At 45.8% G+C, this 140346-nt stretch overlaps 9 protein-coding genes, 1 long non-coding RNA gene and 15 other non-coding genes across 28 annotated transcripts in view; 13 read left to right on the forward strand and 12 right to left on the reverse strand.

Moving 5' to 3' along the window:
- ZNF184 (zinc finger protein 184) overlaps positions 1–2007 on the forward strand; it is a 13590-nt gene extending 11583 nt beyond the window's left edge. For all 4 annotated transcript variants that reach the window (XM_055128878.1, XM_055128877.1, XM_055128876.1 and 1 more), the window contains exon 6: positions 1–2007. This exon is cut by the window's left edge and continues 464 nt beyond it. In XM_055128878.1, the coding sequence (XP_054984853.1) occupies positions 1–1521 (1521 nt within the window). In that variant the 3' untranslated portion in view covers positions 1522–2007.
- Positions 2008–23679: 21672 nt separating this feature from the next.
- Positions 23680–23751, forward strand: TRNAM-CAU (transfer RNA methionine (anticodon CAU)). The gene has a single exon. It is a non-coding gene; the product is annotated as a tRNA-Met (tRNA).
- A 5526-nt stretch (positions 23752–29277) lies between these two features.
- Positions 29278–32106, forward strand: POM121L2 (POM121 transmembrane nucleoporin like 2). The gene is made up of 2 exons (XM_055129408.1): positions 29278–30841; positions 31019–32106. Exons 1-2 carry the CDS (start codon positions 29278–29280, stop codon positions 32104–32106), a joined length of 2652 nt encoding a protein of 883 aa, XP_054985383.1.
- Positions 32107–40693: 8587 nt separating this feature from the next.
- On the forward strand, positions 40694–40767 carry TRNAI-AAU (transfer RNA isoleucine (anticodon AAU)). The gene has a single exon. It is a non-coding gene; the product is annotated as a tRNA-Ile (tRNA).
- Positions 40768–42599: 1832 nt separating this feature from the next.
- TRNAR-ACG (transfer RNA arginine (anticodon ACG)) lies at positions 42600–42672 on the reverse strand. The gene has a single exon. It is a non-coding gene; the product is annotated as a tRNA-Arg (tRNA).
- A 2245-nt stretch (positions 42673–44917) lies between these two features.
- Positions 44918–44990, reverse strand: TRNAV-CAC (transfer RNA valine (anticodon CAC)). Its single transcript has one exon. It is a non-coding gene; the product is annotated as a tRNA-Val (tRNA).
- Positions 44991–45469: 479 nt separating this feature from the next.
- On the reverse strand, positions 45470–51640 carry PRSS16 (serine protease 16). Its single transcript, XM_012935816.2, has 12 exons — positions 51571–51640; positions 51336–51496; positions 49886–49985; positions 49630–49759; positions 48774–48897; positions 48481–48558; positions 48338–48385; positions 47225–47515; positions 46454–46595; positions 45859–46038; positions 45635–45780; positions 45470–45538 (listed from the first exon to the last, which is right to left on the reverse strand). Exons 1-12 carry the CDS (start codon positions 51638–51640, stop codon positions 45470–45472), a joined length of 1539 nt encoding a protein of 512 aa, XP_012791270.2.
- A 2050-nt stretch (positions 51641–53690) lies between these two features.
- On the forward strand, positions 53691–53764 carry TRNAI-AAU (transfer RNA isoleucine (anticodon AAU)). The gene has a single exon. It is a non-coding gene; the product is annotated as a tRNA-Ile (tRNA).
- Positions 53765–55925: 2161 nt separating this feature from the next.
- Positions 55926–55998, reverse strand: TRNAV-AAC (transfer RNA valine (anticodon AAC)). Its single transcript has one exon. It is a non-coding gene; the product is annotated as a tRNA-Val (tRNA).
- Positions 55999–56656: 658 nt separating this feature from the next.
- On the forward strand, positions 56657–56739 carry TRNAL-UAA (transfer RNA leucine (anticodon UAA)). The gene has a single exon. It is a non-coding gene; the product is annotated as a tRNA-Leu (tRNA).
- Positions 56740–60319: 3580 nt separating this feature from the next.
- On the reverse strand, positions 60320–60401 carry TRNAS-CGA (transfer RNA serine (anticodon CGA)). The gene has a single exon. It is a non-coding gene; the product is annotated as a tRNA-Ser (tRNA).
- A 5122-nt stretch (positions 60402–65523) lies between these two features.
- On the forward strand, positions 65524–65596 carry TRNAV-CAC (transfer RNA valine (anticodon CAC)). Its single transcript has one exon. It is a non-coding gene; the product is annotated as a tRNA-Val (tRNA).
- A 955-nt stretch (positions 65597–66551) lies between these two features.
- TRNAI-AAU (transfer RNA isoleucine (anticodon AAU)) lies at positions 66552–66625 on the forward strand. The gene has a single exon. It is a non-coding gene; the product is annotated as a tRNA-Ile (tRNA).
- A 2526-nt stretch (positions 66626–69151) lies between these two features.
- Positions 69152–69225, reverse strand: TRNAT-AGU (transfer RNA threonine (anticodon AGU)). Its single transcript has one exon. It is a non-coding gene; the product is annotated as a tRNA-Thr (tRNA).
- Positions 69226–71577: 2352 nt separating this feature from the next.
- On the forward strand, positions 71578–71650 carry TRNAV-UAC (transfer RNA valine (anticodon UAC)). The gene has a single exon. It is a non-coding gene; the product is annotated as a tRNA-Val (tRNA).
- Positions 71651–75321: 3671 nt separating this feature from the next.
- Positions 75322–75393, reverse strand: TRNAH-GUG (transfer RNA histidin (anticodon GUG)). The gene has a single exon. It is a non-coding gene; the product is annotated as a tRNA-His (tRNA).
- Positions 75394–77286: 1893 nt separating this feature from the next.
- On the reverse strand, positions 77287–84704 carry LOC129402407 (histone H2A type 1-H). Its single transcript, XM_055128918.1, has 2 exons — positions 84317–84704; positions 77287–77962 (listed from the first exon to the last, which is right to left on the reverse strand). Exon 1 carries the CDS (start codon positions 84702–84704, stop codon positions 84318–84320), a length of 387 nt encoding a protein of 128 aa, XP_054984893.1. The 3' UTR covers positions 77287–77962; position 84317.
- TRNAH-GUG (transfer RNA histidin (anticodon GUG)) lies at positions 78009–78080 on the forward strand. Its single transcript has one exon. It is a non-coding gene; the product is annotated as a tRNA-His (tRNA).
- Positions 84705–85011: 307 nt separating the features above from the next.
- On the forward strand, positions 85012–85410 carry LOC129402414 (histone H2B type 1-K). Its single transcript, XM_055128930.1, has one exon. The coding sequence runs from the start codon at positions 85030–85032 to the stop codon at positions 85408–85410; it is 381 nt and encodes a 126-aa protein (XP_054984905.1). The 5' UTR covers positions 85012–85029.
- A 1429-nt stretch (positions 85411–86839) lies between these two features.
- Positions 86840–87166, reverse strand: LOC101549159 (histone H4). Its single transcript, XM_055128926.1, has one exon. The coding sequence runs from the start codon at positions 87158–87160 to the stop codon at positions 86849–86851; it is 312 nt and encodes a 103-aa protein (XP_054984901.1). The 5' UTR covers positions 87161–87166; the 3' UTR covers positions 86840–86848.
- A 5782-nt stretch (positions 87167–92948) lies between these two features.
- LOC105943484 (uncharacterized) lies at positions 92949–93337 on the reverse strand (the record flags this gene model as incomplete). The annotated part of the gene is made up of 1 exon (XM_012935817.2): positions 92949–93337. A coding segment is annotated over one exon (375 nt), but the record flags the coding sequence as incomplete, so codon positions are not given.
- Positions 93212–94088, reverse strand: LOC101549433 (histone H2A type 1-D). The gene has a single exon (XM_004621943.2). It carries the CDS (start codon positions 94064–94066, stop codon positions 93674–93676), a length of 393 nt encoding a protein of 130 aa, XP_004622000.1. The 5' UTR covers positions 94067–94088; the 3' UTR covers positions 93212–93673.
- Positions 94089–94138: 50 nt separating this feature from the next.
- Positions 94139–102019, forward strand: LOC101549698 (histone H2B type 1-J). Its single transcript, XM_055128921.1, has 2 exons — positions 94139–94735; positions 101029–102019. The coding sequence occupies exon 1, from the start codon at positions 94355–94357 to the stop codon at positions 94733–94735; it is 381 nt and encodes a 126-aa protein (XP_054984896.1). The 5' UTR covers positions 94139–94354; the 3' UTR covers positions 101029–102019.
- On the reverse strand, positions 101138–101219 carry TRNAS-GCU (transfer RNA serine (anticodon GCU)). The gene has a single exon. It is a non-coding gene; the product is annotated as a tRNA-Ser (tRNA).
- Positions 102020–102468: 449 nt separating the features above from the next.
- On the forward strand, positions 102469–105005 carry LOC129402419 (uncharacterized). The gene is made up of 3 exons (XR_008628656.1): positions 102469–102575; positions 102685–103338; positions 104895–105005. It is a non-coding gene; the product is annotated as an uncharacterized LOC129402419 (long non-coding RNA).
- Positions 105006–140346: the final 35341 nt, after the last annotated feature.

Below are 140346 nucleotides of genomic sequence, written 5' to 3' on the forward strand. Positions count from 1 at the left end.
GCCTTCAGCCGGAGTGAAAACCTTATAAACCACCAAAGAATTCATACTGGAGATAAACCATATAAATGCGATCAGTGTGGAAAAGGCTTCATTGAAGGTCCATCTCTTATTCAACATCAAAGAATTCACACAGGAGAAAAACCTTATAAATGTGATGAGTGCGGGAAAGCCTTTAGTCAGAGGACCCATCTTGTTCAGCATCAAAGAATTCATACTGGTGAGAAACCATACACTTGTAACGAGTGTGGAAAAGCCTTTAGCCAGCGGGGCCACTTCATGGAACACCAGAAAATTCATACAGGAGAAAAACCTTTCAAATGCGAAGAATGTGATAAAACATTCACTAGGAGTACACACCTCACTCAACACCAAAAAATTCATACTGGAGAAAAGACCTATAAATGTAACGAATGTGGGAAGGCCTTCAATGGGCCCTCAACATTCATCCGTCATCATATGATTCACACTGGTGAGAAACCATATGAGTGCAATGAGTGTGGGAAGGCCTTCAGCCAGCACTCGAACCTCACTCAGCATCAGAAAACACACACTGGGGAGAAACCCTACGATTGTGCTGAATGCGGAAAATCCTTCAGTTACTGGTCATCCCTTGCCCAACATCTAAAAATTCACACTGGAGAAAAGCCTTACAAATGCAACGAGTGTGGAAAGGCCTTCAGTTACTGCTCGTCCCTTACGCAGCACCGGAGAATTCACACCAGAGAAAAGCCCTTTGAGTGCAGTGAATGCGGAAAGGCCTTCAGCTATCTCTCCAACCTTAATCAGCATCAGAAAACTCATTCCCAGGAGAAAGCCTATGAATGTAAGGAATGTGGGAAAGCCTTTATTCGGAGTTCATCTCTGGCTAAACATGAAAGAATTCACACCGGTGAGAAGCCCTACCAGTGTCATGAATGTGGGAAAACCTTCAGTTATAGCTCGTCTCTTATTCAACACAGGAAGATACATACTGGAGAAAGACCATATAAGTGTAATGAGTGCGGGAGAGCCTTCAACCAGAACATACATCTGACACAACACAAGAGAATCCACACGGGAGCAAAGCCTTATGAGTGTGCTGAGTGTGGCAAAGCCTTTCGACACTGTTCGTCTCTTGCTCAACATCAGAAAACTCACACAGAAGAAAAGCCCTTCCAGTGTAATAAATGTGAAAAGACTTTTAGTCAGAGCTCCCATCTGACTCAGCATCAGCGAATTCACACTGGAGAGAAACCCTATAAATGCGATGAGTGTGACAAAACATTTAGCCGAAGTACTCATCTGACTGAACATCAGAACACTCACACGGGAGAGAAACCTTATAACTGCACCGAGTGCAGGAAGACTTTCAGCCAGAGCACTTATCTCATTCAGCATCAGAGAATTCATTCAGGAGAGAAGCCTTTTGGCTGTAGTGATTGTGGAAAAGCTTTCAGACACCGTTCTGCTCTCAACAAACACCAGAGGCTGCATCCAGAGCTTTCTAAGAACATTCTAAATGGAGGGGATGCAGTACTCTAATATGTCCTTTTCTTAAGTAATGAAGAATCAGAGTGGAGGAACTGCTTAAAATAGCTTTTCATTTTCATAGTGTGGAATGGAAAGTACACTGGGCTGAACTAATTCAATTACACTGTTAAATAATTTTTTTCTATTGGAAACTCAAGTTTTATGCTTCAATTTTCTCTGTGAAATGAGGGTTTAGTGAAGATTATTTCAAAGTTTATTTAGAGTTTTATATTCAGTTTTGTATATTCACAATATATTCCAAATAGGATTATTATACATTGGGATTTTGCTGTGTTGCATCTATAGTGTACATGCATGTTTTGCTCATAGAAAACATCTGTGCTTCAGTAACTAGGTGGGATGGGGGTTGTCTTTTATGTTCCTGTTCTAATACTGAAGTAAAACACTTGGTTTCTAATTAAAAAAAAACACCTCAAATTAATGATTCACTAACATATGGCTTAACTTAGTACAAATATTAAAACCCTTTATCTTTTATTATGTCTTAGCATTTTCTAAGAGTTTGTAGTAACTACCTCTGCATCTTGACAGTGTTACTTAAATCTGAGGGTTTACCTTAAACCTAGATGCACCATGGAATCACTTAGGAGGCTTTATAAAGTTCTACGGCTAAAACCCTACACACAGAGATTTGAATTCAGTTGGCCTAGGGAGTACAACCCAAGTGTCAGTAGTTTCCTAAACTTCTGTGCATCTCAAAGAGAACTATATTAAATTAGGAAATTGAGCCTCATTAGATTAGGTTCCACTTGATTCCTCACCAACATAAAGAAATCATATGGCTGGGGCTGGAGTGATAGCCCAGCGGGTAGGGCGTCTGCCTTGCATGCGGCGGAACTGAGTTTGATTCCCAGCATCCCATATGGTCCCCTGAGCAACCGCCAGGGGCAATCCCTGAGTGCAGAGCCAGGAGTAACCCTTGTGCACCGCCAGGTGTGACCCAAAAAGAAAAAAAAAAAAAATAAATCATACGGCTTTGTTAAAATGATGGGGTCCAGGCCAGAGCAATAGTGCAGCAGGTAGGCACTTGCCTTGCACAGGCCAACCAGGGTTCTATCCCCAGCACCCCATATGGTCCCCCATGCCCCACCAGGAGTGGTTCCTGAATGCAGAGCCAGGAGAAACCCCTGAGCACTGCTGAGTGTCCCTCCTCTCCACAAAACAAAAAAAATGATGTTTATTTCATTTGCTTTTCCTTGGCCATCTGCTATCAGAGGAAAATAACACTAAGTGACACTCCTGGTTAGGTGCAGACACAGTACCACTGTGGCTCTTTGTCCCAGCCCTAGTTAGGCTGATGTTTAAGCCAGAAATAAGTAAGGCTTAGCCATGAAGGAACATATTTTCTCCAGACATAATCTAGTGATCAAGCAAGCCAGTTCTTTTAACAGAAGTTGATTTCCCAGTCTAGCTTCAAGAACAGAAATCTCTGAAATCAGAAAGTAGCAGAAAAGGGATCATTATTTATATAAAACAAACTATATATTCTTCCACAAATTTTATCAAGAGGCATGAAAAACAATAGTCCTTTTTGCTCAATAAGTGTCAGTGACTAATAGAGTTTTGTCAGCTCCTTACCTAAAGGGAGTGTTGAAGCTAGAATTTAAGAATAACATGGCCATGTTCTTTTATAAATGAAAACATCCACAACAGAATGCTCTCTTGGCATTTCCGGGGCCAGCGCTCTGTGCATATTAACACTGTAGTTGCAGTGGTGGGAATTAGATGAGAGGAATGGACATCAGGTTACAGAATAAACACTGGTTGAGAACTGAGCCAGTCCCACAGAACAAGGAAAGGAAGAAGTTTCTGTGTCCACATGCAAATTCCTCAATTCTGAAGATCTACTTTTGAGGTAAAGAATGCTAAGGAAGAGACAGGGTCACAGAAGGGATAAGCAATCATTTAGTTTTGAGACTTACTAAATAAAGAAAAAGAACACAAGTCCAAAGTCAACTGCATTTGCATTACTATGACCCTGATGAAGAAATGGAGCATCATTAGTATTCTAGTCACAACCTCTTTCTTCTTCCTCAAAAGTTATCACTAGCCTGAGTTACAATTCCATAGATTAGTCTTTATTTGACATCTTGTTGCAGTTTATTCTTATGTCTACTTTTAAAATTTTACTTAGAATGTATGTGACATTAGTCTATGTTGCAAGTAGCTGTAAATGTAACATTACTTATTCAACCTTCTGCACATAGGGCATTTTATTTCTTCCAAGTAGATGAGTAACATATCTAAGTATAAAGGACAGAGTCTGACATCATACTCCAAGCAGTCTACTCCCCAGCTACAGGTCTTCTGTCTGGCATACCCAACATGTTATAAATTTATCTCCCTTACGATGATAGCTTTTTCATGCAAAAGCCACTTTGATGTGAGTCTGTTTCTACCTTTTGAGAAATGAAAATAGTTCCTGTCTTGGTACCATGGGCTGAAACTAGAGCCCCATAGCAAAGCACATGCTCTGCCAGTATGCTTCATCCCCAAGCCATGTTTCTATTTTTTCTGTCTGTTAGCAGTTTGGTGATTTTTTTTGTTTGTTTGTTTTTTGGGTTATACCCAATGATGCACAGGGCTTACTCCTGGCTCTGCACTCAGGAATTACTCCTGGCAGTGCTCAGAAGACCATATGGGATGCTGGGAATCGAACCCCGATCAGCTGCATGCAAGGCAAATGCCCTACCCGCTGTGCTATTGCTCCAGCCCCTGTTAGCAGTTTTCATTTTGGGGCAGGGTGCTGGGCGACACCCTACAGTGCTTAGGAGCTATTCCTGCTTGTGTGGTCAAGAATAATCCCTAGTAGTGTTTAGGGGACCATTTGTGGTGCCGAGGATCAAACTGGAGTTGGCTCTATTGCAAGGTAAGCTCCTTAACCCTTGTACTGTATTTCCAGTTCCCCCCCAACTTTTTTTTTAATTCTGGGGATCAAATCGAAAGCCTCACACACACAAGGCAAGGGTCCTGCCACCTAGAGACATTCCCCATCCTGCCAAAACTTTTCAGGCCACATGAAGACAAATGAAGAAGCAACCCAGGTGAGCCCCTTCTTTTCTGGTTCAGATGCAAAAACCCTCATCCCAGGTCCTGAGCAATAGACAGTACAACAGACAGTTCAAACCCTGGCACAGCAGATGATCCCCAGAGCCTGCCAGGAGTGACTCTAGACACCACAGGTGTGCCCCACTTGGCCCTCCGAAACACCCCCCACCCCAGTCCCACTCCCTGCCCATCAGAGGATCACACTGGACTCCTAGCAAAGGTAGGAGTCTTTGCTCTGTCGAGCTGTCTTGGGCTGCTCTGCTTTCCCCAGAAATCCTCATTATATGGGTAACAAACCTTTTAATACCTTATTGGTGCAGTGTAGACTCACCAGCTTTGACAGCTGAACCAAATTTCGGGAAGGGGCAATCCATCCTGCACATGACGTGACCTTACTACCCATGTCACTATCCCCCTCTGGGTTCCTATATGAACACAGCACAGGTTTCCTCTGGCAATATTCAGACAGAGACTTCAGAACAAAATTCTTTCCCTGCAGAAATAATGACTCTACTACAAAACACACTGCAAAGTTAAATTCATGCTTGCTTGCTGGACTGGACTAAGATGAACTGTGGAAACCACACAATGGACCAGAGGGACAGTACACCGGGGAAAACACACAGGGCAGCCACAAGCAAGGCAAGTTCTCTGCCCACTAAATATAATGCACTTTTAATTTCTTTTAAATAAGAGATGTCCTAAGCTTGTTTAAGGAAACAATAAAATAAGACTAGAAAAGGAGGGGCTGGAGAGATAGCACAGCGGGTAGGGCGTTTGCCTTGCACGCGGCCGACCCGGGTTCAAATCCCAGCATCCCATATGGTCCCCTGAGCACGGCCAGGGGTAATTCCTGAGTGCAGAGCCAGGAGTAACCCCTGTGCATCGCCAGGTGTGACCCAAAAAGCAAAAAAAAAAAAAAAAAAAAAAAAAATTGGATTAAGCTGTGTGATTCATCTGCAAATGGAAGCATAACATATTTGAAAATAAAATGATTTAAAAAAAAAAGACTAGAAAAGGAGAGACTGAAAATCAACAGCATGAGAGGAAAATAAAGGAAACCAAAAGAAACGGTATCACTGCCAAAGTTGGGATGAATAGGACTAAGGGTGGGTGTGGAAATGTGTGAGGGACAGAAGGTTGTGGGTGGGAGCAGATGGCAGGCACCTTTGAAAGGCGGAGGATGAGAACTTTGGGGAACAAGAATTGAAAAGAAAATGGTCAGGATCACCAGGAGGGAAGGAGACCACAGGCAGCACATGCCACTAGCTGCATGTCTCACCCATGTGCAATCTGACTGGTTCAATAAATATTGACTGAACATCTACTCCGAACCTTTATGTCACGCTGATGACCCAAGGTGTGAATTCGAGCAGAAGGCCATCTAAGGCCGGTTTCAGCCATGCATGTGTGAGAGACAAGAGTGAAAGGAGAGACCCATAAAGGCAGAGCTATTGGAGTTTCAGAGGAACTCTGGAAAAATTACAGGAATGGGTCCTGGGAAAAGAAATCACTATTATGGAGATGACAGAAGGTGAAAACTCATTTGGGCAGTGACCAAATTATGGCTTTAAAATGAAGCAGGAGGAATGACTGAGCTGACTACACTGCTTCCAGAAAATGCTGGTACAAGGACCAGGTATCTAGGCATAATTGTTTGCATGCAGCCAACCTGGGTTTGATCCCCAGCATCCCATATGGTCCCCCGAGCACCACCAGGAGTGATCTGTGAGCACTGAACCAACAGTAAGCCCTGAGTACTACTGGGTATGGCGCCCAAGCCCCAAATAAATAAATGTGGTGAATTTCCAAGTAATCATTTATGCAGCTTCAACAATGATTAATGTTTTTCAATCCTATTTAGCAACACCCTCCCCAACTCCTTACTTAAAAAAAAAGTTCCTGGAATATTTTAAGGAAGACCCAGGAAATCTTTTCACTCGATTTGTCAATTGTATCTGTTAACTAATACTCCCCTTCCCGCAGGGTAAACATAATTATAATACCATTATCATGTCCCTCTTGGAGAGCCTGGCAAGCTACCTGTGGCATATTCAGTATGACAAAAACAGTAACAACAAGTCTCACAATGGAGACGTTACTAGTGCCCGATCGAGCAAATCGATGAGCAACGAGATGACAGTGACATAGAAAAAAAAAATCACTTAATAAAGCTGTCTTGACAATAGCTGACCAAAGCATGTGCCAGGTATTCTAAATAAAAGCAAGCCTACAGAGAAAGGCTGATGCAGGGATAGAATTAATTCATTGATGGAACAATTAAAAATTATATTATAAAATATTAACATGGGGAAGGAAAATACATGAACATTTAAATTAACTTGTTATATATAAACACATATACATATACTCATATTACGTATACAGATAGCAAAAAAAAAAGAAGAGCTTGAAAGAACACTTAACAATATGTCCAGGGATTAAAGAGTGATGGACAAGTTTTTTTTTTTTTCTCTTTTCATTTCCTGACAGTCTTCAGAGTGTGAATGTAGGTGTGTTGGAATTGATGAGACAAGAGTGGAGTTGCTGGGGGAAGGGAGAGTGGGGAGGATGATGGTCAGTTCAGCCTGGGATTAATATTCAGTAAAGAGAGGGATTCATTCGATCTCACAGTCCACATATCAGAAAAGCATCTGAATACATAATACACTTGGGAAATGTAATTTAAACGTATAAAATCTAACAAGACTCATGTGGTTTCATCACTGTTAAAAACAGTGACAGGCTGGCTAGGCAATTCCAGAATGGGCCCAACCGGGGGACACACCAGCCCACCCCTTTAGATTACATCACAGTTTTGGGAGGGAATGGTAGTCAACCCCCCTTTCCACCCCAAGACTTCTAAGAAATGAAGTTTGGGGCTGGAGGGCTGGGATCTGGGGCGGGGGGTTCTGGGAACTGCAGTTTTCAGGGTCCACGAGGCCACGCTAGAAGGGGGTACTCGGTTGCTTGGCGTGAGCTCCACACTGCCCTCGAGGGGGCCATCCCTGTTTGGCCCTGGTTCCTGCGCACCCAGCTCCCACCTAAGAGGATCAGGGCGACCGTGCGTCTGCCCAATCTGCCCTCCTAGCAGCAGCGACCAAACCCAGGCCGAGAAGGATGTGTATTCTCAGATGCTTTACAAGTCCTGGTTCAAAAATTCGTCTGTGTCGGAGAGACCACGCTTGGAGGCCGGCATGCGGGCAACCCTGGCAGGATGGGGAAGCTGAGAAGACAGGAGGTCCCTGGAATCGGGCAAACAGGAATCCTGGCCAGGAAAATCAAAGCCTTCCCGTGTGAAATGTTAGGAAGAGGCAGGAGAGGAATGAATATATGAAGTAATATTGTGAAACTGCTGGCATTTAAACTCCTTTAGATTGCTTTGGGGGAGACTTAGAAACTTTCTGTGATTAATGGAAACTTTCTGTGATTAATCTGTGGTGAATGGTAAACTTTGTTTCAGAGCCTCAAAGGTGGTTAACAAATGACAGAAAGATGACATTCAAGGGAGAGGAAATTCATCTACAAAAAGTGAAAAGCAGGAAACAAATCTGGGAAGAGGAAGGCAAAGAGCTGAAGAAACAACCGTCTCTGGGGTGGGGTAAAAAGGACATACGGGAATTTCTGACTCACCCCCAGCAGAGCTATGCTCCAAGGGCCAGAACAGCATTTATCAAAATGTGACATTTATTAAAACACTCCTATTACCCCTCTAATATCTTAGGGGACGGGACAAGCAATAACGAAACCCTTTGGAGTCCACTTCCCAGAGTACGCTGGGGGGAGGGTCGGGCACCAAGGAAGACTGCCCTGTACTCTGGCTGCCTGAGTTCAAAGCCTGCTCTGCAACTTAGCTAGCTGCTGGTACAAGCCTGGTTTGATTTCTTATCTCTCTGCATCAGTTTCACATTTAATGTAGGGATAGTATTATCATGGATATCTTTTCTAGGATTTTGTAAAAATTCAGTAATTTGTATAAAGATTCAGAACACTGGCTCATAAATTAAGCATTCAATGTTATCCCTCTATTATTCATTGATTTGTTTAGGAGCCACTCGTGGCAGTGTTCAGAGCTTACTCCCGGCCCTGCACTTAAGGATCACCACTGGTGGGGCTTGGGGAAGCATATGGGATGCCAGAGATCAAACCTGGGTGAGTCACGTGCAAGGCAAGCACCCTATTTGCTGTACTACCACTCTGGCCCCACCACTTTATTATTTAACAGTAATTAATACCTGAGCATTTTTCTCTTAAATCACTTTCATGTGTCTTAAATTTATCAGAGGAATAAGCGCTAATTTACGTCCAGGGCATAGGAAACATAATGGTCAGGGATTTCATTTACTGGCCATATTTAGACCACCACCACTTGATTTTCCTGTACTGTTCTGGCTTGTACTTAAGAGGCTCTGTTAAACCTCCTATAGAATGATTGTGTATACTCCTTAGAGTTGGGCAAGAGGTTTAGATTCAGGCAGTCCTCGATTTATAAAGAGACCTTTGTATATTTCCAAATGTCTAAGGAAAAAGTCATTTATTATAATTTAGTCTAATAGAAATATACATGCACGGAATTAAGAGAAATAATGACCATAATCTCTATGAAAAGGTTGGCAAACTGTTTGCTATTGTCTGTCAATCCAGATGGACCCTCCGTCACTCCAAACCCTTGCTGTCTTTTTTTTTTTAGTTTATTTTTAATTAGAGAGTCATCGTGAGGGTACAGTTACAGATCCATACATCTTTGTGCTCATGTTTCCCCCATACAAAGTTCGATAACCCATCCCTTCACTAGTGCCCATTCTCCACCACCAGTAAACCCAACATCCCTCCCCCCCTCCCCAGTCCCGTCTCCCCCCACCCCACCCTGCCACTATGGCAGGGAATTCCCCTTTGTTCTCTCTCTCTGTTAGGTGTTGTGGCTTGCAATAAAGGTGTTGAGTGGCCATTGTGTAAACCCTTGCTGTCTTAAAAATGACAGCCATAGGGGGCTGGAGCAATAGCACAGTGGGTAGGGTCTTTGACTTGCATGCGGTCAACCCAGGTTCAATTTCCAGCATCCCATATGGTCCCCTGAGCACCGCCAGAAATAATTCCTGAGTGGAAATCCGAGAGTAAGCCCTGTGCATCGCCGGGTGTGACCCAAAAAGCAAAAAAATAAAAATAAAAATAAAAATGACAGCCACAGAAGTGGACTGTGCTGAGAAGAAAGGGTTCTCACGTCCCTATCTCATCAGGTGTACTGATCAGAGATATATTGAGACACAAGAAATTTGTGTGGTCAGAGACACATAAGAAATACTGTTCATTGCTCAATTATTTTGACAAGCATCCTAGCTGCCAAGCATTGTTTCCTTAGAAAATAACTTTGAGGGGGGGCTGGAGAGATAGTACAGCAGGTAGGAAGCTTGCCTTGCATACAGCTGACACGGGTTTGATCCCAGCAACCCCGATGGTTCCCCAAGCAGCACTAGGAATGATTCCTGAGTGCAGAGTACAACTTTACAGATCGCTGGATGTACCTTTACCTCCCAAAAAAGAAAGAAAACAACTTCTAGGGGGCAAAGTAATAATACTGTGGGTAGGGTTGACGTAGGCAGGTAGATAGGGAAAGGCCCTTGGCAATGAAAATTGAGATTTAACAGGGTCTCTGGGAAGGAGACTCTTAAGACTTGCAGATTCAAGAAAACAAAAGACCCAGAGGAAACCATCAGCAGACCCTGAGGATAATGGACCCCTCCCCGGGAGGTTCCCCAAAGAAGGCCATCACCACTCCCAACCTCCCTGGTAACCTTAGCAACGAACTTTTACCTGGAAAGAAACCCCATGTGGGTGGGGGCAGGCTGAAGAAACCCTATAAAAGACACCTTGAACAAAGGAAGGGTGCGCATATGCTGCCTGAGCCCATGTGCTGCTTGTGCCCATGTGGCGGAGCACATGTGTCACCCGCATCTCCCCCCTTGAGATGTGTACTTTGTGTGTAGAGCTTCCTCCACCCTTGGAGAAGCCCGCGTTCTCCCTCGAGCGTGTTATTCTTACTATTTCTCTCTCCCACTTACCCCTTCCGACCTCCCTCAGAAACCTCTGAATAAAATCTATTTACTTCACTGCTTGTCTATTCCTGAAATTCTTTTCCGCGAGCGAGACAAGAACCCAGTAACCCTGGGTCCCGGGTGGTAGAGGCGGCTGGGGAGAAAGTGACCGTCTTTCTCTACCCCGCTTCACGTAAGTCACCCGTGGGGCCCACCGACATCAGGGTGCTTGTCTTGCAGCAGCCTGTGTTTGAACCCCAGCAATGCATATGGTCCCCCGAAAACCGATTCAGGAGTAAGACCTGAGCACCACTAGATGTGGCCCAAAAGCAAAAGAAAGAAAGACGAAAAGGAAAGGAAAAAAAGAAAGAACTTTCTAAATTGCACTGTAATTTAACTTGTAGGTAAAAAAGCAGAGTCCTGTAGTTTTGTGTGTGAGAAGTATTTTGTATTCAAGGCCTAAGGATATAAATCATTATTTCAACAAGACATTATTTCAACAACATTATTTTTTCTTATTTTTCCCCTCTTTTTTGTATTTTGGATCATACCTGGTAGTACTCAGACCTTACTCCCGGCTCTGTGCTCAGAGATCATTCTCAGTGGTACACAGGGGACCAAATGGAGTGCCCTACCTACTCTCTCTCCAGCCCCAGATTGTTCTTAAACTACTATGTGGCAAGCACTGTTTCAAAACTGGGAGTCGAAAGAAGAGTGGGGAAAAATAAATGATCCGCTTTTCTATGCTTGCTTTGGTTATGACGGTTGGTCTGAACCTTTGGTGAGCAAGACAGACTTTAATCAACTAATCATATAAACTAGAAATTGTGGAGGGGCTTCCTGTGCAAAATGACCTCATCTAGGAAGTCACAGAAGCCTCTGTGACACGGTGACTCTGGCGCTGAGAGCTGATGAGTGAGAAAGACTGGACAGGCTGTGTGAACCATGTTCTCAAGTTTCAGTGCTCTTGATGGTTCTGGCCTCTGAGGCCTCTTCCAGGATTATCTAGTCCCAGAGGAATCAAACAACTCTCCCTCACCCCAACCTGCCTTTCTTATGCAAACAAAGCAAGGAGAATTCGACACCCTTCCCCACCAGCCTCTACCCCCAGGCCCTGATCAGCCCGGGGCAGGTACCTGACACCTCTGGGTAGTCCCCACACCCCAGAATCTGCTCAATGACTCAAACTACCTAATCCTGAACCTCTCTTACCTCACCTGTCCGTTGCCACAGAAACCACCGTGAAGGTTCTGGTGAGGAGGCTGGAGAGAGGACTGTGCGTCTGGTGCTCACCCTGCAGCCCCGAGCCACTTCCTGAGCCCTCAGATGTTTTTCTATATTTTCTCCATAATTTACAAAAATAATGTGGCTATTATTGTCAGTTACTTGACAACCAAAAGAAATACAAAATGGAAAAGGTGACATTACCTTAAGCAATTTATTAGAGAAAAGCAGATGGTCTAAGAGGCCTCTCCGCTGGGTTTCCCAAGCCAACCACCCAGTGGCCAAACTGACAAGTTCAGCCAGTGCTTATTCACGGCAGAAGTTTACAACGCATTATGGACTTTTCACATGACCTCAAAACGTCCAGTAAAGTAGAAAAATTATTTTAACGATTCCTTACATTTTTGAAAAAAAGAAATCTCAGAGGGTTAACCTTACTCTGGTTGTTAAAGGTCATCAGGGGATGGTTGGGGGGATTGTTCAGGGTCATACGGCAGTCAAGAGCAGGATTCCACATGTTTGAGGTATTTTCCTACATCTCTTTTCACGGGAAACCTCTCGAGAGGTGCATTTGTCAACATCATCGCTGGGCAGGGAACCTGGGCAGGGTCTGATGCTAACTGGCCCTGCAATCCACAGCTCACAGGACTTCACTAAAGTCACACTCAGGATTAGCTTACAAGAGTAACCAAATTCATACCAGAAAAAACAAACTCACTAGCAAATTTATAGCACAGTTTCGTTAAATGGGACTGATGGCCAAGATAAGAAAACAACCTAAGAATTCACTAATGAATACTGTCTACCAAAGCTGTATACATACAGTACCAGGAAGAAGGATCTTTTCTGAGAAAGGCATTAAGTATTTGGTCACTGAGTGACTGTCACAGAGTGTGATTACACAGTGTGATTTTACCTAGATGGTAAAACCTAATACACACTTAGGCTATAACCATTTATAATCTATTGGGACTACCACTGCATATATGGCCCTCTGTTGCTCAAAATGTCAATAAATAATGAAAAAATCATTACAATGGAACACTATTCAGCAACAGAAAAGAATTATACCTTGCCATCTGTGACAATGGGAATAAACACAGGTTCAATCAACTAAGTGAATAAGTCAGAGAAAGACAAATACCGTATTATCTCATTTGTAAGTGGAATTTCAGAACTACAACAAAAACAAGGCCACAGAGAATAGGATGGTGAAGTAGGAGAAATGGGTGGCTAAGAAGAATTTGAAAGTCCTCATCAAAGGAAAAATATTCTGTAATTATATATGAAGACAAATAGTAACTAGACTTATAGTGATGATCACTTTGTAATATCTACAAATACAGAATCATTACATTAAAGATCTAATCTTAAACGTCTTAAATCTCAATTATAATTCAATTTTTAACCGACGACTGAAAAAACTATACTGAGCAGACATAGCCAACATATGTTTCATTAGAACCAAGTATTAAAACAAACTGAATTTAGAATAACTTAAATTCCTCCAAATTGCAATATCAAAGTCATAACATTATTAAAAATCATGTTTAACGATGAGTAAAGTTCTTTATATGGCAAATATTTTTTATTTCAGAAGTCAGCGGATCCAAACAATCCTATTCCAAAGAAAACCACACAACTTATTCCCGATCGTGCTTCCCCTAGTCCCCGCAACCTGTTTATATTAAATCAGGTTCACATCCCTAGAGGAGGCAAATCGAGAATTAGCCTGCACCCTTGAGTTCATCTAAATTCATTGTCATAAATGAAACTTGAGCAGGGACCAGAGAGAGAAACACACACACGCCCACCCCCCCCCACCACCACCTTTTGGGCTGGACCAGGTACAGTGCTTGCCCGCCAGAGCCCGGTGGGACCCCAACCGCCGCCTCCCAACCTGCTACCCCCCCACACACAAAAAAAAGTTTAGCAAACGTTTGCTTTGGAAAAGCTGCCCCAGGTCGGCACGGCCCCTAAGCATCCCGGTGCAGCCCTGAAGCCCAAACAGCATCGCCGCCTGGGGCCGAGCACTGTGCCCACGTGGCTGAGTATCCCCGTGACGGCGGCATATCCCGAGAGGTCCCGAACACTGCTTGGGACCGACTCTCCCTCCCACACACACACACCACGGAAGAAATTTCCTGAAAGAGAAAATCCCGAAGAGCGCGTGCGCCGCGGCCTGGGCCTACCTGCCCCATGCGGCCTCGGCCACGCGTGCGGCGCACGGCCCGCGGGGCTCTCGCGCGGCCGGCGGGGAGTTCCCGGCGCGCTGCCCTCGGGCGCCGCGGCCTTCTGTTCTAGGGCTTGGCTTCAGAAAGTCCCCCAGGAGCGGACACTGGAGTTGGGGGGAAGCGCCTGGGTTCCCACTGTGGCTTCGAGGCGTAACCATGGCGGCCAACGCGGGGGCGAACGGCCGGAGACAATGGCCGACGCGGCCTACGGGGGCCGGGAAGGGCCGAGCCCGAGCGCGTCGCGCGGAGTCACGCGTGATCTCGCCGCTCGCCCCCCCACCCCCGCCCCAGCAGGCTCGGGAAGGGTCAGGGCCGCCGCGGGGCCTTTTCTCTCCAGACCCTGGAGGACTCGCAGCCCAGGGGCCCGGCTGAGCACCGGGCATGATGGAAGGTAAACGAGTTCAAGATGTTGTAGCGCGTTTGGGGGGTTCGGGGGCCACGTTGGTGGCGTTGACTCGTGGCCCCGTGCGCGGGGGTCACTCTTGACAATGCCTGAAGCCGCGCACTATCTCGTTGGACCCCGTGGGCTGCGTTTGAAAGATGCGGCTTAATGTTACCGCACACTTCCGTTTCCGTCTCGTGTTTCTCACTGCCCTGTTCCAACGTTTCCATTTCTAGGCATTATTTTCTTTGCAGCTTTACCCTTTTCTTCAGATCTTGCTGGTCTCCATCTCCCCATATATTATTCGATGATTCCAGCCTTCCACCTAGTTCTGCCCATTTTTTCTTTTCCAAATCATCCCAGCCACTTTACCAAATTAATTTCCCCAACAGAATATTACCATAATAAAAACACTCCATAATTCTCCTTTGCCTAAAATATTAAACCTAAACATGAGTTAGTCCTCAAGCCTTCCGTCATCTAGTTCTAATTCCAAACCAGCTTTCTCATCTTACCCAGTTCCCACTCAGCTTCCGTATTTTCCACCTTCTGGGGCCCCTTGACACGGGCAGTGCAGATCAACTACCGGAGCAACTTGGAGACAGAAAAGTGAGAAGATGCCCTGGCTTGCTCTAATGTGCTGTGTCCTCTTTCTTTTGTTTTTGGGCCCCTCCTGACTGTACTCAGGGTCAGCCACATGCAAGACAAATGCCTTAACCCCGGTAGTATCTCTCCTAGCCCCTCTTGAGTCACTTCGGACCCATCATAGTTATAATAAAATGCTGGATATTATCTCTTATGGATGTTCACTGTATCACTGTCATCCCGTTACTCATCAATTTGCTCGAGCGGGCACCAGTAACTTCTCCATAAAAGAATTTTTTCTAGCTACATTTTGATCTGGTAATAAAGAGCCTTAAGGAGATTTAAAGACTTTAGGCAGATGCGAAGCAGCAGAATCATGATTGTTAGCATTATGTAGTACTTACTGAATGTTAGGCACTACTTATTTATTTTTGTTAAATGTTACTTTATTTTTATAAAGTATTTCACAATATTTGATTATATTTAATATTCAAACACCTGTCCTATTACATATTTAATATTCAAACACCTTCCCACCACCATATTTTGGATGTTTCCATCCCGAACCCTAACCCCTGCCCCAAAGCAGAACCGAAATAATTTATTTTGTATTGTTTGTTATGAATAAACTGCTGAAAATGCCCCAAAAAACTTTGCTTAGAGGAGAGTGTGCGAAGATTGTTGTATTTCACCCGGGGGCCATTAAGCTCTTCTATAAGAGATTACTAATATGTTGTTAAGGGTTGAGCCTTGTGTGCTCTATGTAAAAATAATTTCCCTCTAAGATTGGTTGCCTTCTACTTTAAACACTGTCCAGTGTGGTACACTCTTGGTATATTGGTGGTGTAAAGTATGAGGCGCCAGGAATAAGTTCGCTTGTGGGTGAGGCCTGTCCAGGCGTGCGGAGAGCGGCTGTGAGCAAGGCGAAGGTTGAGTTCTGGAGGTTTCCGGCTGCCGGGGCTGGGATTTTTGGGGCGGGGAGGAGAGTTAGGCACTGTTTATTCTTAACTTTTTACTTCAGTCTTGCTAAGCAGAGGGTTAAGAGGTAGCTTCCCAGCAGTCCTAAAGAAGAGTCAGTCTCAATACTTAATGTACATAATCCAAGGGAGGACCCACAAAAGATCTCTGAGGTCTCAGCATTTAGAAGACTAAAGATGTATTATTAGGGGCTGGAGTAATAGCACAGCGGGTAGGGCGTTTGCCTTGTCCCCGGCCGACCAGGGTTTGATTCCCAGCATCCCATATGGTCCCCTGAGCACCGCCAGGAGTAATTCCTGAGTGCATGAGCCAGGAGTAACCCCTGTGCATCGCCGGGTGTGACCCAAAAAGCAAAAAAAAATAAAAAAATAAAGATGTATTATTAAACTGAACACTCCTTGTTTAGCTTATAACAAGAGTTCAGGCCTCCATTGGACTATGCAGCAGGTGGACTTCAAAGTGATTTCAGATAATTTCTAACTTTAAGGTCATTTATGGAAAAAACACTCGAATGAATCAGAGAAGCGGGGCTGGAGAGATAGTACAGTGAGGAGGGTGCTTGCCTTGCATGTGGCCAACCCGGGTTCGATCCCACCAGGAGTGATCCCTGAGCAAAAGGCCAGGAGTAAGTCCTGAACTCTGCTAGGTGTGACCCCAAAACCAAAAACCAAACAAAAAGAACCAGAGGACAAAGTAAGACTATAATGTATAATTATAAAATATAATGCAGAACAATAATGCAAATACTGCAAAAAGACTTCTATGAAAATATCAAGAGGAAGCAGAACTTGAACAGGGCCTTTTTTAGAAAGTGTGGATAGGATTTCTGGAGAAACAAGAAAGAGTAGAGTATGTAAAAGGGTGCAGTGGATAATTTGAAAAGAAGTCAAGTATGAGAAGGGTATAGTAGAGTCAAAGATAGAACTGCCTGGGGCTGGAGAGATAGCACAGCGGGGAGGGCGTTTGCCTTGCACACGGCCGACCCAGGTTTGATTCCCAGAATCCCATATGGTCCCCTGAGCACGACCAGGGGTAATTCCTGAGTGCAGAGCCAGGAGTGACCCCTGAGCATTGCTGGGTGTGACCCAAAAAGCAAAAAAAAAAAAAAAAAAAGATAGAACTGCCTACCTGCATTGTGGAATCATGGAAAATAGGTAAATATAGCTGACCTTTGGAAAAAATAGTAGTTTGAACTTCATACAAAACACCTCTCATTCCTCTTGCCCTTCTTGGATTTTCTTGTAAACAGAAGACAAATGTGCTTATCATTACCCAATTGATAAATACAGTGAAGTACTCTGAGTGTATTTTTTCCTCTTTATTTTCTTCATAAAACTTTTTATATATGTTATATGGGTTGGAGCTATAGCACAACAGGTAGTGCTTTGTCTTGCACAAGGCCGACCCGGGTTCGATTCTTTTGGCGTATTCAATATGCCAAAAACAGTAACAAGAAGTCTCACGATGGAGACGTTACTGGTGCCTGCTCGAGCAAATTGATGAGCAACGGGATGACAGTGATACAGTGATATGTTTTATGTGTGTACAAGTATGAGTGAATCAACTGTTTATGTTATTTGTGAGGATTCTGGTTAACATCAATACTTATTATTGATTTAATTCTGGTTAACAGCATTAATACTTAAGTTTGAGGGAAAGTCAGAAGTTACATATGGACTTTGAGCATCGTGGTGGTTGCCAGCTGTATTCCATGCTTCATTCAGGGGCAACTGTAGGTCCAATTGTAGAAGACTTTGAAGGAAAAGTAGCTTGAACCTTTTCTTTATTTTCTTTTCAGTTTTTTGGGACATACCCGGTGGTGCTCTGCGCTCAGGGTGCACACTCCCGGTGGGTTTGGGGGATATTCTGGAGTGCCGAGGATCAAGCCCAGGCCAGCTGCATGCAGGGTAAGTGCCCTGCCTGCTGTACTATCTCTCTTGCCCGAGCTTGAACTTTTTTTTTTTCCGAGCTTGAACTTTTTGCTGGGGACAATGAGCAACTGGGACAGTTTTATTTATTTATTATTATTATTATTATTATTATTATTATTATTATTATTATTATTATTACCTTGCTTTTTGGGTCACACCTGGCGATGCACAGGCGTCACTCCTGGCTCTGCACTCAGGAATTATCCCTGGCGGTGCTCAGGGGATCATATGGGATGCTGGGAATTAAATCCAGGTCGGCCGTGTGCAAGCCCTACCCTCTGTGGTATCGCTCCAGCCCCTGCTTTATTTATTTTTTATTATTATTATTTTTAATATAGTGGGGAGGGCGTTTGCCTTGCACGTGGCCAGCGTGAGTTCGATTCCTCTGCCCCTCTCGGAGAACCTGGCAAGCTACCGAGAGTATCTCGCCCCCACGGCAAAGCCTGGCAAACTACCCGTGGCATATTTGATATGCCAAAAACAGTAACGACAAGTCTCACAGTGGAGACATTACTCGTGCCTGCTCGAGCAAATCAATGTACAACGGGAGGACAGTGCTACTTAGCTACTTAGTGGTAATTTAGCCAGCTATAGAAAGAAAAAAATAAAGTTAGAAATGTTGTTTACTCTTGTAATTTAGGCCTAATCTATGATGATTTAGCAGTAAGACTAGAGACAAAGAAATCAAGGATTAAACCATTGGATTAAGATAAAGTCTAGCAATTAGATTAAAGCCTAGCAATTGAATTACAAGAGATCAAGAGAAATTCGAAAGCAATAGGGCATTTGATGTACTTTGTGATGTTTTATTGGGTTATTAAGGTCTAATAACCTCACGTGTTATTGCCCAATAAAGTGAGATACGTTAGCTCTCCTCTGGCCCTTTGTTGCAGAGCTAATAGTTGTCAATCAAAGAAGTGTTGTTGGAAGGTGGAAGAGTATATACTAGCACAGAATCATGCATGCCTTTCATGTGGAGGGTCCCTAGCACCATATGCACACACACCAAAAATCTGACCAAAGTTCCAATTCTGCAGATTTTAAATATGAACAGGACTGAGAAATAGGCACTGAGTTTGTCCTTGTAAGATTGGCATTATTGGGCTGGAGAGATAGTAAAGCAGGTGAAGGCACTTGCCTTGCACGCATTTACCTATATCTAATCCCTGGCATTATATAGAGTCCCCCCAGCCCTTCCAGGAGTGATTTCTGAGCATAGCTGGGTGTGACCCAAACCCTCCCTTCCCCACCCCCCCAAAAAAAGAGAAAAGAAAGATTGGCATTATAGGATTGCTACAGTAAAAGTCAGCAGATATATGCTTCATGAAATCTGTAATAAAAGAAAGAATTTTAATAGGCAAAATTTGCCATTGTTCAAGCTATTGGAAAAACTAAATGTAATATATTTTAAGTCATTCTCAGTAAGAATGAGATAACATCACACAGGATTTCTGGGCTGGAGTGGTAGTACAGAGGGTAGGATGTTTGCCTTGCATGCAGCCGACCTGGGTTTGATCCCCAGCATCCCATATGGTTCCCTAAAATAATGAAGAAGAAAGGGCTGGAGAAATAGCTCAACAGGCTGATCACATACTTTGTATGCAGCAGGCCCTGGTTCAGTCCCCAATAACACATGGTCCCCTGAGCACCATAGGTGTGGCCCGAAAAACAAATACCGCCACCCCCCCTAAATATGAAGGAGAGGAGGTAATAGAGAGTAAAATGAGCTATTCATTTTCTGAAGCCATTAGTCATAGATTGAGAGGAAGGAGCAGGAGAATGAGATACTCTCCGGGGTGGAAGGAGAAGCAAATGTAAGGTCATTCTGTCTAGGTTACATGCGGCCATCTTGTCATTAAGAGAACAGAATTTCAAAAATGCTAACTGACCCCACTGTGCCCCACCCAGTCTTCTCCAAGTTAGATATTTCAGTTTACTTTTTTTTTTGGGGGGGAGGGTGTGTGTTTGGGGGAAGTTTGGGCCACACTCAGCTATACTCAGGTTGGCAACTGAAAAAAACATGGCAGGTGACACTGTTTCACTCCCATAGGCTGGTGCCTCCCTGATCGTGGCACTCACTTTTCCGGAAATCCATTCCCACACTCTCAAATGGCACCCCTGGTTCCTGCCTGTCTTTCCTCACAAAGCTTCTGTGAACACTACAGGTTAATTAAAAAAATTGTGATAGTAGGGGCTAAAGAGGTCGTCCAGCAGGTCAGGTGCTTGCCTTGCATGCGGCTGACCTGGGTTTGAATTTTTTTTTTGTTTTTGGTCACACCAGGGGTTACTCCTGGCTCTGCACTCAGGAAATTATCCCTGGCAGTGCTCAGGGGACCATATGGATGCTAGAAATCGAACCCGGGTGTGCTATTGCTCCAGCCCCGGGGTTTGAATTTTTGACACCCAGTATGGTCCTCAGAGCCCACCAGGAATGATCCCTGAGCACAGAAGGAAACCCTTAGCAAATGGGAGCTGCGATCATGGGCATTTAAGGAAAGAAGCTCTCGGGTGACTGGTTGTGAGGTGTCCTTCAGGAACTGCTCTGGGCTGGTGCATTCCTTTTCTCTTCTTAGGACGCAAATGAGAGTGTGCAGGAAGAGCAGGGCTTTCGGATTCACCCATGTAGTAGCTCCTAGCCGTTCTTCATTCCCTTCTATGGCAATGCTCCATTGTTTGTGTATGCTGCATCCACTTATTCGTTCCTTTCCTATTAGGAGCAAATTATTTCAACCTGTTCTCTGTTGTGAACCCTGCTGCTTTCGGTTATCAGTATCTGAATCACTGTTTCCAGTGCTTTTGATAATGGAGTAAAATTACTGTATCTGGTGGTAATTTTTCCTATTATTTGAGGAACCCCCAAACTGTTTCTCGCATTGGTAGAATCATTTTGCAGTCTAGCCCAAAATGATGAAGTTTCCAGTTTCTCTCATCTTTGCTAACACTTGTTTCCTGTTGAGTTTTTTGCTAGTTTTGGGAGTGGGGGTGTGTGTTTGTGTGTGTATGTATGTGCGCGCACATACATATGTTATAGCCATCCTAGTGTGTATTAAGTGGTATCTTGTTGCATTTTTATTTGAGTTCTCATAATGGGTAGTGATGCAAAGCATCTTGTTATATATGTTCTTTGGAAATTTCTATTCAAATTCTTTGCCCATTTTTGAATTGTGGGGGAGGTTGAGCTGGAAGAGTTTTTATATATTCTAATTGTTAATCCTTAGATGTATGATTTGCAAATATTTTCTCCCACTCTGCGGGTTGTTATTTCTTAAAGTTCTCTTGATTCACAAAAGCTTTTACTTTGATCATGTTAATTTTAATTGCTGATGCTTTACGGTGTCAGGCTTACAGCCAGTAGCCAGTCCCCATTTGGTCCCACTCACCATGTGTGTCCCAGCGCGTCCTCTGGCCTTCATGGTTCCGTGAGCATGTGTGGTTGAGAATCACTGGGACAGTTCCTTAGGGTGCCTGAACCTACTTGGGACATACCCACAGCTACACATGCACACAAAATGCAGCTGTTGGCTAAGAAGTTGGTAAACCACTTGGTAAACCATTGGTAAACCACCGCCTCTGTGACGCCTGCGGATAAAACCCTACTGCAATTCAGAAATTGTCTTTAGTGCTGGAGAGATAGTACAGCGGGCGGGGCATTTGCCTCACACTGGCTGAGCCAAATTTGACCCCTAGCACCACACAGGGCCCCTGAGCACAAAACCAAATGTATTTCATTTCATTTCATTTTAATTATAGTGTCAATTTATATGTTAATTTTGCATGTCACATGTTGCAAATTACATAATTAAATTTAAATGTGCAGCTCCACGTGGTCGAAGCTACTGGGTTGGAACACACATGTTAAGTGTAGTGGCTGAAGTCACACGCCGACTTTTCCCCCTGAGTGCTCCCATCTCAAGACGAATTTCTCGTGGGAAGAGCCTACGAGAAGAGAAAATGCCCAAGAACAGGTGAGTTGGATTTCCTTCTCATTTTTGAAAATGTTATCTTACATTTTCTCTCTTCATCCTGGTGTTTTATGTCCCAAGAAAATTCAGTTCAGTCATCTGAACCCAGACACTTTCTCTGGCAGGACAAAACCTCTTTGTGGCTTTGTGAAGTCTGTGTTTCATCACCTTTTGCCGCCTTCCCTTCCCATTGTTTTTCTTTTATTCAGTAAGTAGTCATCACCGTTTGCGGCCCAAACAGGCATTGTCTGCAATCCGCAGCCCTTTTCAAGTTTATGACCTAATCAGGGACTTAAGGGGAAATTCAAAGAAACACAATTTCTAGTGTGAAAGGGAACACACCCTGTGGATCTCCAGAGGTAGCTGGGGTGGGTCTCAAGTGGGAGGGTATATATTTGGCATATGTGAGGCCCCAGGTTTGATCCCTAGCACTTCCTAACCCCCCAGCACAACCTGGATTGGCCTCTGGGCCGCCACCTTTCCCCTCAAAAGATAAATAATAAATAAATGTTCAGAAACATAAAGAGTCTGATTGGGAAGACTGCATGAAATGGATAGAATTTTGGTGGGAACTAAAATATGAACACAGAGCCAGGAGTAAGCCCTGAGCACAGTTAGGTGAGCCTCCCACACACGAAAAAAAAAAAAAAGAAGGTGGGGAGAATACCCACCCAAAGCTCAGGATCACTCCCCTTGGTGTGCAGGGGACCCTGTGCCATGCTGGGAATTGAGCTCCCAAAAGTCACATTACAAAGCAAGCGACCGACCCACTGTACTATCTCTCCTAGTCAGAAATAAATTTAAAAATTTTTAAATTTTTTTAAAAAAAGATTGCTTTTTGAGAGGCTGTGAGGTGAAGATAGGACCACCCAGGCGGCCCGGGAGGGTAACGTTCTCAGGGCATACTCGAGATGGCATCGTTCTCCCAGACTCCGGACACTCCTGGATATATAAGACACGAGTGGCCTGTTTCTGGGCCGGGTCTCTGGGCCCTTCCCTGCCCGAGGGGGAGGAAACACCAAGTCCAGATCACCCTCGCCTCGCCCGGCCAGACCTGGGGACAAGCAACGATTTCCCCGCAGTCGCCGTCGGGGGCGTGGCTCCCCGGGAGGGGGCGGTGGTAGGTTGGGGGACTGCAGTGCGACCCCCAGCTCTGCTGCGTTGAAATTCCGCATCCCCAGGGCTCCAGCGCGGCTGTCCAGGGGCTCCCCAAAGCCCCCCTCCTTCCGCCCAGCTTCGCTCTGTGCCCAGGTGGAGGAAGGGCGCGTCTTGATTGGTTTGCTATTTTTTTGTTTGGTCAAGTCGGCCCTTCACCCAAAGGATTCTCGAAATTGTGCTCAACGTGGAATAAATTGGCCAAATAAATTCGGTTGGCTCAGTTTTTCTAGGGAAATCATCCTTTGAAATCACCGTGGGAATTTAAAACAAAAAAAAAACACATCTCTTTCACCCAGCTGTAGATTTGGGCGGGGGTTCGGGAAACAAACAAGATTCTTAACAGGATCCCCCTGCAGTGACCAGTGTGGGCTTGACTGAGCCCGGGCAGGCTCCCGCCCTCTTCCTCCCCGCCCTCTGAGCCCTCAGCCGCTCCTGGGCGGGAATGATTTCCAGCTGGGACTTTTCCTTTTGACCAGTTGAAAATCAGAGACCTGGAAGAGCTTCTCTCCCGGGAAAGGCAGGGTAAGAATTGGGGCTAGACAAAGGAAATAGCATTAGCCAGCCAAAAGGGATTTTGAGCCTCTAGTAGGAACTTGGTGACACCTAGGGACAGCGAGCAGAGTGGCGCAGCGGAAGCGTGCTGGGCCCATAACCCAGAGGTCGATGGATCGAAACCATCCTCTGCTATAATTTGTTTTTCACTCGCTTCCTGCTATAACAATAAAGTTAATTGCTTTAAAAACTAAACCAATTCCAGATCTTCACTAAACCAATTCCAGATCTTCTGCTTTGAACTCAGAAAATCCACCTGAGAATCCTTCTCTAATTCAGGGTTTTCTTTCCATTTTTTCCCCCCATCACTTGCTATACAATTTCAAAGCTCATCTATCTGCTGAACTGCAAAACTCCTATCCCTGTTGACTAGCAAAAGAGGAGAAAATCCTCCTTCAGTTGGACTGGTCTTATATGTCTCTTTCCTGGGAAAGAAGGTGACAAGTTCTACATCTACTCCTGTTATATCTTCCAGCAAATGGATTTTCAAATACATTATGTACTTTTGGTGTTTTAGTTGATTGCTTGCTCGTAGAACATGCAAAATAAACTCAAAATTGTTACTGCCACATAATTTTAGTTCTGTAAAACAAAGACAATTTAAAAACTATATTTTTAACTATACAGTACAAACAAGTATAATAGACTGATAAGATTAAGAGCTGGAGCAGTAGTACAGAGGGTAGGGCATTTTCCTTGCATATGACTGATTTGATTTGATCCCCAGCATCCTGTATGGTCCCGTGAGCACCCCCAGGAGTTATTCCTGACTCTTGAGCAAGCTGGGTGTGGTCCAAAACCTTAAAATAATTGGTAAGATTAAGACTTTAAGCACACATTATATTGGCATAGAATTCTATGAATACACAAATTCAAGAAGAGGATCAATACAGAATTCCCACTGTATAGAAGGCACGCTTTTCTGCTCTTAAAAGGCATGTTGACAGATTTTTATGACAATGATTTCAGTTTATTTGATATAATAAATATGATGGCACTCTTTCAAACATATCTAAACATTTACACTGTGCTATTTATTGCAGTCTTGGTAAGTACCTGAAAAAAATACATAGTTAGGGATCCAATAGAAAAGTATACCCAGGGGTCTCAAGTTGAAAAAATTTCTGTAGAAGGTAAAGACAGTCTAAAATTAGTGAAGTTAAGAGACTGAAGACAGACATACCAGACATTCCCTTCGTTGTGAGTCATATTTTTCTTTCAGTAAATATTTTGCCAAAAACAAAGTTTTGACTGCTGCTCACAGCTGATTGCGTTCCACTTCCCCTGCTTGGTCTTTGTTTTATTTTGCTTTGCTTTGTTTCCCTGGTGAAGGTGGTGGGGGTAGTTCGGGTTTTGAGGCTGCACGTGGCAGGGCTTAAGGCTTACTCCTGGCTTTTGGGGCCTCACCTGCTGATGCTCAAGGTTTACTCCTGACTGCACTCAAGGATCACTCCTGGTGGGGCTCCAGGGACCTTATGGTGCTGGGAATTGCCCCGAGGTGGGCCATGTGCCAGGCCAAAGCCCTCCCCACAGTACAGTCTCTCCAGCCTCCCTGCTTGGTCTGTGTCATCCTTACTCGTCATCAGAAAGGCTGATGGGCCCGACCCAGGTTTGATTCCCAGCATCCCATATGGTCCCCCGAGCACCGCCAGGAGTGATTCCTGAGTAATTGAGCCAGGAGTAACCCCTGTGCATCGCCAGGTGTGACCCAAAAAAGCAAAAAAAAAAAAAAAAAAAAAAAAAAGGCTGATGGCCAGTGACAAGACAGATCCATATTGAGTTCATAGCTTTTACTGAAGGTAATCACTGGGTCTTGCCTTTGACAAATCAACAAGGATTGTGTTGATGCTAGTTACATTCCTTTATGTAGATTAGCAAGTCCTTTTCGACTTGCACAAACAGAACAAACAACAGACCACCGATGAATGCCATTAACACTCAGAATGTGTGACTCGCTTTGATTTCACAGTTCCTAAAACAAAGCAACTAAAACCGTTTCTCAGTTGCTAAAGCCTGCACAGATCTGCGGGTAAAGGATTAGATGTCGCTGGAGTGCCACGAGGCCTGATCCAGGGGTGGTAGTATCACTCCCTTGGGATACAGTCTTCCTTTCCCACTGTACATGAAGGGAAATGCTCAGGGAACCGGACACAAACACCTCATTCACACCTGAATGTGAGATACACAGGAAATTCTGAGACCTTTGGGGCTTCTCTGGCCAGGGTATTTTGCATGTGGGAGGGACAGGCCAGAGGCAGACTCTAGTGCCTACTTTCTAGGTGACACTCAGGTACCACCCCTTGCTATTTGTGCTTGGTTCTCTGCCAACATCTAGTAGCAGAGCTGGTATTTTGTAACCAATAAAAGAAACATTGTTTCTGTACCACACAGGCTCCCTCTTCAGGCGACTCCCTGCAGCTTGGGAGATCAGGGCGAGGGGGATGGGACCCAGCGGCCACCGTGTGCTCCAGCCCTTTGAGCGGTCTCAGCCTAAGTAACCCATCTGACTTTACAGGGACTCAGGTGCTTGGGCTTGAGAAGCACATGGCAGGTGGTGCCACAGGAAGAGGGACATCCTGCTGCAGCCAAGACTCACGATGACCGGAGCCCTCGCAGGTTCCTTGATTGCAGTGTCCCGAGAGCCCCAGAGGTGGGGTTCCTGAGCTAAGACTTACCACACTTGTGAGAGAACACGCCTGTTGCTCTAAACCACTGAATTTCGAGTCAACCGTCCGTTACAGCAATAGCCAAGGCATATGAACCTCAAATGGAATGAACGACTTGAGGCTCCCCCAGCGCCTCAGGAAGTCTAGATCCAGAGTGTCAGGACACCAGAGAGGCCTGTTGTGGCTTTGACTTTCTGGCCTTGGGATATTTCCCACTTCTTTCACTCCAGTGAGTCCTAAGTGACTAGACTTCATTTTTTTCCCTGCAGTTCACTGTGGGTTTTAGATATTCTTGATCCAAGCATTTTCCACTGGGAATTGTGCTGATATGGGACTGAGGGGGTGGCCCCATTCTGAGCTGATCCTAGTGACTTCACTTTCTCCTGGTTTAAAACTACTGAAATTCAAACCTAATTTTGCCTCTATGAATAAATGCTCCAGCAGCAAATGCATCTGGCTACAGATTCTCTCTGTATCCTCATTACTTTTCCGAGGGTTTTTGTTCTTGTTCTTGTTTGTTTACAAGCCCCTTTGGTCTCTTTAATGTTTTTACCATATCTCTCTCTTCTAAGGTAACTTACCATAATTCTCATTTCTCCCATCAAAGCTTAGTTTTTCTTATCTGAAATTGAATTCGGGCTGGAGAGAGTGTAGGGGCTAAGGCACTGTGCCTTGCACTCAGCCAGCCCTGCCTTGATCCCTAACACTGCACATCAGGAGAACACCCCCAAAATATGCAGATAAACTGATGTCAATGGAACCATTATCTGTGCACTTTTGTGTATATCTTATTCAGTGTATGTGATTAAATGTGACATCTCTTCGTTTCTAAAGCAGTAGAATATTCCAGTGTATGTGTATTCTGTGATTGTCTAGTCCACTGTTCAGAGACATTCATATTGTTGCCAATCTGAGACTTTTACAAGTAAATGATTAAAAACTAGTATTGTCTGCTCTATATATGAAAATGGGACTATTGGTTCAATGGGTATGTAAGAGTCCAACATTATAAGATATATAGCACTGTAGCACTGTTGTCCTATTGTTCATTGATTTGCTCGAGCGGGCACCAGTAACATCTCCGTTGTGAGACTTGCTGTTCCTGTTTTTGGCATATTGAATACGCCACAGGTAGCTTGCCAGGCTCTGCCGTGCAGGCGGGATACTCTCGGTAGCTTGCCAGGCTCTCTGAGAGGGATGGAGGAATCGAACGCGGGTCAGCTGCGTGCAAGGCAAATGCCCTACCCGCTGTGCTATCTCTGTCACTGATATATAGATATAGATATGTGTAATGTATATTTGGGGAAGGCTGGGGCCCACCAACTGTGCTCATGGGCAACTCCTGGTGGGAGGGGTGTTACAGGGAGTCAAAGGTTTGACCCAAGTCCACTGTGTACAGGGAAGCATCTTACCCACTGTAGTCTCTCTCCCACTCCTAGATACTTTTTGTTGGTGGTGTTTTGTTTCGGGGCCACATCGGCAATATTCAGGGCTTACTTTTGCGTCTGCACTCAGGGATCACCCTTAGCAGTTGTAGGGGGACCATCTGGAGTGTCGGGATTGGCCAGGTTGCCCCCATGCAAGGCAAGCACCCTACCCGCTGTCCCATCACTCCAGCCCACTTTTAAAAAGAATTTTGACAGACTTCTAAAGTGGTTTTAATGATTATCGCACTTTTTTATTCAACATTCTGCTAGGTGGTTAGTAGTAATTCAGTGTGTTTTAACTTGTATTTGCTTTTTGAATAGGAAGCTTTGGTCATTTGTTGTTCCCTTACCTTTATTTTAATTTTATACAAAAATTTGATGTCTCAAAAGGGAAGTCTGTGTTAAATGCGAAGGTAACCCCTAAACAGTCCTCATTTCTGGAAAACAACTGTAAGCCCATTAGGGTTTCATTTTCTGAATAAAGTTACTTTAAGTTTATCCACATATTTCTGATATTAAAAAGGGAGTAAACCCATTTTGAGCAATTAAAAACTAAGGAAATATATTGTTTATCTGATTTATCAAATAAGATTCACAGTTTATTCAGAAGAATGTCTTATAAAAAAAAGATACTATTTTCTACGTTTATTCCCTTAAAGAAAGAAAGCAGGGTTGGTTTTTTTTTTTTTTTTTTTTATGCCTGGGGGTTAGTCCTGGTTCTGCACTCGGGAATCAGGGGACCATAAGGGATGCCAGAGACGGAACCCACGTCAGCCACGTGCAAGGCCAGCGCCCCGCCCACTGTAGTATCGCTCGCGTCCCCAGCAGGTCATTTTCACGGGTAAAATCAGACGGTGAACTTGAGGGCAATTATTGTGGAGAACCCAAATAATCGGGTTTCACGTAATCCCTGAAGCTGACTATTTTGGCCAAACCAGGGTCACTGAGCTAGGTGAGTGACTTTCTGAAACCCCAAACCGGATCATCTTTAGGGATCAGCAAGGCGATTCCTTGGAGCTAGGGCGAGGACGGCGCCCAAATGGCTTTCTCGGGAAAGGCGGGTGCCCTTCCAACTCCTGCTTCAGACTGTTCCAAAATGGGTCGGAATCCCTGAATCCATCCTGGCCCCCCAGCCGTGGGGGCTTGATGGGGCTGCGGGGGTGCAGCCGGCGGGCGCCCCCAGACGGCGACCGTGACCGTCCGTGCGCGTGGGGGAAGCGACTTCTTGGGAAAGGAGAAGTGCAGACGCTTTGGGGCCTGGAGCCTGGAGCCCCGACAGCAGCCCCGGGACCCCGGGATGACCGCGGACCCTGCCCGGCCACCCCCGAGCGCCCCGTGCTGCTGCCGCATCCCCCGGGGAGGGGGAGCAGGGTGGGCTCTTGGGGCATTCAGGGGGCGGTGCGCGCGCACATCTGCCCCGACCCTGGAGACCCTCGGCCCGTGGCGCGTGGGCACCCAACCGTCACCAGAACGCCTGCCGTCGGGGGGCTGAGGCCGCAAACGTCAGAGAGCAGAGCTGGTGGCGCCGAGACCCGCTCGGAGGCCCCGGCCCGGCCCCCTCGGTCCCCATGGGCAGTTACCTGGGCAAGCCAGGCCCGCCGTCGGGGTCCGCCCCGGTGCGCGCCGACCTGCCCGAGCGCCCCGTGACCCGCCGGCCGGCCCAGCCGCTTCACCAGGTGCACCGGGTCCAGCACGTCCATCGCGCCCACCCTGCGCCCCGGCACCGGCCTGCCCGACGGCCGCCCAACTGGGACCCCGCCAAGCCCACCGCCAGGAGGTGCAGCGAGGCGTGGCGGCGCTTTCCCATGCGGAGGCCCGCCACGTCCTTCCTGGGGCCGCAGCCCGCCGACTGGTGGGAGAGTTACCTCAAGCGCAGCATCTGGTCCCTGCGGCACCCGCGGGCCGTCTGGAGCCCCGTGACCGTCAGGATCGCGCCTCCCGATCCCAGCGAGCCGCCGGCCACACCGCCAGCCGAGGTTATCACCCTGGCGGGGTCCTCTGCTGCGGAGAAGACGCCAAGCCCAGACCCGTGTGCCAAGGAGACGGTGCTGACCGCCCTCCGGGAGAGCCGGAAAGGGAGGGTGTGGCTGGTGGAACCCCTCTCCGCCGAGAACGTGGACCCCCAGAGCGCGGAGCCCAGACCCTCCGCCTTCAGGGCCCTGAGGCGAAGCGGGGGTCTTCCTTCCTACTCGCCGAGGCCCGGGCCCCTGCAGCGCGGCGCTCGTCCCGGGAGCTCGGCTCACGCATTACGACCCAGGCCCAGCCGCACCTCTGTCAGCTCCGGGGCCAGTAGGCCCCCGCTGGGCCCCCTCATCGCGCAGAGAAACGCCATCAGCAGCTCCTACAGCTCTGGGAAGGAGTCCTCCGAGCCTCGGAAGAGAAGCGCATCCCCCTCGGCCCCAGAGTGGCCCGTGAAAAGGCCAGAGAAGGGCCGTGGCGGCCACTCTCCAGTGCCACCCGCATCACACACGCCCGTCCAGGACTCCAGCAGCTCCGAGCCGCCAAAGCCAGAGGCCCCGCTGCTGCTCTGTGACCCCGGGAACACCGCACCCCCGGCCGCAGGGACCCCGCTCTGCAAGGCCTTCCCTGCCGGGGACCCCGCCCAGGAGGAGAGAGCTGGGCCCCCGCAGGGCGGCCAAGCCCAAGAGGTCACAGCTCGGCCCACCACCGACGTTGTCCCTGAGAAGCCACGTCCGCTGCCTCACACCTTGCTCTGCGTGGAGACAGTGCCAGCTCTGGCCACCGAGCCCACGGTGGGAAGTTTCAAGGAAGGCCAGCAGCCCCCCGAACGCCCGCTGTCCCCCCAAGCTCCTGCAGATGCCAGCACCGTGACCCAGTCACCTCCGGAGGCCCCCAGCCCACTGACCCCCGAGTCAGGGCCTCCAGGAGACGCAAAGCCCGAAGCTGGTTTGGTCCTCCTGGGCCCTGTGTCCACCACCTCGCCAGCCACGGACGCCCCGCGGCCACCTGCAACCCCGGAGGCCGACGGGTCTGCCAGGCCCCAAGGCTCCCTCGGTGATGCTCCTGGGCCCCTTGGGAGGCTGAGTCACCCAGCTCCCCTCCTTCCTGCCCCTCCGGCTGCAACTTCCGCCGACCCCAGGACCAAACCCATCTCGGGGCTCCCCCCCGGCGGTGAGCCAGGAGGCGCCCCCTCTTCTGGAGTCTTTCCAACTCAGACTGTCCCGACTTACACCTTCAAGCCGATCTTTGGTGCCGTGGGACCGCCACAGGCCGGCTCTGTGGGGACACCCCTCCCTCCCCAGCAGGGCTCGGCCCCGGCCCCTCCTGCCGCCCCCCACCTGCTCCAAGGCCTGGTCGCGGCTTCCTCAGCAGCCGTGGCCCCCAGCCCAGCTGACGCCTCCCAAGCTGGTGCCTCCCAGGCCCTGCTGGGTCTGGGTTGTATGAACGTCACCAGGGCCTTTAGTTGCGCTGTCGCCTCCCGTTCCACGAGCCAGGCCTCCGTGCTCGGGGTCAGCTTCTCCTGCACCACAGGCTTCGTCCCGGCCGTGCGCACCGTGGCCGTGCTGAGCCAGGTGCTCCCCAGCGCTGTGCCCATCTCTTCCAGCAGAGGCGCCACCAGCCTGGGGCCCCTCGGGAGCCCCCTGGCCGCCACACAGCCAGCCTGGTCACCCAGCATCTCCCATGCGGCCCCAGCACTCGCAGCTTCCCCGCCGTTAGGCCCCACGCCAGCTCCGCCCCACTCCGGGGGAGCCACGTCGCGGTCAGCGGGGGGGTCGGGGCCCGAGCAGAAGCCAAGAGCACCCCCGCCGGGGACCGTCCCCAAGCCCGACTCCCGCAGGACCACGAGCTTGTCCGCCAGCATCCGGCCCGCCGCGGGCAGCACGGCGGTGGGGTTCTCCGTCCATCAGGCCGGCGCGGCTGCTTTGGGCGCTGTCCCCCTGGTCCCCCACAGTGGGGCCGGCGGCTCCATGTTTGGCAGCACAGCCCCACGACCCTTTGCCTTCGGGGGCTTAGAGACCCCAATGGACTGTGGGGAGAGTGGACCCCTCGGGCCAGCCCCCAACGTGAGCTCCGCAGCCCGAGCAGGCGCGTTCAGTGTGGGACCTGTGCCACCCAGCGGGACCACGGGCCTGGCCACCCCCTTCGCAGGAGCCTGGGGCCAGAGCATCCCAGGCCCGGGCAGCCAGAGCTCAGCGTTCGCCTCGGGAGGAGCCATGTTCGGCGGCGGCCTCATCGCCCCCTTTGCTCCGCACCCCGCAGGCCCCGGCCCGGCTAAGCACCGCACAGCTGGGGCGCCGCCTTCCCCCGCGCAGGGCGCGCCGGCCAGGGGCCCTTTCCGCTCATCGGCCCCTTCGTTTTCCATTGGCACCAAGTTCAAAACCCCAAAGAGTCGGGAGCAAGGGCACTCCCGGCGGCACCATGGCCACAAGAAATAGTCCGTCCCCACCCCCCGCACCCTGACCGCCGCCATCGCACTGCTCAGGGGAGCCGCCGTTTCTCGTTGCCAACAGCTCACACACCTCCGTCCGGAGGCTAGAATTCTCCCTCCACAGTTCCAATCCATGTTAGGGTAACCACGGTCTTCGCTGGCGAGAGAACAAGTCGGGTGGAACCCGCTCCGCCTTGCAGCCCTGCCTGGAGAGGGCGCGGGACTCTCCCTCGGAGCAGCCTGGGCGGGCGGGCAGTCGGTCACCCAGTCCCTCTGGCCTCTTCGGAGGGAGGAATAGATTCTCTTGAAATCCAACTGGCTTTTATGTGGCCTTCAAAAGTGAGTCCCCGGGGCTGGAGTGATGGTACAGCAGGTAGGACGTTTGCCTTGTATGCCGCCGACCCAGGTTCGATTCCCATCATCCCATCTGGTCCCCACACCGCCAGGAGTAATTCCCGAGTGCATGAGCCAGGAGTAACCTCTGTGCATCGCCAAGTGTGACCCAAAAAAAGCAAAAAAATAGTGAGTCCCCTTTCGGGGCCAGAGTGGTAGTACAGAGGTGGGGTGTTTGTCTGGCAAGTGGCCGACCAGGCTTCGATCCCTGGCACCCCAGATGACTCCCCAAGCCGGTACCCCATATGGTCCCCTAAGCCTGCCAGGAGTTGATCCCTGAGTGAGAGCCAGGAGCACCGCCAGGTGTGGCTTGGAAACCAAAAGCGGTCCCCTGGGAAAGGCCAGGTCCTCATTCCTTGTAGCTTTCTTCTTGGATGACTGTGATCTGCTGGTGTCACTTGGCGTTAGCCCAGCTTGTCTTTGAGGATCAGTGCAAACCTTCGAGGGCACCTGCAGACGTTGCTCCCGATGTGCCGCCAACTCACATCAGGTTTTTGGCGTCTTTTCCCCCAAACATATTTGAGCCCCACCCTTCACTTGACTGATTAAATCCCTGGCAGAGGGAGCCCTGTAATTAGCCCTGGCCCCCAGGCCTGGCCGCTTCCCTCCCAGCTTGGCTGACAATCAGCCATTCCTGCTTGCCCCAGCTCCGTTCGCCACTCGCCAGCGAGTTCACTCAGATGCTTGTTCTCTGGTCTTGGGGTTGTGTTTTGTGCTTCCCACAGAGTGTGCTGGAGGGCTGACTCCCGGGAGGCTGAAACAGGTCCAGGTTTCATGACCCGGCCAGTTGTTAGGGCAGCGAGCACCCCTGACATACCAAGACTGATCCTTGGGACTGAAAGTGGAATTCTGTCTTAAAATGGCATGTGAGACCAGAGTATTTCAGAAGGGGAGACCACAGCAAGTGAGAGAGGAGGGGTTTTTGGGGGGGAGGGGAGCGCTCGCAGGAGCTGCTGTTTTACCATAATTCAGGCTCCTCCTAATGCAAGCCAGGCTCAAGGAGGGAAGCAAACTTACTCTTCACCTTTTCTTTTCATCTGGGCCATGTAAAATCACACACCCCATTCAGTCTCTTCCACATGGGGTGCACAGGCTAACGTACCTCTTGGATCTCCAAACAAAAAAAAGGGAAGATACCTAAGCTGCCCTCTGCTCTGTATTCACTATACTTAGGGGAGGCCTAAGGCCAGACTCTGACATTCCTAAGTACATGTCATCGGATGGGGAAAAAGACCAGAATGACAGTCAGTTCTTCAAGTTCCTGTTTTCTGGATATCTGGGGAGAAGCCTGATAGGAAAAAGCAACCATCAACTGGCTGATGAAAATAAATTGCTACAGTAAGTATGATACGGGAATTACTATTAAATTCATATGGATGCAAAGGCAGATGTTTAGAAATTCATCATAGGCTACCCAATTCCTTCTCAGTTGAAACCCCAGTGGCTGCAGGGTGGGGTGCTCACCTGTGCCCCATCCGAGAAAATCAAAGAATTCTAACCCAGGTATTTCTGACCCTCCATATCCAGGCCGCTCAACTTTTAAGACATTCCTCACACAGACCACCATCTTCTAGGAGCAGAAGTGGGGTGAAGGGGAGGGAAAAAAGTAGTAGGCCCTGGCTACGTCTTGCAACGTTGCATTTTGATATTTTGCCATAAGGAAGCCCCGAGGAGCTTAACAGTGATCTATAATGACTCCAGGCCTTGCTTATGCTTTGCACCAGAAATTCAGAAGTAAAAAAGTCATATCTTGAAGAAACCGTTTGAGTGGGGAGACGGCTTAGTCAGCCAATAACTCCAGTGCAAGCAAATGCCAGCGGGTGGAAACAGTTCGGAGCATGATCTGAGGGTGGAGAACTTGGACTCGGTCCTAAAGTGTGATTTGGGCACGAAGTGCAAAAGGACAGTGAAGAGCAAAGAAAACACACAGGCCATGGGTGACAGAATGGGGGGCGGGGGGGTCTACTGGCAACTTCCAAGGAGTCAGGCATGGCCGCGGTGGGCGGGACAGGTGAGGACATGCGTGTATGCCGGGTTCTGCAGAGTGGACGATGTTAAAAGGAATCAAATGGGGCCTGGAGCCTTGGCGATATGTGGGAGAGTGTATAGATACCAACAAAATTAAAGATGCAAGTGGTCACGATACGCTACGTAGGTCATGAACGAGACAGCAGGGGTTATTAGCCTACAGTTAATGGTGGGGTGGGCAGAGGGTAGAGGTTGGAGCAGTTGGAGACAGATTGCACAGTTGTGGGTAGAGGAATAGCGAGGAGGGGCCACCGAAGCGAACCAACATTTAGCCGACTTCACCAATTAGAAGAGTAAACTGCTTAAGTTTTATTTTTGGGCCCTGTGGTTCTCCTGTTCATGGCAGGGGTTCTTACAAAACATCCTAGAATCACACCCTCCACCAGAGTGGCCACTCTCCACCGTTGCCCCCGTTCCCTTATCCCCCAGTGTCAACTTCATCTGAGGGGATTATCATTAGCTCATGGACTTTTCCGCAGATTAGGAAGTGAATGGAATATGGAAGAAATATTCCATAGAATGTTCAGTCATTCATTCAGAAAACAATGGGCAGCTGGGGCTGGGGAGATGGCTAGGGGCCAAGGGCACATGCAGGACCCCCTATTCCATCACCAGCACCCCATGGTCCCCAGACCACCGCTGGGCATGGCCCTGGCGACCCCCGCCACCTCTGGCCCCTAGTAACACTCGTTGGTTGGCTGAATACTGCTAGGAGTTGCCCTTGGAGCCAGGAGCAGTACTTTGGAGTCCCAATAATAGTTGGCAACTGTTGTTGGTTATTAGACAATCTTAATATTTGATATTTTGGCATGCTGCTGGGAGTTGAACGTAAGGCCTCAACTGTGCAAGGTGTGTTCAACAGTTACGCTACACCCCTGGCCAATATTGAGATATATATGTGACAAAATTCCTGTAGCCAAGGGCAGGGGAAATGGGGGGTTAAAAAAATGGGAAATGGGCTGAAGCAATAGCACAGCGGGTCGGGGCATTTGCCTTGCACAAAGCCGACCCAGGTTTGATTCCCAGCATCTGATATGGTCCCCTGAGCACCACCAAGGGTGATTCCTGAGTGCAGAGCCAGGAGTAACCCCTGTGTATCGCCGAGTGTGACCCAAAAAGAAAAAAAAAAAGAAAGAAATGAATTGCTACCGACCCAATCCAAAAGAGATTAGAACGTCTTGTAAAAATAGACCAAACAGGATAACAGAAACCACACTGAAGGTTCCTCTGAGGTCTTTGCCAAAGTTGACGTCTAAACAGTAACCAACAGCCATGCATGTGTATGGAAGAAGAGGATTCCAGCGAAGAGGATGGCTGATGCAAGGCCCCAAGAGGAAAATGTGGAGGGGCCGAAGAGATAGCCCAGCAGACAGGGTGCTCCCCTTGCACACGTCAAACCCAGCGTCCATCTGGGACTGGAGTTAGTAGAGCGAGCGAGGCGCTTGCCTGCAAGTGGCAGAGCTGGCTTCAGTCCCGCACGCAGGAGATGGCCCTCCCAAGACCCTCCAGAGTGAGCCCTGAGCACTACCAGGTGTGGCCCCAAAGGCAAAAGTCATATTGGGAGCAGATGAGGTCTCTCAGGGGAGAACAGCAGCGAGTAGGAGGGCTGAGTTAGTCTTTTGCAGCTGGGCAGCAAGTAATGAACTTCTCGAAGATAGCTGGTGTAAGTAGCTAAACTCTACCCATCTCCCCCCACTAAATTCTGCGTCACCAGACAATGATCTATTCCAAATGGGTTAATGAATCTAATAGCATGAACAATATAACTTTGAAAATCAAGAAAATGGGGCCCGGAGAGAGAGTGCAGCAGGTAGGGTACTTGGCTTTGCATATGGTCAACCCAGGTTCGATCCCCAACACCACCAGGTGTGCCCCCCCAATAAAACAAAAACCAGAAGAAAATGGATTATATTTAATCCTTGGAAGAAAAAGGCCTTACAATCAAAAACATATCTGGCTATTAAAATGAAGAAACCTCATAAGAACAATACTCCAAAGCAAAGTTAAGACTTGTTTTGAAACCAAGAGTATTTTCAGCAGGTATGTATATACAAATACATTCATCTGCGTACATGTAAATAGACATAAATACATCTATATACATGTGTACATACAGAGAATTTCATGGACGGGAGAGATAGCTCAAACGGCTGGATTGTATATTTGCATGCAGGAGTACTGGTTTCAATTCTTGGCTGCATATAATCCCTGGAGACAGTTGGGATTTCTCCCCTCCCCCCCAAAAAAGAACGTCATCATGAAGAAAAAAAAAACAACTGTGGACTATAAATACAGTATTCAGAAAAGAGATGTTGTCCGACAAAAATATAAGGACTCAAAAGTCATTAGAAATTAGTGAATGCAAATTAAAATGTATATGGCTTTAAAAGTTTGACAATATAAAAAAATCATTCACATATACTATGGGTGGAAATGTAAATTGACTTATTGATCGACTGGTTGAGAAGATTACAGTTTTACTTGTCTTCTACCAAACCAGGAAGGTAATTACCCTGAAGGATATGGTCCACAAGGAGAAGAAACAAGGTTCAAAAACCCTCAAATCCAACCCAAACCGAACACAGAAATAGGAGCTGGTAGAGAAGGCTCGCGGGCGGCTGGCGTCTGCGCCTAGAAAGAGCAGCAGCGCCCTCTAGTGGCAGAACCTCTGCCGTGGCACGGAAACGCGCTGCAGCTGCGACCCGGGACAGCGACAGGTTCTTTCAAGTGGGACCAAGGCGCCAGTGCCAGGCTCAGTAAGCAACCTCCTCTTTATCTTTACAGCCACCATCGGAAAGACTGGTTCAGGTCAAGAATTATTAATCTATGCCAACTGTGAGACGCGATTGTTAAGGAAAGCAGAAAACACACAGCCCAGATGTGGAGCGTATTTTTGTTTTGTTTTTCAAGTATGAATGGTAACCGTATTCTTGAAAGAAAGAAAAAGCCAATGTCATGAAATAAAACGACTGTGGAGATGTTTCAGATTAAAGAAAACTGAAGGGGAATGAGCAACCAATGCAATCCCGGAGGCCACACGGACTCTTCCGGTAGGGGGTGGGGGTGGGCGGTTTACAAAGGACATTGTTGGGTCAGTTGGCATCATTGAAATACAAGAGGGTTTTTCGAAAATATTGTATCAATAGTAAATGCAATGAGGTTATATATGACGACTGTCGAGTCTGGGAGGTAACTCGAAGGACTCAAGTGTGAGCATATGGACCCAGATTCAATCACAGCACGGCTGAGCACCAGGCCAGGAGCAGCCCTGAACACTGCTGGGAGAGCGCCAAACTATATGTAATATACTTTCTTAAATATTAAAGAGTAAAGGGTGATGATACATACAATTTGTTGCAAATGGCTATAAGAAATTGAAACAAGGAGCTAGAGAAAAAGAATGGCATAAAATGTTAAGGGAATTCTCACCGCCACCAAAAGAAAGATGTAGGTGATCTTTGTATTATTATTTATACTTGCTTTATTCACTTGAAATTATATTCAAATTAAATATTTTAAATCCTGGTGTATACACAGCTTGGTAGCCATTTGGTGCCAGAAATCAATACCCAGTGTCTTCTTTTTTAAAAAAATTGTTTATTAGAGAATCACTGTGATGTACAGTTACAAACTTATGAACTTTTGTGTTTGGATTTCATTCATACAGTGATCATTTACCCATCCCTCCACCAGTGCCCATTCACCTCCACCAATGATCCCAGTATCCCTCCCACCACCCCCACCCCATCCCCCACCACCCCACCCTGCCTCTGCGGCAGGGCATTCCCCTTTGTTCTCTCTCCTTTTGGATTTTGTAGTTTGTAATAGTGGCCTTCATGTTCGGTTTATAGTCTACTTTCAGTTCGCATCTTCCAACCCTAATGAGTCCTCCCATCATCCTCTACTTGGTGTTCCCTTCTCTATCTGAGCTACCTTTCCCCCAGCATGTGAGGCCAGTTTCCAAGCTGTGGGGCAGACCTCCTAGTCCTTATCTCTACTACTCTTGAAACCCAGTGTCTTACACAGGTGAGGCACATGCTCTGCATCTGAGTCACTTCCCTGGCCTTCACATTTCATTTCCGTGAAACAAGATAGTTTTAGTTGAAAGAAATGTACTTAGACATGAGAGGAGAGAAAGAGGAGAAATGTGTTTAAGAGCGAACACAGGCTTCTTCAGAGTGGAAATATGCAAGGAAAGAAAAAACCAGAAACAAGCAAAATATGTGTGCAAGGGAGAACAGGGACTTGAAGAATAAACCACGCCTTCGCTTTTTAAATAGTAGTTTTTGCAGTGCAAATTTTAAAAATTCTTAGTGTTCACTAGGTCAGTGATAGTTGGAGGGATCGTTCGAGATGGGAGATGTGTGCTGAAAGTAGATAAAGGACCAAATGTGATAACCTCTCAGTATCTGTATAGTAAACCATAATGCCCAAAAGTAGAGAGGGAGTATTGGAGAAATTGTCTGCCATAGAGGCAGGGGGAGGAGTTTGTGTGTGTGGTGGGGGAGGATACAGGGGACATTGGTGATAGAAAACGTGCACTGGTGGAGGGATGGGTATTTGAGCATTGTATGACTGAAATCCAAACATGAAAGCTTTGTAACTGTATCTCACGGTGATTCAATTAAAAAAAAATTCTTAATGTTCAAATAAAAATTTGATCTTCAAAAAAAATTATTTAATTTTTCCTTTGGTTTTGGGACTGTGCACATCCAGCAGTGCTAAGGCATAATTCCTCGCATGCACTCAGAAATTACTCCTGGCAGGACAATTACTCCTGGCAGGACTTGGGGGACTGGAGTAAGGCAAGGTAAGCACTCTGCCTGTTTAACTATCTCTCCAGTCCCCCAATTTTTTTTTTCCTTTTTGGGTCACACCCAGCGATGCTCAGGGGTTACTCCTGGCAGTGCTTGGGGGACCATATGGGATGCCGGGGATTGAACCCGGGTCGGCAGCGTGCAAGGTAAACGCCCTACCTGCTGTGCTATCGCTCGGGCCCCTCCCCCCAATTTTTTCTTTTATAGGCTGTTGAATATGGCATCTAAGAAATCTTGGCCTAATCCAAAACCACAGATAATTATTTCTGTTTTCTTCAGTCTCTTATAGGTCTAATTCTTAAATCAATGTATAATTCTATTATCTGTTTTGAGGGCATTTTTGTTCATTTGCAAAAATTAAAGCTAATTCCAGTTGATTTTGTATAAGTCAAATTTATGTTTTCTTACTCTGAGCATTTGTGGAGGGGGTCGTTTTGTGGTGCCTGGAGTGGTACCGAAAGCCAAGACAAGTGCCTCGACCACTGATCTACATTCCTGGCTCCAAACACATGTTTTTCAAAAAGAGTCTCCATCTAATTGTCCCTGTGGTGTTTGTTGAAATACCTATCTTTTCCCTCACTGAATTCTCTTGGCATTTTTGTTAAAATCATTTGACAACATAGGAACTTATTTCTAGAGTCTTGAATTTCCTACAGTTGATCTGTAAGTTTATCAAGTGTAAAACTTCCAATTATGTTTTTTTTCTCAAAATTATTAGTCCTTTCCAGACTTTTTTTTTTGCATTGTTATATGAATTGTAAGACCAACTCATTAATTTCTGCAAAACAAAGCAAAATAACCTGGAGGAGGTTTTGTTACTTTTCCATTAAACTTGCAGATACATTTGGAGAGAATTGTCATCTTATTTATACTGTCACTCTCGATCGGAGACTGAGTCCCGGTCTATTTAGATCTTCTCTCCTTTCTCCTAGCTGTTTGTTCCTGTATGTGTGTTGCACTATTTGCAATCCAAAGCAAGCAGCTCTGTCTTGAAATTTCCTCCAAGAGTGAAGTGGAACCTGCACAACTGTGAGTCCTTTAGCACTGAGGAGGCTTCAGTTCACGCTGTCTTGGACAGCAGCTTTTTCCAGTTTTGTCTCTGCCACAGATTTTTCTGATAAAGGGGGAAACAGAAAGACACATCCCTGGAGAATCCCTGGAGAAAGTTTCTCTGTATCTTTTTGAGTGGAAATCTCAAGAGTTCTAAGGGGTGAAATCTCTCAAGGTGTGGGGTTCGTTCCTGCTGGGAGCAGACTTTTTTTTCTGCATTTTTTTTTTTAAAAAAAAAGAAAAGAAAAAGAAAAAAAAGCATCTGTCTTTAAACTACTACAGGAAATAAGATCCAATTCACGCCCTGGCCGGTTAGCTCAGTTGGTTAGAGCGTGGTGCTAATAACGCCAAGGTCGCGGGTTCGATCCCCGTACGGGCCAGCTTAGCATTTTATACCCTGTGTGACTTAAATTTAACATGTCAAAATACTTGGTTACACAGTTCTGGCTACTTAAATACTCTTTTAAAACTCAATGTTATGAGGTTGGGGTGGGGGGGTGGCAAGGAGATGGAGTGATAGTGTATCTTCCAGTATTCCATATGGTCCATCAATCTTTCCAGCAGTGGTTCTTGAGTGCAGAGCCAGGAGTAAGCTCCCAGCACCAACAGGTGTGACCCAACCCTCCAGCCCCCAAATAAATGAAAAATCAACTTTATGGGGTCGGGAGGCAGTTACAGCAGTTGCATTCCTAGCACCGCAAGGTTCCCCCGGCACCATTGGCTGGGCCGGGGAGGCCCCGAGAGCACAACTCAAATGTCCACTGTAATTTAGGAAAGGCTCTAAATTACGGGATATTCAATGGCATGCCATCTGCTACTGACAGAGCCAAGACCTTGAATGAATCTCACAGGTGTAATACTGGGTGAAAGAAACAACACACAAATGAGTAGAACATCTCATTGAAACAACACACAATAAGCATGAGCATCTAATTTGAAAAATAAGTCAGAACAGAGATTTTTTTGTTTGGTTTTTTTTTTTTTTTTTTTTTTTGAGAGACTGTGGGGAGGGGAAGCATCTAGCTTGGAAAAGGACCAAGAGATCTTTGGGGGCAACTGAAATGGTCTATAGTAATAAGAATGTTTTTCTCTTTCTCAAAATTTGTAGTTGAGATTCGGGCATCCTGATACTCTTACACGGGACCCATAAAAAGAACTGTAAAGATAACAGTAACAACAAAGTGGAGGATAGATGAAGATAGAGGTGAAACTGGTAAATATTGAGATTGACGCTGAATGATGGATCGCATGATAGGCTACTGTATCCTGCTTCCCATGTACGAAGTTGCACATATCCAGAACCGTTAAAATAATCACACGTGTTTTTAAAATGAACGGGATGCACACAAATATAACCCCATTCGCTTCTGAGTCTGATCTCATTTTCCACACGTCCCACCTGCGGTTTGGGAAGGTGAAGGTTTAAATGTGAGCGCGCCGTGATGTGAGGGACGTTGGGGTCGGTCAGGGCAACCTCGAGAGCCCCCTTCCTGCACGCTTTCGCGAACACCCCCCCCCCCCCCCCCATGAAACGTCCTGGAATGAAAGCGTGTTCACGAATATAGGCATTTCTCCTCCCATTCGACTTTGATTTTGCCCGGCAACTCGAACTCCGTGCTCCAGCCGCGGAGCTAAAATACAGAGAAAGTGAAAACCAGAGAAATCCTGAAAAAAGGACGCACTCGTCGTTCCGACGGCCCCGAGCTCGTTCTCCCGGCACCGCTCCCGCAGGTGTGAGCTCCGTCGCGGGTCCGTCGGGATCTACTCCCCTTTCCCGATCCCGCATTCTGCAGCACGTCGCGGGTAGCAGGATTGCCGGGAAGGTCAAGGCCGAGCCCCGTGCGCCTCACCTGGAGCCGAGGGGCGCCCGGCGCCACCGTCTCTCTTGTTGTCACTTCTCCTGCCCCGATGTCACTTCTCAGACTCCGTTCTAAGAGAAATAGATCGGAGCAGATCCAACTCCCTCCACTGCTTCCTTCCATTGTTTTCTGTGAATGAAAACCCCTTTGATTGAACACTGTAGGTCTATCTGGTCGACCTCCCCATCATTTGATTTGACATTTAAAAACTTTTCTTAGAGCTTGAAGGTCATACTCAGGACTGATTCCTAGGTAAGGTGCAACCAAGACTTGATTGCGTGGGGTGGGGTAGCAACGGCAAAGGGGCCCTTCAGTCATTGGAAACGCAGCGTCCTTTCGAGTCGCAAAAGAGACGAGCCAGCCAGGAGTCGAACCTAGAATCTTCTGATCCGTAGTCAGACGCGTTATCCATTGCGCCACTGGCCCAACGGAAGAAGGCGGGCTAGCTAGGGGCTTTTATGATGAGGCTTTAATTACAGGTTCAAAGAGAAGTCTCAAGTATTGAAAACCAACAAAAAGATTGCTGTTTTATGTACGAAAATAGAAACCAGAATCACAAAACTAGCGTTTTGTAATTGGTTTATTTGGTACACCGTTGTTTTCAATTTTTGCTCTAAAAGTAGTAAAGTCTGAGGCCAGGAATGTAGCTCAGTGGTAGAGCACATACATATGTAAGGGGGCTCGGGTTCCGTTCCCATTAACGCTAGTAAATAAAACAGGATGAAAAGAAAGATTACATAAAAGAAGACTAGTTACATACATGACAGAAGGAACGTTATTGCTTTGAAGCATTTGTTTTTTTGCATTTGTTTTTTTTTAAATCTTCGTTTATCTTCTGGGAAAACTTGTGAGCGCCTCTCTAGGTTTGGCAGTTTAATGATCCTCATTGTTTCTACTTTTATTTTTTTTACATACTTAAGTTGGGCGGTGATTATGTATACATGAATCAAAATGAGTACCGGTGTTATTTAAATTAAATTTCATAAAATATTTCATTTGGAAATATTTTTGATTGTAAAAATCATATCTTTTTCCTCTTACTATTAACAGAGCGAAAAACTCAGGGTGGAGGAGAGCATCAAGAATTATGGCAACCTGAGCACGGCCAGGGGTAATTCCTGAGTGCAGAGCCAGGAGTAAACCCCTGTGCATCGCCAGGTGTGACCCCCCAAAAAAAGCAAAAAAAAAATTATGGCAAATGGGTGTGGGGGGGAGGGATACTGGGATCATTGGCTGTGGAGAATGGGCACTGGTGGAGGGATGGGTACTCGATCATTGTGTGACTGAAATGCAAGCATGAAAGTTTGCAAATCTGTAACTGTACCCCATGGTGATTCACTAATAAAAAATTGAAATAAATTTTTTAAAAATCATGGCAAAATTGTGTGTTAAATCATGCAGCAGATAAAAGCATGCAAAAATAATAAAACCCAGGAAGGGCAAAGTGAGTCAGTAGCTAGGTAAAAGTACCTATTTTTAAAAACATTTGAACAGATTTATTAACTAAATATGTAAAACATGCTGCCATTAGACAACTTCGTCCTTATGTATTTTCTTTTCCCAAGTAGGCAAAATAGACACCCTAGAAAGTAAAAGTATAATGTAACAGAAGGATCTCTGAGGTGGGGAGAGGGAGCTGATCTTAATTGCACAAACGTACGTGGGGTCCGGGCTCGGAATCCTGGCGCTCTCTCCTGCCCAACGCTCTTCTCCCTCAGCAGCCTTGAGCTGAGCTGACTCAGAGTCCCTGCAAATAAGTATTGGGGAGCAGCTGCGAGTACGGTTGCCCCGTTCCATGGACATCTCTGTGTACCCTGGCTTCTGACACGGGCCACTCCACTCTCAAAGCCGTCCTAAGGCGTCCAGCACCCGCCCCTGGCGTGCACCCGACAGTACCGGGGAACCCCGGATCTGCAAGTGGGAGTGGAGCAGCTCCCGCTGCCTGGGACCCCCGGGAGATGTGGCTCGGCTCTGAGCGCGCGGTGGAGGTCAGGAAGCCGGTCCTGGTCCCACAGGGATGTGAAGGACTTGGAACGCGGACGTGGGAAGCGGGGGACAAGAATGTGGTTGAGCCACGGTCTTCGCCGTCAGGACGCTTGGGTTAGTCACTCCCCTTCTCTGCACGCCCATTTCCATTCCATCCCACCGTCTCCACGCACACCTCCTGCCCCGAAGGCTCAGCTCTGGCAAGGAACGAACTCTGTCAGCTTGGGCTTCCTTCCTAACACTTGCTGCTTTGTGTTTCGTTTGCTCCTTGGGCTCTTTGGACCGATGGCATATTTTGCCTATTTATTTATTCACAATTGCAGTATGCCCCACAATGAAAATTTAGAAATTTCATAACTGTAGTATGATGTAGTGAGAAAAATTTAGAAAAACACATTTTCTGTGTTTTTGTGTCGGAGGCAGGACACAAGTACTGCGCATCAGAGTAAAATTGACGCTGTTCTGGATATTCTTGATTCCAAATGACAAGAAGAATTCCTAAAGTCCAAGAGTAACCAATTGGGCCACTTGAGCTCTGCCTACTTCGAGTTTTCTCCCCCCACCCAGACCCGGAAAGCTCCTACAAGCCAGGTGTCAACACACGAAATGAAGCTGTAGGTCAAGGAGATGCTCCTGTGTAGAGAATTTGGGGAGTCCTAGAGAATGCATGGAGCTTGCAAAAAGATGTTTCCGCCCGGTTTCGAACCGGGGACCTTTCGCGTGTGAGGCGAACGTGATAACCACTACACTACGGAAACTCCTGCTTAGCCACTTTCTTCAAGGTATCAGATCTAATGCTAATTTCTACAGTTTTTTTTTAATCTGATTAATTTTTCCTTTTACTGTCTTTTCACTCACATGTATTTCTTTCCCACTTAAATGCAGTAAAAGCAGTGTCTGAGGTCCAGAGAGATACATAGCTAGGTGACCAGCCCAGGAACTGAGCAGAATCTTAGCTGAACCTGATCAGTAAGAGGAAGAAGCGACATCGGCAAAAAAGAACCACATTTATTTGATATTCAAAATACCAATATTCACAAAGAGAATTATCATTATTTACATTTACGTGATTATTGGAAACAAAGCGCTTTGGGTTGGACATGATGTTTGCAGTCAGTTGGATGTGAACAGGTGCTGCGAGTGAATTCCCGAGAAATTCCTTGTTCAAAAACAAGCCGCAGTCCTGCCAGCCAGTGAGTGAACAGATCCAGGACTGAGGTGGACTTGCAAGATGGGCTCAGATCCCACCCACAACCTGGCTGTTCTTCGCAGGCTGGAGCCAGGTCTGCAGCTGCTGGGCGATGGTCTGTGGAAGGGCGGAGAATTTGAAATCAGGCAGCGCGTGGTGGGGGCGGGGTATGCAAATGAGGATGCAAATCCCCCAGAGATCGTCCTGCCTCACCTGGCGCCCCAGACGGAGGCTGGGGGAATCTGAGGGTCTCTCAGGTGCCATGTCCAAGCAGTGGGAGCCATTAGGGATGAGAAGGGCTGACTCTGAGGCTCCTAAATTCTGGGTTACACTTAGCACGTGCCAGGGGTCAGTGTCTCCTGGGAAGAAAGGAGAGAACGCCTGTGAGCAGGCGCAGTGCAGGCTTGAGTCGTCGTCTCTGCTGTCGCGGTACTCACCGTTCACAAACAGTACCCGGCTGGCTCCGGGCGTCTGGCCACCATAGAAGGCGTTAGTCCGGGCCACGGCCAGGGCTATGGAGGACAGGGAGATCCCGAACACCTGCTCGCAGAGCTCCAGGTGGGAGGGCAGTGCTGGGCGCTGGGAGAACGGGCATCGCGGGCCCTCACAGGTGACATCTGCGGAGACAGGGACCTCTAAGTGTAGAGTGATGACAAAAGCACCATCTTCTCGGTCTGCTGGCACCTGCATCGACCTGTTCTTGTTGCCTGCACCAAATCTTCTCGTGAGTAACTGCTTCTGAGCACCTGAGCCTGGGTTCAGTAACACGGGGCGCATGTGGCACACTGCGAAGAGCACTCCTGTCAAGGATTAAGTGTGTGTGTGTGGGAGTCTTGTGACCGCCACTTAGGACGCCATCCCAGCTTATTGGTCCCTGTTCCAGCCTCACACCCACACTCTGGAAGCCCAGCAGTCAGATGAAGGTTGTGTGAATGGGAGAGTGTCCAGGATGCGGTGGGCACCTGTGCAAAGGCTGGTCCAGGCACAGCACAGACAGCTGCTTTGGAGGTAAGGGTTGCACCAGTTACTCACAGAAGCCAAACTCGGTACAGGTCTGGTACAGCCACTGCCGGTCACCCACGCCAGACACTTGGGGTTCTGTGTCTCTCAACTGTGCCACGGTCTCTGCTCGGGAATAGCTTAAGCATTTCTGGCCCAGGCTGTTTGTGATAACCTAGAGGACAACACGGATACATACAAGTCCCTTCAAGTCAGGACCTGGAGGCATACATAGGCATTCACACAAGTCAACGGTCAGAGATCTGAGTTCCGAGCTCTCCTGGGGGCATTTTTCAGAAAGGGTGCATGCCAGGTCCCTGTGGGCTAGATTAAGGTTCTATGACTGAGCGATAATCTCTTGGACCTCTGTTTCCTCACCTACAAACGGGGAGTAATGTTGCTTCTTTCCGAGTTATTGTGAGTGTAATGAAGTCATAGATATGCAACCCAGCACTTGGCCCAGACAGCACTGGACTGAAGGATTGCAACTGTGGATTTCGAAGCTGAGGGTTCCGGTCTTTAGGCGAACTGCCTCGGAGCTACACTGCTCCCCGTCCGTTCTAGAAAGAGTGCTATGTACCAGGCACTGTTACCGGTCCCAGAAAGAGGTCGGAACAAGCGAGTCAAAAGAGAGTCATGTTAGTGCGCGGGCTCTGCAGAACGCGTTACGTGCCCTACTGGGTTTCGCCCCTGCTCCCCCCCAACGCCACTCCCATTTCACAGATAGGGAACAGGAGACTCGGGAAGGGTTCCCGCCTGCCCAGGATCACACAGCGGAGGTGGATCCGGAACCTGGGGGCTCACCTTCACAGCCCGACGTAGCCCTCGGTAGGGCGCGGAGCGGCTGCCGTTGCCCCCCTCGGGGAGGAGGAGTCCGCAGAGTTGCCGCACGCTCAGCGGCGCCCCCGCCTGCCCGTTGTACTGCACCGCGCCGCCCACCAACGCCTGCAGTGCCTCCAGCAGCTCCGCCTGGTCCTCGGCGCGGCCCATGTCCCCGCAGGCGCCCAGCTCGGTCCGCAGCGCCGACAAAGCCATCCCGCCCGCGCGCAGCCTCCGCGCCACCTCCTCGAAGGCAGCGGACACGGCAGCGCGGCACTGCAGGGAGGGAGACTCGGGGCTGGGCTTGGACCTACCAGTCCCAAGCATCCGCCTTCTGCAGGTGTGTTCCTTCTCCCGAAGCCAACTCTTGCTCGGTACCGTCGAACCCGCCTCGCCCCTCGGCCCCGCCCCTCTGGCGCTGCCTCTTCCTCTCGGTCCCCGCCTTTCCCGCTCCAAGGCCACGCCCCTTACAACTTTTTGGAGCGCTTTTCTCTTCAAGGCCCCGCCTGTTACCCGCCCCGCCCCCGTTGGAGCTCCTCCCTTCTTAGGGCCCCGCCCACCCATGATGTCCCGCCCCCGTTGGAACGCTTTCCTTCTCAAGGCCCTGCCCGCCCCGTCTAGGCTCCTCCCCTCACAGGGCCCCGCCCTCTTGAACTCGCCCCACCCTATTGAAACGGCTTCCAATCTCAAGATCCCGCCTATGACTCGCTCCGCCCCCATGACCCGCCTTCTTATCAAGGTCCCATTGGAACTCCTCTTTTCTCAAGGCCCCGCCCATGAATCGCTCCGCCCCATTGGGACTCCTCCCTTCTAAGGCCCCGCCTATGACTCGCCCCGCCCCATTGGGGACGTCTCACTTCTCGAGGCCCCGCCCCCATTGGAGCTCCTCTCTCTAGAGACCCGGGCCCTTACCAAGCCTCCCTTGTTGAGGATCCACCCTCTTTAAGACCCATCATTTCACCATCTTCAAATCCGCCCGCTTTCCAAGGTCCTGATCTTAAGATCCCTCCGCGTTACAGGCTTCACCCTCTTTTCCCGGGTCCCCAGCTTCCTCGCACGCCTCTGCCTACCGCTGTCGCGCTAGAGTCCACCTCCTACCTCGGGGGATCCGCCTATCTCGGTGTTCGTCAGGCTCCGGGACACCACCTGGAGTTGGGTCGTGAGGGCAGGTCTCAGGGGTCTCCATGCTGACCCTCCTCCCGCTCTCCCCGGTGCTCCGCCGCCCTCATCGCTGTCCTTACGTCGTTGTACTCGGAGAAATCCAGCACGGCCCGCACCGGGGCGGAAGAGGCGACCGAGGCGAAGACGAGGTGGGGGAACTGCAGGGGGAGACGCCGTCAGCCTGGGGGCGGCGCAGGGCCCGGGTTCCCCTATCCCCTCGCCTCTGTGTCACTCGTGGGGCCTTAGACTCGCCCCCACCGTCTGTGCACCGGGATGTTGTGAGGACAGCCCTGGGGGGGCTGGGGAGTGGGGTGTGGGAGCTCATCCCGCTGTCTGAGAGGCGCCCCCCGAGCCCGATCTCCTGTCCCTGCACCTTCAGCCGGGCCCAGGCCGCCAGGGAGCCGGCGTAGGAGCCGCCGAAGCAGATCCAGGGACTGGAGGCCGAGACGTTGAGGAGGCGAGTGAGAGCGAGGCGGGCGGAGGCCACGTCGGCCAACCTGGGGTCAGAGGGGCGGCGGGTCATCGCTGGAATCCTGAAGGTGACCCCACCGTCCAGGCGCGCATCGGACAGGCACGGGGCACGGCTTGACCACAAGCCAGAGCTCTTTCCTCACGAGGACCCCCTCGGCCCCGGATCCCCTCACCTTCCCTTCTGAGCTAGATGGGGGCGGGAAACCGGGGCAGTTTCAGTGAGGACTTCACTAGCAGGGAGTGGGGGGCAAAGGGCAGCTGAGGAAGAGGAGGGGCCCAGGGCGGGTGGATCTGAAGTTATGGGGGAAGAGGAGATACGTTAGAAAAAGAGTTGTCGGGGTTACTTTTTCCAAACCATGTCCCCGTTTCCTTCCCACCCTGAAGTTTGCACTGTGCACGGGAACTCAAGAGCACTGGAGCCGCCAAGGGGGAGAGTGAGAGACAGTGGAATAGGGGCCAGAGCCCATCAGACCCCATGACCACAGTGGAGAGCAGACAAGTCAGAGATTGCGGGGAGGGAGAGAAAGAGAGAAAGACAGACAGACAGAGACAGAGAGAGGGAGAGACAGAGTCAGACAGAGACAGAGAGACAGAGAGAGGAGAGATCCAGAGACCCAGAAATGGCATAAAATACCAAATGGGAGGAACTGCAGGAGCACAGAGGCGCACTGTAGACTGAGGGCAGGCGAGGCGCTGAGGGTGCTGGGACACGGGTGTCCCCAGCCTATGACCTCAGACTTTCCCCACCCTTCACTCACGCGTGGCGGCTGGACAAGAATCGGAGCTGGGCCATTTCCAGGCCCCCAGCGGGCACGCTCAGGCCGTAAAACCTGTGTTCCAGGCCAACCACCAGGGCCCCCCAGGCTGGGGCCAGGGCCGCGGGGTGCCCTGCGGAGAGCACAGGGCGCGAGCCAGTGAGCCCTGGGGCCCGACTCCCGGTACCCTGGCGGGCAACTCCCCTTGCTGGTGCCCCCAGCGTCCTGCCTCCTTCTCCCCTTCCGCACAGGCTCTTACCTCTCATCACGGAGCCAGGCCCGAGGCTGCTCTCGCCCCCCAGATGCAGGAACACTGGGCCCCCCGGGCCGCTCCAGTGTTGGCTATTGACCCAGTACCGCTGAGGGGGTGGGAGGAAGAAACGGATTTGAGGATCTCTTCCTCTTCAGGCTCTGCTTGTTCCAGGCTCTATCCCCCCCGCATTGTTCCTTACATCCTGAGCAGCATGTGGGCTTCATGCTCTGGTGAAATTCATTCTAATTCATAGTTCGTTATTCACCTATTTGTTTCTCTCCTCTTTGTCCCTCCAAGCTAGGCGGTAGGATATGCAAAAGCAGATCTCTTTTTTTACTGCTCTTTTCTCTAGTTCCCGGGGGAAGGAGGGTGACTATGCCATAAATAGAAGATTTGTCCAATAAGAAACAAAGACAGGGGGCCCGAGTGATAGTACACCTTGGATGCGGTTGACCCGGGTTCGATCCCTGGCATCCCATATGGTCCCCCAGCACCGTCAGGAGTAATTCCTGAGTGCAGAACCAGGAGTAACCCCTGAGCATCGCTGGGTGTGACCCCAAAAGCAAAAATGATGATGATGATGATGATGATAATAATAATAATAATAATAATAATAATAATAATAATAATATTCCTACACCGCAGCCAGCACCAGACTCCCTCCCACAACCCGGGCCCCAGGTAAGCTCAGTTTTGTAGACAAACTCTCGAGTGTAGATGCCTCTGGCCCTTTATTCTCCTCTTACTGTGTTTCTTTGTATTTCACATATGAGAGAGATTTTTGGTTAGTTTTTATTTTTTGTGGAGGAGGTGACAGCGACACACATGTAGACGAATAAAGCTAAGCTCCTGAAATCCTACAGAATTGTAAACAACTTTCAAAATCTTTGTTTTACAGATATAGAAATTAAAAATGAATGGTACATATAATTCTATGGATACATTTTAAATATTTACTGGAAATAGATAACTTCTACAAGGACACAGTTTAGCAATAGTGAGGAGAGGAGAATAAGAAAAATGAAAGGAAACTCTGAGTGGCTCATGCACCTATAAAAGGTGAGCTTCATCCTCAAAAGGTCTCCTTAGATACTCTCAAGTGAGCCGTACTATGGCGGTGCGTTTCGGGCTCCATCTGAAGCACAGGGAGAATGGGGAGATGGAGAGAGTGATAGAGTGAAAAAAAAAAAAAAAGATCAGAGGAGAGAGCCTGGGGAACACAAAAAAAGGAATACAGAAAAAAAAAAGGAGAAGAAGCGATGGAGAAGTATGATGAAGACGCTCAAGGGACACTCGCCACGGACATCAGATGAGTGAGGGGCAGAGACTGGGACTGAGGTGTGGTAGGCGGGAGAGTGAGGGACAGAGACGGGGACTGAGGTGTGGCAGGCGGGAGCAAACGCCACCCGAGGTCCAGGAAACGGGCAGCGAGGGGCAGGGTAACCCGGGCCCTCACCTGCAGGAAGGACCGTCCGTCGGACGCGTTGAAGGGGTCCAGGGGCTGCTGCAGCCATCCCTCCTTGGGGACCACCCCAGGCCCCGGGCCCAGGCCCAGGCCCGCGGCAGAGGTGGCCTGGAGCTGCTGGACGCGCTCCCCCACGCGCCGGAGAAGGAAGGCTGGGGGACAAGGGGGGGCAGGAGTCACGCCAGGCCCCCTTGGGGCCCCTGCCAGCCCGCCCAGCCTCTCCTACCTGGCGCGGAGGAAGCCCAGGGGGACCCCAAGAGCAGAAGGCCCAGCCACAGGGCAGGCCCCAACGCCATGCTGTCCCGTGAGGCTGTGTTACAGGGCCCTGTCCCCGCTCACTGAGGACCTTTATCCCGGCCCCAGGACCTTACGCTCGGCCCAGGCAGCCTTCCTGCAGCTCGGGTTTCTTTCCAGACGCCGCCACTCATGTCAAGCTCCTGTCAAGCTCCTGTCAGGCGTCTGTGGGAGTCACTAACGCGGGGCACAGACGCCTGAGAAGCCTGCTGAGGTGGCACCTCAGTAGCCGCTTCTTTTTCTTTCTGCCCCTGAACTGCTTCTTCCCTGGCACTGAGCTCTCCCTCCCTTCGGCCCCTCGGTATCATCACGCTCTGCGCCTCAGTCTCCCTCTCTCTGCCTCGGACCCTCACGGTCTGTGCCAGGTCTCCCTGTCCCCTTTCTGCGCTGTCTTTTCTCTCCGCCCGCTGCTTTGTGCTCAAGTCCCCCTTCGCTGCCCTTCGCTCCTTGGTCCTCCCCTCTTTCCCAACCAAGTCCTCCCACTTGGGCTCTCTTTGTTTCTCCATCCTCTGGGTTTCCCGAGTTCTCCCTCTTTTTGTTCCTCCAGACTCTCACTGTCACCTCAGGCTCACGGATCCCTGAAGGGCCACGGTGGTCCTTGCTCCTGCTCCCCGGACCACCGATCCCTGGGCCTGATCCTTCACCTCAATCTGGCGGCATCTACTCTGAAGGGGCTTCAGGGCGACCACCCAGGAACCCTTTCCTGGTCCTTTCCTGATTTATTCTCTTCCTTTCATAATTTATTTTTTACTCTTTGGAGCACTTTAGCATGCAATCTTGAAATGCTTACACTAGTCCATCAGCAGTTTCCCAGAGAATGGAGGTATGGATTGTCACCTCTCTCTGTGATTCCCACCAACAACAAGAGAAAGGACGGGACGTACAGATCCAGAATCCGGCTCTTCCTCACCTCTTGCCCTCCATCTTCTAAGCATCCGTCCTCTTCCTCCCTCACTGTGGAATATCACAGAAACCTCCCTCTACATCCGCCATATGGTTCAGTCTCCACTCAGTCTCCACTCCAGAAGTTCACTCACTTCACTCCTTGTTTTAAAACGCTTTTACTTTGTGCAAAGTAACATATCTAAAGTTTTGGTCTAGAGAAAAATCTAAAGAAATGATCTCCAAAGTTCCCCGTGTTCGATTCCTCTCTTAGGCCATGGTTTAATTTCCTACTTGTCACCAGGACACGCTGCTCCAGCCACACCGGCTTCCTTTAGACGCCATCCTGGGGCCGTCCATTCCTTCACATTCCAAAATAACAAGTAGTGACCACACAGATCGTTCAGTCTTCACTCTCACAGGGATGCTTTCCCTCCAAGCACGTGCAAATCTTGTTCTCTCATACTATAGTTTCCTTTCTCACCTACTAGGTGGATGTTATTGAACCACTAACATAAAATAACACAATTTCCGTCCCTGCCCTCTGCAGTCACAGCTGGATAGAGATTATTTGTCGGGGTGGACTGTTCTTACCAAGAATCCCAGGGATCAAAGTTTATGAGGGGCAGGGATTTACGAGGGGCAGGGATTTGGTTTTTGTCTGTTGTGTTTACTGCTTCATCTGTAACATCTAAACTATTTGAAAGTGAGTTTGGGGGCCTGAGTGGTAGTACAGGAGGGAGGGGGCTTGCCTGGAATTGTCTCAAATCGGTCCAAGGTTTATCAGTTCCAAATTCCAACACAGGGACAGTTGGAAAGGACAGGGGCTGGAGAAGGACGCCTCTCTCCTAAATGTTTATTATTATCTATGTTTTCTATAGTTGGGTTCGAGGACTTAATTTTTCACTGAAGATGAAAAGTTCTTTTTTCTGTCGCACATAGTTTTGGTTTTATCTTTTTCCTTTCCGCCAGTGCAGAAAGGGAAATTAAAAAAAAGTGAAAGCTTAAAGAAGCAATATTTGTTGTAGTTAAAATTAACTTAAAAAAATCTTTGAAAAGGAGAAAGAAGCATTCTCTTTTTTAAAAAATTATGTGCTTTTTGTTTCTGTTTTGGACACAGGAAAGTCTACAAACTTCACTCACGTTAAGTAAAACTCATTCCTTATAGGGGGCCGGTTAGCTCAGTTGGTTAGAGCGTGGTGCTAATAACGCCAAGGTCGCGGGTTCGATCCCCGTACGGGCCACTTCCTTTTGCAGTCCTTTCATTTATAATGATTAAAAACAAAAAATCTTTTAAGCCATTTTTACCACCACCCATGAAAAATATTAAAATAATTATCTCTTATTGATAAACTAATCAAAATTTAGCATTATGCACATCTTCCCTTTCAATTTAAAAAAAGCAGTCAACGTCCATAAGAATTTATTTATTTATTTATTTTTTAGTGAATCACCGTGAGGTACAGTTACAGACTTAGAAACTTTCATGCTTACATTTTAGTCATACAATGATCGAGTACCCATCCCTCCACCAGAGCCCATTCTCCACCACCAATGTTCCCAGTATCCCTCCCCCATCCCCCCATCTCCCCATCTCCCACCCCCTACCCCCACCCTCAGTGGCAGGCACATTCCCTTTTATTCTCTCTCTCCTTTAGGGTGTTATAGTTTGCAATGCAGATATTAAGTGGCCATCATGTTCGGTCTATAGTCTACTTTCAGCACACATCTCCCATCTGGAGTGGGCCGTCCAAGCATCCTTTACTTAATGGTCCCTTCTCTATCTGAGCTGCCTTTCCCCCCAGCATGTGAGGTCATCTTCCAAGCTGTGGAGCAATCCTCTTAGTCCTTATCTCTACTATCCTGGGATGTTACTTTTCCATTCTGTTACTTTATATTCTACAAATGAGTACAGTTCTTCCATGTCTGTCCCTCTCTGACTCATTTCACTTAGCATGATACTCTCTATGTTGATGCACTTATATGCAAATTTCATGACTTCATCTTTTCTAACAGCTGCATAGTATTCCATTGTGTAGATGGACCAGGGTTTTTTTAACTAGTCATCTGTTCTCGGGCTCTCTGGTTTCTTCCAGATTCTGACTATTGTAAACAGTGCTGCAATGAACATACAAGTGCAGATGTCATTTCTACTATACATTTTTGCATCTCTGGATTATATTCCCAGAAGAGGTATTGCTGAGTCAAATGGGAACTCAATTAAGAATTTCTTTCCACCAGGGAAGACTGCCTTCTTGTGGATCTTCCGGTTGGGAAAGTTCTGAACCCAAGACAGGCATTCAGTAGATATTGGTGAAGTCCCTGTTTGCTGCCTTGCCATCAGAGTGTTTATAAACGTTTGGATTTTGTTTGCCAAACCTGATGATGCCTTCTGTAGAAAGGCCCTGAAGTCAAAACAATATGGTCCTAAAAACAGAAGAGTTTCAGATATGAAAAGTAATAACAAATATAAGTCTAGTTTACCCTCATCCCCCATCTCCCATCCCCCAAACCCCCTCTCCATCCTCTAACCCCCAATGAACTCTACATGGTCCAGAGATAGCTCCTAAAGCATGTCTAAAATGAAACTCCCGTTCCTCCCTAAGGATTCTGCAACGGGCAGTCTTCCTCATTGCAGGTAACGTCTCCATCCTTTCAGATTTTCAGCAAAAGCGAAAGCACGAAAACCCTCAGTTCTCTTGATTTTGATTTCACTCACTCCCCAACACCATTTTCTCAAGAATCCCTCTGGTGTGTCCTTAAACTATATGTGGAATGTGCCTATTTTTGCTCCCTTGACACCACTGTCCTGTCCATGTTTGAAGTGATCTCTTACAGGCATCATGATGAAAGGAACATAAATTTCTTTACTTCCATCTCTCGTTCTTCACAGGATCCTTTTTTAAAACAAAAGATTTTTCCTTCCTTCCTTCCTTCCTTCCTTCCTTCCTTCCTTCCTTCCTTCCTTCCTTCCTTCCTTCCTTCCTTCCTTCCTTCCTTCCTTCCTTCCTTCCTTCCTTCCTTCCTTCCTTCCTTCCTCCCTCCCTCCCTCCCTCCCTCCCTCCTTTCCTTCCTTCCTGCATCCTTTTAAAAAGGAAGTACTATAAAGTCTGAAGGGAATGAATGGAAGCATTCCGAAGAGTATCTGACGACAAGAATCCCAAGTCACAACCGCCCGCCCAGCCCATGCAGAGCCCACGCGCAGGGGACGGAAATCCAAAGGCTCAGTTTTGGACTTGTGACACAATTCTTTTAGTTTAAACTGCTTAGATGTAAAGAGGGGTGAAAACTTCAGGGGTTTTTTTTTGTTGTTGTTTTGGGGCCACACCGGGTGTTCTTTGCCTAGGGCTGACTCCTGGCTCTGCACACAGGCACTCCACGGCGAAACAACAAAACAACTGCAGCTGTTTCCGCCCGGTTTCGAACCGGGGACCTTTCGCGTGTTAGGCGAACGTGATAACCACTACACTACGGAAACCCCCGCTTGCTGGGCGTGTGCCTTTCTGGATGGGTAAAAACCGCGGTTCAGTGGCGCGTCGCTCACTGGAATGTATTTGAATTGTTCGCGCACCCTAACCCTGTTGTCCTTAAATGGCTCTTCTTGACCAAAGGGCCGAAGTGACCTGCCTCCTCCTGTGTTCTAAGGCTGGGTTCCTGAGAAGGGATTCAACCACACCAAAAATCGCTTGCCTCCAAAGTTGCAGTGAGAAACGGATTCCTTTCAGTGGCAGCTGAAAGGGGCAACTGTCAAGAGTCACAGTAGACGAATATCAGGCCATGCACCCCCCCGCCACCCCACCCGACAGCTCCTTCTTGCCTCCGCTACTTAACTCCTCTCAGTTCACCTCTCCCTAGATTCCCTTTCTCAGTCTACAAAGGCAGGTTGGGGCGGCAAGGGGGAAACTGCGAACATTGATGGAGGCAAGTGGACACTGGTGAAGGGGTTAGTATTGGAGCGTTGTAGCGTTGTAGCATGAAACTCAATCATGTTTGCAGCTTGGTAATTTATGGTGTTTCAATTTTGAAAAGTTTTTTTTTTAAATGTGTGAGCATCACAGTCAGGTATGGATGCGCCCCTTGGTCATCCCAACCACAGTGTGACTCAATAGTATTTGAGAGGAGCGCTCTTAACCGTTACCGGGATGGCCGAGTGGTTAAGGCGTTGGACTTAAGATCCAATGGACGTATGTCCGCGTGGGTTCGAACCCCACTCCCGGTACTGGGCACTCCCTAGCTTGTTTTTAACTGAAAAATAACTTGTGACTCAGCTTCAAGTGTTGCGTACTGTAGTACTATTTCAAGCGGACGAAATTTACAGACGATCTTATTCTCCTGTTTGGATTAAAAGCGGCTCTTGGTTCCCTTACTTAGGCATTTATACACTTTGTTCCTCTCACCTGTCTTGGAAATAAATGAATATTTAATTTTAATTTTTAAATATTTAATTTTAATTCTTCATTATTTAATTTTAACTGTTTAACTCTTCATAATAATATCACTAATGCCTTATTTATCTGTATTTTACCTCTAGTGCTTTCCCTAAGGTTTTCTCTATACCTTTAACCAAAGTCTATCTTCAAATGAAATTATGCTGCTGCTTGTGTAACGTGAAAAGTTTTAGCAGTATAGTCCCTTCTATATGTGGTGTTACTTAAGAATTTTGCATTCAAGTGAAAATAACACTACTACTTTGCTTTAGGCAATTGGAGTGAAAACTGCTTTATGCGATAATATCAATTATTTTTGGAGTGATTACAATTGAGAGAACACATTGTTCGTGCCATCACCATTTCTATGGCTATTTCTTTCTTAGTCTCTTCTTGACTCATTTCTTCTTTCTGAAAGAGAATTTATCATCTTTCTTCTTCATAAAATTTATATATGCACAAAAATATATGCACATATCTATATACACACGTATATATATGACTGCACATTACCACCATGGACACACACACAGTTTTCAAAAAAGTTATGCATGTCCCACCCCTGCCCTTCCTGGGTTCCTTGGTACTAGCACGTCTTGTTTTCTGTCCCCAACACCTACTAATCCCTCTCACTGCTTGTTTGTTGAAGTTAATAACCATTTTCCCAATTTTCCTTAAATTGAAACTTTTCCATGAGTCTTTTCTGAGTTATCCCTTCTGATATTTTTCTTTAAAAGAATGTAATGATTATAGTTTAAGTCCTGAGAGACTCAAAAATTAAATTATTATTATTATTATTTTATTTTTTAAAACTCATTTTTGATACTAATATAAAAATAGATAAGTAATATATTTAAAAAACATGAAGACAGTGCGAGGAGAGAAAATTACATCCTGTTGCTTTTGAAATGATATATCAAGCCCATCTCTATATAAATCAAGACAAAGTGAATAATATTATAGCAGTGAAATGTTTGTTCACATAACTTAGCACTGATCTGTTCACATGATTATATACAAAAGGAGTCTCAACAAAATGTCTACTTAGCAAACTTAGCAATTTAGGAATAATAAATTACCTTCAATCTTTTGGAAAAAATTTTAAATAATATTCAATGTAATTATTTGAGAAAAAGAAAAGATAGCAGCAGAGTAGAATTACAATGATTACAAGTACATAAGTAATTCTGTACTCAAAGGCTAACATACACAAAATTATCAAGTACAAATAAATGATTCAGTAAGTTATGGGACTCAAAGATCAATATAGTATTTTTTAAAGTATTCTAATAGAGTTGCTATGTTTAATTTTTGCATATACTCTTCATATATAGTCTAACATATTTATATTTTAACAGTTTGCTTATATGCATATACATGCCCATTTGTCACATTTACACATATATATATCTATGTGTGTCTGCAGAAAGTAATTCTTTTAGCTTATATGAGACAGAAATATTTATGAGAAATATTTAGTTAAACTGTACTGCATTCTTTCCTTATTATGGCCAAATAATATTTCCTACTTGATTTTCTTAAAAGTTGCTCTTTCCAAAGATATCTTTTGGCCAACTCCCTCTTTCAGTATCTGTAGAAAAAAAGAGTTTTAAAAAGAGAATTTCCTAAGAGAGATTCTTTAAGCATCTATTTACACTTAAGGGATAATCCAGATGGTGGTGCATGGAGCATTAGAGACCAAAGAACAGGGGTATATGTATTACTTTCTGTAGGGCCTTACAAACTCTTTTATTTTCTCAATTTGGAGAGTTCACACAGGAATGTATTTTTCTAAAAGAAAATGGGACAAAAGTAAAGATAACCAGGAGTCAAACTTGGAGTCTGATCAGATCCAAATGCTTTCCTAATTCCTCAATGATAAGACCATAAATTGTCACTGTTCATTCTGACATTGAGAAAACAGTTGACTTCCTATGTTCTGATACCGATAACATAGGAACAATTGAATCAAAAAACCGTGCAGATTCTGGTAAAGCTAAGGGTTAATTTATTTAAATTAATGACTCATTAAATAAGTTAGAATTCCTTATAGTTTCCATAAATGAAATTCCCTATTTCTGGGGGACTGGAGAGATAGTCCAGTGGGTAAGGCACTTGTGTGGCTCTTGGCCCACCCAGATTTGATCCCCACCATGCCATATAGATCCCTGAACAACACTCACAGCCAGGAGAAAGACCTAAGCACAGCCAGGTGTAGTCAAAAAAAAAAAAAAAAGTTCTGTTTTGGAGCATCATGCATACGATAGAATTACTCTCTCTCATTTTCCTCCATTTACGTATATTCTTATTTCTATTGTTTCTACTTAAATGCAAGCATGTAATGTAAATGCTTCATTAATTTATGTAGTTCATTCATCAGTTTCATTTGCCTGATTTACTTAGATACTAATGCTGTATGATCAATAATTAGTGATTCATGTAATCTTAAATTTTGGTGTCAGGAGAAAGAGTGGGTTAAAGGGCGTGCCTGAGGTATAAATCATATGTTTTCCATCTCACCCTTCACAGGACCATCTCTAACTATAGAGGAAATAAATCAGTTTACTTTCAGAAATAAGGTCTGAATTTTCACAACAGAACATTCGGAAGCGTTCACCCTTCAAATTAGGCCAGATGGAGGCAAGAATTTATATATGTGTGTGTGTGTGTGTGTGTGTGTGTGTGTGTGTGTTTTAAGAGCCAAATTCACATAAGAACTTAGGAGTGCAGCGCTGATTGACAAAATTAAAGAATATCACTCATCATTACATAAACTGGCTATGTTTAAGGGATCGACGTAGGCGCAGCAGGCGAGTGGAAAGAGAAAAGAGAATCTCCCCTCTGAGACGGAAGCACAATGGTCTGGTCCGAGGGTGGTCAGGGTGCAAGAAAGCCTGGATCCAGACGCCTCCTTTCAAGTGGATTGATTGCCTTTTGTGCACTTTCTCTGCCTCAATTTCCTCATTCTCGCACAATGCTTTGAGAGAAAGCTTGCCGAGCCCAGATCTTGACGGTTCCCACCGACTGGGGGAACTGTATTACAAACGTAATGTTGCTCTTTGCCATTGGCATCTGTCGCTCCTTGCAAAACCAAATCTCGCTGCAAAGCAAGTATCTTTTCTGGCCGCTCCGTTCCAGGCTTCGAGCTGGCTGGTGGAGCACCCGACAGAGCAGCTTAGATTCAGAGATGCAGGGCCAGCAAGAGGTCAGCGCGGAGGAGGGATGCACACTCCGGGGAGCAGTCCTGCACAGGAGCAGGATCGACGCGGAGCTCAGCGTGGAAAATTTGCCTTCATTTTCATTTGCTGGTAGAATAAGAAGAAAGACGGATTATTATCTCCAGGGTGTGTGATTTAGAAAAATACCAACATCCGCTGTGAGCAGGATTTGAACCTGCGCGGGGGGTCCCCATTGGATTTCGAGTCCAACGCCTTAACCACTCGGCCATCACAGCTCAGTACTCGGTTGCTGACTCTGACTTGAAGAGCCATATACATAAAGGGTCCAGCCCGCTGTGCTCATGTCTATTGGCGTTGGCTCCTTTAGTTCACTTGGTAAGTTTAGGGTGAGCCACCAGCAAAAGAAGATCACTTCCCAACGCGTCTCATCAGGTATCTCCACATGGCCACTTCCTAGCCTCTTAACTGGACCTGTTCTCTCTAGCCCCGCCACTGCCATGATAGTCTTTATAAACATCAAATGATAAGAATCCCTATATCTTCAATGCTTTCTGCAATTTTCATGGATTGCCTAGTGAGCTGTACTAAGTGTGCCTGAGATTCTTGATCATCATGTTCTCCAGAGACAAATGTGGTCTACTTTGTCTCCACCTGGACCGCTTGGCAGGATCCATCGACATTTCCCAAGCCTTTGTCTCTTGATACAACATTGCTACTGGCAGTTGGGAGATTACATTATACTCAAGTTTATACACTGCAGCATTATTTGCAAGAGTAAAACTAGAAAACCTAAGTGCTCAGAATCATTGTACTAGATAAATTATGGCATAACCGCTCAGTGGAGTAGAGTGTGCTTTTAATAGAAAGACCATTAAGTACATACACATATTTATAAGTAAAGTGTGTTCTTAGGAGATTATCTTCAAGTGGAAGGTCAGACAGTCCCAGAACGGGCTTCAGGCAGTAACTGTGTCTTCCATCTGAGCTCTGTCTGTGCAGCCAAGAACAAAAGACCAAGGACCAAGCCAAGGGAGCTTTTCGGGTCCCTGAGCGTGATATTCTCAGATGTTAATCCCCAAATCCATAGCAGGGGGACACAGGCCCTGTTGCTTCCTCAGTAAGGAAGAGTCAGATGCAGTGACTCATCCTGTTTCAAGCAACTCAACCCTTAGAGTTTCATAGGGTGGTAAGAATGAATTTTTGTGAGATTATTGCCCACCCTCTCACAAGCAAATGCGTTAATATTCTAGAATAGGTGTTATCATCTTCCTGTCAAAACTATCTCCACAGGGTACAGGATACAGCGTTAAGTCCAATGGAATGGTAAGGTATAAAGTCTCTTTAGACTACTTTAAAGAGTTGATCTACCTCTGAGATAGAACACATTAGGTACACAGCTGATTTAGCTAAATGAGAGCAAATTCACTGTTTCCAGTGATTAATCATGGTGAATGAAAATTGGCGCCTGGAACTTGTGTTAGTATTCTCCAGTAATAAAATGACACCTGAAAGAGCAGATTTAACTGGTCCCTTTAAACCATGTCTCCCTCCACAGTTGGTTTGTCCACAATTCATTTGCTCTCTGTTGTTGAACCGGTGAGTTGAACAGAGATAGAATGTGAACCATTTCTCCTGCAAACTGGAAGGACTTGAAAGTTCTTGATGTTCTAGTCTCTGTAGTCTGCCTGGAACAGAACATTAGTTTTGATTATTGTCTTAGAGGAATTTCAATGCTCCCAGTTGGCTTTGTATATCCTAATTATCTTTATTCCATCCATCACAGGAACAAGTTAGAGATTTTTTGTCTAAATTTGGAGAAATCACCACAAGGTAGGCTCAGGGACCCCACGAGGCCTATAGTAAAAAGGACCAGAGGCCAAACTTCATTGATTGTTCGCTGTCTGGTAGACGGTGTTTTGTATCTCTGGGAATAAATGCGAGTTCCTAGTCACTGACTAATCCCTCAAAAGCTTCATTAATTTCTTCCTTTTCCTGACTGCATGGTCATTTAGGTAGATGGACTCGGGACCCTTCCGGGAAGGCTCGGAGGAGTAATAGTATACATTTGGGGATAAGGAGGGGAGTCAAGGTGCCTTTGTTCTTTCTCTTTGGACTATGCTTCTCTCCAAACTGATTTGATTCTTGAAAATTCTCCTGTCCTACAGATCAAGTCCTAGATGAAAATTTCCTTACGGTGGGTTTCTGGTGAGGGATTCTTTGTGACTTGCAGGCAGCCTCCTTCTCAGTGCACCCTCCTATGGCCTTTTATCTGCGCACTGTGGAGGGAGAGCCTTCTGCATTATAAGGACTTTAATCCGAGTGGATTAGAGCCCACACTTACCCTCTCATTTAGCTTTCACTACCTCCCCACAGGTCCTCTTTGCTTGTCAAAGTAGGGGCTTAGGACTTCGACGCATACATTCTGAGGTATCACAGTTCATTCTCTTATAACACCCCTCTGTGCACAGGGAATGTGCCAGCACTGGAGCCCTGTCACCCTGTCACCCAATCAAGGTGGAGACACTGTGTTTGGGAAACCCAGCTCAGTGCCCGCAGGTCCCACCGTAATTCCGGTCTATAAGGAAGAGCGATCACAGAATCACCCAAGCTCTGAATCTGTATATTTATCATGGAATTAAAAATTAACTAATGGCAATTAGTTCCAGTTAGTCCCCATCCCAATTAGTCCCCCTTGAGTTAAGACATCAAATCAGATATTTCTGTTGAGTGACATTTTATCAGTGGATTTAGTCTGATATATATTATATATTATATTATATTATATTATATTATATTATATTATATTATATTATATTATATTATATTATATTCTTTCCCCCTTGATCTTTACTCTTCAGATCCATTCCCGGGTTTCAGTTTTCCAGTTTTCCATTCAATTGGCAAGATCAAGCAATTCTTTGGTTGCGTATCAGACCTACTCCTGGGTTACACTTTGTAGTTGACCATCTGAAGTATCAAAAAAGGGCAGAGGTCATGAGAGTGATTCATCTTAAAGAATCTTACACAACCACCACCTCAGGAAGGCCACTAGAAATTCCTTGTGCAGGGCACGTTAATCTGTACATAGCACAGGCACTAGGGATTATAATCTGGAGGTGTAGATAGTTATAATATCCCTTAAATGTGCTTGAGAGAGGTGATTGTTTTCACCTTTTCAGTTTATTTCATTCCAGGAAAAAAAAGATCTTCAAGAATCTCTAATTTTAGTAAGATCCTGGACTAAAATACAAACCCTGATGTTACTGAATTATTTTGTAGATTCTTCAGATTCTTCTCTTCCTTTGTCTCTATCCTATCCCTAACCTTTACCCAAGATAAGAATTTATCTTTTTCCTAAGTTTTCTTCTTAGCAATCAATTTGGAGAGCCTTTGTTTGTTCTTGGTCTTATCAAGAGCAATTGTATTGCTTGCATTTTGTTGCCAAATATTGCCAATTTGGCATATATTCCTCAGACCAAAGCAACAAAAAACTTTAATAGCATGTTTTCATTCAACTCTGATTTAAAAAACAAACAAACAAACAAACAAACAACAAAACACCCCACGGTATCCAGAAGTGAAATGACTTAGACTCTAGTCTTGATCCTTGTGCGAGTGAACCTGCGCAGTAAACCAACAGGAGAAAGTTATCATGACTAACTGGAAGGCTTCTTAAAAAATAGTTGTCTTAATCTGTAAGGAAGACTTTGAGTTCCTGGAGAGCAAAGAAAGACTATTTTATTTGCCTTTTTGTGCATTTGTTGCGTTTTTTAACTTTATTTAAACACCCTGATTTTCAAAATTGTTCATAATACAGCTGTTTCAGGCATTCAGTGTTCTGACACCAACCCGTCAGGACACCTTCCCCCCACCATTGTCCCCAGTTTCCCATCTATTCCCAAGCCTAGGCAGGCACAGAATTGTTTCGCTTTTATTGCTTGTTACAACACGCACTAAAAAATTACCCTTATATTAATAATTCCCTGTGTCATGAGGGTTGTTGCTTAGATGTATGGATGGCACATGCATGCTGACACTCTGAGGTTGCACAGGTGCTGGTTCTCTGAGGTTGCACACGCATGCTGGCTCTCTGAGGTTGCACACGCATGCTGGCTCTCTGAGGCTGTGCATTTGTTTTTGGTATCAAAGTTAGTGATTGTCTTCAGAAGCAGAGACAAATGAAGTTATGGAGAAAGTGCTGGTGGCTTGGGTGGCTTGCTACCATCTCCTAAACTCAGGTAACCGAATTCCAGGTCCCAGGGTTATTTTCTGTCACCAAATGATAAGTGTCAGAGGGAATTGCAGGGACAGAGAAATGGGTGAGGGATGACAGCATGGGAAGGTTTTGGACTCCAATCCTCCAGAAGAGCTAATCATTTTGCAGAACATGTACGTTAAATCATGCTGTGCCCCTTACATCTCTACAGCGCTGCCTGTCAGGTATATCCATGTCCTATGTCGAAAAAAACATAAGAAAAAAAAATCACGAGTTCACACACATACAATACATTCTCCAGGATGCTACTCAGGCTTTCTAAGCTTGGAATCTGTCATAGGGCAGTTGATAACCCAGACCACGCCTGGTTTACTGATGGGCAGTGGCCTAGTGAATGAAGGAACTCAAAAAGCAGCATGTTCTGTTGTTAGTCTAACCAGGACAGTGGAAACTGAAGTCTTGCCAGGGGATCTTCAGCGAAATGAGAGGAGTATTTGCTCTCATCTATTGGTTGAGAGACTTAGGGAAAATATCTACACTGCTTCTAAGTACGCTTTTTTAGTCTTAGATGCTCATGCTGCAATACGCAAGGAAAAGGGAGAGCTAACAGGTAAAGATAATCCAATAAAGTATGGAGAAGAAATCTTCAAGCTGTTGGAAGCAGTGCAGGCCCCAAAGAAATAGCAGGTATGCAGTGCAGTGATCATCAAGAAGGAGATACTGAGCTAGCCCAGGGAAATAGCCAAAGGCATGCTAGAAAGACTGGTCCTAATTGTTCAATTATAGGACTTATAATACTCCAAAGGAGAGGAATGATGGACATTGGAACGAGGTTTTCAAAAAGAAAATAACGGATAGTCTATTAAGCAAGCTTTCCTCCTCCAAGGTCTAACATTTAAAAGGAAGAAAAAAAACCTCTATTTGAGTTATCTTTCAGACTGACAACTCTAAAACCTAGTAATCCATTGTCTGGGGCCCACTGAGAGACTAACTTAGCAGAATTGGTACCTTGAATCAAACTTTTATTTGGTAGTGAGTCGTTTATTACTCAGAACCAGAAAAGAACAAAGAAATGCACCCCAGTGATCAACAAACCCTGGAAAAACCGTTAGGAAAACTCTGGGGCCTACGGGCACAGTTTCTTCAATTACCCTTGGGTGGGGCAAGCTCGGCCAGCAGCAGTTTCCGTAGTGTAGTGGTTATCACGTTCGCCTCACACGCGAAAGGTCCCCGGTTCGAAACCGGGCGGAAACAGCGCTAGGATTTCGTTTTTATGCCCCTACTGAAAAATACTTCAGAAAAAATTGACTTGCTTTTATTTACAAATAACGAAAGCCAAACTAAAGCTACAAATGGTGGCCCTCGCTCTGTATTTAAAATCCGGAGTCATACGAGAGTCCGTGATGCTGCGTTGCTAGGCTGGACCGTTGCTAGGCTGGACCGTTGCTACCGTAGACCGTGATCTCCCCCTCGTTACCTCCGTGGGTTCCCCGAAATCTGAAGCCCCCCGAGAAAATACCGGAGCAAATAGAGGGCGTCTCTCCCCGAGTCCCCAGTTCCACGAACCACGTTGGTTTCACCTGAAGTCTCGATGGTCAGCGAGGGTTTAAGGGCCCCCCGCGACCCCTCAATTTATTCCTCGCCCAGTGAACACGAGCCTCCCAGTAGCGTCGCGGCGCCGGGTGGGAACCGTTAGTGCGGGGGCTGCAGAGTCCGGGCGGGGACTCGCGGGCGCCACCACGCGTCCGGTGGCGGGACTGCGGCGCCAAGTCCAACACTTCCTCGTTCCCGAAGGCGAAGTTCCAGGTCGCGGGGCCACCGCGAGACCCAGCGGCGAGAGGGTCTCAGGTTCCGGGGTCCCCAAGGCCCGGATCAGCGGAGCCGCCCTGCGTTAATTCCGAGAATCCACATCCCGCGCCGGGGCCGCTTTCTCGGCGCCCTGCGCCGCGGCGGCTCAGCCCGCCACGGTCACGGACTCGGGATCTCCGCGTCTGTCCCGGACGCTCTCCGGGCAGCGGCAGTGAAACCCCGCGCCGGGACTTCTGGAAGTTTTGTTCGATCGTTTTGGGAAAACCCGGTTTCCTCGGGCAGGAGGGCAGCCCGCTCAGAGCGGCAGCACAATTTCCCCTTTCACGACGTCAAAGAATTTGAACTTTCTGTACTGAGAAAAAAAATTAAGGCACCCGAGTAAAAGTTGGCTGGGCAGGTTGGCCGGTTAGCTCAGTTGGTTAGAGCGTGGTGCTAATAACGCCAAGGTCGCGGGTTCGATCCCCGTACGGGCCACTAGTATTTTTCAAAACAAATCTCCCAATTAACCGTTATCTATCACCCAGGAAAGTTCTTGCTTACTTCCAGCGAAAGTCACATCCTAGCATCTGTGATTCAATTGTAAGGTTCCTTTGAGCCATACATTTTTAATTTTTCTGGAAATGTACTAGAGTCAGGATAGATTTCCCAAGTTAAATGTGAGCAAGGCCGGGAGCATCTAAGCAGAGGGAAATAGGAAGAACGAGAGAGTCGTCTTGTGTCCTGGAGAAATGGAAGCAACAGTATTTTGATGAAGCTAAAATTGTCAAAAGAAAAATTACTTCCCCTACCTCACGCCCCCAAGGGCGTGTGGTGTTTGTGTGGTGTTAAGATGCTCACTTGGTTCAGACGTTATTTTTACAGGGTTACGGTTGCAGGTTACATCGTCCTAGCGTGTTCAGGAGATGGCCTTTCATTTGCCGTTTCCTCTGCCTGGGAGTTGCTCTGGAGATGGCTCTGGCAGGCCAGCAGTTGCGTGCACACAGCGTTAAAATGGAGTGAGCAGGCCTTTGCCAAATGGTCATTGGTTGCCAAAGTGCTCTCACTTAACTGAACCTTCTACAAACCGTCCAGCACTTTCGAAATCTGTATTTAAATACTCAAGGCTATTGTGTAATCAAACAGAGGACTGGTAGGTAGCCTTTATGAATCCATTTAGGGAAAACGTTCTTTCCAGATTCCAACTCTGAGTCAGTCACTCTTCTCTGTGGAAGGATGTAGCCCTCAAAAAGGATGAGCGCGCATTGGGTCCCACGTGCTTGAGTTATTGCTTTCCTAGTCAGTATCACCCACATTTCCATAGTAATCCCCCCTTTTTTTTAAGCATGGGAAGGAAGGAGTGAAAATATTTTGGAGCCTGAGGAGACAAGCAAGAGGTGAAGGAAAATAAAGATAATGGCAGTGTGGGGGGGCGGGGGGGGGGCGGGGAAGGGGCTGGGGGGTGGCACATAAACCCAGGGTAGGAGAGGTGGCAGGCAGCCTGGGAATAGAGCCGGAAGCTCTGGTCCCCAGCTCGCACCCATTTTTATCTTTCAGATCTCAAATTTTGCACTTGATGAGTATGTAATGCTTATATTAAAAAGAATACATTCAAACAGAGTAAATGAAGTACAGATATAATGACTATTTTTAAAGAAGAAAATGAACACTTCATCTCATGTATAGAAGCAGTAAACTTTTTTTACAGAGAAGACAATTTGGAGATATAATACTATAATAAGTCATGAATATGCAAATATATGCCAACAATTTGAAGCAGAGAGGTTCACTAAGTCTGAAGTAGACCACACTTCATTTATATTTATAAAATATAAATGCTAAGACCTCAGAGAAAACTGATGGACATCTCCAATTGAAGGTAGAGGCCTTAAGGAGACTAGATTCAATTTTGCAACCAACGTAAGGCTTCAAAAACTACCTGAAAGTGTGACCGATTCCATTCTATTACTGCTGTCTGAAAACTGTTGTCTATTACTGGTACCTAAAAGCAGCTAAAACACCACCAGGATTCCAACAAGTAGAAATAGATCATATATGATGAAACATTTCTTCTCTCCTTCTTTCTTCTTCTTGCTGCTCCTCTAGTACCTTTTAAAAAGATCAGCTAAATGAACAGGAAACTTTTTTTTTTTAAATACCAAGGAGGTCGATTTGGGGGTGGTATTAGCCGATACTCTTCATGGTCCTTTTTCTTTTCTCTCTCACATTCCTCTGGAAGTGGATGGCAGGGGACAGCTATAAATAAAACAAAGAAGATCACATGAAATTTACTGTGAAGTATAAAAAATAATTAGCATGAGACAGGAATCCTGTTTGTAAGTGAAGACACCGTGAATCTTGGTAGGCCAATCAGAGCCTTGGCAATCTCATTAGATCAGAAGGAGAGGAATAGAGTGCAGGTCATTGCTGGCAGAGCACTGATCCTAGGAGTTACAATGCCAATTAAGGTTCAAGAAGGTGATCATTTTGGGGTTCTCTTCCTCAAAGGGTCTTTGAACTCCCACTGCCCCCAGCTGACCCTCAGTAGCTTCCACCTGATACACAAATGTCTTAAGGGTCTTTAAATTGTAATAAGGGGTGAGAGTCTGAGTCTCACCAGGCCTCTCTTGTTAGCAAAAATAAGTTTGACTCCAAATACTGGCCACAAAACTCCATAGTTCCGTGCGAAATATTGCCTGTCAGGGCTAAGAGAACTGAGATAGAACTTCAGACAGATGTGAAATGCTACATTATCTTCTACTCACATTATTTTTGCTCAATTAATATTCTAGTCTTATCAAATCGTCAGGTCCGTTACTTTCTATCAATTACAGAAACCCTGTTAATTTTTCCAGTGTTCCAACCTGGATATGAATATGATATCACTGCTGAATTGCCTGGTACAAGATGCTTCACAATTGAAGTAACAACTCAATACAGACAGATCACATATACATATGTATATGTAATATTCCTCTGTGTATCTACAATATACCGAAAATACAAAATCAAACACAGAAGAGAAGGCCCCGCTGGGATTCGAACCCAGGATCTCCTGTTTACTAGACAGGCGCTTTGACCAGCTAAGCCACAAGGCCCCCTTTAATACTAGTGATCAATTAAATTACCTTTGTAAGTTTTACGTGAGATGTAACATTTGACAGAAATGTACTTGACAGAGAACACATTGGTGTTTCTAAACTTCTAGAAAATTAGCAATTTCAATGCTTAAAAAATAGAAAAGAGAAGAAAAGACAGTCTTTGAATGGAAGGTTTTAAAAATGATTTCAAGTGGAAATTAATAAAATTTCGATTTTATGGTGACTATCGCCCCCTAGAGGAAATATTAGATATTGCAAACGTGTTTCTACATTATTCATTAAATTTCTCCACAACTGTCATCACTAATGTATTAAGGCACTTTGCTAGATAGTGGAGAGAGAATAATTAACAACAACAAGAAGAAGTTCTCCACTTACAGAATTTGCATCCTAGTGAGTGTTAAAGAGAGCAAATTAAATGTGTTTGATTTCACTACTTCCAGGTTTCAAACATCCCACGCCCTTTTGACCAAGGGCACCCCATACCGTCTCTCGAGCCGAGAAAAGTGATCTCTGAGCGCAGATCCCATGGAGGAAGCTCTGAACACGACTAGCTGTGATCCCTCAAACAAAACCGAAAACCACGCAATGAATTTCCCATCAAACATCCTTCTCAATTAAAAAAATAATAATATTAATCATTTTGTAAGCCTGGGTTGCTGTTTCATGGACTTATGAAGTCAACCCCAAATTGTTAAGCAGGTAGTTGTGACTGTTACAAGAAATAAATGACAATGAGGGTCTTAGGTTGCCGCATGATGGAGTGAACAAGGCTTTAAATTTAAAATCTGCGGTGTTTGAATCCTGCTTTTAGCATGTGATTCTGTCTTTAATTTGTCCGTTTAGGAAAGAACTAGAAACCAGAGGCCAGAGGCTAGCCTCCTGGTTAGGTCCACGCTAAGCATGTATCTAACCAGTGAGAAAGGAGAAACTCATAAGCTTCAGAACACGAACCAGTTTTTCTTTCCTACCTGAAATTTTGGACTATTTTTTATCTCCTATAATCGCGCAGTTCAGTTTTAGAACTTGGAAAAAGAATTCCAGTAGGCAGCAGTTCATAGGGGCCTGGTTGAATCTTTCCCCACAGTGCCAGTCCTCCACGATCTTGGCATAACTCTACGTCTATTGGCTTCTGAGTTTGCTGTAAAACCCATCTGAAGAAAGGTAGAGCCGCAGCTGACTTTACCAGACAATTCATGAATTAATTGAACACATCCTATCCGGCTAATAGAAAAGGTACTGGGAAACAAAGGACTTCAGAGTTAGAGAGGAGAGATACTTTTCAGCAAGCCATCTTCCTTTAGGGAAGTGTTTGTGGGGGAACCAGAGGTGTTGCAGACTTGCTGACTTCCAAGTTGAGTGATTTAAGTATTGGTGGAGGTTGGCATAAATGACTCTTCCTTCCTTCCTTCCTTCCTTCCTTCCTTCCTTCCTTCCTTCCTTCCTTCCTTCCTTCCTTCCTTCCTTCCTTCCTTCCTTCCTTCCTTCCTTCCTTCCTTCCTTCCTTCCTTCCTTCCTTCCTTCCTTCCTTCCTTCCTTCCTTCCTTCCTTCCTATGGTGGCGGTAAAATCCTTCCTCTGCTCTCTTAGGATTCCTGTCTGGCTGGGCCACAAAATTAAACTGATAGGTGACAGGGTGAAAAGCACAGGCATTTTGCATCGTTTTTACTTGTACAAGGATGGGAGTCTTAAAGCAACAGTGCCCAGTGCTTCACGAACTTGGATAAATATTGTGAAAATGTGATAAGACAAATTTAGTTTAGTGATAATGATGGGAAGATAGGATTAGTTGAAGGATTTGGCAGATCCCTCCTCCGTGTGTGTGTGTGTGTGTGTGTGTGTGTGTGTGTGTGTTATTATCTCCTGCTTTCAGGGGGAAAAGGAAAGTGAGAGAGCTGTCTGCTGTTTCTCATGTGCTTTTTAAATTTAAAATAATCAACATGCTAAAACAGCATAATCTGGTGGTGGACTACTTTGGATCTCTACAATTTAAAACATCTTAACACACAAATATCCAAAGTTTAACTGAGTGAACAATACTCAATTGACCTGACCTAGGACAGATAAAATGAAGAGAGTGCATGCAAATCAAGGGAATCTTTGAATAAAATGAGTGAATTTTGATTAGTCTAGATTTTGAGGCACAAATAAAGTACACTGACTTTTTTCTTTTTACTGTGCATTCACAGATGAAGCAACCTGAAGCCGTTTCAAGCTAGTGAGCGAAACGCTTTAACGTAACTCAAGAATTTTTTTTTTCCTGTTCAAAGGTAAACAACCCCTAAACTTGGAGGGACACCCAGGTACTAGACTTTTATATAGGACGACATAGAAGGACTTAGTAGCTTGCGGTTCCATAGTGTAGTGGTTATCACGTCTGCTTTACACGCAGAAGGTCCTGGGTTCGATCCCCAGTGGAACCACTAACAGCGGTGTTTTACCGTTTTTCCGACGAAGTCAAGCAGAGCAGGGAAAATGTTTGCTCGGCTTTGGGGGGCTTATTGTTAGCCTAATTATCTATTTTTGAAAGTGAAAATGGCAAAATAATTGCTGCTACTTCCCAGCTTTTCTTTGGGAGATTGATTCACTCTCATACACTGCAGGAGCACAGTGGTGTATGGGTTAATCCTGTTCTGCTCCGAGACCGCGGGGGATCCCGAGGGCTTCGAGCTCGGGAGCAGTTTCTCAGCTGAAGGGCGGGACCCTGTTCCCAAGACTTCTCAGAAGTTTGAAACTGCGCAGAGTGGAGCTGGAGGTGGGGGCGGGGTGGGGTCCGGGCTTAGGGATCGGACCGTGGTCAAAAGGGATCTGCCTGGATCCTCAGATTAGGAACCGACTCCAGAGCTGGTGGGGATGGAGGCAGGTCCCCCAGTGGGTGGGGCGGCGGGGCGCGGGGGACCCTCTCTTGCTTCCAGAAAGGGAGATTAGGCGACAGGTTTCTCCTCCTAAGAGGATAAGGCAGGAAGTATCTGGCTAGGTGACGGATGAACCATTTGATGGTTCCATTCTGGACTGAAAGCGGGAGCGAGGCTTCTCCCTGTCCAACGCCATCCCAGAAACAAGTTCCATGGGAAGGGACAGAGGGTCCCATCAACAGGGCAGCATCCTGCCCTCAGCCCTGCACAGAAAGTCAGAAACCTCATTTATCCTGAGTGTTCCATGCATTGGGGATGGGAAAGCAAACCCAATCAAACCGGAAACAGCAACTTGAGGGATGAAAACTGCACAGGGATAGCGTAGCTTTCTACCGACATTACTATACTCAGAGGTGGGAGATATTATTGGTCACTATGATAAAGATATATTTTTACACGAGACTAAAAAAAAAAGGCATTAGGTCAGTGCTCATGCACTCATAAAAGAATATCATCGCCAAAATGTGAACCTTGGAACTCTGAAGTCCCCAATTTAGTTTAGATTTATGAGAGCTGTCACCCAAAGCTGTGTAGTACTGTGGGTCAGAGATGGCAATAGAGCTGGTAAGAACATGCACACGGTGCCAAGTACCATATGGTACAAGACAAGCAAGTTGTCTCCTTTTGAAGTACATCACAGAGTCTAGGTCCTCTTAGACCACAGAGCCACTGTGGACACATCAAAGACCTCGAGTCCTCACCCAGTTCCTAAGAGCCAGCCAGCCTCCTGGCCGTCATCCTCCAGTTTCCAGCCAGCCTCCGGGCCAACATCCACAGGTTTCTGCTATTCGGGTGAGTACCAACAGGAGTGTTCCAGAGAACTGCACAATTAAGATGTTTGTGACCAAAAAAGAATTTGAAAACAAGCTCAAGTGTCTAATAACTGGGGAAAACAAATTATACCATCATTGAGCAAGTTGTTGTTTTGCTACTGCAAATGACAAATGTGTTCCTTTTTAAAATCTACACATAAAAAAAACATAGGAAATGACATCAAACAAGACGCCAAGAACTGTGCACCCAGGTATGTATATTGATGAATTCGATAGGGACACTTCAAACGGTTGAAGTTATATGTTGTGAATTATTTTATGAAAAGGACGACATTTTCATTTAAAAAATTGGGGAGGGGCTGGAGCGATAGCACAGTGGGTAGGGAATTTGCCTTGCACGCGGCCAACTGGGGTTCGATTCCCAGCATCCCATATGGTCCCCTGAGCACCACCAGGAGCAGTTTCTGAGTGTATGAGCCAGGAGTAAGCCCTGTGCATTTCCAGGTGTGACCCCCCCCAAAAAAAAACCAAAAACAAAATTTGGGGAGTTGGAGAGTGGGGCCACTGTGCTCAGTGCTTCCTCCTGGCTCTCTGCTCAGGATTCTGTGTGGAGTTGGAGCCAAAGCAGGGCGAGTTGCATGCAAGGCAAGCACCTTACTGCTGTCCCATCTCTCCGGCCTTCAATAAAAATAAAGATGCTTTTTATTGTTGTAATTTATTTCTTTACATTAGTGTTGTAAATTTAAGTTTCCTCAGATAGTGATGGCAAAAGACTTGAGAGGAACTGGACTTTCCGGCCAATGCATCCTTGATCCCTGATGACGCCCACGGAGAGCAAGAGAAAAGGGAGGTAAGTGGTACAAATGCACCGGAAGGCTGCTGTGAGGAGGTTAGGTCCGTGGGAGCAGCCTCATCCCAAATGCAGACTGGACCCAGGACAGCGGAAGCAGAAGACATCTTATCATGTCTCCAGAGTCCTTTTAGTGGCGGTTTCAGGTTTCATGCCTAGGACACAACTGGAGAGGGAATGGAGGTAATTTTAGCCCTACGAAAGGAAAAGCAAGCAGGCTGCATGACGAAACTCCTAATAAGCTGCTAAAAAATATGTGAAAGACATAGGAAATCAATATACAATAAATGAACTGTAATTCATGTAGTAAATGAACTATAATCATAATCTATGGCATTATAATTTAATTTTAGTTCGCATCTCTACCATAGGGGTAATGTGTGTGGTCTTCATCACCACCCAAGTACCCAAGACCCCCACGAATGTCCCCTGTTACTTCCGGTCCAATTCATCCCCACTCCCCTCTCTTCTTCAGCATTTCAGTTCTGTAATCCAGGACCAAGGGCTGGTTATCATGTCATACTGCCCGTGCCCTTGTTTGGTTTCTCTGTACGCCACAGATCCGTGAGAGCGTCAGGTATTTGTTCTCCCTCTAACTTCTTTTGCCTAACGTGATGCTCTCTCATTCCAGCCTTGCAGCCAACCGTGTGCTTTCATCTGTCCCCACAGCTGCATGTGGCCCATGTCTACCACAGCCGCTTTATCCCCTCACTGGCCTCACACCTGGCTGTTTTCTTACCTGGCTATTGTACCAAGTTCTCCAACAAACATAGGTGCGCGTATATCTTTATTCAAGTTAATGTTTCTATGTCTGTGGGGTTAGGGAAACAGTCTATTTCTCGCTTTTGCAACAGACATACTCAGGGGAGAAGAGATGGCATTTGTGTGTTCTGGGGTGCTATGCTGAGAGGTACGGGGGTCCTGGGAGCTGCAGACATCAGCTCTCTGTGTCTCCCCATCTCATGGTCTTGCCCCCTCCCTCTTTCACCTTCTAACTCACAGTGCAAACAGAAGAAATCAGACATAGTAACAGTGCAGCCTTGACCTGACCCTCCAGAAATCCCTCCACTTCCCCCAGATGATCAGTGTATAGGGTTCCTCGGCAACATGGAAACATTCTGAAAAGGTCCTTTGCGGACAGGCAAAGGTTGTCGCAAGAAACCTGCTTCTGCCCTCTGCAGATGTGCCCAAGTGGAAAAGTTTTCTTTTTCTTAGGATTTCAGTTTCTTCCTCCTGGCTCCTGGCTCCTGGCCAAATGCCAACAGGATGTTGCATTTAGGTTTGGCTGGGAGGAGAAGCAATGGAGGGAGAAAATTGGAAGAGAAAGAGTATGTGTGTGTGTGTGGGGGGGGTGTTAAGAGGGTGGGGGCTAAGATAAGAACAGAATTCAGAATAGAATAAAAAAAAGTTATGTGGAGTTCGTGCCCAATTCAATCGGCTTAATCAATGGCTGAATAAATAGCAGTACTCCTATATTATTAAAAGAAGAAAAGATAAAGATCAGAGCATTGGCGGGTTGGAAAAGGGTCAGGTGCAAGACCTCAACAGCAAGTCCCTGCCGTGACTCGGATTCGAACCGAGGTTGCTGCGGCCACAACGCAGAGTACTAACCACTATACGATCACGGCGCGCCACCAAGAAACACCTGGGTTGTCACCTGCACTCTCCTCCTTTCTCAAGAATAGCGACTGTTACTTGGCCGCAGGAGAACTTCCTAAAGGCTCCCAGGTCACTGCTCCAGTCTCTCCCGCCACCCGCAGCGCTGACGTCCAGCAAAGAAACCAAAGAGGACAAACGAAGTGAAGTTTCACTGCCAGACGTTTCCCAACCCGGAGGCTACTCCCGGCGTTGGGGGGGGGAGGGGAAGGGGGCTGGGAAACTTGGGGGCACTCACGAGCCCACTTCCAGCACGCGCCCTGCGGGTCTGGGGGCTCCAGAGCTCAGGGGGAGCGACCCTCCGTGCGGCCCTGGGGGGATCCCGGGGGAGGGGGCGTCTGGCGTGGAACCCCGCACCTGAGCGAGTCGGGCGCGGACCCACAGACCCGGGAGAAGCACCAGGTCCGCTCGAACCTAAACCCCATCCCTGCAGCCCCAGAGAGCTGAGGGTCTGGAAAAGGAGGATGGGGTAGTTTCACCGCGCGCCGCAGCTGCAGGGCACGAAACTGACAAAGGACCTGAAATTGACCCGGGGCCGCAACTCCCGGGGCAAACGGAAGAAATCAGAGATAGTGACGGTGCAGCCTTGACCTGACCCTCCAGAAATCCCTCCACTTTCCCCAGATCATCAGTTTGTAGGGTTCCTCGGCAACATGGAAGCATGCTGAATGAGTCCTTTGCGGACAGGCAAAGGTTGTCGCAAGAAACCTGCATGTGCCATGTGCCATCTGGAGGGTGCGGTGGGCGACCGTGGAGAGGGCTCGGGAAGGGTGGGCGGCTTCGCCTTCAATCTTAGCTTGCAAGCCCCGACTCCAGGAGCCCGGACAGCTGTCGAGGGGCTGATCTGTGTGGCCGGCGCGGGAGGGGGACGGCGACAGCCAGATGAGATTGGGGCGGGGTGGGGGTGTGGGGGAGTCTGCGGCTCCACCTCTCGGTTCTCCCCCTTTCCCTCCCCCAGTAGTCGGGGGTTGGGGTGGGGAGCGGGGCTTTGCGACCCCGAACGCCGCAGCGCCACCTCGTGCAGCTCCAGACTATCAATGACTGACCCCAAACGACCAATTGAAAACGCGCCGGACAATTTGGAGAAGGGGGTGGGCGTCCCGTTTCCAGATCAGACTTCCCCGAAGCGTCTGTCTCCCTTAGCTACCCGGGCTGGCCAAAGGGGCAGAGGAGGAGAAGGTGCTTGTGGGGTGCCCCATGGGGCTCTGCCACCATGCCCTGTCCAGCTAGGTCCCGCCCGTGCCTCCCTACAGAAGGAGGCAGCCGGGGGGCTTCTTTGAAGTGTCATCTGGCGCCTGCCGCTCTCCCCAGGGGAGTTTTCTTGATTCCTTCCTCTCCCCACACCCCCACTTTCTTCCCCCTCCAGGTCAAATTTAGTGTTCTCTGCTCTGTGTTTTTGGTTTAATTTTCCCAAGTTTTCTTCTCAGGACATTCTGCTTACTGACGTTTCCTTCTTCCCTTCCAGTGGGTGGCAGGCTTCTGGGACCACAGCGTGGGAACAGGCGTCTTGGTGTTTGTTAGCTGAGAATTTGGATTTTTCAAAATTTACCAAAAGAAATTTTATCTTTTTCTGAGAATTTTGCCTGTGATTCCTTTTTACTTATTTGTTTCTTTATTTATTCAGGCACAGCAGGAGTACAGCGGGGGGAGGGGGGTGCTTGCCTAGCGCCGGACCGAGACTGGTTCATCCCAGCGTCCTATATTGTCCCTGTTGGAAACCCCTCATGAATAATCCCTGAGCACTACTAGGTATGCGACACCCCCCCCAAAAAAAAAGAAAAGAAAGATAAAAACTTTCCTATATAAGTAGAATCTTCCCTCACACCAGAGATGCTTTTATTTTATCCTGTTCTCCAGTTTATAGTTAGATTTCTTCAGTGTCATCAAACATTTCTTTCAGTTCACTGCTCTTATTTATTTCAGTTTGACACAGGTGGTGACTCCCTCCTCATGGAGACATTTCTTCATTTGGAAACTAAGACTTGGTATTTTTGGCCCATTTCATTTGCCTGTACCTCAGTCTCTCTTACTGTTGTGTTTCTCACTTCCTTATTGTTTTGTTCTCACTTCCTCTGGTCCTTGGGCTTTATTCCTTCATCTTCTCTGATGCTGGGGATGATTATATCTGGGTGTTGCTGCTCTCTGGGGTTTCAGCAGAGATCTGGATCCCAGACTCTAAACCTGGTACTCAACTTCCGGTTGCAACCTCCTTGTGTGTATGTTTAAGAGGCATTTCCAGTGCTCAGGGCTTAGTTCTGGCTCTGTGCTCAGGCTGTGCTTGGGGACCAGATGTGGTGCCTGGGATTTGGATCTGGGTTGGTTGTCCCAGGCGTAGGGGACATGGGGGGAGGGGGTGTGCAGGAAGTTACCGAGCGGACTCTCACGTGTTACCCACCCCGGGAGCAGCCTCCGGGCTAGGGAAAGCCCAAGGTGGTGAAACTTCACTTTTGTTTGTCTTCTTTAGTTTATTTGCTGGAAGTCAACCGCGGGGGACGGAGGTGGAGGATAGAGCAGCGAGCCGGGAGCCAACAGTTGATTTTCCTGAGAAGAGAATAGAGGACAGAGCTCAGGTGCCTCCTAGTGGCGCGCCGTGATCGTATAGTGGTTAGTACTCTGCGTTGTGGCCGCAGCAACCTCGGTTCGAATCCGAGTCACGGCAGTTAACAGCTAAGGCGGCTTTGCCAGTTCTTTTCTGCCCCTCTCTGCTGTTATAAACCATCAGTCTTCCAAAGTACTGGTGACTGAAGCCACTGGACTTCTTTCACTTTTAATTTTTTTTTATTTTATAAAGTAGTTCACAATATTTGATTACTTTTAACATTCAAACACCAATTCCACCATGACACCTTCCCACACCATATTTCGGGTGTTTCCATCCCGAACCCCAATCCCTGCCCCAAAGCAGAACTGAAACAATATAATATTTCCCTCTAAGGTCGGTTGCCTCCTACTTTGAATCCCATCAAATGCCACTGGACTTCTTTTTCTTTGACCTTAGTTCCCTATACCTAGGTGACATTTAGTTGAAGAGACCTTGTTTGGGAAAAGGAGACCTATTGAGAAAAGGAGAAAAAAACAATAAAATAAAAAAGGGCACCGCTATCCTTCTGGGTGCTCCAGGCCCAATCGTCTTTCCTGAAGAGAGGTAGGCGGTGAGTCTCTGGTTTCTTTCCGAGGATGGCACAAATCTTCTATGATTCCACTAATCTACCACATCGAAACACAAATTACCTCCCAAGGCCCCATCTCCAAATCCTGCCGGGAGTTATGATTTTTAACTCATGATGACCACAGACCACAGTATTTGGTCCATGGCCTTTCTTTTCTAAACTGGAACTGGAAGAATTAAATATATTTAATTTTTATACATGATCTGTATGGAATTGCTTTTCCGTGCTTTTCCTTTCTTTTATGGTCCACTAGATTTCAGGTAGCTGACACAGTCTTAAATCATGACGAGTTTGAGAAACAAGGTGTGCTCTAAAAAGGAGTGCCCAGCTGCCCCGTCGGGGTGAGAGACAGACCCTGCCGGGAGCACATGGCTGGCCAGGATTGATGCCTGATTGGATTGAGGAAAGAGAACCCCAAGACCAAAAGCGTTACCCCTTGAAACTCTCTAGCAATGACCTAAGGGGACTCCAGGAAGAGACAAAAATCACCTTTGCAAGGGAAGTAGTGGCAAGTGCTGCATTTGGAACTGCCCACACCGCTCCAACTTCTCCCCTTGAAGCGTGGTCTATTCTGGAATCTTCCGTGCCCCAACTTTATTATGTCTATAATTCCTTTTTTTTTTTTTTTTTGTATTTTCACAGGTTCCTTAATCAAATGACTTTATTCACAATCTTTCTTCTCCAGAAATTCTCTCCTGTGACATCAAAATATAAGAACCGAAATCTAGGGGAGTTTTTGTAATTGTATTTTAATAACTTATGCTGAAGTTACTGCTTTATGTTTCTATCAACAAATTAAACTACTGATTGTGAAGAATTTCTTCTAAAGTTAAAAAGAAAAAAGAAATCTAGGGGAGTTGGGGACGGGCATTTTCTCTCAGTCCTAAGCTTCCCCCAACACACACCCGCCACCAACACGTTTGTTTCTTCTTTACATCACATTCAAAAGTTTAATCTGCCAAAATATACAAATAGATATGCAAGTTGAATTTGTAGAGCATGTTTCCCCTGGGAGTTGCCCAGAAAGCAGAGACTTCTTGAAATGATCACAGGGCGGACAGAAAACAGATCCAGCCGGAGGGGAGGGAGTAAGGCCCCACAGGGAAAGCAGAGTGTTTGCTTAAAGACTCAATCGTCTTTTCTTTGGGCCTCCACTATCCATCCATCCTGAGGCTTTTGGTGCAAAGGTGATGATTTCCCAATGTAGTAAAATAATACATATGTTAAGTACTTATTATTTAATATAAGTAAAATATGTAAATATTTAACTTAATTACTGTCATCCCATTGCTCATTGATTTGCTCGAGCGGGCACCAGTAACGTCTCCACTGTGAGACTTGTTACTGTCTTTGGCATATTGAATATGCCAAATATATTGAATATGCCACAGGTAGCTTGCCAGGCTCTGTCTTATGGCCGGGATACTCTCGGGCCAGGCTCTCTGAAAGGAATAGAGGAATTGAACCCAGGTCAGCCTCGTGCAAGGCAAACACCCTACCCGCTGTGCTATCGCTCTAGAGAAAGTAAGTAATTTCCTGGATCTGGAGGAGAAGACCAGTGGAAGATACTCATATTTTTAGTGATTATTTTATGATAATCATTAAATTTTGGGGGGGGGCAGACACAGTGATGCTCATGTGTCACTCCTGGCTCTGCACTCAGGAATTACTCCTTGTGGACTTGGGGTACCAGATGGGATGCTGGGGAACAAGCCACAGTCAGCTGCCTGCAAAACTCTACTTGCTTGCTCTATTATCTCTCTCGCTACTCTTAGGATTATTTTTAAATTTTTAATTTTTTTTTGCTTTTTGGGTCACATCTGGTGATGCACAGGGATACTCCTGGTTCTGCACTCAGGAATTACTCCTGGCGGTGCTCGGGGAACCAGAGGGACCATATGGGATGCTGGGAATCGAGCCGCTACTCGCTGTACTATCACTCCAGCTCCTCTAATTATTATTATTATTATTATTTGCTTTTTGGGTCACACCCGGCGATGCTCATGGGTTACTCCTGGCTCTGCATTCAGAAATTACTCCTGGTGGTGCTCAGGGGACCATATGGGATGCTGGGAATCGAACTGAGGTTGGCTGTATGCAAGGCAAACGCCCTACCCGCTGTGCTCCAGCCATACTTAGGATTATTTTTAATTAAAAAAAAACAACAACTTTGCTTTGGGACCGTAACTGGTGGTGCTCAGGGTTTACTCTTGGTTCTCTGTTCAGTAATCGGGGATCCTGGCAGGGTTGGAGGGTCCTATAGGGCAGAGCAGGCTCCTTCCTCGATGTTGTCTCTCTGCAGCCCTCCTTATGATTATTTCATTCCACCTTCCACTTGCAGTGATTGAGACACGGCACTCTTACAATTTAAGTTATTTAAGTTAGTAGAGATTTTGAATTGATCTTTTCTTCTTTGGTTTTGATGTTGGGGTTCACACAAGTGCTGGCAACATTTTCAGTTACAGTCCTTGGTGGGAGTTGCTCAGTACTCAGATACAGTGCTCATTGGGGTTTGCTCCTCTTTAGTTGAGTTATTTGCACACATGCTCTTAGTCACTGAGGGTGCTCATGCATGGGCTTGCCAAATGTTGCACTTCCTGATGGTGACACTTACAGCACATCAGAACATCATTTTAGTCGTGGTACTCGGGGCTACACCCCTTTTTGTGGTTCTTTCACACACCTGATTGCATTGTACTAGGAAATCACTTGCAGAGTCAGGGAGCACAAGAAGCATTTGTGGGACCCTGGGGATTTGACCTCATTACCATACACTTGATGGGTCAAGGTGCTCAAAGTCACTATGGTAGATTTTTTGAGTCTCTATAGATTTATCTATCCCTTTGAATTCTGAAAGTAAAGCAAGACCAGCTAAGAATGTATTTCTCTCAACTCAAGGTCATATCCTTCTCTCACAGGACTTACATCCTGTGATATCAAGAGCAGTCCAGGAACAATACAATGTGGGGTAACTCTGATGAGCTCCCCATGTTAGGCCTGTTTCACTTTGACATCCTCCTCTGTCCAATTCTCTTGGATAACATTGGTTTGTCCTTTCTTCCTTGCCACTGGGAGCTTAGGTTTATTGAGTTACTCCCACCACAGTGCTCCCGAGGCACTCCCATACCTGTGTTTAATTTCTCCTTTGTGCTCTCTGCTTTCCCTATCTGTTAATCACTATGTTCCCAAATCAAACCTTGTGACTTGGAAAGTCAGATTCTTCCGAGGACTCCGGATTTTGTCAATGCAAGTGAAATACTGCTTTTCTCTTTCCTTTATGTTCTTTGCCTATTTTAGAACAATGTCCTTTTCTGTATAGACACAGTAGACAGTTAATGCTGTGCTTTTGTAGTTTGGGAGTTAATTGACTCCAAATAATATTTACTCCTGGGCATCTGTCATTATTTACTCCTCTTCAGCCTCAGTTGCCCTTAGTTCCTAACACCCAAAAGGAGAGTCCAGTGAGGGACTTGGATGGACCCAGGGCAAGCCTATAAGCTACCCACGCATCAAAAAGGAACAAGCTGTAAGGTAATCTGACATTGAAGAGGGACAGGCCAGGCGCCATAAAATACATAATAAGTTAAGAGCATAGTCATGAACAAACTGTCCTGACCCAAAAAGAAGTAACTGGATAAAGACCCCACTGGGCTTAGGACTAACTAAGGGCTTAGGACAGACTAACCTGGCCTGAGGACTGTAGTCTGGGATATATAGTGAGATGTCTCCAGGAGAGGCATCCTTTAAGTTTAATATATCTCTTAACTGTGTCCATACAAAATGACTAGAAATATTATTAAGAAGTAAATTGAAGATGACTGTTTAAATGGATAGTGGCTCGGGAAAGGGGAAAGTAATACACCTTATGTGGGATTCTACCCTTGGGCAGGTCTTCTAGCAGGATGGGATTTTGTTCTAGAAGAAGCTTCCCCTGAAGGAAGAGCTTTACAATCCAGGGATTGTGCAACCACACCTGTGTGCAATTGCTACCCCCAACTCCTGAGGATTTTCTCTATAGCTAAGGCTGTGAGACTGGAATAGGGGAAAGACTGGAATAAATGGTGACTGGTGGCCCCTGTTCCCTCCTTCTTGTGTCTGTCACCGTTGGCCGTCCAGGGTGGGGAGGCAGCTATTGGCCACAGAAGGTATGTATCATGCACCGACATTTTGACTCACCCAATTCTAGTTTTCTTCTCAGATACTGGTTTCTAATAAACATCTTGCATCCCAAATCCCAGCTTATTAACCTTTCTCTGGATTTCCAGCATTAAAGTATGAAAGTACACATCTCAAGAAGGGTGATGAGGACGACATATGCTCAGGAACCATGTGCATGGGATGGCATCACACATGTGCATGGATGGCATGTGTGCTCGGGCAGGACATGAGCCTGGTCACTTGCATTTAACTATCACTTTATATGTATGTTCTTTTACATTGTTCAGATTGTGAATCACATAAGGTCAGCGCTATTTTTTTGTTTTCGGCCACACCCAGAGATGTATCAGGGCCTATGCTCAGGGATCACTCCTAGCAGTGCTCAAGGAACCATATGGAATTAAGGCTCAGCCACGTGCAAGGCAAAAGCCCTACGCTCTGCACTCTCACTCTGACCTCAGGTCAGTTTTTTTCACGGTGTCTTCCTGGGCTTTTTCCAACTTGAAGGAATTGAGTGCTACTTTCTCATTCAATTGTTTAAAAAAGTCCATTGTAGCTCAAATTAAAAAACAAAACAAAACCCTAAGAGTCAATTGGAGTACTACACTTATTCAGACTTTTTTAACATTACCCTGAGTATCAAGTTAATACCTTGAGATGAGATTGCTATTGTTATTTCAAGCACAGGTATAGATATGTACATATGCATATACATATATACACATACCTTACATGTAAATATATTCAACAATTATATATTGTCACTTCCCCCCTCCTGTTTCATAGTCCCATGGCCTAAACAATTCCCGGTACTAGTTTTAAACCCTAAGCACTTAAGTTCCTATTATACACATAATTTAGTGTTCTCGATGTGTCTTTTCCTCATTATCTAGGTTTCTATGATTAAATAACCTCAAAAGGTTATTAGCATTTACCCTCAATCTAAGGTGGAAATCCCTGTCATATTAAAGTTTTCCTTTCCATTGTCTTAAGACTTGAAGCTGGCATGTGTTTGTAATCATCCACTAACCCATTATAAGTAACCCCACGGAAGGCTGGCTGCTTACTAGCTGTGATCCTAGAGTAGGAATACTCGTTTTAAAAAGTGGAACCAAGGACTTTCCACTAAGTCTCAGCTCCTGAGTTAGGAAGGGTGACAGGGCTGGGGTAGGCATTTGTCTTCAACTGGGCCTAATCGTACTCGATCCCTGGTATCACATATGGTTCCCAGAACCCTCTATCAGGGACCCATGAGCGCAGGGCCAGGAGTAAGCCGAGCACGGGCAGGCGTGTAAGTTCCCTCCCCAAATTGTGACTTAAAAGTCCTTACTGCAAGGGAACTTGTCCACACGATTTCCACTAGTACTTCCGACATGCGTCTGTACTTCTCAAAGCCCCGTATGCCTTAAAACCCTTCCAGGAAGTCGTTATACTTCTGCAAGCAGCACGTTGCAGTGTTAATTTCCAAAGGTCAGAATGAAACAGAACAGAGTGCAGCAGCTCCTTCTGGTAAAGTTGGTGGCTCTGAAAAGAGCCTTTGTTTTCCAGTATCTTTAACTTTTCTCACCTTACTTAGCCTTGTGGTGGCTCTCGGTCTTCTTGGGCAGCAGCACGGCCTGGATGTTGGGCAGGACGCCGCCCTGCGCGATGGTCACTTTGCCCAGCAGCTTGTTGAGCTCCTCGTCGTTGCGGATGGCCAGCTGCAGGTGGCGCGGGATGATGCGCGTCTTCTTGTTGTCGCGGGCCGCGTTGCCCGCCAGCTCCAGGATCTCGGCCGTCAGGTACTCGAGCACGGCCGCCAGGTACACCGGGGCGCCGGCGCCCACCCGCTCGGCGTAGTTGCCCTTGCGGAGCAGCCGGTGCACGCGGCCCACGGGGAACTGCAGGCCGGCCCGGGACGAGCGGGTCTTGGCCTTGGCGCGCGCCTTGCCGCCCTGCTTGCCGCGTCCGGACATGATGACTTCACAAGCTTCACTTCACGAAAACTCTAAAGGAGAAAACTAAACGACCAATTTTATAAAGCTTTTTCGGCGCGAAAAACCAGCTGTTTCACTGGCTAAGAGTTTAATTCCACGTTGACCAATGGAAATGCGACTTTTGGAGTCTTGCATTTTGATTGGTCAGAATAAATTATGACGCGACTCTGAATAACCGCCAATCAAAAGGCGCTTTAAGGAGTCGCCTTATCTGCATAAGACGTTCTATATAAATGGGACACGGGCTCGCTTCCTTTTACTCGACTTGTTCCTCGGAGCACGTACGTTGTTTGTGATCTTCACCATGCCTGAGCCCGCCAAGTCCGCTCCTGCCCCGAAAAAGGGCTCCAAGAAGGCCGTGACCAAGGCGCAGAAGAAGGACGGCAAGAAGCGCAAGCGCAGCCGCAAGGAGAGCTACTCGGTGTACGTGTACAAGGTGCTCAAGCAGGTGCACCCCGACACGGGCATCTCGTCCAAGGCCATGGGCATCATGAACTCGTTCGTCAACGACATCTTCGAGCGCATCGCCGGCGAGGCGTCCCGCCTGGCGCACTACAACAAGCGCTCGACCATCACGTCGCGGGAGATCCAGACGGCCGTGCGCCTGCTGCTGCCTGGGGAGCTGGCCAAGCACGCCGTGTCCGAGGGCACCAAGGCCGTCACCAAGTACACCAGCGCCAAGTAAAATATCCTAGGGTGTATCTTGCACCTAAACCCAAAGGCTCTTTTCAGAGCCACCACATTGTCAATATTAGAGCTGTGAATACAAGTACCGAGTCGGTACTTCCGCCCCAGTGGTTATCTGGGTTATGAGAAACTGCACTGTGCTTGGTTAGGAGGCTCTTCTGGCCACGGCACTTGAAGGCCAAGAATGCTAAGTACTGTGCTTGGTTCCTTGCTTGGAGCGAATATGGCTCCTAAAGTTTTTTGTTTGTTGTTTTTTTTGCTTTTTGGGTCACACCCGGCGATGCACAGGGGTCACTCCTGGCTCTGTACTCAGGAATTACCCCTGGCCATGCTCAGGGGACCATATGGGATGCTGGGATTTGAACCCGGGTCGGCCGCGTGCAAGGCAAACGCCCCACCCGCTGTGCTATCTCTCCAGCCCCAGGCTCCTAAAGTTTTATAAGCCTGGTGTTGTTGGAGCTCTAAATTGTACCTTGAGTTTTCACCCAAATTTATCCTCCCCCCAGGTGCCATCCACTGATGCTTCCTTAGGGACTAGTATGTCTTAGCCTTTTTTTTTTTTTTTTTTTTAGTTTGGCTTCTTACAATCCATTTGTGATAGAGGTAATGATATACATCCTTGAGTAAATACACTGACATTAGCAAGAGTGAACACTGCAAAGGACATTAGTAGTAAGAATGAACACTTCAAAGGACATTAGTTTGCTAGTTCCTAACTTGAGGAATCGAGTGACAAAGATGGTATGGTGGAGACAAAGTAGTTACAGAGTCTTCACCTGTTTTTGTATAGTGTAAGGTAAGAACTTTGGGAGGAGCTTTGACCGTTTAGCACCCGGAGTACCGTATGATACCCATGTAATGAGCAGTCAGGCGCACGACCTGGCCAGTGCAGAATATAAATGAAATGTAGGTCTTTGTATACATTACACGTCTCAGGACATTCTGAGTGACTTTCAAATTCTTATCTGGGCATTTTTTACAGTCAGCAAAGCATTGCTTGGATTCGTCATAAAATGATGGAAAGCAGACAACTTTTATTTTTATTTATTTATTTATTTTTTTTTTTTGCTTTTTGGGTCACACCTGGCGATGCACAAGGGTCACTCCTGGCTCTGCACTCAGGAATTACCCCTGGCGGTGCTCAGGGGACCATATGGGATGCTGGGAATCGAACCCGGGTCGGCCGCGTGCAAGGCAAACGCCCTACCCGCTGTGCTATCACTCCAGCCCCAAGCAGACAACTTTTAAACTAATATGCTACTGACTTAAGCAAGAGTTCTGTGCCTGTGGCATTAGGTGCTAGATTAAATGCTCCCAAACCTCTAAAGTAACTCTTAATCTATACCGAGAAAACTGTTACAAGCTCTCTTGATGAAAGCGTGGGGGCCCTAAAAAGGGCCTTTTTTCTTTGCTTTGGGTGGATCAGGTCGCCTTGCTTAGCCGCCGAAGCCGTAGAGGGTGCGGCCCTGGCGCTTGAGCGCGTAGACCACGTCCATGGCCGTGACGGTCTTGCGCTTGGCGTGCTCGGTGTAGGTGACGGCGTCGCGGATGACGTTCTCCAGGAAGACCTTGAGCACCCCGCGGGTCTCCTCGTAGATGAGCCCCGAGATGCGCTTGACGCCGCCGCGCCGGGCCAGGCGGCGGATGGCGGGCTTGGTGATGCCCTGGATGTTGTCGCGGAGCACCTTGCGGTGGCGCTTAGCGCCGCCCTTGCCCAGGCCCTTCCCGCCTTTCCCGCGTCCAGACATGTCGAGAGAGGAGATGGGAGCGAAGTGCCGCAGTCAGTGGCGGCTCCTCCTTATAAGCAGCTCCGGCGGACCAGAGTGAGGACCGACATCTGTGGCGGGAGGGGGAGGGGCCATGAAATAGGCGCGGGCCCGGAGGCTCGTTCGTTTTTTTGAATCTTCAGAAAGACTTTCTTCCCCTTTTTTTCCCCAGTAATTTTCCACGCCCCATCTTCATTAAACAGGGAAATTTTACTAAATCAGAGGACGTATCAAATAACAGATTCTTAAATTTTTATTTGTGCATATATATTCTGTTAAAACACTTATTTTGAGATGTTTTTCACCTTAATATAGCAAAATAAGCCGCACATATCAACTTCTAAAAACACAGGATAAGGTAATAAAATGTAGGATCTTAAGGTCTTTTGGGAAAATAACCAAGTCCTTTTCTTAAGGAAGGCCAGTTTTAATTTTCAAAAGCAGTTCCACTAGATTTTACCAATAATGGGCAAAGCTATTTAAAGCTATCTCTAGAACTTTAAGATTTAGTACTTAAAAATGAGATGATATTGTGTAATGTGTGATTTTTTGTACAGAGAACTTTTTAAAAAATTAATTTACTACTAATAAGTACAACATATTGTGGGAAACAAAATCTGGTGACACCCTTCCCTCCAATATTTGTGACATAAGCAGTTGGTTGATAGGACCTCTGTAAGCTGGGGGTCGGGAGACTACAGACCTTTAAGGGGATAAAGAAAGTCTGTAAAGAGTTGGAGGAAGATCTTATCTCTCTAAATCTCAATGAAAAGAGCTCCTTTGTGGGATTTATCACATGCTGAATGCTTCATTTGTTGAGTTTGTATTGTCTGGGTCAATGGGAGATGGGGTGGGAGGGGAGCTGGTGAGAAATAAAGCTAAGAAAGAGCCTGGCCTGGTAGGAGCACAAGGAATGAAGATCAGGTCCCTTTGACATGGAAAGACTCAGCTCTTCCGAGTAGGAGAAAATGAGCCACCTTGCAGATGCAGAAATTGTGGCGGCACTCAGAGAAAGGAGGACCCCTCAGGAAGGAGAAGCTAAGGGTTAATCTAAAGACCATAAGAATTTGAAAAGACCACCTAGAGTCCAGGACTTTTGCCCATGATAGCATCCTAATGATTTTTCTGTGTTTCCAGAACTCGGCCAGGACAGTTTGGGAGAATCTACAAACTGGAATGACATTTAGGGCACGTGGTGCTCCTCCCAGCTGGAGCCTGGGCCTGCGTCTCAACCTGTTTCGTGTTATAAAATATGCCCTTGGAGCGCTTGAACATCTAAGAGATGTAATTTATTCCTGCCAGGAGAGGTCACGTTCCTGGCACACCCGTGCCATGGTTTGGACCGACTTTTCCTGCATACAGAAATTCCTTGTTCCAGGCTGAGTCCCAGAAAGTGGGTTTTCAGAGACCGGTTCCCATGCCCTGCAGACCCAGTGAACACCAGCGGAGCCCGGCAGTTGCCTTGTGGGGTTGGTGGGACGCTAGTGTCCGTGCCACACTGGTGCTCGTAGCAGACTTTCATGCCAGGCCTTATCCCCTGGCAGAGGTGGGTCAAGCACAGAGGTGAAAGGAGTCTGTTCATTTGGGGTGGGGCAGGGGGGCGTACTCAGCTGTGCTCAGGTATCATTCCTGGCAGGTTCAGGGAGATTAAACCTGAGTCAGAGGAGTACAAGGCAAATGCCTTAATCTCTCTACTATCTGCTCTCTCCTAGCCACCTTCCCTCCTCGTGCTCATTTTCACCCTAGCCATCTGTAATATTTGTCAAGACAACCTGGACAGTTTGAAGTCAACGGGTGGGGGTGGGGGGGAATGAGTGCCTTAAGTGGTCACTTCCCCCTGCTCTGCCTCTGTCACCGAGGCTGTCTGGGAAGGCTAGGACTGATAAAGTTGCTGCAGAAGCCAGAGCACCCCGCCCACCACTGCCGGCCCCACCAGGTGGCCGTCAAGCCACACCTGATGTCCCTTCGGTTTTCTCAGCACGAGAGTTGATCCCCACCACCCAACTTCTCCGGGAGCCCTGGGAATCCAGGTTGGGGTGAGGAATAGCTCTTTGCAGGAAAGGAAAGTCAGACCTAGGTCCTACACAGGGCTATGGGGTTCTTGTCTTGCCTCACAGAAAAGAATTTCAGGAGTCAATAAGCAGTGAAGGAAAACAGATTTTATTGGAGGGTTTTAGGAAGGGGAAGGAGAGAGTGAAACAGAGTGACATGCTTAAGAGACGACACCGGCCTTTCCAAAGGCAGATAGAGCCCCTATACACACCCCAGCATGAGATACGAAAGCATCAAAGTCCACATCTCAAGAGGGGAGATGCAGGCGACATGGGCTCAAATACATGTCCTTGGCCATGTGGTCACAAGCAGCACATGGGCTCAGGCAGCTTATGCGTACCCTTCCTTTGTCCCAAGCCACCCCATGTGGGGCTTTCTAGCTAGGTAAGAGTCCGTTGCTAGGATAGTTGCCAAGAGGGTATAGCTGGGGGTGGTTGGTGATCCTCTTTGAAAACCTTTTCTTGACCTTTGTTTCCACTAGAATCTCTCTCAGAGGGTGGGTGCAGCCTTCTCTGGTCTGGACTAGCTGATCCTTAAAGGTTAATTAGATTAAAGGAAGGAATTGAGGGATCTTGAGTAATTTCCCTCAGGCCCCTTTCATAGGGAGGGGCCCAGTGTCCTTAGGGTCAGCTGCTGGAGAAGAAGGTCTTATCAAGTCTAGCTTTCTGTATCCACAAGGTGGGTCAGCATTAAGACTCACCCCAGGGTTATATTTCTTCCCAGAAATTTCCTTGCTATGATGTGTATGTGTGAGGGGGGAGGGGGGCTTCCCTAATCTACTTTCCTACATCAAGGTGCGACAGAATGTACTGCAGAAGTATTAGGATTTGTAACTAAAAAAAAAAAAACAAACAAAGTTACTATATGGCAGGAAGTCCCCACCTCCACTCAATTTCTTTTTTTAGATTTTTTGGTTATCACTACTCATTATCCTTGACATTACAAGTTATTTTAACTAACTGCAAGAGAGAAAAACTTTTGGTATTTTCATCAAGCTGTTAAACCTATGCACTTGTTAGGCATTTTGTTATTGGAAAAATACTAAGGTCTTTCAGGTCGGGTGTTTAAATGTTTCTCACTAGAGGTTTTGTTTTTGGTCTAGATAGCATAATTTTAAAAATTAAGCTTGCATTAAAAAAGCAGTTTTTTTTAACAAGTACAAAGTGCAAGTGAATGGGAAAATATGATTTTATCTAAGAATAATTATGCCCTAGAGCACCCCAAAATAATCTCCATACCTCTGGTACTAAAGAGAGTAGACTGGGGACATCAGACCATAACACTGAAATGTATCTCGCCTTTGGCCAAGGAGCCCCCAATTCACTCAACATTCCGCCTCCTTCTCTGCCTTCTGGAATGATAACAAACCTGCAGCACTTTTTGGGAAGTATATATTTAATCTCTAAGGATATATAGAATTTTTGAAATTTCTTAAAGTGTGAATCACTTCCTTTATCAGTAGCTGACACTCCCCTCATTTTAGTCTTGCTTCTTTTTTTCAATGAGAATCGCTGCATTGGTTTATTTTTTTAAATGATTAACTATGGCATGGCTTCATTACAGTATTTTCAAAATATTTACTTAAACTTCATTCATAAAATAAAGAAGAAACTATTTAAAATATTTCAAGATTTATCTGTATTTACAATGCAGTGGAAAACTTTTATTTAAAGAAACAAAACACAAGTAGAGGAGTAGGTTTTAGTATTTTGTAATGGGGTTATCTAGCATAGCTTAATTCTACAAGTTAGTGTTAATGCAACTACAAAACAAAAATCAGAAGCTTAATCCTCCCTGAAGCTTCTCTTTCTTTTTTTTTTTTCTTACAGTATTTCTTTGGCAGATCTCAAACACATGCAAATAATCTTAATGGTTAAATAGGACCTTTGCTACTTTACAATACCAAAGAATATTTCCTGGGGACTCTAGAGTCCACTTTTCCAAGTAATCATTATACAAATAGAAAGTAAAGTGGTCAAAGATTTTCTTGAGATTGCAGGGCCTGGAGAGATGTTTAAGATGATCTGCACGCCAAGGTCGCATATCCTGGGAAGCTTGCTAGAAACCTTTTCAGTTACACTCTCCTGAACGTTTCCCATTTCTGAAACTGGCCTGGTGGCTGGGAAAATTGAGTTAGAGAAAAAAATAAAGTAAGAAATTCATTGCAGCACCGGGTTGTAGGCCTGGAGGCCCTAGCCCCACCAGCACTGCTGACTGCTGCTGGAGGCTTCCAACTACCACCGGCTGTGATCAGTTGGGCCAAAATGATCCCATCATTCATTGAGCACTTCTTGGGAGCATCCCCCCCCAAAGTACTGTGATAACTATATTCTTTGCCTCAGACATTTAAAATGTTACTCTCAGTTTTCCACAAATGCCAACACCAGTTCAAAGCGTTCAGAGGACAAAGCAGAAGGTGGAGTCTGCAAGTCTTAGCAGTGCACTCCTCATTTGGTTAGTTGTTATTGGCAGTGTCACATATAGCCCCTCAGGAGACAATGCCGTTTCCTTCAACATTCAAAAGCCTTTTGTGGAATTATATCACTATCATTATCACTATCATCCTGTTGATCCTTGATTTGCTTGAGCGGGCCCAGTAACGTCTCCATTCGTCCTAGCCCTGAGATTTTAGCAGCCTCTCTTTACTTGTCCTTCCCAACGGTGCCATATTAGAGGCTCTTTCAGGGTCAGGAGTGTTGGACACAGAATGTTGACACAGAGCGGGGCAGGAGCGACTCCATCATGCCTGGTTCCTGCTCCATGTCCTGTTTTACTTAAACCTTTTTATTTTTCTTAAAACCCCGCTTCGCGCCCCCCCGCCCCCCATCTGTGAGGGAAGATCATTTGGGCTAAAAACTCAGCCTTGGCAAATAGTTTCATAACCGCTATTCACTGTATATAGAAGCCACTTAGACACAAGCAGGGTGGGTAGCTGCCAGAATGTTCTGGAAACATGTCTAGATCACCTATCTGTAACTGCTTGTTTGTACTATTTGAAAGTATGTTTTCTTCTGAATCATGAAACTTGCATTTTCTCTTATGATTTTGTTAAAATTTGTACATGCAGGTTAGAATGTAAGCAGATATAAGCAGACTATAAAATTTGCGGCTTTTCCCTTAATCAGGGTCTTGCTTGGGCCTGCGTGCCTAGAAGCTTGACCCCAGCTAGCTGGCTTTATAAACTCCACTGTGTGTTACATTACTGGCTGAACTCTTTGTGCGGGTATGAAGAGGGAGAGATTATCGACACCGGACCCTAACAGAATGAGACCCATCATTGTTACAGTATCTGGCATAATGAATATGCCATGGGGAGCTTGCCAGGCTTTCCCAGTAAGCATAGATATGCAATTAAATAAGTAAGTATATGTCTGCTTTTTGACATTTTTCTGGCACATATTTGGTAGAGTTGGTTATTATTAATATTTTAGCATTTAAGTACAATTGGAATTATATACATTCTTATAATTCTGTGAATCAGAGGTTTAAGAGTTGACAGGAAAAGCAAAATGAAGAGCAGCCATTTTACCCTTCAGAGTAACACTGCACAATCATTGTTGGAAAAAAAAAAAAATCTCCCCAAAGCCTAACTAGGTTTAAGGATTGTGAGGTAGAGCTGCTTGCTCAAGTGCTCTGTGGGTCACACCTTCAGATTTTAGGCGCGTGCCTGTTAGCCATGCTCAGGGCCCCAGAGCAGTGTCACACCTAGATGTGAAATGATACTGAGTCATTTCATTTAGCAGCAATGAGGATGGCTGAGGCCTCAGAGCACTTGGAGACAACGTGCTTGAGACGGCCTCGGGTCTGAAACTGCTGATCCGGAGAATTAGTGACCTTGGGCATGATGGTGACGCGCTTGGCGTGGATGGCGCACAGGTTGGTGTCCTCGAAGAGCCCCACCAGGTAGGCCTCGCACGCCTCCTGCAGCGCCATGACGGCCGAGCTCTGGAAGCGCAGGTCGGTCTTGAAGTCCTGCGCGATCTCGCGCACCAGCCGCTGGAACGGCAGCTTGCGGATCAGCAGCTCGGTGGACTTCTGGTAGCGGCGGATCTCGCGCAGCGCCACGGTGCCGGGCCGGTAGCGGTGCGGCTGCTTAACGAACCGGCTCGGCTAAAATCGAGCTGAGGCAAAGGCAGTGTATTTCAGAAACAAGATGTAGAGACTGCCCGTGGGAATAAGGTTAAAAAGAAAAACCGACCTAATGCTTGTTATTCGCTGCCAAGGATTGAGACTAACCCTTTCCGCGGACCTTACAGATTTTTATACTCTATGGCGCTTTTTTTGCTAGTTGGGGAATCTGCGGTTTTCCAGCAGAACTCACTTTTACACTCTGAGCCAATAAACAAGTGTTAAGTTCTTTTGCAGAAAATATGGGTGGCTCTGAAAAGAGCCTTTTGGGTTTGGTTGGAGTCGGCTTAAGTTCCGTTGAACTTAGCTACAGCTTTACTTGCCCTTGGCCTTGTGGTGGCTCTCGGTCTTCTTGGGCAGCAGCACGGCCTGGATGTTGGGCAGGACGCCGCCCTGCGCGATGGTCACTTTGCCCAGCAGCTTGTTGAGCTCCTCGTCGTTGCGGATGGCCAGCTGCAGGTGGCGCGGGATGATGCGCGTCTTCTTGTTGTCGCGGGCCGCGTTGCCCGCCAGCTCCAGGATCTCGGCCGTCAGGTACTCGAGCACGGCCGCCAGGTACACCGGGGCGCCGGCGCCCACCCGCTCCGAGTAGTTGCCCTTGCGGAGCAGCCGGTGCACTCGGCCCACGGGGAACTGCAGGCCGGCCCGAGACGAGCGGGTCTTGGCCTTGGCGCGCGCCTTGCCACCTTGTTTGCCGCGACCAGACATGACGACCTCTGAAAGCCGGCACTGAAGCTGAAAGCCAAAGCGGCACGTTTTATAAACCTTTTTCGGCGCGGAAAACAAGATGTGTCACTGGCTAGATTTGCAGTTTCATCCTAGCCAATGGGGATGAGAACTTGGGGGCTCTTACATTCTAATTGGTCAAAAGAAATTTATGATGTAATCATGCTTAGCAACCAATCAGACGCAGGATTTCAATCACCTTATTTGCATGAGACGTTCTATATAAAGACTGTCCTGTCTGTTGTCTATTATCTCTTCTGATTCACAGCCATGCCTGAGCCCGCGAAGTCCGCTCCCGCCCCCAAAAAGGGCTCCAAGAAGGCCGTGACCAAGGCTCAGAAGAAGGATGGCAAGAAGCGCAAGCGCAGCCGCAAGGAGAGCTACTCCATCTATGTGTACAAGGTGCTGAAGCAGGTGCACCCCGACACGGGCATCTCGTCCAAGGCCATGGGCATCATGAACTCGTTCGTCAACGACATCTTCGAGCGCATCGCCGGCGAGGCGTCCCGCCTGGCGCACTACAACAAGCGCTCGACCATCACGTCGCGGGAGATCCAGACGGCCGTGCGCCTGCTGCTGCCCGGGGAGCTGGCCAAGCACGCCGTGTCCGAGGGCACCAAGGCCGTCACCAAGTACACCAGCGCTAAATAAGTGAGTTTGGCAGCAAGACTTGATCTTAACGGCTCTTTTAAGAGCCACCCATAAATCTCATGAGGAGAGCTGATGACGTTTATTTCCTTAACTTTTTTTTTTAACTTGCTACGTTTATCCTGAGAAGTGGGACAGTCATTGCACTATGCTATATTTAGAATTTTCCCGTTGGTGGTAAACTCAAAGTACTTAGGGCAAAAGTAACGTTGCCTGACCCGTGGAACTCCCGCGTAAAATAACCCCCAGAGCTTTCTGCTGTTGGGGAACTTGCTAAGTTAGTGTGGGCTCTTCCGATCGCCATTAAGGTTAGGTAACGAATGGAGGAAAAGTTATCGGCTTGAAGCAAATTTGAACATTCTCGGATCCCCATCTGGGACCAAGGGGCGACCTGGACCCAGACTGGGCACAGGCCGCGCGGGATGTTTGTTCATCTGCGGGAGACGCTGCATTTCCTTCCCGTTAGTAATTGGCTGCGGCCCAGGCTGCCTCGCGGGGTTGGTGCGACCGGTCGGTCCCGCCTCCTGCCGGTCGGTCCCGCCTCCTGCAGCCCAGAGCCCCGCTCACACTTCATAGGTAATTATTGGTTGGGTTGTGCCTCTAGCGGTTCTTTCTTGCCTTCTGCGTTTTGATCCCTTTAGGGAATGAACTTTATTATTATTTGAAATAATATTATTTTAAGTTAACTAATTTATTTTGATTTGAGGGCCGCACCCAGCAGTGCTCAGGGGTTACTTCGTGCTCGGCGCTCAGGGCAACCATATGGGACTGAACTCGGGCGCGCAAGGCCAGTACCCGCGGTACTATCACTCTGGTCCCGAGCTTGATTATTTCTTAAAGTGTTACTGGAGATAGGGATTTGAAGGATGTAATTTTCAGTCGAGAAATGCTAATGATTGGGTTTGAATTAGGATACTCTATTCCTTGGCGCTGTCTAAAAAGATGTATCAGGACCTTTTGGAGTCCGGTGAAGGCAAAGGAATTTGAGGACATTTATGTAATTTCTTTTCTAAAACAAAAGCCGGTTTTTCCCCCTGGGGGCTGGGTGGGGGCTTTTTATAACTCAGGGGTTACTCGTGGCTCTGCACTCAGGAATTAACTCTTGGCGGTGTTCTAGGGGCCATATGGGATGCCCAAGATCCAATCCGGGTCAGCTGTGTGCAAGGCAAATGCCCGACCCACTGTACTATCTCTCTGGCCCCACAAAAACCAGTTTAAAGTTCCTCTAAAGAATTGTTGGTGTTTTATATTTCCTCATCCCCTTTCCCCCCTACCCCCCAACTTTTTCCCAGTCTGGGTATGGAACCCAGGTCTCTTGCATGGAAAGCTTTTATGGCTGACTCACCTTCCCATCTCACTATATCCTAGTTTAGACTTCCATTTGCGCCAGAAAGAAGAAATATCACCTGCAATTTCAATTGTTCTTTTTAAGAGACAAAAGCACATCTGCCTTGATTCTCTAGATTATAATTTCAAAATTCTGCCTCTTTTAGGTAGTTCTGCACTGCACTGTCATCCCATTGTTCATCTCTTTGCTCAAATGGGCACCAGTAACGTCTCCATTGTGAGACTTGTTGTTACTTTTTTTGGCATATGGAATATGCCATGGGTAGCTTGCCAGGCGGGTGGGATACTCTCCTTAGCTTGCCAGGCTCTCCGAGAGGGATGGAGAGATGGAACCCGGGTTGGCCGTGTGCAAGGCAAACGTCCTACCCACTGCTATCGCTCCAGTCCTCTTTTAGGTAAAAGGTAAAAATTTCCAAGCTTCCACTTCTGGTTTTGTTTGACTAAGATAATCATTTTAAGTGACTACAAATTAAAAACTGTCTAATTTCTCTAAATGGGTCCAGATGTAGCACTGTCTAGAACAATGTTTTGTAATATCCACATTAAATATAATTTCCCTTGGTCCTTTCAAACCCTATTCATGGTTTAACAGCCTCTTTAATTGTCTGCCCTAACATTTCTTCCTCTTTTTATGATAGAGCATCCAGTGCCTGGAAACCACTTTCATGTCCTTTCTGACATATGTACTTGAGTTGCTGCTGCATGTTATGTTGTATAAGAATACATAATCATATGACACAAAAAAATAGAGGAACAATGTCCTTATAAGCTTTCTTTCTCTGTCTGTGAAGCTACTATGTATATAGTGTATATAGCCTATATATATTATATATGTGTGTATATAAGCTACTACTACTACTACTACTACTACTACTGTCCCCAGTCATAATAGCACTATTAGAAATGAATGGCAATGATTGTGTACCACATAATAGCATCTGTGGAAGATACTAGAGAAGGGAGTAGTGCAGTTGCCTTTGGGAGCATTGTATCTGATTATTTATTTCTTCCTAGAAGCAATTTTGGCTTCAATGTGATCCCAGCTGATGTACATACTTGCTCATGATTTTTCTGAGGAGGCAGGGATTTGAATGGATAAAACTGGAGGTGATTGATGAGAAATTTTGTAGAAAAGAGTTTTCTGAATGATTGTTTTTGAAGGCCCCAGAACATGAGAATAATGTTTCTCATATTATAATGTTTCTCAAATAGTGGGGAAGAAGGAGATGGCTGAATAGGACCGAGCATACATTTGCATGTGGAAGGCTTAGGTTCAATCCCTGGCACCCAAAGTGGGGGAAAAAAAGGAAAAAAAGAGACTACTTGGAACTGGAGAAATAGTACAGGGAGTCAGGTGCATGCAGTCAACCCCAGTTTGTATCTCTGGCACCACACACGGCCCCCTGAGCACTGCCAGGGATCACCCCTGAGCACTCCAGCACCGCCAGTTGCTGCCTAAAAACGGAAGTAAATAAATAAAATCACGTGTGTGGGAGATGTGGCTTAGCAATAGAGCACAGGCCTTGCTCGAGACCTATCCTTGGCACTGCCAGATCAAAGTGAAAATCGGTATTGAAAAACGCAAATAACGTCCCAGGTAAATGCCAACCCAAAGTTCCGGTCTATCCACAGTCAGGTACAAAGTGTTAAAGAAGAATCTAACGTTTTCTCCCGCATCACATGGGCCGGTCGGAGAGAACACGGGAGCCCAGAGGCCACAGGCGCGCCCCGCTGAGCTGGATACGAGACACTCAGGGTTGCCCGGGCTCCAGGACTCTCATCCAGTTTGGCCTGGGAAAGGCGGAGAATGGTTTTCTTACACCAAGACAACCTTTGGCCTAGATTCGGATTTTCACTTCCTCAGGCTGTTGCTAGCCAACAGTTATGGAATATTTTATATCTAGTTCCTCACAATGCTATTGCTTTTTACCCACCTCACATTGTAATGAAAGGTGCAGTGCAGAAGGCCTGGAGTCACGAGTCTAGTGTCCCACATACCTTAAGCAGTGGCTCACTGGAGGGCCGCCCCCAGTGGCCCCTCGGAGCCTGGCAGGCTAGTGCAAGCCCCGCAACCGAGTGCTGTAAGCGTGCTGAAGAGCCACGAAGAATCCGAACAGTTTCTCCCCCTGCCCAAACACTTTAGTTAAAGGGAACTCAGGGGCAGGAATGGAATGACACCTCTGCTCGGACACTCTGTAGGCGACTCAGGAGGTTGACTCTTACCCTTGCACCCGAGGGCTCATTCTGCTGCGTTGGTTGCTTTTGTTCATCAAGACCTTTTCTGTCTATAAAGGAGGAATGCTTCTGCCGGTGGGTACAGAGCCACTGTAAATTTTATTATCGTCTTATTAAAAATTATGTAAAATTAAATTCTTACGGAACTGAATCTTTAGAGTTCTCTGCTTGTCTGGTTATTAGTTCTGTTTTTGTTTTCCTTTTTTCCCCTCTACCATCTAGGCAGGTAGTTAGAACAGACAATAGTCTTGCCAGGGATGCTTGCTGCCTGGTGAGAGAGTGCATGCATGAGGCGCTGGATTTGATCACAGCACCAACACACACACATACACACACACACACACACACACACACACACACCACCGCACACTGCTCAAAAATATACATGACAGCTGGTCAGTTTAATCATCTTAGACATTTGCAGGCCTAAGAGATAGATAGCACAGGGGTTAAGGTACTTGCCTTGCACACAGGCTGATCCGGGTTCAATCACGGGTACCACTTGATTGCTGCTAGGGGCAGTCTCCAGGCCTGGTCAGGAGTGAGCTCTGAGGACTGCCAGATGTGGCCTCCAAAAAATAAGAAAAAATAAATCCATAAATGACTAATTGATTTTTTTCTTTTTTCTTTTTGTGTTTTGGGTCACATCCAGCAATGCACAGAGGTTACTCCTGGCTTTGCACTCAGGAATTACTCCTGCCTTTGCACTCAGGAATTACTCCTGCCTTTGCACTCAGGAATTACTCCTGGTGGTGTTCAGGGGACCATGTGGGATGCTGGGAATAGAACCCAGGTCAACCACGTGCAAGGCAAACACCCTACCCGCTGTGCTATTGCTCCAGCCCCAACTAATCGAATTTTTATGTAAACTGATGTACTTTTTTGAAAGTTACATATAATGTACCCATTTATTATACCATCTAGGTTATAGTTTCTCAATTCCTTTTCCAAGGGGCAGACTTGATCACATGGAAATTTGGAAATTTCTTTTTTTTTTCTTTTTCTTTTTTTTGTTTTTCTCTTTTTGATCACGTGGAAATTTAGTTAAATGTTATGAATTAAAAATAGATGAAAGGGACACAGCAACCAAATCCCAAGTTTAGATCCTTTGGAATCCCATTCAGACCAAATATTGCAAAAACACTTGAGGCATTTGAGGACTTTTTTTAAAAAGGGATTAGAGATTGGATGAGGATGAAAATCGTTAAAATTTTTCTTTGTGTTTAGTTTATGTGTATCTATAAGGACATTGGAATAACAAGTTTGTCACTTCTTACACAGCTCCCCACCCCCCCACCCCCCACACAGTGTTGGCTAGGATAAAGAAACAGTATTGGCGAAATGCTGGGAACTGCTTTAGTCTGTGGGATGGGCATTTGCAGGTAAATCACACTCCTGTGTACCTTAGAATTTGCTTTTGTGTGTATATGCAGTATAACCAGAGTGCTTGTTTCTTTGTATGTCCATAATTCACGTTTTCCTTCCCCAGCCCAAAGGAAAAAACAGCAGTTCAATTAACTAACGTATTTCTCTTTGGCCAATGAAAGGTGAAAGTAAGAGAAATCAAGTGCCTGGACAGAACTAAAGGCCACGGGGCGCCCTTTGCGTAAGGAAGGGACTCAGCTGTTCCCGTCCACTTCACTAGTTGGAGAATCTTAAATGCTACCGCCATCGTGTGGCTATGTGGCATAGTGCAACTCCGATTTCTGTTTACACTTTTAATTTTTTTTTCCCCTATGGTTAAATCTTATCAGAATAATAGGGAAAATGTTTGCAGTCAGTGATTCTAAGATAAAAGCAGAATTAAAGAACAAAATTTGGAAAATTGACCATTTTTACTATTCTGCTTACTGGATATATTTAAAATATACGAGTAAATAACATTTTAGCTATATCAAATATAAAAATAATAATTTCATCTTGTCAAGTGTCTGGAGAAAGTGGATATCTCCTATATTCGTATTACGTCACAAGAGAAATAGCATAAACTGAAACAGCATTGGCTAATTACTAAAAACAGTCATAAGATGTTGAAAGCCTTTGATTTCTGAAAGAAATAATTCTTTAACCCACAATTTTTCCTACTAGAAAATAAACAATAAAGAAATGCGATGAAGAATGGCTAAAGTAGATTACATCGTTCCAACTTCTTTGACTACACAATGAAACTATTAAAATGATCGTGAAGAAAACTGAGCTAAAAGAAAAATCTATTTTACATTGTTAATTAGAAAAGTCTTCCCCGCCCCTTGCCACACCTGAGAAGCCCGTGTTCTCTCTTGAGCACATTGATCACTCTTTTTCTCTCCTCACATTTCTCTAAATTTCTTTCAATTTTGTAAGGAGAAAAGGGGGAGAAAAGGAGAATTTGAATTCTTGGTTTAGTTGTTAGGGGATCTGAACTGTTACAGGAATAAAGCTTTCGGCTCTGTATGGATGTTCCTGGAAAGGAGATGGTCTAAATTTTGTAATCATCATGTAAAACTTGTGTCTCTTCAGTGTTGCAGTTTTCCTCAATTTCGGTCAGTAGATTTGTCTTGCGGCTGGGATAGAAATTGCGTGCGTGCGTGCGTGCGTGTGTACAAGTCAAAGTGCGTGTGTTATTGGCTTGATCGTTGCACTGAACTGATTTTATTGCTCAGAAGAGTAAATAATCCTTCAGAAGGCTTTGGATAACCAGAGTCCTGTCCTACCTTCCACCCTTTCTCTTGCAGCAAATAGGCCGGGTACGAAGCATCCAATCAAGCAATCATGATCAATTATGCTGCAAGCAACCAGAAAAAAGAGATACATTGTTGCTTTTCCGCACTAAAACAGACCGACCGACGAGGATGGGATTCGAACCCACGCGTGCAGAGCACAATGGATTAGCAGTCCATCGCCTTAACCACTCGGCCACCTCGTCACGGCGGGGCCCTCTGGACCGTCCTTCCTTTGAGAAAGCGGCCCGGGAGCCGCAGGGGCGGGAAGGACGCGCCGGGTCGCCTGACGCCGTGCGCGGGGCGACCTGAAACCCGAACAAACCCGGCGCCCGGCGGGACCGACGCGGGACGGAGACTGCGCCGCCGGGTCTCGGCTTCCTGCCGCCGCCGATCGCTGCGTTCTGGGGCGCGTCGGGCTCCGAAAACGGGGCTGGGCGCGGGCGGGGCGAGCGCTCCGGCCCGCCCAGCGGCCGCGACAGTCCCCTTAGCTCCCCCCTCCTCGGCCTGCGACAGGCCGCCCGTGGCTTGCTTCTGTGAAGTCAGGAGTCACCAAGAATCCTGCTTCTCCTCGGAAGCCTTTAGACCCTTGGGGATCGCTGCACCCGGTCTTCGCGGCCAGCGTCACCCGCCTCGGTGGAACTGACTTTCCGGCCGAGTCCTGCCTCCTCGCCTGGCTTGTTCCAAGTAATAAACCTTTGCTTCAACGAATTCTTTGGGTCTGTTCAGTGACTAATGCATACGTATGAATACTAATTCTAATACATACGAATACATATTAATACATACTCATGCATATATTAGAGAATATATTATGATACCACGAGGGCGGAGAAAGGGCTTGCTTGTAAGTGGTGGTTTTATTAATTGTTTTCTAAGAAGCAAGTGGACTTAGAAACTTAAGACTCCCCTCCTTCCGTTTCTTGAACCTGGGCCAGACAACTACTTCCCTGCACAGGGAGGATTCTACACAGGGTCTTCCCTGGAGCTGTGAGATGCCCATGATAATAGTCGTTTTTTTTCAGTTGGTAAATGGCCTTTTCTTACAAGACTCGACCTCAGAAGAACATGGATTTTGCCCCAGTGATACCCAACAAGGGAAGTTGAACAAAGTTCCTTCCCTCCTTCCCTCTGTCCCTCCTTCATTCCCTCCTTCCCTGTTCCCTCCGTCCCTCCGTCCCTCCCTCCCTCCTCCCCTCCCCTCCCTCCCTCCCCTCCCTCCCTCCCTCCTTCCTTCCCTCCCTCCCTCTCTCCCTCCTTCCTTCTTTCCTTGGACTGTTATGAGCAAGAAAGACTTAGAACATACAGGAACAGGATTTTTTCAAACTCCACTAACCTGCCTCAACATAGATCCTCTGCAGGGCACAGCCTGGTAGATCCCTCCCTGTCTCTCTCATCAGCCCATGAACGAAAGGTCACAGTCCTCAGAGGAGAGAGCAGAGGTGAACACACGCCCAGACAATAACAGCCACACACTTTCACACCTCCTGTCTATTTCACTGTGCATACCTGCCCTCTGCCCAATCTCTTACGACATCTGTGCTCTCCTGCCCCTTAACCTGGTAAGTGCAATTGAGTTTGAATTTTCTCACAGGATCTTCCCTGTAACCATGAGATGCCCATGATAATAGTTGTTTCTGTTTTCCTTCTTAAATGGCCTTTCCTTACAAGGCTCTTGACCTCAAAAGAAAATGGATTTTACCCCAGTGATACCCAACAAGGGAAGTTGAACAAAGTAACTCTTACTCTGTCCACAGTCTCTGGAATGTGCTCAGGAAGAAGATTTCTGGTGTCAGGCTATATTAGGATCTCCTGGGCATGAAGAAGGCCTGGAGGAAGGAAAAGAAGTGACATCCCGTATGTCAGAACACAGTCTGAATTCCGACCCAAAACCCTGCACTGGCGGGAAGTTCCAGAGAGGACTGGAATGACAAGAAGCTTGACTAGTTTATTTTCTCTCTGCACATCCTCTCATTAATGTAATAGAAGCCTCATTAAAAAGTTATGAGCGAAACTTTCATAATTGCGGAGGGAGAGGGAAAGTTGGGCATGAGGGACCGGAAATGCGCAAAGGAATCCTTGGCCCTGACAGGTGGCAACTCTGAGAGTTGAAGTCTCTGCGTATCAGGAAGGTATAAATAAGGCCCAGGCCGCCAGGAGAGCAGGACTAGCGAAGAGCCTGTGAGCAGGGCAGGGAGCAGCGTGAGTCCCCCTGACTGACTCTCACTGACTCCAGCTCCCACGGAGAAGCCCCTGAGGCGGCATCTTCCTTCTCTCGTGGACCAAGCACAGGGATGTGTGCAGTGAGGAGTCCCACTCTGCAAGGTGAGTTCCTGGGCCAGAAGGACAGAGCGGGCTGATTCAGGGCATGTGACTCTGAGGTGCTTGAGTCTGTGTTCTGAGTCAGAGGTGTGTGATGTCTGGGTGTGTGTCCACCTCTGCCTGCTCCTCTCGGCCTTTTCCATGCTGATGAGAAGCCAGGGAGAGGATCCCCCCCCCTGGCACCCTGAGGAGAGTCTGTCTGCACTGAGACAAGAGGGGGTGAAGAGAAATCCTCTTCTTGATGTTCTAAGCGTTGCCGTGGGACTGATCTGGGTGTTCTCACCTAAGGTCCTACTAATTATTTTTAATTTGTGCAATCCAAGTCTTTTATTGGGAGGTTTGGGGAAGATCAACAGAAGGTTTCCTCGGGTGACCGGGGTCTCACAGCACCATGGCCCTAGTGGTACTTATAATGATGAGAAATGGGAAAGAGAGAAGAATATTTTAAAAATTATATATTAAAAAACCCCGTTCACTCCAGATACCATTTTCACCTGAATTCATTGTGTTTATACATTACTAACTTTGCTAAAATTACTACATCTCATTTTGGAGGAATGTGTGTCTTTCACACATGAGCCAATTTCCCTTCCGCATCCATCCCTAATGCCTCTCAGTCCTAATATATCAAGTGTGCAAGAGTCTTGTAGGTCACTTGATAGGAACACTTTTGTGATTATAAAGATTTCAAGACTCATTGCTCTTTTGCAAATTCCTCCTTTTTATCTCTTGGCTGTGAGGAAGTATAACCGAGGGGTAACCCACTTCACTTTCCCAAGTCTTACTGAGCCAAGAGCACTAATCTCCTTTCTTACTTTGTTAACAGCAGACAGAAATAAAGTTATTTGCCCAAGCTGACAGGTGATTACTGAGCTGATTCCTGAACATCTAAGGGGCACCGAGGCTTGTGTTTTTAAATTGTTGACTGCAACATTGCAAAGAAATGATGGGGCAGAGAGGTAGGGCAGCAGGTAAGTGCTGCCTGGAGCCTGGTGCTGGGTCCAATCCCAGGCCCCCATATGGTCGCCCTGAGACCACTAGGACTGATCCCTGTGTGCAGAGCCAGCAGTAAGGCCTGAGCACCGCCAGTGTGGAACCAAAACCAAGAACAAAGAAGAATATGATGGTGCATTACACTGTCCCCAAATGTAACTTTTGTTATTTTGGATAAACAGAAAGACAGTTTCTTTTTGATTAGCCAAACACCTCCTTCAGTGCAGATTCAGAGTTCAGTTTATTGAGGAAGATAAGCAAAGCCAAAAGAAGGAGAGAAAGAAGGAGCGGGAAAGAAACAAACACAATTCTAGACAGAGAAAAATAGAAACCAATGAGAATGATTTGAAAAGTCACCAGAATTGAGATATCTTGAAAACAGGCATTTTGAACAGGTTCAAAAAGAATTTGTTGTGATATAGAATGAATTGTTTGCTTTATCAGATAAACTGGTACAATTGATGTTGGTACAGTCATAATTTGATTGCTGGAATGTTGGGGGTCTAGGAACAGCGATCAGTGCTTTGTTGACACTTATTCTAGGTATTTGTCCCTCTATTGTAAAGGAGGAAATGGGCACTGAAAAGCAGGAAGCAATTGTCCCCACGCATGAAGCTCTGCTGCCAACTGGGTGTAAGTCTGGGTCCTGTGCTTCAGGCTGCCAGCTCTTCTGCAAGGTGAGCCTATGTGAGACCTTACTTGTTGGTTGGCGACAGCCCAGGAAAGGGCTGAGAGGGCTTCCAGTATTTAGGCCACAGGCAAGATATGTGGAGTAAGGTCAGACATCTGGTATTGTTTTTGGAGGAAGATTACTACAAACTGTAGTAGTATTTCTTTCGTTCTTTCTTCCTCCCTTCCTCCCTCCTCCCTTGCTTTCTCGCTTTCTCCCTTCCTCCCATCCTTGCGTTCTCTCATCTATCCTTCCTTCCTTCTTTCCTTCTTTCCTTCCTTCCTTCCTTCCTTTCTTCCTTCCTTCCTTCCATCCTTCCTTCCTTCCTTCCTTCCTTCCTTCCTTCCTTCCTTCCTTCCTTCCTTCCTTCCTTCCTTCCTTCCTTCCTTCCTTCCTTCCTTCCCTCCCTCCCCCCTTCCTCCCTCCCCCCTTCCTCCCTCTTTCTTTCTTTCTTTCTTTCTTTCTTTCTTTCTTTCTTTCTTTTCTTCTTCTTTCTTTCTTTCTTTCTTTCTTTCTTTCTTTCTTTCTTTCTTCTTTCTTTCTTTCTTTTCTTTCTTGCTTTCTTGCTTTCTTTCTTTCTTTTTTTTTAATTTTTAATTAGTGAATCACCATGAGGGTACAGTTACAGATTTATACATTTTGTGCTCATGTTTCCCCCATACAAAGTTCAAGAACCCATCCTTCACCAGTGCCCATTCACCACCACCAGTAATCTTTCTCTCTCTCTTTCTTTCTTTCTTTCTTTCTTTCTTTCTTTCTTCTTTCTTTCTTTCTTTCTTTCTTTCTTTCTTTCTTTCTTTCTTTCTTTCTTTCTTTCTTTCTTTCTTTCTCTCTTTCTTCTTTCTTTCTTTCTTTCTCTCTTTCTTTCTTTCTTTCTTTCTTTCTTTCTTTCTTTCTTTCTTTCTTTCTTTCTTTCTTTCTTTCTTCCTTCCTTCCTTCCTTCCTTCTTCCTTCCTTCCTTCCTTTCTTTCTTTCTCTCTCTCCCTCTTTGTTTGTTTGTTTCTTTCTTTCTTTCTCTCTCGTCTTCCTTCCTTCCTTCCTTCCTTCCTCTCCTTCCTGCTTTCTTTCTCTCTCTCTTTCTTTCTCTCTCTTTCTTACTTTCTTTCTCTCTTTCTTTCTTTCTTTCTTTCTTTCTTTCTTTCTTTCTTTCTTTCTTTCTTTCTTTCTTTCTTTCTTTCTTTCTTTCTTTCTTTCTTTCTTTCTTTCTTTCTTTCTTTCTTTCTTTCTCTCTCTCTCTCTCTCTCTCTCTTTCTTTCTTTCTTTCTTTCTTTCTTTCTTTCTTTCTTTCTTTCTTTCTTTCTTTCTTTCTTTCTTTCTTTCTTTCTTGCTTTCTTGCTTTCTTTCTTTCTTGCTTGCTTCCTTGCTTTCTTGCTTTCTTTCTTGCTTGCTTCCTTGCTTTCTGGCTCTCTCTCCCTCCCTTACCGGATAATATTGGCTTGTCCTTTCTTCTTTGCCACAGAGAGTTTAGGTGTATTGTGTTACACCCAGCACAGTGCTCCCATCCTTCTGTGTTTATTTGTAACTTCTTTCTTTGTGCTCTGCTTCCCCAACCAGTCACTCAGCTTTTTTTCCTAATCAGACTCTGCTAACCTGTAAACATTGTTTTTCTCTTCTCCTTAAGTCCTTTGCATAGTCATTTCAGAGCAATGTTCTTTTTGTATGGACACAGGAAGACAGTGCTAGGCTTTGTAACTTGGGAGTTAATTGACTCTGAATGGTATTTATTCTCTGTATCTGTTTTCTCGACTTAAGCCTCAGATGCTTTAGCTTCCTAGCACCCCAAAAGCAGGGTCCTGAAGAGGGACTGCATGAACCTAGGGCAAGCTATGAGCTACCCTGGCATCAAAATGGGCCAGACCAAAGCACCATAATACTTAACTATAAGTTAAGAGCACGATCATGGACAAATTGTGTCTTGATCCAAAATTAACAACTGGATTAGGACCCTGCTAGAGTTAGGAAAGATGAATCTGGGCTGAGCACTGTAGTCTGAGATCTCTAATGAAGTTTCCCGGAAGCCACCCTATAAGCTTAGTGTATCTCTTACTGTATCCATACAAAATACCTAATATTAAGAAATAGAATTAAGATGTTAATAAAGGTAACCAACTAGGGAAAGGAGAAAAACCCCTATGTAGTACTTTGCCCTAGAGCCTGATCAGGAAGGGCTTAGATATGTTGATTGTGCTGCTCCCAGTACTGTGGAGTTGGGGTTGGTGAGAGAGTACGGGGACGCCAAGGCAGTGAGTCTGAGGCTTGAGAGAAGAGCAGGCGAGACAGGAGGAGAGGGTGTGAGGGGCAGTGTGAGACTAGAATGGGAGCTTAGTGAGACTGGAACAGGTTCTTGGGGAGAAGGGAATAAACGGCAGCTGATCACCAACCAGCCTGGCCCTTGTTTCCTCCTTCATCTGCCCTTGGCATCAGCCGTCCTGGGTAGGGTAGTGGCCTGAGACTGTCCCGCTCAGGTGACAAGACAGAGCCACGGCATTCCTCAGTGGCGTGGTGATTACACACTCCTTCAGTCTTTTTTCCTTTCTCCTTTCTTTCTCTCTCTTTTTTTAAATAACCATCTATGCCTCAATCCTCTTTCTTCTACCCAGTCTTTTCTCACTAGAGTCCTGAGTCCACTAGCAGCTCTGTCTCCTGACAGCACCCAAAAATCAGCTTCTCCAGTTCCCCTGGGGATGAACCCGTATATCCCCAAGGACTCCCTCATTCCCTTAGAGCCTCCCCACAGCCTTTAGTGGGACTCAGACCTCTGCTAAATGCCTTTATACCCAAGATTCCCGCACAGGAGGGCCCAGCTCAGTCCTGTCTCTGGACCTGACATGTTCAGCTCACTGCCTCGGAAGGTGATTGGCTGATCAGACTCTGAGGTGAAGATTCCAAGGCAAAGGTTCTGAGGTTGAATTTGCTGTCCTTAGTTAGGAAAAGGAATGAGAGTTTCTGACCGGTCAAATTGCACAAAGGGTTTTGTTTTTACAACAGCATGGTAGAAATACTCACGTGTTTGTATGATAGTCAGAAGTTGGAGCCAGGAGACAAATGAGGGAATGTTACACTGTCCTAAAGCAATAATGGATGTTGGTGGGAACATCACAGGATGAAATGAAACACAGGAAGATGGGCATTTGGAGTAATTTTTATTTTAATCATCACTACTTACATTTTGGGATGTGTGTGTGTGTGTGTGTGTGTGTGTGTGTGTGTGTGTGTGTGTGTGTGTGTGAATGCATTGAATTTAAACCATAAAACTGGTTTTGCCCCATGGAAAGTTAGCAAACCAGTGTGTTACAAGTGTAGATTATTGAATACTCATCTGCAAGTCAGCATCAAGCCACATAGTTTCACCCGTGAAGGGTGTCAATCAGAAAGAATCTCTGTTCTTTGGTATAAACATGATCCATCATTTAGATCAAAACCCTGGGAAAGTGACCCTATGCACAGAAATGCTATGATAAGTATTTTTAAGGTACAGATAACTGAATAAAAATCTAGAAAATATATTTATTATCATTGTCACTTTCTTTGAGGTGTCTTTGCTGGTTTCTAAAATTTGAAATTCATGAAGCAGAAATGGTTTTGATCAACTTTGAAGAAATCATATTCGTTCTCCTCAATGGGCCTGGCATTGTGGGAAATACCTTTGTTTTTGTGAATTATCTCTGCATTTTCTTTGGGGACACTGAAAAGAAATGGATACATCTAGTCCTCATGCACTTGAGTTTTATCAATATTATGATGCACTTCTGCAGAGGATTGACAAAGACAATGGAAGTTTTTGGTTTGGGGAATTTCCTAGACAACAGAGGCTGTCAGATTATTATGTTTCTGGAGAGGGTGACCCGGGGCATTTTAATCTGCACCACCAGCTTCCTCACCGTTGTCCAGGCCATCACCATGAGTCCCAGATCCTCCAGGTGGGCAAGGCTCAAACCAAGGTCCATGTGGCACATTCTTCCCTTTTTTTTCTTCTTTTGGATCCTCAGTTCATTGATAAGCATGAACTTACTCAATTATATCAGAAATGTCACCAGCGTAAAAAAATCTGCATTTAATAGCAACTACGGTCATTGTTATTTCATCTCAGATAGCCAGGAAACACATTGGATGCTTCTTAGTTTCATGGCCCTTCGAGATGGCCTGTGTCAATGTCTTATGTGCTGGGCCAGTGTCTACATTCTGCTTCTGCTCCACAAGCATCACAAACAGACCCTCTACTTTCACAGCTCCAGGATGCTCAACCATAGTCCTGCTGAGATCAGAGCTGCCCAAAGTGTTTTTCTTCTCATGTGCTGTTTTTTGTTCTTTTACTGTACAGAAACTACTGTTTCTTTATATTTGAACTCTTATGCTGAGAACCAAACCATAGCATTAAATACTCTCTACACTCTCACCATTGGTTATTCAACACTGAGTCCATTTGTGCTAATTCACAGAGATGCTCAGCTGACTGTAAGATGGTGCACTTGAAACCAGCCAAAAGAGATTAAGAGTTGAATGCAAAGTGACCAGCCAGTAGATCTTGTGGGGAGGATTGATGCTCTTATCCTCTCCCAAATAGCCCAAGAAAAGGTTGAACCCTTAGTCTGAAACCATTGTTGATGTTTTTAGAGAAGGAGTGTCTCTCTGGAGTGAGATTACTGCAGGTAGGACCTTTATTTTTATGTGGCTTATCCCTGGCACACCCTTTGGTCCCCTGAGCCCTCAAGGAGTGACTCTGAGCCAAGAGTCCCTTATAGAACAGGTATGACCCAAAGCAAAATAAAACAAAACAAAAATAATGGAATGTTCCTTAAGGAAGTTTATTGACCTCTCTGGTGCCCACCATGGAGCACTCAAGGTTTCTAAGTGGGTTTCTCCGAGTTCTCTTTTTCTTAAAGCTGCTTTTAATTTTTCTAAAGGAGAGGTTTGATTTATTCTATGCCAAATAGCTGCTCTGGGAACATGAGTCTATCCTCTCACAATCTGCCTGCTTGGTTCCAAGAAATCTCTTTCTCAGTCATCTATTGTTTCCATTGATTATTTCTGGAGTTGCAGTGAATCCAGACCTTCAGGGTTCCACCCCCTTTGAAACCTGAGACATTGTCTGTTTCATCAATTTTTTTGTGTACCAAGTTGGCAGTATAAATCCTACTATGCTCTGCGTATTAAAGAATGATGTAAAGGTAGCAATCAAGAATCCCAGTAGACCGTCATGCAACAAAGCACACGCCCTACGATTCTGGGCAAACATGGAGGGTTAACAATGAGGGAGAACAGCAAGTGCTAGGAAGAAGTTAAGACTATTCACCTGGCATTGTTGGGGTATAGTCCCTTTAAGATATACTGCAAGTGCTTAAATTTATATATATATTATGGTTTAATAACTACCCACTGCATTATTGAATGGGAAGTCTTTTATTATTAGCTTAGTCAGCAGTTTTAAGCCCTCTTTTCTCTGTTTAATCTGGGCTTCTTCAACTTTTAACAACAAAGATATCTTTTCTGACACCTGGCTTCTTCCTTGAACAAATAAAATTTTCCTTAACTTCAATTTTTTTCTTTCATTTTTAAAATTTCTGGTACTGTGCATTGAACCCAGGGATGTGTCCATGAAAGACATATAGTCACATTCACGACCCCATCCGACTTCAGGAAGTAAAGGAAAATTCCGTCTGGAGTTGGCTCTGTCTCAGGAACTAGATTCATGACTTCATTTGAGGAAAGATTTTGAGGACTTTTCAGAGAAATAAAATACCCAAAATAATTTATTAAAGCAAAATGTATGGTTAAAAATCAATTTGTACACACAATTGAAAGAGAATAGCATTGATTCAAAGGAAAAAACATTCCTGGATTCTCAAAGCATCAGTGTCTACAAAATTCTAAAGAGGGTATCATTATTTCTTTTCTTTTCTTTTCTTTTCTTTTGCTTTTGGGTCACACCTGGCAATGCACAGGGGTTACTCCTGACTCTGCACTCAGGAATTTCCCCTGGCGGTGCTCAGGGGACCATATGGGATGCTGGGAATCGAACCCGGGTCGGCCGTGTGCAAGGCAACCATCCTACCTGCTGTGCTATCGCTCCAGCCTCCATATTATTTCTTTTTTTATATAATTTTTTTACTAAGTAGCTCAAAATATTTCATTACATTTCAATTTTAAACACCAATCCCACCACTGTTACCCCTTCCCACCACCATATTATAGATGTTCCATCCCAAAACCCAATCCCTGCCCTAAAGCAGAACTGAAATAATATATTTTGTATTGTTTATGAAAAACCACTGAAAATGTTACAAAAAGTATCCATAGAGGAAAGAGTGTAAATATTGTTGTATTTCACCCAGGGGCCATTAAGCCCTTCTATCAGAGGTCACTTACACGTTGTTAAAGGTTGAGCCTTGTGTGATCTTATACATATATATGCATATAGATACATATATATTTGTAAAAAATGTATATTTCCCTCTAAGATTGGTTGCCTCCTACTTGAACCTTACAATTGTGATGCAGTAATCTTGGAGTATGAGTAGGGTGTGTGGTTTGAAGTATCATGTGGCTGCAAATGTGGCCGTGTGGTCCAGGAATAGATTCATTCATGGGTAATACTCTGCCAGAAACTGTAGAGTGTGACCGTGAGCATGGCAGCAGCAGGGTTCTGGAGGTTTTTGGTTGCCGGGGCTGAGTCCCTTGGAGAGGGGAGGGGTCTCATCCGTCCCCCTTTGGGGTGCCACACACTATCACATCTCGTGTCTATTAGCAATGTCCCATACTTTTTTTTTTTTTTTTTGCTTTTTGGGTCACACCCAGCAATGCACAGGGGTCACTCCTGGCTCTGCACTCAGGAATTACCCCTAGCGGTGCTCAGGGGACCATATGGGATGCTGGGAATTAAACCCGGGTCGGCCGCGTGCAAGGCAAACGCCCTACCCGCTGTGCTATCACTCCAGCCCCCTGTCCCATACTTTTTTTGTTAGTATTTTTAAAATACTAAATACCTCTAGAGCCTAGCCACAGCCACACTCAAGGCCCCTCTCCTCATGTTCGGACGAGCCTCATGCATGAAAGTAACAGCAGAGGAACTCAGGTGTGTGGGACCTGGGGCTGAGACCTCCAAGCCTTCTCTGATCGGAACTAGGAACTATGGCTCTTCCGCCCAGATTTCCCATTTTCCATTAGCTGAGCAGTCACATCCAGGGACTGCACACCCCTACCCGCCCCCCCCCCCCCTGCCAGCGCTGTGTAATCCCATGAACGGCGAACATCCAGAGACTTAAAACCATGCTCCCGGACATTTTATAGCTTACTTCTCCCTTTGGAAGAACCTGGCAAACACCGAGAGTTTCCTGCCCACATGTGAGAGTCTTGCAAACTCCCCATGGTGTATTTATATGCTCAAACCAGTAACAATGCTGGGTCTCATTCCCCTGACCCTGAAAGAGCCTCCAATGAGGCATCATTGGGAAGGACGAGTAAAGAGAAGCTTCTAAAAATCTCAGGGCTAGGACGAATGGAGATCTAACTGAGACCGCTAGAGAAATTCGACAATCAACGGCATGATGATGATGATGATGATGATGATGTTGATGATGATGATGATTTTTTTAAAAAGCTTTTATTGGTGAATCACCATGAGGTACAGTTACAGACTTACAAACTTTCATGCTTGTGTTTCAGTTATACAATGATTGAGTACCCATCTTTCCACCAATTTAAAAATTAAAAAAATAATAATTACTATCATTGTTACTTTCTTCAAGGTGTCTTTGCTGCATTCTAAAATTTGAAATTCATGAAGCAGAAATGGTTTTGATCACCATTAAAGGAGCCATATTCCTCGTCATTGGGCCTGGCATTGTGGGAAATACCTTTGTTTTTGTGAATTATCTCTGCATTTTCTTTGGGGACACTGAAAGGAAATTTATACATGTAATTCTCATGCACTTGAGTTCTATAAATATCATGATGCTTTTCTGCAAAGGATTGACCATGACAGTTAAAATTTTTAGTTTGGGGAACTTTCTAGAGGATGCAGGCTGCCAAATTTTGATTTTTCTGGAGAGGGTGACCCGGGGCCTCTCCATCTGCACCACCAGACTCCTCACCACTGTGCAGGCCATCACCATGAGTCCCAGATCCTCCAGGTGGGCAAGGTTCAAACCAAGGTCCACATGGCACCTCCTTCCCTTTTTTCTCTTCTTTTGGGTCCTCAACTTCTTGATAAACTTGAACTTACTCTATTACATCAGAATGTCAAGAGCCTAAACAAATCTGTCATTAATGACAATGACAGTTATTGTTATTTCATCGCAGATAGCCAGGAAATGCACTGGATGCTTCTTAGTTTCATGGCCCTTCGCGATGGCCTGTTTCAGTCCCTCATAGGCTGGGCCAGTGTCTACATTCTGCATCTGCTCCACAAGCATCACAAACAGACCCTCTACCTTCAGAGCTCCAGGATGCTCGACCAAAGTCCCGCTGAGGTCAGAGCCGCCCACAGTGTTCTCCTTCTCATGTGCTGTTTTCTCTTCTTTAACTGGACAGAAACAATTGTTTCTTTGTATTTGAACTCTAACATTGGAAACCAAACCATAGTATTACATACTCTAGACATTCTCGGCATTGGTTATGCAACACTGAGCCCATTTGTGCTGATTCACAGCGATGCCCAGCTGACTAGAAGCTGGTACTCTTCCTACCAGCCTAAAGAGATTAAGAATTGAATGCAACATAACTAGCCAGCAGGTTCTGTGGGCAGGATTGATGCTTTTCCCCTTCCCAAAATTACCCAAGAAAAGGTTGAACCCTTATTCTGAAATTATAGTTGATGTTTGCAGAGAAGATGGAGTGTTCATCTGGAGTGAGTTTATAAGAAGCGAAACCTTTATTTTCATGCAGCTGATCCCCAGCACACCTTCTGGTTCCCCAAGCCCTCCCGAAGTGACCCTGAGCCAAGAGCCCCTGAGCAGGACTGGTGTGGCCCAAAACAAAATAAAGAAAACAAAACAAAAAATATGGAGTGTTCCACAGGGAGCTTATTGACTGGTGTCCACCAGCCTGCATTCAAGGTTTCTCAATGAGTATCTCCGTGTTCTCTCTCTCTCTCTCTTTTTAATGCTGCTTTAATTTTTCTAGAAGAGAGGTTGATTTATTCTATGCCAAATATTTGCTCTGCGATCATGAGTTTATCATTTTCCAATCTGCCTGCTTGGTGCCAAGAAATCTCTTTCTCAGTCATCTTATGTCTCTATTGATTATTTCTGTAGTTGCAGTGAAACCAGACGTTCACGATTTGCACTCATTAAAGCCTAAGTAATTGTCTGTTTCATCAGTTTTTTGTGCTCCAAGTCAACAGTAAAAATTCTGCTGTTCTGCCGCAAGACTTGATCCCGGGGAATGCACATGTGTGGGGCCTCTCCGCGGCTGCACGACCGTGACTCCAGACGCCAGCTAAATTTTTCGGCATGGGCAGCTCCTCACAGAATGTCTCCAGACTGAGAACTAAGCCAAGGCCCCATGCCCGCCCTGGAGGGGAAAGGTATTTCTCTCTCTCGCTTCTTGCTTGCCGAGGGTGAAGGGCGTGGGGACCGCCATATTATGACGACCACAGATGGGGTTTACAAGCTTGCAATGATCTAATATCTGGAAGAAATCTCCCTGGACTTAGTTGCTAAAGAACAGAAATCCAAAACCTCCTATCTCTTCACAACAGATCAGGCTAGTGGGGTACTCCTAACAATAATAGTGAGGTTTGTGTTGAAATATTGAATGTAACCAAAGTAAATAGAAAGTAAAGTGAAATTTATCAGTTACACGGCGGCGTGTGGGGGTGCGGGGGGAGGGCAGGATGGGAGGTGTACTGTGTTTGTTTTTTTGTTTGTTTGTTTTGTTTTTTGGTGTTGGGATATGGGCACTGGTGAAGGGATGGTTGTTTCAACATTGTGTAACTGAGACTTAAGCCTGAAAGCATTGTAATTTTCCACATGGTGATTCAATAAAATAAAATTCTTAAAAAAAAATTCTGCTGTGCTCTGCTCTGTGCATTAAGGAATGAGGTAAAGGTAGCAATCAAGAATCCCAGTAGACCGTCACATCACAAACCTGACACCCTGCAATTCTGGGCTAACATGGAGGGTCAACAATGAGAGAGAGAACAGCAGTGCTAGGAAGAAGTTAGGACTATTCACCTGACAATGCTCAGGGGACCATATGGGATGCTGGGAATCAACCTGAGTCGGCAGCATGCAAGGCAGATGCCCTACCTGCTGTGCTACCACTCCAGCCCCTAAACTTTTTTTTTTTTTTTTGCTTTTTGGGTCACACCTGGCGATGCACAGGGGTTACTCCTGGTTCTGCACTCAGGAATTACCACTGGCCATACTCAGGGGACCATATGGCATGCTGGGATTTGAACCCGGGTCGGCCGCGTGCAAGGCAAACGCCCTACCCGCTGTGCTATCTCTCCAGCCCTAAACTTTTAACCTAACACGAAAGATCTCTTTTCTGACATTTGGCTTCCTTGAGCAAATAAAATTTGCCTTAGCTCCAGTTTCTTTCTTTCATTTTTTTATTTCTGGTGCTGGGAATTGAACCCAGGGACGTATAGATGAAATTCATTGAGCCACATTCACAGCCCCATAGGACTTTCAGGAGTTCTAGGTAAATTCAGTCTGGACCATTAGCTCTACCTCAGGAATTACATTCATGACTTCATTAAAAAAAAGATGTTGAGGACTAGTCAGAAAGAAAAAGACACAAAATAGTTTATTAAAGCAAAGTATATGCCTAAGAATCAGTATGTGACACCGGAGGACAGTAGACACAAGGGCCAGAAGTATTGTCCCATAGTTGGAAGCCTCTCTCATGAGGTTGGGGAGAAGGCAGCTGGAATAGAGAAGGGATCACTAAGGTAATGATGGTTGGAGGACTCATTCGGGATGGGAGATGTGTGTGCTGAAAGTAGATAAAGGACCAAACATGATAAACCCTCAGTATCTGTTTGCAAACCATTAAGCCCAATAGTAAAGCGAGAGTATAGGGGAAATTGTCTGCATGGAGGCAGGGGAGGGTGGGAAAGTGGGGGTATAATGGGGACATTAGTGATGGGGAATGTGCACTGGTAGAGGGATGGATGTTTGATGATTGTATGATTGTAACTCAAACATTGTTGGACACGGAGCGGGGCAGGAGCAGCTCCATCATGCCTGGTTCCTGCTTCACGTTTTGTTTTACTTAAACCTTGTTGTTTTTCTTAAAACCCCGCTTCTGCCCCCTGGACATCGGCAAGGGAAGGACAACTGGGCTAAAAACTCGGCCTTGGCAAATAGTTTCATAACTGCTCTTCACTGTCTATAGAAGCCACCCAGACCCAAGCAGGGTGGGTAGCTGCCAGAATGTTCTGAAAACATGTCTAGATCACCTATTTGTAACTGCTTGTTTGTACTATTTGAAAGTATGTTTTCTTCTGAATAGTGAAACTTGCAATTTTTACTTACGTTTTTGTTTGAATAACTAAGCGCGGGCTATGATGTAAGCAATAACTATAAAACTAGGAGCTTTTCCCTTGCTTGGGCCTGCGTGCCTGAAAGTTCGACCCCAGCTAGCTGGCTTGCTAACCTCCACTTGTGTGTGGCATTACTGGCTGAACTCTTTGTGCGGGTTCAGAGAGGGGGAAATTATTGACACCGAACTCTAACATGAAAGTTTATAACCGTATCTCACAGTGATTTAATGAAAAATATTAATTAATTAACAACAAAAGCAAAAGAATCATTCTGTACCCACCATAGAAAGAGAAGAGTATTGATTCTTTTTTTTTAAATTCATTTTATTGAATCACCATGTGGAAAGTTGCAAAGTTCTCAGGCTTATGTCTCAGTTATACAATGCTCAAACACCCATCCCTTCACCAGTGCCCATATTCCACCACCAAAAAAAAAAAAAAAAACAGTACACATCCCACCCCCTCACCCCACACCCCTTCCTGCATAACTGATAAAATTCACTTCATTTTCTCTTTACCTTGATTACATTTCATATTTCAACTCGAAACTCACTATTGTTGTTGGGTTTTCAACACTGAACTCACTATTCAGAGAGAAGAGCATTGATTCTAAGTAAGAGAAATTCCTGGGTTCTCAAAGAGTCAGTGTCTACAAAATTCTAAAGAGGCGATCATTATTTCTACATAATTTTCAAGTGATTGAATTTATAGATTATAAATACATGCATTGATAGGTTAATCCTGTGTTTTCAATAAATGAATGAGCAGTGGTGTGGTCTACCTTCCCCGCCACATGTGTTCAATGATCATGAGTCACTTCCCTACCCCATTCTCCACCCTGGCCTGCCACCACTGCCAACAGACACATGAAGGAGGAAACTGGGCTGCCAGGCTGGTTGTGATCAGTCACAGTTTATTCCAGTCTCACCACCTCTAGAATTCCTTCTGTCCCCCATGCTCATCTCTCCTAGTTCAGTCTCATAGCCTTAGTGTGGAGGCCAACTCCCAAACATTGGGGGTAGCAACTGCACCCAGGTCAGAGCACACAATCAACAGAAGTAAAGCACTTCCTTCTGAGGAAGCTCTTCTCAGACAAAGATCTCCTGCTAGGAGATCCACTCAAGGTCATGTTTTTCATCTAAATACATGCCATACTTCTCCTTTTCTTAGTCCACCAACAATCATCTTAGATTTACTCCTTCATAAACTTTCTAGTCATTTTGTATGGACACAGTAAAAGATATATTAATCTTACAGCGTGGCTTTCCTGGGAACACCTCACTATAGATCCCAGACTAGAGTTCTCAGGTCAGAGTCCTTCCTAACCGTAGCAGGGTCCTTGTCTAGTCTCTTTGGGTCATAACAGAATTTGTTCAAAACCATGCTCTTAACTTATAGTTAAGTGCTATGGCACTTGACCTGTTTCATTTTGATGCCAGGGTGCTCACTGCTTTCCCTGGGTCTATCTAATTTTTTTGTCTAGGATCCTGCTTTGGGGGTGCATGAACTGAGGGCATCTGAGGCCTAGGTCAGGTAAATATGACAGATGCCCAGTAGTAAATGTTATTCAAAGTCAGTAACTCCCAATTTACAAAAACATAGCATTAACTGTCTTCCTGTGTCTAGACAAACAGGACATTGCTCTAGGTCAAGTATGCAAAGGACATAAAGGAAAGACAAAAGCAATATTTCACTTACAAATACAAAATCAGAGTCCTTAGAAGAATCTGACTTTACAAGTTACAGGGTCTGCTTTGGGGATCTAGGTGATTAATGATGGGAGAAGAGAACACAGAGGAATAGGAGTGCCTCGGGAGCACTGTGATGGGTGTATTCCAATAAACCGAAACTCCTGTGGTAAGCGTAGAGGAGAAAGAACACACCAAAGTTGAACCTAAAATGTTTAGGGCTGCATCTCAACAAATCCAGGTGATTGGACAACATCTTGCTTATGATAAAATATGAGAACCTGAGCTTATGGTCATGGTGATCAGATACCACAGGAGGGATGCTTTCTTGGAAAGGACTTAGCAGGGCTCTTGCTGAGTTAGATTTACCAGAAGTTCACAGAGAAGCCTGGAAAACTCATGCATCTGGTCAAAGTTGACAAGCAACGGAGTAATGCATCTTTGTCCGTCACTTCATCTCACTCATAGGCAATGAGGGAGAGACATAACCAGAGGCTGCTTCCTAGTCCAGCTCACTGCTATTCTCGCTTTGATCCTTTGCCCTAATCTTATTTTTTGGCCAGATAATGACTAAAAGTGATCCGAGTTTTGTTAATGAAGCTTCCTGGGGCTGCAGTGACCTGTTTAAAACTTAATGGAAATCCAACGGGGGCCTTCTAGGTTTTCAGTCCCACTTTTTTCTTATTATTTTTTTTAACTTTTTATGTTTACATTTAATTTTATTTTTATAAAGTTGTTCACAATAATTGATTGCAGTCATTATTGCAACACCAATCCCACCACCCACCATTACACCTTCCCAGCACCATATTAAAATTATTCCACCCCAATCCCAAAGTCTGCCCCCAAAGAGGACCTAAACAATTTATTTTGCATTATTTGTTATGAATAATCCACTAAAGATGATCCCAAAACGTGTCCTTAGAGGAAAGTGTGTGAAGGTTATTGTATCACCCTGGAGCCATTAACCCCTTTTGTTTATAGCATAAGATATCCTTCCAAGAATTCTAAGATTTTTAAATAGGGTGATACAGCTAGAATTAAATTATTATTATTTTTTAATCTTTTATTGAATAGCCATGTGAAAAGTTACAAGCTTTCAGGTTTAAGTCTCTGTCATACAATGATCAAACACCCATCCCTTCCCCAATGCACATGTTCCACCACCAAGAACCCCAGTATACCTCCCATCCCACCCCACCTCCCAGCCTATGTGGCTGATGACTTTCACTTTACTTTCTCTTAACTTTGATTACATTCACTATTTCAACAGAAAAATCACTATTATTATTTGGCATTTCCCCCCAACAATCAGACCTGCTGAAAAGGCAGCATTTGATCATTTGTTTTCCATTGCTGAGAAGGAAGAGCATCTGAGGTCACGGCCATGCAGTTTTGGATTTCTGGTATTTTAGTAATTAAGTCCAGAGAAATATCTGCTAGAAGTCAGATCACTGTAAGGAATGGCCGAGAGAGAAAAACCTTTCCCCTCCCAGGACGGCATGGGGCTGTAGCTTGGTTCACAGTCTAGAGGCATTTCTGCAAGAAGCCGCTGGGTGCCGAAAATAGCTGATGGCCTCCGGGATCAGGCGCGTTCAGGAACAGAGGAACTGTTTGTGTGCAGCTGCTCGGGGTCATATCTGGGCGGAGAGCGACGCTGGTAAGGACCCCCATCTGAAGATCTCCCACGCCTCCTGTCTCTGCAAACTCGTACCTCTGTTTAGTGGGCTTCATAAAATGGGGTCACCACGCTGCTGGGGAAAGGAAAGGCTGAGAGAGAAAAGCCTTTCCCCTCCTGGGGCAGCAGGGGGCCTAGGTAGAATTGAATTCTTAACTGGATGTTGAGTTTTGGTCCTGAAACATCTCTGTGGCGTGTTGCTCTTTTTCTCTTCTGAGGTTTATTTGTGAGTCTCTGGATCAGGGCCATTAATGAGCTTTTATTGTGTCAGAGGCAGTTCATGGGCCTGATGCAGGTTACTGGGAAGCACCGGGAGATGTTGGGGAGGGGGTGGGGACATCACCTATTCCCTACATTGCATAGACCTGTGGATTTGGGTCAGATTTCCCGAATACCTGGGTTTTTCACCATATACACTCATGGATGAGGCTCATCTGACCCTCTGGATATTGGCCGTGAGCCTGGTGGTAACTGAATTCTGGAATTTTTCCGCTGCCAGGACTCTGTTCAAGTGGTTGGTGGGCCTTACCCACTCCCTTCTGGTTCTGCACAGATGAGAGCCTGGTGTGGGATTCAGTGGAATCTCTGCAGTGTGTTGATTTCTTCCTCTTTCAGAAATCTATTTTTGAGCCTCTGACATTTGTTTCTTATTAGACAAGAAATAAAAAAAAAAACACTGACACATAGATTGTTAGCTCACTAAAATAGGTTCTCTACCATCTTGGGAAGCTTCAGCTCTTTGACTGACTCAAGGCAGTGCTGAAAACAAAGATTTACTGGTTGAAAGATGGAAGAGTTCGGAGGTATGATGAATGCATTAGTCACTTAAGAACCACTTCAAGGGGTGGGTTTATTTCTAGTTGATTGTTTTTTGTAAAGGGGAAGTCCAAGCATTGGTCAGTGGAATCCATGGGCCTCTCCTACTACCATGCTCTGCAAATGGGACGTTGAGTGTTCAAGCTGGTAATGTGATGCCTCTTGATGTCTGGTTTTACTGGGGTGCACTAGGATTCATTTAGAGTGCCCATGCAGTGCCAGGACTGATCCTGGAACTCCACATACAAGAATGAACTCCTGTCTTAGAGCTACTTTCTGGGGGACATTTTATACTTCTTGTTTCTAAATACAAAACCTGGAGCTTGAGTGATTGTAGGGGCAGGTCAGGGTGAGGACTTTCACACATGGAAATTGTGATGGAAAAGGCCACTCAGTACACCCAATGCTCAGACAATGGCATTCTCACAAGCTTGGTGAGGTTCCTTGGGAGGAGCCGTAGATCATTGTTTGGTAAGTCAGTCTCTGGGGCATCAACATGAAGCTCTGCATGTTAGTGCACTCATTCTATTATGAGTGATGTTGGACATTTGAGGGAATGGACTTTGGGATTCTGATTCATATGGGCAGGAAACACTTGGAACATGCAAGAGGATGATTTTTTAAAATTTCACTTTAGTTTCATAAAAATGGTTCACAATAATTTATTACATTTAATTTTCAAACCCCAATCCCACCACCGTGCACCTCCCCACCACCATAAGAAGAAAGTGTGTGGAGATCATTGTATTTGATCCTTGTGTAAGACGTTACAAACATATATGTTAAACCCAAACAAACGTCTGCTACTTTAAATACTTCTTGAGATATGTTAGGAGAGGTTGTGTGTCCACAAATGTAGCACATGCTCCAGGAATTCTGAAATTTGGAATACAATTATAGAGCAGATTCATGGTAAAGGCAAGGCCTGTGTTCCTCTCTTCTGGGAGCTTTAGGTCAGAACTCGGGATCTTGGCCGGTGATGAGATTACATGGCGCTGGGGGCAGTCCGTGGGTGTCACTGCCAAGCTATTAGAATACTGGGGATGTGAGGGGAGAAGGCCTTGTCGCTCTCCAAACGAGCTTGGAAATTCAGTCACAGGTCCCTCATACCTGGCTTCTTCTGCAGGATCTCTCATGGGTGAAGCTCAGTGGAGCTTGTGGAGAGTGGCCTTGAGCATGGCTGCGATTGAGTTGTGGAAGTTGCAAGAGGAAGATCTCTACACACACCATTACGCACCTCAACACAAACTCTCCCCAAGGCACCACAGGGTGTGATCCCAACCCAGGCCATCTCATAATCCTGGGAAGGGTAACAGTCTTCAGAGAAAGGAGCAGAAGTAAACACACCCAGACAAACACAATCACATGCTTTCCCGTATCCTGTCTATTTTCAGTGCCCCATACTTGCCATTTCCCTCATCTCTTAGGTCATCTGTGCTCTCCTTTCCCGTAACCTAGTCAGTGCAATTGAGTTTGAATTTTCTCACAGGATCTTCCCTGTAACCATGAGATGCCCATGATAATAATGGTTTCCTTTTCCTACTTAAAAGGCCTTTACTTACAAGGCCTTCTGTCTCAGAGACAGAAGAAAACGAGATTTTGCCCCAGTGATACCCAACAGGGTATGTGGAATAAAGTAGCTCTTACTCTGTGCACAGTCTCTGGATGTGCTCAGAAACATTAGACAGGCAAAATGTCAGCTTGGAGGAAGGAAATGAGGTGACATCCTGTAGAGAGCCTTTTACAAGCCTGGCTCTTATCCTCTAGTCAAGCGGAGGCTTACTTGGAATTCCTGTAACAAGGTAGCCACTGCTGACGTACTGATCTTATCATTTCACCATTCATTTCTTACTAGCCAACGCTCATGCCTGATCTGCATTTTACTACTGTTCCTATGGGGGTCCAAGCATGCATACCACCCCCTCCCAGCAAGGAGGTATAAGTATTGTAACGGCAGTAGAATAAAATCTCTCTTTCCTCCTCCTTCTGGCTCTGCGTCTGTTCATTCGGCTGGGTCCCCTCCTTAGCCCATGAAGGGTCCTCCCTGCTGGACAGGACGGGACCCCCACAACTTCCTTCATGCGAGAAAGGAGTCTGAGTTGTGATCCAAATTCTGCACCAATGAAAAGTTCCAGAGTGGACTGGAATGACAAGAAGCTTGACTAGTTCACTTTCTCTCTGCACATCCTTCTCATTAACGTAATTGAAGCTTCATTAAAAAGTTCTGAGTCAAACTCTTGGTTTTAATTGTGGAGGGAGAGGGAAAGTTGTGCATGAGGGACCGGGAATGCGCAAAGGAGAACTTTCTTCCTGACAGGTGGCAACTCTGAGAGCTGAAGTCTCTGTGTATCAGGAAGGTATAAATAAGGCCCAGGCCGCCAGGAGAGCAGGACTAGCGAAGAGCCTGTGAGCAGGGCAGGGAGCAGCGTGAGTCCCCCTGACTGACTCTCACTGACTCCAGCTCCCACGGAGAAGCCCCTGAGGCGGCATCTTCCTTCTCTCGTGGACCAAGCACAGGGATGTGTGCAGTGAGGAGTCCCACTCTGCAAGGTGAGTTCCTGGGCCAGAAGGACAGAGCGGGCTGATTCAGGGCATGTGACTCTGAGGTGCTTGAGTCTCTGTTGTGGGTTCAGAGGTGTGTGATGTCTGGGTGTGTGTTCACCTCTGCCTGCTCCTCTCGGCCTTTTCCATGCTGATGAGAAGCCAGGGAGAGGATCCCCCGTGGCACCCTGAGGAGAGTCTGTCTGCACTGAGACAGAGGGGGGTGAAGAGAAATCCTCTTCTTGAGTGTTCTAAGCGTTGCCGTGGGAGTGATCTGGCTGTTCTCACCTAAGGTCCTACTAATTATTTTTAATTTGTGCAATCCAAGTCTTTTATTGGGAGGTTTGGGGAAGATCAACAGAAGGTTTCCTCGGGTGACCGGGGTCTCACAGCACCATGGCCATAGTGGTACTTATAATATGAGAAATGGGAAAGAGAGAAGAATATTTTAAAAATTATATATTAAAAAACCCCGTTCACTCCAGATGCCATTTTTCACCTGAATTCATTGTGTTTATACATTACTAACTTTGCTAAAATTACTACATCTCATTTTGGGGGAATGTGTGTCTTTCACACATGAGCCAATTTCCCTTCTGCATCCATCCCTAATGCCTCTCAGTCCTAATATATCAAGTGTGCAAGAGTCTTGTAGGTCACTTGATAGGAACACTTTTGTGATTATAAAGATTTCAAGACTCATTGCTCTTTTGCAAATTCCTCCTTTTTATCTCTTGGCTGTGAGGAAGTATAACCGAGGGGTATCCCACTTTACTTTCCCAAGTCTTACTGAGCCAAGAGCACTAATCTCCTTTCTTACTTTGTTAACAGCAGACAGAAATAAAGTTGTTTACCCAAGCTGACAGATGATTGCTGAGCTGATTCCTGAACATCTAAGGGGCACCGAGGCTTGTGTTTTTAAATTGTTGACTGCAACATTACAAAGAAATGATGGGGCAGAGAGCTAGTGCAGCAGGTAAGTGCTGCCTGGAGCCTGGTGCTGGGTCCAATCCCAGGCCCCCATATGGTCGCCCTGAGACCACTAGGACTGATCGCTGTGTGCAGAGCCAGCAGAAAGGCCTGAGCACCGCCAGTGTGGAACCAAAACCAAGAACAAAGAAGAATATGATGGTGCATTACACTGTCCCCAAATGTAACTTTTGTTATTTTGGATGAACAGAAGGACAGTTTCTTTTTGATTAGCCAAACACCTCCTTCAGTGCAGATTCAGAGTTCAGTTTATTGAGGAAGATAAGCAAAGCCAAAAGAAGGAGAGAAAGAAGGAGCGGGAAAGAAACAAACACAATTCTACACAGAGAAAAATAGAAACCAATGAGAATGATTTGAAAAGTCACCAGAATTGAGATATCTTGAAAACAGGCATTTTGAACAGGTTCAAAAAGAATTTGATGTGATATAGAATGAATTGTTTGCTTTTTCAGATAAACTGGTACAATTGATGTTGGTATAGTCATAATTTGATTGCTGGAATGTTGGGGGTCTAGGAACAGGGATCAGTGCTTTGTTTGTTGACACTTATTCTAGGTATTTGTCCCTCTATTTGTGAAGGAGGAAATGGGCACTGAAAAGCAGGAAGCAATTGTCCCCACGCATGAAGCTCTGCTGCCAACTGGGTGTAAGTCTGGGTCCTGCGCCTCAGGCTGCCAGCTCTTCTGCAAGGTGAGCCTATGTGAGACCTTACTTGTTGGTTGGCGACAGCCCAGGAAAGGGCTGAGAGGGCTTCCAGTATTTAGGCCACAGGCAAGATATGTGGAGTAAGGTCAGACATCCTGGTATTGTTTTTGGACGAAGATTACTGCAAATTATAACAGTCTTTCTTTCTTTCTTTCTTTCTTTCTTTCTTTCTTTCTTTCTTTCTTTCTTTCTTTCTTTCTTTCTTTCTTTCTTTCTTTCTTTCTTTCTTTCTTTCTTTCTTTCTTTCTTTCTTTCTTTCTTTCTTTCTTTCTTTCTTTCTTTCTTTCTTTCTTTCTTTCTTTCTTTCTTTCTTTCTTTCTCTCTCTCTCGCTTGCTTTCTTTCTTGCTTCCTTGCTTTCTGGCTCTCTCTCCGTCCCTTACAGGATAACATTGGCTTGTCCTTTCTTCTTTGCCACAGAGAGTTTAGGTGTATTGGGTTACACCCAGCACAGTGCTCCCATCCTTCTGTGTTTATTTGTAACTTCTTTCTTTGTGCTCTACTTCCCCAACCAGTCACTCAGCTTTTTTTCCTAATCAGACTCTGCTAACCTGTAAACATTGCTTTTCTCTTCTCCTTAAGTCCTTTGCATAGTTATTTCAGAGCAATGTTCTTTTTGTATGGACACAGGAAGACAGTGCTAGGCTTTGTAACTTGGGAGTTAATTGACTCCGAATGGTATTTATTCTGGGTATCTGTTTTCTCGACTTAAGCCTCAGATGCTTTTGCTTCCTTGCACCCCAAAATCAGGGTCCTGAAGAGGGACTGCATGAACCTAGGGCAAGCTATGAGCTACCCTGGCATCAAAATGGGCCAGACCAAAGCACCATAATACTTAACTATAAGTTAAGAGCACGATCATGGACAAATTGTGTCTTGATCCAAAAATTAACCACTGGATTAGGACCCTGCTAGAGTTAGGAAAGATGAATCTGCACTGAGCACTGTAGTCTGAGATCTCCAATGAAGTTTCCCGGAAGCCACCCTATAAGCTTAGTGTATCTCTTACTGTATCCATACAAAATACCTAATATTAAGAAATAGAATTAAGATGTTAATAAAGGTAACCAACTAGGGAAAGGAGAAAAACCCCTATGTGGTACTTTGCCCTTGAGCCTGATCAGGAAGGGCTTAGATATGTTGATTGTGCTGCTCCCAATACTGTGGAGTTGGGGTTGGTGAGAGACTAGGGGGAGGCCAAGGCACTGAGTCTGAGGCTTGAGAGAAGAGCAGGCGAGACAGGAGGAGAGGGTGTGAGGGGCAGTGTGAGACTAGAATGGGAGCTTAGTGAGACTGGAACAGGTTCTTGGGGAGAAGGGAATAAACGGCAGCTGATCACCAACCAGCCTGGCCCTTGTTTCCTCCTTCATCTGCCCTTGGCATCGGCCGTCCTTGGTGGGGAAGTGGCCAGAGACCACCCAGCTCAGGTGACAAGATAGAGCCGCGGGCATTCCTCAGTGGCGTAGTGATTACACACTCCCTCATTCTTTTTCCCTTTTTCCTTTCTTTCTCTCTCTCTCTTTTTTTTTTTATAACCATGGATGCCTCAATCCTCTTTCTTCTACCCAGTCTTTTCTCACTAGAGTCCCGAGTCCACTAGCAGCTCTGTCTCCTGACAGCACCCAAAAATCAGCTTCTCCAGTTCCCCTGGGGATGAACCCGTATATCCCCAAGGACTCCCTCATTCCCTTAGAGCCTCCCCACAGCTTTTAGTGGGACTCAGACCTCTGCTAAATGCCTTTATACCCAAGATTCCCGCACAGGAGGGCCCAGCTCAGTCCTGTCTCTGGACCTGACATGTTCAGCTCACTGCCTCGGAAGGTGATTGGCTGATCAGACTCTGAGGTGAAGATTCCAAGGCAAAGGTTCTGAAGTTGAATTTGCTGTCCTTAGTTAGGAAAAGGAATGAGAGTTTCTGACCGGTCAAATTGCACAAAGGGTTTTGTTTTTACAACAGCATGGTAGAAATACTCACGTGTTTGTATGATAGTCAGAAGTTGGAGCCAGGAAACAAATGAGGAATGTTACACTGTCCTAAAGCAATAATGGATGTTGGTGGGAACATCACAGGATGAAATGAAACACAGGAAGATCGGCATTTGGAGTAATTTTTATTTTAATCATCACTACTTACTCTTTGGGGTGTGTGTGTATGTGTGTGTATGTGTGTGTGTGTGTGTGTGTGCGTGTGTGTGTGTGTGTGAATGCATTGAATTTAAACCATAAAACTGGTTTTGCCCCATGGAAAGTCAGCAAACCAGTGTGTTGCAAGTGTAGATTATTGAATACTCATCTGCAAGTCAGCATCAAGCCACATAGTTTCACCCATGAAGGGTGTCATCAGAAACAATCTCTGTTCTTTGGTATGAACATGATCCATTATTTAGTTCAAAACCCTGGGAAAGTGACCCTATGCACAGAAATGCTATGATAAGTATTTTTAAGGTACAGATGAATGAATAAAAATTCAGAAAATATATTTATTATCATTGTCACTTTCTTCAAGGTGTCTTTGCTGGTTTCTAAAATTTGAAATCCATGAAGCAAAAATGGTTTTGATCAACTTTGAAGAAATCATATTCGTCCTCCTCATTGGGCCTGGCATTGTGGGAAATACCTTTGTTTTTGTGAATTATCTCTGCATTTTCTTTGGGGACACTGAAAAGAAATGGATACATCTAGTCCTCATGCACTTGAGTTTTATCAATATTATGATGCACTTCTGTAAAGGATTGACAAAGACAACGGCAGTTTTTGGTTTGGTGAACTTCCTAGATAATAGAGGCTGTCAGATTATGATGTTTCTGGAGAGGGTGGCCCGGGGCCTTTCAATCTGCACCACCAGCTTCCTCACCGTTGTCCAAGCCATCACCATGAGTCCTAGATCCTCCAGATGGGCCAGGCTCAAACCAAGGTCCATGTGGCACATTCTTCTCTTTCTTTTCTTCTTTTGGATCCTCAGTTCCTTGATAAGCATGAACTTACTCAATTATATCAGAAATGTCACCAGTGTAAAAAAATCTGCATTTAATAGCAACTACGGTCATTGTTATTTCATCGCAGATAGCCAGGAAACACATTGGATGCTTCTTAGTTTCATGGCCCTTCGAGATGGCCTGTGTCAATGTCTTATGTGCTGGGCCAGTGTCTACATTCTGCTTCTGCTCCACAAGCATCACAAACAGACCCTCTACTTTCAGAGCTCCAGGATGCTGGACCATAGTCCCGCTGAGATCAGAGCTGCCCAAAGTGTTTTTCTTCTCATGTGCTGTTTTTTGTTCTTTTACTGTACAGAAACTACTGTTTCTTTATATTTGAACTCTTATGCTGAGAACCAAACCATAGCATTAAATACTCTCTACACTCTCACCATTGGTTATTCAACACTGAGTCCATTTGTGCTAATTCACAGAGATGCTCAGCTGACTGTAAGATGGTGCACTTGAAACCAGCCAAAAGAGATTAAGAGTTGAATGCAAAGTGACTAGCCAGTAGATCTTGTGGGGAGGATTGATGCTCTTATCCTCTCCCAAATAGCCCAAGAAAAGGTTGAACCCTTACTCTGAAACCATTGTTGATGTTTGCAGAGAAGAAGGAGTGTCCCTCTGGAGTGAGATTACAGCAGGTAGGACGTTTATTTTTATGTGGCTTATCCCCGGCACACCCTTTGGTCCCCTGAGCCCTCAAGGAGTGACTCTGAGCCAAGAGTCCCTTATAGAACAGGTATGACCCAAAGCAAAATAAAACAAAACAAAAAATATGGAGTGTTCCTTGAGGAAGTTTATTGACCTCTCTGTTGACCCCCATGGAGCACTCAAGGTTTCTAAGTGGGTGTCTCCGAGTTCTCTTTTTCTTAACGCTGTTTTTAATTTTTCTAAAGGAGAGGTTTGATTTATTCTATGCCAAATAGCTGCTCTGGGAACACGAGTCTATCCTCTCACAATCTGCCTGCTTGGTTCCAAGAAATCTCTTTCTCAGTCATCTATTGTTTCCATTGATTCCAGACCTTCAGGGTTCCACCCCCTTTGAAACCTGAGACATTGTCTGTTTCATCAATTTTTTTGTGTACCAAGTTGACAGTAAAAATCCTACTATGTTCTGCGTATTAAAGAATGATGTAAAGGTAGCAATCAAGAATCCAAGTAGACTGTCATGCAACAAAGCACACGCCTATGATTCTGGGCAAACATGGAGGGTTAACAATGAGGGAGAACAGCAAGTGCTAGGAAGAAGTTAAGACTATTCACCTGGCATTGTTGGGGAATAGTCCCCTTAAGATATACTGCAGGTGCCTAAATTTATATATATGTTATGGTTTAATAACTACCCACTGCATTATTGAATGGGAAGTCTTTTATTATTAGCTTAGTCAGCAGTTTTAAGCCCTCTTTTCTCTGTTTAATCTGGGCTTCTTCAACTTTTAACAACAAAGATATCTTTTCTGACACCTGGCTTCTTCCTTGAACAAATAAAATTTCCCTTAACTTCATTTTTTTTCTTTCATTTTTAAAATTTCTGGTACTGTGCATTGAACCCAGGGATGTGTCCATGAAAGACATATAGTCACATTCATGACCCCATCCGACTTCAGGACGTAAAGGAAAATTCCGTCTGGAGTTGGCTCTGTCTCAGGAACTAGATTCATGACTTCATTTGAGGAAAGATTTTGAGGACTTTTCAGATAAATAAGATACCCAAAATAATTTATTAAAGCAAAATATATGGTTAAAAATCAATTTGTACACACAATTGAAAGAGAATAGCATTGATTCAAAGGAAAAAAATTTCTTGGATTCTCAAAGTGTCAGTGTCTACAAAATTCTAAAGAGGGTATCATTATTTCTTTTCTTTTCTTTTTTTTTGCTTTTGGGTCACACCTGGCAATGCACAGGGGTTACTCCTGACTCTGCACTCAGGAATTTCCCTTGGCGGTGCTCAGGGGACCATATGGGATGCTAGGAATCGAACCCAAGTCAGCCTCATGCAAGGCAACCGCCCTACCTGCTGTGCTATCGCTCCAGCCTCCATATTATTTCTTTTTTTATATAATTTTTTTACTAAGTAGCTCAAAATATTTCATTACATTTAAATATCACACACCAATCCCACCACTGTTACCCCTTCCCACCACCATATTATAGATGTTCCATCCCAAAACCCAACCCCTGCCCTAAAGCAGAACTGAAATAATATATTTTGTATTGTTTATGAAAAACCACTGACAATGTTACAAAAAGTATCCATAGAGGAAAGAGTGTAAAAATTGTTGTATTTCACCCAGGGGCCATTAAGCCCTTCTATCAGAGGTCACTTACACGTTGTTAAAGGTTGAGCCTTGTGTGATCTTATACATATATATGCATATAGATACATATATATTTCTAAAAAATGTATATTTCCCTCTAAGATTGGTTGCCTCCTACTTTGAACCTTACAATTGTGATGCAGTAATCTTGGAGTATGGGTAGGGTGTGTGGTTTGAAGTATCATGTGGCTGCAAATGTGGCCGTGTGGTCCAGGAATAGATTCATTCATGGGTAATACTCTGCCAGAACATGTAGAGTGTGACCGTGAGCATGGCAGCAGCAGGGTTTTGGAGGTTTTTGGTTGCCGGGGCTGAGTCCCTTGGAGAGGGGAGTGGTCTCATCCATCCCCCTTTGGGGTGCCACACACTATCACATCTCGTTTCAATTAGCAATGTCCCATACTTTTTTTTTTTTTTTGCTTTTTGGGTCACACCCAGCAATGCACAGGGGTCACTCCTGACTCTGCACTCAGGAATTACCCCTAACGGTGCTCAGGGGACCATATGGGATGCTGGGAATTGAACCCGGGTCGGCCACGTGCAAGGCAAACGCCCTACCCGCTGTGCTATCACTCCAGCCCCCTGTCCCATACTTTTTTTTGTTAGTATTTTTAAAATACTAAATACTAAATACCGCTAGAGCCTAGCCACAGCCACACTCAAGGTCCCTCTCCACACGTTCGGACGAGCCTCATGCATGAAAGTAACAGCAGAGGAACTCAGGTGTGTGGGACCTGGGGCTGAGACCTCCAAGCCTTCTCAGATCGGAACTAGGCCTCTTCCGCCCAGATTTCCCATTTTCCATTAGCTGGGCAGTCACATCCAGGGACTGCACACCCCTACCCGCCCCCTCCCACCCCCCCGCCAGCGCTGTGTAATCCCATGAACGGCGCACATCCAGAGGCTTAAAACCAAGCTCCCGGACATTTTATAGCTTACTTCTCCCTTTGGAAGAACCTGGCAAACACCGAGAGTTTCCTGCCCACATGAGAGAGCCTGGCAAACTCCCCATGGTGTATTCATATGCCCAAACCAGTAACAATGCTGGGTCTCATTCCCCTGACCCTGAAAGAGCCTCCAATGAGGCATCATTGGGAAGGACGAGTAAAGAGAGGCTTCTAAAAATCCAAGGGCTAGGACGAATGGAGATCTAACTGAGACCGCTAGAGAAATTCGACAATCAACGGCATGATGATGATGATGATGATGATGTTGATGATGATGATGATTTTTTAAAAAAGTTTTTATTGGTGAATCACTATGAGGTACAGTTACAGACTTACAAACTTTCATGCTTGTGTTTCAGTTATACAATGATTGAGTACCCATCTCTCCACCAATTTAAAAATTAAAAAAATAATAATTACTATCATTGTTACTTTCTTCAAGGTGTCTGCTGCATTCTAAAATTTGAAATTCATGAAGCAGAAATGGTTTTGATTACCATTAAAGGAGCCATATTCCTCCTCATTGGGCCTGGCATTGTGGGAAATACCTTTGTTTTTGTGAATTATCTCTGCATTTTCTTTGGGGACACTGAAAAGAAATTTATACATGTAATCCTCATGCACTTGAGTTCTATAAATATCATGATGCTTTTCTGCAAAGGATTGACCAAGACAGTTAAAATTTTTAGTTTGGGGAACTTTCTAGAGGATGCAGGCTGCCAAATTTTGATTTTTCTGGAAAGGGTGACCCGGGGCCTTTCAATCTGCACCACCAGCCTCCTCACCATTGTCCAAGCCATCACCATGAGTCCCAGATCCTCCAGGTGGGCAAGGTTCAAACCAAGGTCCACATGGCACCTCCTTCCCTTTTTTCTCTTCTTTTGGGTCCTCAACTCCTTGATAAACTTGAACTTACTCTATTGCATCAGAATGTCAAGAGCCTAAACAAATCTGTCATTAATGACAATGACAGTTATTGTTATTTCGTCGCAGATAGCCAGGAAATGCACTGGATGCTTCTTAGTTTCATGGCCCTTCGCGATGGCCTGTTTCAGTCCCTCATGGGCTGGGCCAGTGTCTACATTCTGCATCTGCTCCACAAGCATCACAAACAGACCCTCTACCTTCAGAGCTCCAGGATGCTCGACCAAAGTCCCGCTGAGATCAGAGCCGCCCACAGTGTTCTCCTTCTCATGTGCTGTTTTCTTTTCTTTAACTGGACAGAAACAATTGTTTCTTTGTATTTGAACTCTAACATTGGAAACCAAACCATAGTATTACATACTCTAGACATTCTCGGCATTGGTTATGCAACACTGAGCCCATTTGTGCTGATTCACAGCGATGCCCAGCTGACTAGAAGCTGGTACCCTTCGTACCAGCCTAAAGAGATTAAGAATTGAATGCAAAATAACTAGCCAGCAGGTTCTGTGGGCAGGATTGATGCTTTTCCCCTTCCCAAAATAAACCAAGATAAGGTTGAACCCTTACTCTGAAATTATAGTTGATGTTTGCAGAGAAGATGGAGTGTTCATCTGGAGTGAGTTTATAAGAAGTGAAACCTTTATTTTCATGCAGCTGATCCCCAGCACACCTTCTGGTTCCCCAAGCCCTCCCGAAGTGACCCTGAGCCAAGAGCCCCTGAGCAGGACTGGTGTGGCCCAAAACAAAATAAAGAAAACAAAACAAAAAATATGGAGTGTTCCACAGGGAGCTTATTGACTGGTGTCCACCAGCCTGCATTCAAGGTTTCTCAATGAGTATCTCCGTGTTCTCTCTCTCTCTCTCTTTTTAATGCTGCTTTAATTTTTCTAGAAGAGAGGTTGATTTATTCTATGCCAAATATTTGCTCTGCGATCATGAGTTTATCATTTTCCAATCTGCCTGCTTGGTGCCAAGAAATCTCTTTCTCAGTCATCTTATGTCTCTATTGATTATTTCTGTAGTTGCAGTGAAACCAGACGTTCACGATTTGCACTCATTAAAGCCTAAGTAATTGTCTGTTTCATCAGTTTTTTGTGCTCCAAGTCAACAGTAAAAATTCTGCTGTTCTGCCGCAAGACTTGATCCCGGGGAATGCACATGTGTGGGGCCTCTCCGCGGCTGCACGACCGTGACTCCAGACGCCAGCTAAATTTTTCGGCATGGGCAGCTCCTCACAGAATGTCTCCAGACTGAGAACTAAGCCAAGGCCCCATGCCCGCCCTGGAGGGGAAAGGTATTTCTCTCTCTCGCTTCTTGCTTGCCGAGGGTGAAGGGCGTGGGGACCGCCATATTATGACGACCACAGATGGGGTTTACAAGCTTGCAATGATCTAATATCTGGAAGAAATCTCCCTGGACTTAGTTGCTAAAGAACAGAAATCCAAAACCTCCTATCTCTTCACAACAGATCAGGCTAGTGGGGTACTCCTAACAATAATAGTGAGGTTTGTGTTGAAATATTGAATGTAACCAAAGTAAATAGAAAGTAAAGTGAAATTTATCAGTTACACGGTGGTGTGCGGGGGTGCGGGGGGGGCAGAATTGGAGGTGTACTGTTTTTTTGTTTGTTTGTTTGTTTTGTTTTTTGGTGTTGGGATATGGGCACTGGTGAAGGGATGGTTGTTTCAACATTGTGTAACTGAGACTTAAGCCTGAAAGCATTGTAATTTTCCACATGGTGATTCAATAAAATAAAATTCTTAAAAAAAAATTCTGCTGTGCTCTGCTCTGTGCATTAAGGAATGAGGTAAAGGTAGCAATCAAGAATCCCAGTAGACCGTCACATCACAAACCTGACACCCTGCAATTCTGGGCTAACATGGAGGGTCAACAATGAGAGAGAACAGCAGTGCTAGGAAGAAGTTAGGACTATTCTCCTGACAATGCTCAGGGGACCATATGGGATGCTGGGAATCAAACCCGAGTTGGCAGCCTGCAAGGCAGATGCCCTACCTGCTGTGCTACCACTCCAGCCCCTAAACTTTTTTTTTTTTTTCTTTTTGGGTTACACCTGGCGATGCACAGGGATTACTCCTGGCTCTGCACTCAGGAATTACCACTGGCCGTGCTCAGGGGACCATATGGGATGCTGGGATTTGAACCCAGGTCGGCCGCGTGCAAGGCAAACGCCCTACCCGCTGTGCTATCTCTCCAGCCCTAAACTTTTAACCTAACACGAAAGATCTCTTTTCTGACATTTGGCTTTCTTGCGCAAATAAAATTTGCCTTAGCTCCAGTTTCTTTCTTTCATTTTTTTATTTCTGGTGCTGGGAATTGAACCCAGGGACATATACATGAAATTCATTGAGCCACATTCACAGCCCCATAGGACTTTCAGGAGTTCTAGGAAAATTCAGTCTGGACTATTAGCTCTACCTCAGGAACTACATTCATGACTTCATTAAAAAAAAGATGTTGAGGACTAGTCAGAAAGAAAAAGACACAAAATAGTTTATTAAAGCAAAGTATATGCCTAAGAATCAGTATGTGACACCGGAGGACAGTAGACACAAGGGCCAGAAGTATTGCCCCATAGTTGGAAGCCTCTCTCATGAGGTTGGGGAGAAGGCAGCTGGAATAGAGAAGGGATCACTGATACTGATGGTTGGAGGACTTGTTCTGAATGGTAGATGTGTGCTGAAAGTAGATAAAGGACCAAACATGATAAACCCTCAGTATCTGTTTGCAAACCATAAAGCGAGAGTATAGGGGAAATTGCCTGCATGGATACAGGGGAAGGTGGGAAAGTGGGGGTATAATGCAGACATTAGTGATGGGGAATGTGCACTGGTAGAGGGATGGATGTTTGATGATTGTATGATTGTAACTCAAACATTGTTGGACACGGAGCGGGGCAGGAGCAGCTCCATCATGCCTGGTTCCTGCTTCACGTTTTGTTTTACTTAAGCCTTTTTGTTTTTCTAAAAACCCCGCTTCTGCCCCCTGGCCATATGCAAGGGAAGGACAACTGGGCCAAAAACTCGGCCTTGGCAAATAGTTTCATAACCGCTCTTCACTGTCTATAGAAGCCACCCAGACACAAGCAGGGTGGGTAGCTGCCAGAATGTTCTGAAAACATGTCTAGATCACCTATTTGTAACTGCTTATTTGTACTATTTGAAAGTATGTTTTCTTCTGAATAGTGAAACTTGCAATTTTTACTAACATTTTTGTTTGAATAAGTAAGCGTGGGCTATGACGTACGCAATAACTATAAAACTAGCAGCTTTTCCTTTGCTTGGGCCTACGTGCCTGAAAGCTCGACCCCAGCTAGCTGGCTTGCTAACCTCCGCTTGTGTGTGGTATTACTGGCTGAACTCTTTGTGCGGGTTCAGAGAGGGGGAAATTATCGACACTGAACTCTAACATGAAAGTTTATAACCGTATCTCACAGAGATTTAATAAAAAATATTAATTAATTAACAACAAAAGCAAAAGAATCATTCTGTACCCACCATAGAAAGAGAAGAGCATTGATTCTTTTTTTAAAAATTTATTTTATTGAATCACCATGTGGAAAGTTGCAAAGTTCTCAGGCTTATGTCTCAGTTATACAATGCTCAAACACCCATCCCTTCACCAGTGCCCATATTCCACCACCAAAAAAAAATAACAAACCAGTACACATCCCACCCCCCCACCCCCCACCCCCTCCTGCATAACTGATAAAATTCACTTCATTTTCTCTTTACCTATATTACATTTCATATTTCAACTCAAAACTCACCATTGTTGTTGGGTTTTTAACACTTAACTCACTATTCAGAGAGAAGAGCATTGATTCTAAGTAAGATAAATTCCTGGATTCTCAAAGAGTCAGTGTCTACAAAATTCTAAAGAGGGTATCATTCTTTCTACATAATTTTTAAGTGACTGAATTTATAGATTATAAATACATGCATTGATAGGTTAATCCTGTGTTTTCAATAAATGAATGAGCAGTGGTGTGGTCTACCTTCCCCGCTACATGTGTTCAGTGATCATGAGTCACTTCCCTACCCCATTCCCCACCCTGGCCTGCCACCACTGCCAACAGACACATGAAGGAGGAAACTGGGCTGCCAGGCTGGTTGTGATCAGTCACAGTTTATTCCAGTCTCACCACCTCTAGAATTCCTTCTGTCCCCCATGCTCATCTCTCCTAGTTCAGTCTCATAGCCTTAGTGTGGAGGCCAACTCCCAAACATTGGGGGTAGCAACTACACCCAGGTCAGAGCACACAATCAACAGAAGTAAAGCACTTCCTTCTGAGGAAGCTCTTCTCAGACAAAGATCTCCTGCTAGGAGATCCACTCAAGGTCATGTTTTTCATCTAAATACATGCCATACTTCTCCTTTTCTTAGTCCACCAACAATCATCTTAGATTTACTCCTTCATAAACTTTCTAGTCATTTTGTATGGACACAGTAAAAGATATATTAATCTTACAGCGTGGCTTTCCTGGGATCATCTCACTATAGATCCCAGACTAGAGTTCTCAGATCAGAGTCCTTCCTAACCGTAGCAGGGTCCTTGTCTAGTCTCTTTGGGTCATAACAGAATTTGTTCAAAACCATGCTCTTAACTTATAGTTAAGTGCTATGGCACTTGACCTGTTTCATTTTGATGCCAGGGTGCTCACTGCTTTCCCTGGGTCTATCTAATTTTTTTGTCTAGGATCCTGCTTTGGGGGTGCATGAACTGAGGGCAACTGAGACCTAGGTCAGGTAAATATGACAGATGCCCAGTAGTAAATGTTATTCAAAGTCAGTAACTCCCAATTTACAAAAACATAGCATTAACTGTCTTCCTGTGTCTAGACAAACAGGACATTGCTCTAGGTCAAGTATGCAAAGGACATAAAGGAAAGATAAAAGCAATATTTCACTTACAAATACAAAATCGGAGTCCTTAGAAGAATCTGACTTTACAAGTTACAGGGTCTGCTTTGGGGATCTAGGTGATTAATGATGGGAGAAGAGAACACAGAGGAATAGGAGTGCCTCTGGAGCACTGTGATGGGTATATTCCAATAAACCGAAACTCCTGTGGTAAGCGTAGAGGAGAAAGAACACACCAAAGTTGAACCTAAAATGTTTAGGGCTGCATCTCAACAAATCCAGGTGATTGGACAACATCTTGCTTATGATAAAATATGAGAACCTGAGCTTATGGTCATGGTGATCAGATACCACAGGAGGGATGCTTTCTTGGAAAGGACTTAGCAGGGCTCTTGCTGAGTTAGATTTACCAGAAGTTCACAGAGAAGCCTGGAAAACTCATGCATCTGGTCAAAGTTGACAAGCAATGAAGTAATGCATCTTTGTTAGTCACTTCATCTCACTCATAGGCAATGAGGGAGAGACATAACCAGAGGCTGCTTCCTAGTCCAGCTCACTGCTATTCTCGCTTTGATCCTTTGCCCTAATCTTATTTTTTGTCCAGATAATGACTAAAAGTGATCCGAGTTTTGTTAATGAAGCTTCCTGGGGCTGCAGTGACCTGTTTAAAACTTAATGGAAATCCAAAGGGGGGCCTTCTAGGTTTTCAGTCCCACTTTTTTCTTATTATTTTTTTTAACTTTTTATGTTTTACATTTAATTTTATTTTTATAAAGTTGTTCACAATAATTGATTGCAGTCATTATTGCAACACCAATCCCACCACCCACCATTACACCTTCCCAGCACCATATTAAAATTATTCTACCCCAATCCCAAAGTCTGCCCCCAAAGAGGACCTAAACAATTTATTTTGCATTATTTGTTATGAATCATCCACTAAAGATGATCCCAAAACGTGTCCTTAGAGGAAAGTGTGTGAAGGTTATTGTATCACCCTGGAGCCATTAACCCCTTTTGTTTATAGCATAAGATATCCTTCCAAGAATTCTAAGATTTTTAAATAGGGTGATACAGCTAGAATTAAATTATTATTATTTTTTAATCTTTTATTGAATAGCCATGTGAAAAGTTACAAGCTTTCAGGTTTAAGTCTCTGTCATACAATGATCAAACACCCATCCCTTCCCCAATGCACATGTTCCACCACCAAGAACCCCAGTATACCTCCCATCCCACCCCACCTCCCAGCCTATGTGGCTGATGACTTTCACTTTACTTTCTCTTAACTTTGATTACATTCACTATTTCAACAGAAAAATCACTATTATTATTTGGCATTTCCCCCCAACAATCAGACCTGCTGAAAAGGCAGCATTTGATCATTTGTTTTCCATTGCTGAGAAGGAAGAGCATCTGAGGTCACGGCCATGCAGTTTTGGATTTCTGGTATTTTAGTAATTAAGTCCAGAGAAATATCTGCTAGAAGTCAGATCACTGTAAGGAATGGCCGAGAGAGAAAAACCTTTCCCCTCCCAGGACGGCATGGGGCTGTAGCTTGGTTCACAGTCTAGAGGCATTTCTGCAAGAAGCCGCTGGGTGCCGAAAATAGCTGATGGCCTCCGGGATCAGGCGCGTTCAGGAACAGAGGAACTGTTTGTGTGCAGCTGCTCGGGGTCATATCTGGGCGGAGAGCGACGCTGGTAAGGACCCCCATCTGAAGATCTCCCACGCCTCCTGTCTCTGCAAACTCGTACCTCTGTTTAGTGGGCTTCATAAAATGGGGTCACCACGCTGCTGGGGAAAGGAAAGGCTGAGAGAGAAAAGCCTTTCCCCTCCTGGGGCAGCAGGGGGCCTGGGTAGAATTGAATTCTTAACTGGATGTTGAGTTTTGGTCCTGAAACATCTCTGTGGCGTGTTGCTCTTTTTCTCTTCTGAGGTTTATTTGTGAGTCTCTGGATCAGGGCCATTAATGAGCTTTTATTGTGTCAGAGGCAGTTCATGGGCCTGATGCAGGTTACTGGGAAGCATGGGGAGATGTTGGGGAGGGGGTGGGGACATCACCTATTCCCTACATTGCGTAGACCTGTGGGTTTGGGTCAGATTTCCCGAATACCTGGGTTTTTCACCATATACACTCATGGATGAGGCTCATCTGACCCTCTGGATATTGGCCGTGAGCCTGGTGGTAACTGAATTCTGGAATTTTTCCGTTGCCAGGACTCTGTTCAAGTGGTTGGTGGGCCTTACCCACTCCCCTCTGGTATTGCACAGATGAGAACCTGGTGTGGGGTTCAGTGGAATCTCTGCCGTGTGTTGATTTCTTCCTCTTTCTGAAATCTATTTTTGAGCCTCTGACATTTGTTTCTTATTAGACAAGAAATAAAAAAAAAACACTGAGACATAGATTGCTAGCACACTAAAATGGGTTCTCTACCATCTTGGGAAGCTTCAGCTCTTTGACTGACTCAAGGCAGTGCTGAAAACAAAGATTTACTGGTTGAAAGATGGAAGACTTCGGAGGTATGATGAATGCATTAGTCACTTAAGAACCACTTCAAGGGGTGGGTTTATTTCTAGTTGATTGTTTTTTGTAAAGGGGAAGTCCAAGCATTGGTCAGTGGAATCCATGGGCCTCTCCTACTACCATGCTCTGCAAATGGGACGTTGACTGTTAAGCTGGTAATGTGATGCCTCTTGATGTCTGGTTTTACTGGGGTGCACTAGGATTCATTTAGAGTGCCCATGCAGTGCCAGGACTGATCTTGGAACTCCGCATAGAAAGAATGCACTCCTGTCTTAGAGCTACTTTCCGGGAGACATTTTATACTTCTTGTTTCTAAATACAAACCTGGAGCTTGAGTGATTGTAGGGGCAGGGCAGGGTGAGGACTTTCACACATGGAGATTGTGATGGAAAAGGCCGCTCAGTACACCCAATGCTCAGACAATGGCATTCTCACAGCTTGGTGAGGTTCCTTGGGAGGAACCCTAGATCATTGTTTGGTAAGTCAGCCTCTGGGGCATCATCATGAAGCTCTGCATGTTAGTGGACTCATTCTATTATGAGTGATGTTGGACATTTGAGGGAATGGACTTTGGGATTCTGATTCATATGGGCAGGAAACACTTGGAACATGCAAGAGGATGATTTTTTAAAATTTCACTTCAGTTTCATAAAAATGGTTCACAATAATTTATCACATTTAATTTTCAAACCCCAATCCCACCACCGTGCACCTCCCCACCACCATAAGAAGACAGTGTGTGGAGATCATTGTATTTGATCCTTGTGTAAGACGTTACAAACATATATGTTAAACCCAAACAAACGTCTGCTACTTTAAATACTTCTTGAGATATGTTAGGAGAGGTTGTGTGTCCACAA

Source organism: Sorex araneus, chromosome 2, assembly GCF_027595985.1.
Source record: "Sorex araneus isolate mSorAra2 chromosome 2, mSorAra2.pri, whole genome shotgun sequence".
Taxonomy (NCBI): domain Eukaryota; kingdom Metazoa; phylum Chordata; class Mammalia; order Eulipotyphla; family Soricidae; genus Sorex; species Sorex araneus.

Coding starts and splice junctions, on each gene's coding strand:
- POM121L2 (XM_055129408.1), top strand. CDS start 29,278: ATGGGCAGTTACCTGGGCAAGCCAGGCCCGCCGTCGGGGTCCGCCCCG. Junction 30,842..31,018: donor CTCGGGGCTCCCCCCCGGCG/GTGAGCCAGGAG, acceptor ACCTGCTCCAAG/GCCTGGTCGCGGCTTCCTCA.
- PRSS16 (XM_012935816.2), bottom strand. CDS start 51,640: ATGGCGTTGGGGCCTGCCCTGTGGCTGGGCCTTCTGCTCTTGGGGTCC. Junction 49,760..49,885: donor GCCTGGCTCCGTGATGAGAG/GTAAGAGCCTGT, acceptor TGCTCTCCGCAG/GGCACCCCGCGGCCCTGGCC. Junction 46,596..47,224: donor GGCTACGTCGGGCTGTGAAG/GTGAGCCCCCAG, acceptor GTTGTCCTCTAG/GTTATCACAAACAGCCTGGG.
- LOC129402407 (XM_055128918.1), bottom strand. CDS start 84,704: ATGTCCGGACGCGGCAAGCAGGGCGGCAAGGCGCGCGCCAAGGCCAAG.
- LOC129402414 (XM_055128930.1), top strand. CDS start 85,030: ATGCCTGAGCCCGCCAAGTCCGCTCCTGCCCCGAAAAAGGGCTCCAAG.
- LOC101549159 (XM_055128926.1), bottom strand. CDS start 87,160: ATGTCTGGACGCGGGAAAGGCGGGAAGGGCCTGGGCAAGGGCGGCGCT.
- LOC101549433 (XM_004621943.2), bottom strand. CDS start 94,066: ATGTCTGGTCGCGGCAAACAAGGTGGCAAGGCGCGCGCCAAGGCCAAG.
- LOC101549698 (XM_055128921.1), top strand. CDS start 94,355: ATGCCTGAGCCCGCGAAGTCCGCTCCCGCCCCCAAAAAGGGCTCCAAG.